This window comes from Panthera pardus, unplaced genomic scaffold (assembly GCF_024362965.1).
Source record: "Panthera pardus isolate Hobbes unplaced genomic scaffold, ASM2436296v1 HiC_scaffold_1, whole genome shotgun sequence".
Classification (NCBI taxonomy): domain Eukaryota; kingdom Metazoa; phylum Chordata; class Mammalia; order Carnivora; family Felidae; genus Panthera; species Panthera pardus.
Window position 1 is genome coordinate 69498560 of NW_026526654.1, and position 138949 is coordinate 69637508.

At 38.4% G+C, this 138949-nt stretch overlaps 1 protein-coding gene and 1 long non-coding RNA gene across 2 annotated transcripts; both read right to left on the reverse strand.

Moving 5' to 3' along the window:
• Positions 1 to 362: 362 nt before the first annotated feature.
• On the reverse strand, positions 363 to 106162 carry KPNA3 (karyopherin subunit alpha 3). The gene is made up of 17 exons (XM_019447617.2): positions 105782 to 106162; positions 51265 to 51309; positions 34513 to 34602; positions 34293 to 34322; positions 34154 to 34206; positions 33926 to 34021; positions 30926 to 31011; positions 27568 to 27654; positions 27035 to 27204; positions 25659 to 25703; positions 11419 to 11550; positions 10343 to 10471; positions 7907 to 8011; positions 7739 to 7810; positions 7425 to 7587; positions 5475 to 5569; positions 363 to 3747 (listed from the first exon to the last, which is right to left on the reverse strand). The coding sequence occupies exons 1-17, from the start codon at positions 105848 to 105850 to the stop codon at positions 3649 to 3651; spliced, it is 1566 nt and encodes a 521-aa protein (XP_019303162.1). The 5' UTR covers positions 105851 to 106162; the 3' UTR covers positions 363 to 3648.
• Positions 106163 to 121618: 15456 nt separating this feature from the next.
• LOC109265838 (uncharacterized) lies at positions 121619 to 126063 on the reverse strand. The gene is made up of 3 exons (XR_002079366.2): positions 124214 to 126063; positions 122621 to 122699; positions 121619 to 121928 (listed from the first exon to the last, which is right to left on the reverse strand). It is a non-coding gene; the product is annotated as an uncharacterized LOC109265838 (long non-coding RNA).
• Between the last annotated feature and the right edge of the window lie 12886 nt (positions 126064 to 138949).

Consider the following 138949-nt stretch of genomic DNA (forward strand, 5'->3'; position numbering starts at 1 on the left):
TACATCTAGGTAGATAAACACATACACCCCTATTGCGATATAGACGTTTTTGAGAATCATTCTACCACTGATTTTTAGCTATGTAACGAAGTACAAAATTTATACAAAGAGTTCCTCTAGACATACGAGTGGTGGGTTACACAGAGCACTCGCTGGGTTATAGACCTTAAGACTTACAGCCTAATGTACAGAAATTATATTTCCTTTCTCCGAATAGATTAAGATCCCCCAGTACAACTAGCGTCAACAAAAATTCATAACAATCACTGTAAGACAACTGACATTCATGAATTTTCACTTGCAATAATTAAATGATGAATCCCCGAAAAAGGACAACTGTTCTGAAGGAAATCTTGGCACGGTTACATAGAAGTACTATCACATTTATTTACTTGTACACTGACTTCTTTCAAAAATAATTTGAAGTGGCATTATACTAAAGTAAAAATATTTGTATACTCAAAAGTTCGGTTGCTCTTTTTTTGTTCTTTTAATTAATCCAAGATTTCACTTAGAGCCACCACCTTGATCTCACAGGTTAAATTTTTCCAGTTTACTTCAATTACTATCTTCCACAGTTACTTGTTTTCAAGGATTAGACAGGCCATAAAGTGTGATTTTGTCGTTGTGGTTTCACGAGAGTCACAAGCACACCATTTCCTCACCAGGCCTTTCTAAGTCATGGTATTTGAACCTGAGGTATGCGCAGAGAACGCCACAGGACGATGATGAAAGCAGAGGCTCGAGGGACGCCAAGCACTGCCGGGGACACCAGAAGCCAGGCAGAGACAAAGAGGGGCCTCCCGAGAGCCCACAGACACAGCGCGTCGCGTCGCACCCGGCAGCTTGATTTCCGACTTCCGGCCTCCGAAACCGTGCAACCATAGGTTTCTGTTGTTTTAAGCCACCTGTTCTGCTGTACCGTGTGGAAGCTCTGGAAATTAATAAAGATTTAGGTATTTCTTATTTGTCATAAAATACTCTTAAATCGAGCACTGCTATTGTCCTAGTTTGTTAGAGTGGAAGAGAGATATTAAAATACAACGAAAGAGTAATTCATGATTTGCCTCCACTGTGGTTGATGTTTGAAAAATAGTTCCAAATTTAAATTTAACCACGCAGAAAACAAAACTAGGAAATTAAGAAACTTTTAGAAATAAGTTCTTCAATGTTTTATCGGATTTGATAGCAGCTTTTTTTTATTGGTTACAAAACCTAAGCCCATATACAAAATTAGGAACACATTTAGATGCCTCTTTTGAAAGAACGTTTTAGTCTTTTTTAACTGAGTTTAAAAAAAATAAAAACAATGCAATTTTCAACACTGTTCTGAAAACTTAAAAGTGCAGCAATATACTTAGTTTCCTTTGTCTAAGAAATGGTGCAATTCCAATTCCAAACTGATAAGGTCACAACAAATTGAATCAAGCAAATGCATACATATGTCTGCACTACTTGATGCTAATGTTCACTTATGTTAGTTTGCACTTAAAACACAAGAGGAAATCGGAACCGGCACAGTAGAGGCCTGATTTAATCTCAATGTGTGCAAAATTTAAAAGGTAACTGTCAGTAAGTAGGATGGAGAGTCCAGAAGAAACTAAACCAGGAGGGGTACAATTCACAATATCAAGAAGATTTGGACTTTAAGGGTTTCACCGAAGTTTGTGACCTTAATTGGCTTTGACTTTGTTATTCCTACTTTTAGTGAACACCACACAGTTTCAAAAATTTAGACTACAGTGTCTGAACAGGATGCAGTTACCATATGAAGCTTTAACTCAAAATTTGGATAAAGAAAAAAAGGCACAATGAACTTCAACTCAATTTTATGTGCACAAGAGTTGAAAAATCTGAGCCACCTTAAAGAGAAATTGATTCTAAAATTTATAAAACCTATAAATAATCAGAGGCCAAACCACTATATTAAAACAGATTCTCTAGCAAGTAAAAATCTTGCAGTTTAAACATACGCTTGTATCCATTTTGGATACAAGACAAAACTCACTCTTTAAAGTGGCTCCACCTTGGCAGATACATGTATTTGTAATGAATGCACACCTGCTATGTGTTGTTTATCAGTGAAAACACCCCAGCTGATTCACAAAGCTCTGATGGCATCGGTCTCATCTTCATCACAGTAAATACACCCCCATCGGATAACTACGTTAGTTTAGATTTTCTATCCCTTCACATCAACGCATTGGGAAATTATACCCAGTAAACAATAGCAACAAAACCATTTCTGTGACAGCACAAATCATTCAGTTTAAACATTTTCAAATCCATATTCTTTCATTAATAACTGGGTCAGATGACAATTTACCAAAAGCAATGACTTTACATAGTAATACCAGATTTTGCTTCAAGATCACTGCAAATCAGGTTTATGTCAAATAACTGCAGATTATTCCTCTACACAGATCCTTGACTGAATCTTTTAATATGTGAATATGCTTTTAGAGTAGGATCTGAATTAACTTTCCCAATACTCAAAGAATGAAGTTGTATAACACTTCTAAATAGTTGCTGGTTTGTTGCCAACCACATTATCAAAAGCACTGGTTACTAAGTAAAAAATATTTTAAGACTAAATTACAGTAAACATGAAGGCTCCACAGTTTAAACCCAATATAAATCAACCATATCCAATTATCAATTTAAAACAAAAAATATTAACTCCTGAAAGCTGAAAGCAAGATTTTTTTTTTTTTTTTTTTTTTTAAACATCACCAATTGGTACGTTAGACCTTTGCTTTTTGTTGTTGTTTTTTATTTGTTTTTTCTTTGTAGTCAGGGACTCTTGCTTTCAACTTAAACAGAAGTTCAAGTCCGTAACAGGTTGCAGCTCAGGTAAAATACCATGCACAGCATTTGATTACTTCAAAACAGCAGGAACACACAGGCTGAAGTGAGTGGTCAAATAGGGCTTGCTGTTCTCAAAAATTAGGTATAATGGCGAAAGCATTACCATCCATAGCGAAAGTTCTTCCTCCAACCCTGGCTTCTGAGGCAGATAATAAACACATCAATTACTGGTAGATGAAGCACAGTTTTTTAAAACTTAACTGTTTAATCGATAACCAAGTTTCTTTTTTTAAGTTCCTTTTTTTGTGTGTCAGTTCCACCAATGAAAATCATTTGGCTTGTACTTTAAAATCTATTCTTCCACATAAAGAATATGAAAATATGTTTGTGGAGGACAATGATGGAGGCTCAGATCAGACTGCACCTCTTTAAAGTCTTCCAACGTGTATACGCATCATACCGAAGTGTCTTGATCCACAGCGCACCATTTTCCAAAGGAGTATCAAGTGGGCAGCTGACATGCCACCACTATGGAATATTCTAAACTGGAACTGCAGTTGTCAGCGTGTGGCACCAGGGAACAGGGAAAAATAGGGTAGTCGAGATTGTTAAGGAGAATTCTAAAACAGTTTAGGAAATCATGCATATGCATTTACAGTCCATGTGATAGTAACTTTTGGCAACTGCAAAGTGACTGAGACATGGCTTGCTTTTAGAAGCATCAAAACGAAGAGGCATGTGTGTTTTGGAGCCTTTTGTTGTTGTTCTTCTTCTTGTCATTTGGTAGCCATCTGGTGGTGCTTCGTATTGAATTGGGGAAGATGCTGCACTCAACTGAACTTAAAAATTAAATTCTTTTGTTTGAAGGTTGGCTGTTGGGTCAAAATTGTAAGTACCTCCTTGTGTTGCTTCAGGAATCAGGCTAGGATCTTCATCAATCTATAAAAAGCAAAACAAAAAAAAGGCCTTTGTTAAGATACTACTTGTTATGATATAAGCAGAACTTACTTCTTACGAGAGAATTCTGTACGGATGTTGTAATCGTTCTATATGATGTTTTAATCGATAAATTAAAATATTTAAGTAAATCAGTAACATTAAAAAACTTAACAATTTAATTAAACTGAACACACATTTCAAAATTGTTTTAAGTTCTTTTCTTTTTTTTTTTTTTAACCCCCTCCCCTGTCCCTGCCCCATTCTTAAGTTTCTGTATCTGTAGATTTATTCTACCTATTTGAATACACGTACTTTCTTTCGTTTTGTGATGTTTATTTTGAGAGAGAGATCACGTGTGTGGATGAGCTGGGGAGGGGCAGAGAGGGAAGAGAAAGAATCCCAAGCAGGCTCCGCACTGTCAGCACAGAGCTTGATGCAGGGCTTGAACTCACGAATCATGAGATCATGACCTGAGCCAAAATCAAGAGTTGGCTGCCCAACTGACTGAGCTACCCAGGTGCCCCTGAACACACATCATTTCTGTAACTGCAGTTGACCCTTGAACAACACGAGCTAGGGGCACCAACCCCCCACCCCCTGCAGAGTCAAAAATCTGAGTACAACTTCTGACTCCCAAAAACTTTACTAATAACTTACCATTGACTGGAAGCCTTACCAATTACATAAACAGTTGATTAGCACATATTTTGTATGCCATACGTATTATATACTGTATTATTACAATGAAGTAAGCTAGAAAAATGAAAATGTTACTAAGAAAATCATAAGGAAGAGAAAATACATTTATAGTACTATACCGTATTGAAAAAAATCTGCATATAAGTGGACCCATGTGGTTCAAACCCTTGTTCAAGAGTCAACTGTACTATTTTTTCCCATTTAACAGATTACAAATATAACAAAAAGTGGGTTTTTGTTTGTTTGTTTGTTTGTTTATTTATTTATTGTTAAGTAATCTCTATACCCAATGTGGGGCTCAAACTCCTAAGCCCAAGATCAAGAGTCACATGCTTTACACCGACTAAGCCAGCCAGGTACCCCTCAAAGAACTGTTTTTACATTTTTTACCTTATAATGAAGTTTCAAACATAGTATTTAAAAACACTGATTGAGGGGTGCTTGGGTGGCTCAGTAGGTTAAGCATCCAACTCTCAATTTTGGTTCAGGTCATGGTCTCACAAATTTGCGAGACTAAGATCCGTTGGGATTCTCTCTCTCTCCCCCTCCCCTGCTCTCTCAAAATAAAAAAACTTAAAAAAAAAATAAAAGAAAAAAATAAAAGAAACTGATTGATGGAAAACAATCATTAATTTTTTAAAATTTAGATTATTAAAAATAAGTGGAAAATGCCACCTCAAAAGTATCTGATAGAAATAGAGGAGTGTCTGGGTGGCTCGGTTGGTTGAGCAACCAACTCTTGATTTCAGCTCAGGTCATGATCTCACGGTTCATCAGTTCAAGCCCTGCACTGGGCTCTGCGCATCGGATGGTGCAGAGCCTGCTTGGGATTCTCTGTGTCCCACTCTCTCTCTGCCCCTCCTCAGTTTGCGCATGTGCTCACATTCTCTCTCTCTCAAAAATAAACAAAAAAAACAACCAAATACAGTATATACTTGTCATATTAATGATAAAATTCTTAGTGAACTTAACAGTATATGTAGGTTTTAACGTACATGTAGGCATACCATACTTTAATGGATACTTACATCATCACCAGAGAAATATTGATCTATGATTTCAAATGCTAATTTATATATGTCTTCATTTTCATGTTGCTGTAAAACTTCAATTTTCTCCAAACCTGATAAAAACAAAAAATCAAATAATCAAGTGGACATGAATAAAAACTGTGTTCATTCTAGTCATGGAAAATCCTAAAGAACTCACAACACCCTCCCACCACACCCCGAAAATGACAGTTTGTCTAAAATACAGATAAAACTCTGAGCTGCTCTGATTGGAGGACCAGCATCCCACTAATTTCTTCCTCTAGAAACCCCTGACCCCAAGGATTATCTGGTATCTGAGGCAGACAGTTTAAAAAACACCTAAATACTCCATCTGACAGATGAGGAAGCTATCATATAGAGATGTAAAGGGGTTTATTTTAGGTTGAGTGACAAGTTAGTGACAGAACTTGAACTGAGATCTCCCCAGGCTGCTTTAGTGGAATCATACTATCTCATACAGTAATTTTTATCTTTCCTTTTGTTTTCAAAATGCTATTACTTTTATATAACAACAAAAACATGTTTTCAGAAACTTCATGATTAACTGATATAAATAGAAGACAAAGCTTTAAATTTTGAAATAATTTCTTTGAAGAAAAAAACAAAGAGGGTGCTTATATCGTATAGCCACAATGAAATTGAAAAATAAGTTTTCAGAACTGTAGAATGTCTTCATTTACATTCCCAATATATTTACTCCATGCATCAGATGCACAAGTCTATAAATTTAAATCCTTAACAATATTCTTCCTTGAAATATCTTTTTAGCTAGGTTATTTTGAAATAGTTGCATTTTTTTTCTTTTTAACAGCAATATAAAAAACCAGAAAAATGGGAATATAAGTGTCACAGATAATGGATGTAAAGTTCTTTACAAAATTATAAAATACTAAGTAAACGTGTATCCTAATTGTGAGTATACTTCCCAGAGACCGAAGCAACTATATTGATTAAAGCTGAAGAATAACAATTCTGCAGCTCAAACTTTCTGGGGTAAGTTCTGAATTAGACTACAATGCTAATTTCAAATTATCTCAAAATATCTTAAAACCAGAATGAGCAGTGAATTAAGAGTATGAAGATCTACTTCCATGGCCATAGACAAAACTTAACATCTCTAGGATAATTTCTTCTTGTTATTAAGAAGATACTTCCAGTCTGAATATTTTATGATGTGACTACATTTACTTTCTCTTAAAAAAAAAAAAAAAAAAAAAATGAAAGGGGTAATATAACTATACATAATAGTCAATAAAATATACAAAATAAAACATGACAATAGAATAAATTAAGGTTTGGGCAACTTAGTACATATTGAACAGGTATCCTTAAAATATGCCTCATATATCATTATCAGAGAAATATTTAATATTTCAAATAAGTTTTTTCATTAAAATTTCAAAGTAACTTCTGTGGTAATAACTTCAGCAGACAGCTCTAGCAATCACAAGACTGAAATACCTAGATGACTCCAAAATCATTAACCTTTCCAACAACATGGAATAGTATTTCACAAAGTAAGGTCTATAGAATCACGTATCAGGTATAATGTGAAGAAAGTGTTTCACTGTCAAGGATTCTAAGAAATTCTGGATTAAATAAAGCTTATAACTTTCTCTATCATAGCAGTTCCCAAGCTTTTGCTCTCGCGCACTGTGACTTCAAGAGGAGTGTTCATGTTACCTAAAAAGCAATGTGACCCTCTGGGAAGGTCACAGAATGACCTTCACAACCAGTTTTCCCCAAGTATGGACTGCTGCCTGCTGGAAAACCCTCATGTAATGCTAACTGGTGAATACAGGACAGCAGCATACTTTGATGATGGAGCAGTGTTTCCTGACAGTTTTCTTTCTACTTAGTTGCCTTGAAAGGAACTGATCTTTCAGCATTCCACTGCTCAACTATTTTTCTTCAATGCACTCTTACCTCCACATTCTTCTATTATTTCAGCTATTGTGCTTGCTTCATCACCAGCCATGATCAGAATGTTTTTCAGACCATCTAGAACCACCTGAACAACTTGAGAATCTTTTACAGACAGTAAATTACAGAATGGTGGTATTACATTCTGCTGTACAAGGTACTCAACCTAGGCAACAAGAGAAAAATGTTTATTTATATAATTATCTTTTACCCAAAAAGAACACACTACAGGGCTTATGAACAACCAGCAGCTCCTAAACATAAAAGAGTAGTGTACTTTCCAACATTAACAATCCTAACAGTTTTTCCAAACTTACTTGATCTTTTCTGCCACTTATCGTTAAGTTGCTAATTGCCCAGGCAGCTTCTTTTTGTGTTCCAAAGTCTCCCTTAAGGTTAAAAAAGAAATGATTGTATGAATTCTTTATTAAAAAATCTTGGTTATAATATGTTAATGTACACGATAAACTCACAATATGACTGACCTTAGCAAGCTGATGAATAATCATAGGAATTAACCCGGCGTCTATTACAGCTTGAACTTGTTGCTGGTTGCCTGCTGTTATGTTGGAAAGGAACCATACTGCTTCCTATAATTGAACAAAATACAGCGTACCTTTGTTTGAAAGATTAGTTTTAATGCATTTATATTTTTATTTTTATGTAGTTTACATAAACTATAACAAAATCACTTGAGTTGCATTAGGGAAATGCATCTAAAAAGCAATGAGATGGCACAGAATGTCTCATTTTAAACACGTTATAAGGAAACTTCCATCCATAACATGTGGGCCCACTAACCTTGCATTGATCCACCCAATAAAATATATGCCTACATCACCCAGGAACTACTTTATTTTATTTATTTTTTAATGTTTATTTATTTATTTTGAGAGAGAGTGAGAATCCCAAGCAGGCTCTGTGCTGTCAGCACACAGCCCAACACGGGGCTTGGTCATACAAACTGTGAGATCATAACTTGAGCCAAAATCAAGAGTCAGATCCTTAATCAAGCCACCCAGATGTCCCCAGGCACTACTGTAGACAATGGTAATATAGCAGTGAACAAAACAGACAAAAAAATCTTTACTCGTGCAGCTTACATTTTTTGGTGCTTAAGCTCCCTCTAAAAGATAATGATATAAATAAATAAGAGACTCAATTTCCTAAAAGTTTGTTAAAACTACTTCTAAGAAAGGAGAATTGCTTTCCTGTAAAAATATTTACTTGCAAGATATATTTAGAAATTAAGTGTCCAATTAGTCTGGGATGGGTCTATATAAAAAATTTTACTGTAACCTTTAAGGATTTACAAGTCACAAACACGCAGGTCTACTGGAGTTTTAGGGTCAAGTGCGGTCTCTTCTTCCTCTTCTACAGTGAAAAGAGTTAACTGTGAATTTATTTTGCCCAATTGCGGGAAGAGGTTAACAGCTGGTAAGTCAGTGTTCACTCTACCATTCTTACAAATTTCTTGTAGGTTTGAAGCATTTTAAACTAATATGCTGAGGGAATAAACCCAGCAGTTTGATAGTAGTTTGATTCTACCTTGAGGGTCCCATGATGATCCCAAGTCCAAATAACACAAATGCTCAAGGTGAAAAACTTCTAAGGAGACTAAATGGCTGCTGAGGCTGAGTAAACATCTATGTGAACCCTTTGTCCCCCATGATACCTTCACTCAGAGCATATTGATCACATGCCAGAACTTGTCTACACCCACTTCTGTCCGGCTTCCTCACTTCTCAGCTCTGTTTCCAATTATGGAATACATTTAGCTATAAAAATCCCAAATTATTGAAATTTCTACAGTAAAAATAACTGGCCCAGAGGCTAAAAGACTCTGGCTTCTTTCCCTTCATTGGAGCAAATGCATTCATAAAATGCACTTTTTCGACAACATACTTTTCTGTAACAATCCAACTGTCAAATTATAGTTGAGCAACTATATAAATACAGCTATGACAGAGAAGAAATGATCAGTTCTGCTGGTTTGGGGGATGGTGGCATTTCAGGCAGATAAAACTACATTAAACTAAATGTGAATCAAATCCATGAGACATCATTTCACACCTACTAGAGTGGCTATAATAATTTAAAAAAAGGAACTGGAACCCTCATACAGTGCTTGTGGGAACGTAAAGTGGTACAGCCACTATGGAAAACAATTTGGCAGCTCCTCAAACAGCTAAACACAGAATTACCATATGACTGGGCAGTTCTACTCCTAGATATATGCCCAAAGCAACTGAAAGCAGGGACTCAAATAGACATCTGCATGCCGATGTTCACTGCAACATTATTCACAACAGCCAACCAGTAGAAAAACTCCAAGTGTCCACCAACAAATGACTGGATAAACAAAATGTGGTATATATGTACTATGGAATATTTATTCAGCTATAAGAAGAAATGAAGTTCTGACACATGCTCCAACATGGATGAACCTTAAATATTGTATGCAACGTGAAATAAGGCAGATACAAAGAGACCGAAGTACTTAAGTATATTTAACAATTAATAATAAGTTTGTATCTAAAGTTGAAACTTTAAAAAAGACTTTTTTGATCCTTCAATTTAGGCACTGCATCTTTTGGTCCAATCTAATTTCATAGGGAGATTAAATTATGATCTGTTTATAAAAGATACCAGCCATCCAGCGAGAGATTTTGTATGGATGCTCACTTCATGGCTACTAATTTACCGATCCTTGCTACTGCCCAATTTATTTAAATAAAAAACACTGGTTATAACAAAATAACACTTGTAACAAAGTAACTGCAGAGGTGATCTGAAATAATTCTCATCATAACTACAGTGCTTGTGAAGAAAATTATGATCAAACAAACAGCAGCAGAAAACAAGGGGACAGTTTATACAGACAGAAAGAAATGCACCAATGAGGCTATTATGTGCCTTACCTTATTTATCTTCTCTTTGGGGTGTGATAAGAGATTGGGGAAGTGTGACAGGACATCACAGTTGAGAACAACCTGGGTCTGCTCATCGGTGCCAGTCACTATGTTGCCAACTGCTCTGAGTGCTGCTGTCTGGGGTGGGGATAAAATACTTTCTATACATTTATTTGTTTATGAGGAAACTGACTCTATATTTTTCATAATCCTGAGAAAACGTAAAAATCCAAGGGGTGAATGATTAGCACTTACTGTATTCTTAGGCAAAGTACTATGTAGAACTGAGAGGCAATTTTGAATTTTAAACAATAGTCATAAAAAATGGAGCTACACAGAAAAATGTGTGAAAAACTATCGAAAAAATTTTTCAAAAAATTAAAAAAAAAGAAAAATTAACAGGTAAAGGTTCATTTTAACAGCAGCTATTTCTAATCTATTACTAAATGAATAGCACAGAAATATTTTAATAAAGGCCTGAAATGGGCACACATTTCCATCTAGAAAGTCACTTTGGTAGAAGTGGAATAAACATCTATCAGCCACCCACACCTAACTAAAGTGAGGAGAAATGAGAGAGGAAAAAAATGCAGTTAGGATGCTGTTCTAATTATCTGGACAGAAAAAAAAGAGTCTTGAACTAAATCAGTGGCTCTAGATACTTAAGGAGTAGACAGATTCATAAGCTATATAATAAGAGTTAACACAACTTTGTAATGGAGGGGAAAAGAAAGGAGGAATCAAGGTTTGAAGCTTGGACCATGTGGTCTACTGAAAGGAGAGGAGCAGGTTTGTGGAAGAACACGATACACTTTTTGTCTGGTTAAAATGGCAATAGAATGCTTTAAAGGAGTTCTCAGAGGAGGCGTCTAAGGGCTCAAGGACAACTGGGTAGTAGGAGTCTGAAACTGTGAAGAATCTGGGTGAGATAAAGATTTGGAGACCAACAAAATCAGGTTCAGTAAAACAGAGGAGAAATATGGAAGATATGTACATATTGACCGAACTGAACCCTGGTTGTTCAAGTTAACAGGTTATAGCAAACACAATTTTAAACAGGTTAGAAAAAATGTTTAAATACTTACTTGGACTTTCACTTCCTGGTGGCTCAAAAGGGGCACAAGAAATGGCACAACCCCTGAATCAATAACCATCTGTATCTGCTCATTACCTCCATCTGTCAGGTATGACAGAGCCCAAACAGTATCTACGAGAATCTACAGGAAGTAAAAAAGAATTACAATTTTTTTGAATGCTTAAAATACATAACTCAGAGGTGGTAACATAAAAAGTAATTAAACTATGTTTTAGCTTGGTGGCAAAAGTATCTGCTTACTTGATAAATCTACTAAGCAGCAGAGTACTCTCTCAATGCCTACCTCAGATCAATCACTCTTTACAAAAATGAGACATGGAAGTGTGAGACAACTTCTACCCCAACTTATGCATTTATATATCAGATAGATGAATTTAAAAACAGGCAGAAAAGTTGTTCTCTCTGCCCCGCAAACTGAATACCTAATAATCACAAGGAAACACTTTATATACAGAACAAGACCATATACCAAGCTGCTTCAAGTCTAGAAGAGCCCAAAAAGATCACCTGTCTATACCAGTGGTTTTCATACATGTTTAGCAATATAATTACTTGTTTAGGCTATTAAAATAAACAGATAAAAGAATTAAGTTGGCATTTTAACCTTAGGAAATTATTTGCAAAGCCCTTGAAAAAGGTCCCCAAATGAAGAGCACAGAACATAAACCATGACCCATAGCCATCTGATTTTGCAAATAACAAAAAACAAAAGAAAGACTCAGGTTTACTGACTCTCTCAAAGTCAAAGAGGTTATATGTAAGCATAGATCTTATCTCATGTGAAATCCAGAGATGTTTCTTACTAAGGTATGCAAATTAAAGACATTCTGTTGCTTTTAAAATAATGCCACCAGGGGCACCTGGATGGCTCAGGTGGTTAAGCATCCAGCTCGATTTCTGATCCCCAGGGTCGTGAGATCAAGCCCTGAGTAGGGCTCTGCACTGAGCATGGAGCCTGCTTAAGATTCTCTCTCTCCCCTCCCCTGTCCTCCCCCACCCCACACCCTCCACCACTCACACTCATACTCTAAAATAAAAACTAAAAATAAAATAATGCCATCTGAATTAAGTCCATCTACATATCTTTCAAGAAGTATAGAGATCAATAAAAAGAGCAAATAAAACCACATTTAACCCACACCTTCAGCATTACTAGAAGTCAGGGACTACAAATTTCAAATTACCTGTAAGAAGAGAAAAAATTAAAGTCTAGCTTTTGTCTGGACCTCCTGCCCCAGGCCTGTGTAAGATTTCAAAGAAGAGGAGTGGTAAGGAGAGTTAAGTGTTTAAAACTACCCCATATTAGTGGGACAGAGACCATGTAGCCCCAAAAGCCTACAATATATACTATCTGTCCTTTTCAGAAAAAGCTGCTGACACCTTCTTCATTAGATGATGAGCTTCATTCAACTAAGAGATGCTTGAGGAAATAGATCATTACAGATCACAAACAAAAGTGGAAGAGTAGAACAAAAATTTATAAATGGTATTTATCCTGAAAAAACAGAAATACTGCAACTTCAAGAATGGGACAGAAGGAAGCTGTGCATGAGAGCTGAGCCCACCTACCATTCCACCCCAGCACTAAGGCCTCCCTACTAAAGGGTATCTGCAGATGTGGTGTGTGTGAACAAAGCCTGTCTACTACCCAGTGTGGCAGTAGCAGGTAACAAGACTTAAATAGAAATTGTAGTCACATAACAGAACACCCAAAATGTGCAGGCTTACAAATGAAAACAACTTGTCATACCAGGAACATCTCAAACTCAAAAGGGAAAAGACAGTCAACAGATGTCAATGCTGAGATGACAGAGATATTGAAATTCTCTGACAAAGATTTTAAAGTAACTATCATAAAAATACTTCAGCAAACAATTGTGAACATATTTAAACCAACTAAATATAGGAAATCTCAGCAAAGAAACACGACATAAAGAAGAACCAAACAAATTTTTAAAAAAAGTTTCTGTTTATTTTGAGAGGAAAGAGAGAAAGTACGAGCAGGGGAGGACAGAAAAAGAGGAGAGAGTGAGAATCCCAAGCAGGCTCTGCCTCTCTAGTGCAGAGCCCAACATGAGGTTCAAACTCCCGAGATCATGACTTGAGCCACAGTCAGACTTAACCAACTGATCCACCCTCATGTGCCCCAAACAGAACATTTTAAACTAAAAAATTCAGTAATCCAAATTTAAAACTCACTGGAAATACTCCCTAGTAAAATGGAGAAAGAAAAAAACAATCAACAAACTCAAAGATCAATACAAATCATCCAATCTCGATAACAGGAAAACAAACATCAAACAAGATTGCAAAGAGGGGGCTCCTGGGTGGCTCAGTCAGCTAAGGCTAAGTGTCTGAGTCTTTGTTTCAGCTCAGGTCATGATCTCAGGGGTGGTCGGGTGGTCACTGTGGAATCGAGTCCAGCGTCAGCCTCTCTGTCTCTGCCCTTCCCCCACTAGTGCTCTGTCTTTCTCAAAATAAATAAATATTTAAAAAAAGATTGCACAAAACCAATTGAGATACCACCTCACAGCAGTCACAGTGGCTAAAATTTACAACTCAGGAAACAAAAGACGTTGGCGAGGATGTGGAGAAAGGGGAACCCCCTTGCACTGTTGGTGGGAATGCAAACTGGTGCAGCCGCTCTGGAAAACAGTATAGAGGTTCCTCAAAAAATTAAAAATAGAACTACCCTACGACCCAGCAATAGTACTACTAGGAATTTATCCAAAGGATACAGGAGTGTTGATTCACAGGGGCCCACGTACCCCAATGTTTATAGCAGTACTTTCAACAACAAATCATGGAAAGAGCCCATATGTCCATCAACTGATGAATGGATAAAGAAGATGCGGTTTATATAGACAATGGAATACTACTTGGCAATGAGAAAGAATGAAATCTTGCCATTTGCAACAGTGTGAATGGAAATGGAGGGTATTATGCTAAGTGAAATATGTCAGTCAAAGAAAGACAAGTATCATATGTTTTCACTCATATGTGGAACTTGAGAAACTTAACAGAAGACCATGGGGGAAGGGAGGGAGAAAAAACAGTTTCAAACAGAGAGGGAGGCAAACCATAAGAGACTCTTTAATACAGAAAACAAACCATAAACGTCGATGGTGGGGGAGAGGGGAAAACGGGTGATGGGCATTGAGGAGGGCACCTGTTGGGATGAGCACTAGGTGTTGTATGTAATCAGTGAATCACGGGAATTGATTCCTGAAACCAAGAGCATAATGTATACACTCTATGTTAGTTCACTCGACGATAATGTAAATAAAAAAAAAAAAAAAAAAAATCACAGGGGCGCCTGGGTGGCTCAGTTGGTTAAGAATCCGACTTCAGCTCAGGTCATGATCTCGCAGTCTGTGAGTTTGAGCCCCGCGTTGGGCTCTGTGCTGACAGCTCAGAGCCTGGAGCCTGTTTCAGATTCTGTGTCTCCCTCTCTCTGTCCCTCCCCCATTCATGCTCTGTCTCAAAAATAAATGTTAAAAAAAATTTTTAAAAATCACAAAGAAATACAGAGAGTTTCAGAGATCTGTAGAACAATAACAGAAGATCTAACATTTCTGTCATCAGAGTCGCAGAAGGAGAGTGAAGCTGAAAAAATATTTTAAGAAATAATGGCAGAAAATATCCTAAATTTGGCAAAAGACATGAGCCTAAAGATTCAAAAATGGGAGGATGAGGCAAGACAAAAGAGAAAACAGAATAAGCTCATCAATTATTGTATAGGTATTAGATACTAGTCAAAAAATACTATCTGCCAAACCAGATAGTAAAAGAAAAGGGCATTATAAAAGGTATAAATAAAAAGGTAATATTAGAACAAAATGAACCTTCTTAAATAACAAAATAAATGAAAAAAAAGCACACCAAATAAAAAATAAAACACACACAAAATATCATACAAAATGTGACTGAGCTAAAACCAAACATATCAAACAATGTGAACAAGCTTAACTCACCTATAAACCAGAAAAATGTTCTTAAATTGGCTCCCAAAACAGAACCCAACTCTCTGCTGAATACAAGAGACACATCTAAAATTAAGTAATTCAAAAAGGCTAAAAATTAAAAGAATGAACTAAGGTACACCAAGTAAACATTCAGAAAACAGAGGCTATAATCCTGTTAGTAGACCAGAACTTAGGCTAAAAAGCATTACAAAGAACAAATAATGCTGCTTTATAAAGCTAAATCCTACAATTTACAGTAAAGACTGTTATAAAATCTACCCACCAAATAACGCTGCAAACACAATTACAAAGCAGAAACTAAAAGGATGCGAGACAAAAATATAAAAATAAACGAGTAATGTATTTTCACACACGACAGATTTTCAGTATGAGAGAAGTAGATAAAAAATGAGGACACAGATCTTATGAATATATATTGAAATTTATACCTTGCTAATAGATAATATAACTTGCATATGGAGCATAAAAATCATGTTAGGTCCAAAGAAAACATCAATAAATTACATAAAGCAGAAATACTATAAAACTATTCCAATACAAAAAGTTAGATAGACATTAATAAAATAAAAACCAAAAAGACTTCTGTTATGGAAATTTAAGAGCCATATAACAAACAACTCTTGGATGAAAGAGAAAATACCAAAAAAATAAATTTTGAAAAAATTACAAGGAAAACACCACATACTAGAAAATAATGGATGTATGTAAAGCAGTGATCAAAGGAAACTTCATATTCCTACAAATTTACACAACACAACTAAAAGGATGCAAATAAATAAATCCCAAATCAAGAGCTAGAAAAAGAACAGTAAATAGTACATGGAAGTAGAGTTGAAATCTAGATGAAATGAGTAACTTCTTAGGGCAATAGTTAATAAAAACTGATCTCAGAAGACACAGAGAGCTGAAGCAAGTCAATTTCCATAGCAAAGATAGAGAAAATTATCAAGGAACTAACCCCACAAAGTACCAAGACCCAAAAATTTCAAGGGCAAAACTACCAAATCTTCAAAGATGGGAGAGCCCCAATGCTATATATATTGTTTCAGAGCATAAAAAATAAAGGAAGCACAATGTTAATACCTAAACTTTAAAAAAGCAATAAAAATATAATATTAATACCTAATAAAGATAGCATAAAGTAAAACCACAGACCCAGTATCACTTATGTGAATACTGGTACAAAAATTCTCAATAAAACATTAGCGAATACGATCCAATACTACACTAAGAAAACAATATATGATAATCAAGTGGAATTATTAAGAAATACAAAGAAGGTTCAATTTTAGAAATATCATTTAGATGTTAGATTAATAGATTTAAGAAAAATCCTGATTATCTCCACAGTCACTGAAAAATTAAACACCCATTCTTAAATTTTTTTTTAATGTTTATTTTTGAGAGAGAGAGAAGAGAGACTACGCATGTACATGTGAGTGGGGGAGGGGTAGAGAGAGAGCTGGAGACACAGAATCCGAAGCAGGCTCCAGGTTCTGAGCTCAAACTCACGAAGTGTGAGATCATGACCTGAGCCGAAGTCAGTCGCCCAACCGACTGAGCCACGCAGGTGCCCCTAAACACTCATTCTTGATGTCAACACTCAAAATAGGATTTTATGGATATTTCCTTAACATAATAAAAAATTTATTAACTCAGGAAAAGGATTTAGATTCAACGAAAGATTGATAAATCTGATTACATAAAAAATAAGTCTGCATGGCAAAATGTATCAAAGACAAAAGACAAATTAGGAGAATATCTGAAATAATGTATCACAAAGAGCTAATATCCTTAATATATACAGAACTTTTAAAACCTAAGGGAAAAAGACCAAAAATCTGATAGAAAAGCAGGCAATAAATACAAACAGGCTACTTACAAAGATATAAAAATGGCCCTTATATATACAACATAATGTCCAACTTCACTAATTAAAAAAAAGAAAGAAAGAAACAAGTGCAAATTAGGGGCACCTGGGTGGCTCAGCTGGTTAAGCATCCAACTTCAGCTCAGGTCACGATCTCACATTTTGTGAGTTTGGGCCCCACATTAAGCTCTGTGCTGATAGCTCAAAACCTGGAGCCTGCTCAAAACCTGGAGTCTGCTTCAGATTCCCTGTCTCCCTCTCTCTCTGCACCTCCCCTGCACCCATTCTGTCTGTCTGTCTCTCAAAAATAAGCATTAAAAATTTTTTTTAAAAAAAGAAATGCAAATTAAAACTGACATACATGGGAATGCAAGCTGGTGCAGCCACTCTGGAAAACAGTATGGAGGTTCCTCAAAAAACTAAAAATAGAACTACCCTACGACCCAGCAATTGCTCTACTAGGCATTTATCCAAGGGATACAGGTGTGATGTTTCGAAGGGACACATGCACCCCCATGTTTATAGCAGCACTGTCAACAATAGCCAAAGTATGGAAAGAGCCTAAATGTCCATCAACTGATGAATGGATAAAGAAATTGTGGTTTATATACACAATGGAGTACTACATGGCAATGAGAAAGAATGAAATATGGCCCTTTGTAGCAACGTGGATGGAACTGGAGAGTGTGATGCTAAGTGAAATAAGCCATACAGAGAAAGACAGATACCATATGGTTTCACTCTTATGTGGATCCTGAGAAACGTAACAGAAACCCATGGGGGAGGGGAAGGGAAAAAAAAAAAGGGTTAGAGCAGGAGACAGCCAAAGCATAAGAGACTCTTAAAAACTGAGAACAAACTGAGGGTTGATGGGGGTGGGAGGGAGATGAGGGTGAGTGACGGGTATTGAAGAGGGCATCTTTTGGGATGAGCACTGGGTGTTGTATGGAAACCAATTCGACAATAAATTTCATCTATTAAAAAAAAAAAATAGCCAAAGTATGGAAAGAGCCCAAATGTCCATCGAGGGATGAATGGATAAAGAAGATGTGGTGTGTATACACACACACACACACACACACACACACACACACACACACACACACACACAAAATGGAGTATTACTCGGCAATCAAAAAGAATGAAATCTTGCCACCTGCAACTACGTGGATGGAACTGGAGGGTATTACGCTAAGTGAAATTAGAGAAAGACAAAAATCATATGACTTCACTCATGAGGACTTTAAGAGACAAAACAGATGAATGTAAGGGAAGGGAAACAAAAATAATATAAAAACAGAGAGGGGGACAAAACATATTTTTCTTAAATATGGAGAACAAACTGAAGGTTACTGGAGGGGTTGTGGGAGGGGGGATGGGCTAAATGGGTAAGGGGCACTAAGATATCTACTCCTGAAATCATTGTTGCACTATATGCTAACTAATTTGGATGTAAATTTTAAAAAATAAAAAATAATTTAAAAAAAACCTGACATACAGTTTTTTTACCCATCAGATAGGCAAAATTTTTAAATGTGATAACATATGCTATTGGCAAGGCTATGGAGAAAGTCACTTTCATATGGGTGCTGCTGGAAATATAAAATGGCACAGTCTCTAAGACAAGGAGTTTGGGCAGTATATAAGAAAATTACAATGCATTCATTCTTTGGCCTAGCAATCCCGTTTCTAGGGATTTACTCAAGGGTATTCCAATAATATGAAAATACACAAGAATATTTACTGCTACATTATTTATATTTGAAAATTCAGGAAACAGCCTAAATACCTATCCATAATAGTGTGTCTGAATAAACCATGTTCACAAAATAGTACTAGTTGAGTTGGCCTGTGTTTTAGGAGGCTGCTAAATAAAATGTAACCTTCCCCCCCCCCACCTCATGTGGCACCCACTACTAGCAGAAAACCACCTTTTTCTACTATACAGAGGTTTAGAAAAATGAAATATTTAAGGCTTCGAAGCTGAGGTCAGTGAATAATTTTCAGTGGATCTCCATGACAGTATCTTAAAAACTAGTGGGTTCAGCTAAGTCTTAGGCCTCCTGAAACTGCAGGCTCTAGTCTCTCTTTAATTTTGTTTAGTAATATACTGGGTCTTCACTGAAAATTTCATTTGAAAAAAGCTCTAAAAACTTTTAAACTCATAGCACACGATTATCAGGCCACTCTAGCTTCTTCTGTTTTCATCAAAATTTGCAATAAATGTTAAAAAAAAAATTTGCTTTTCTCATCTCCATTATCAGGCTAACAGCTGCTCTATGTCTCTGATGTTTATAATTTTACCTTTTGTTAACTCTTCCCATTTGAACTGCTTCTGCTCTTTTATACCTTCTCCTTCTGCTATTCTTTTATTCTTTTTTTCTTGGGTTTCCCCTTTTCTTGATTTCTATGCCAGGCTACCTGGATCTTACAGCTATTAATAGTCAATGAGTGTACTCTTTTCCTTCTAGCTAATAATCTGATTAATGATGCTCCAACAAAGTCTTCAGCAACCCTGGTCTACTTTAATTATTTTCCACTATTCATTTCTGTTTTTCTCTGCTACAAAGCTTTAAAAGTTTTTTACTTCAGCCAATATTTCAGGTACTTAAAGACTTCCAGGAAAGCTCATCTCTAGACACACAACAGAAAGCACAAATGCACCCATGCAAAAGACTGACAACTCTACATGGTTAATGTTTTGAAGAAACAATCTTCTTGAAAACTAGTATATGAGTCAAAGGGCAATCTCTTGCAACACAAAGTCTTCCAACAAGACTATGTTCAGCTCAAAGACCTTCAATGGTCTCCACTCCAATAAATGTGCTAACAAATCATGTCCTGCTAGGTACTGTTACTAAAAATGCTATTAACATGTATAGCATTTCCTAGAAGATTAGACGTCTGTGGAATATCTATGAAATGTCAACTTGACACATGCTTCAGACACAACTAGAGCTGAGTCGAGTTACAAGAATATACTTACATTTAATCCTTATATGCAATAAAGGGTAACTTAGGAGGCCTGAGGTACTCATATTCTATACATTCCAAAGAAAGGACTGGCCCTTGATCAGCAACTTTCAGATAACCTCTGAGTTCTTGGATTATACTGCCTAATGATGTTGTGTACCTCAGATCTTGGGCAAATAAATAGCTATGTAACAATGTGATTTTATGTGAGTACCTCTTTTAGTTTGCTTGAGGTTGTGGGACACACTTGTATCAGTTTGACCTCCGGAAGAGGGTGAAGCCTGAGGTAAGGGCCATCATGCGGGATGTCCATGCCTTTGGGACTGACTCCCAATAAATACCTGCACACCAAAGTTCAGGAGGTTCCTGGTTAGCAGTATTTCATGTGTTCATATGTGTCACACATGACTGCTGGGAAAATAAAGCACTGTCCTTATAACTCTACTGGGAGAGAATAACTGGAAGCTTGCATCTGGTTTCTCCTAAACTCTGCCCTCTGTGCCTTTTGCCTTTGTTGATTTTAATCTAGTGAAATAATAGGAAATATATATTTATATACACATATATATGTGTATATATATACATATACATATACACACACACACGCATATATATATGATATGAACACACACACACACACACACATATATATGATATGAGTAGCGTATTTATATATAGGTGTCTGTCTGTGATTCCTGGCACAGAAGTCCTAAAACCCGGTAGTTTTTAAAGGGGTAAGAGTACTAGGAGCTTCTCTTGTTCTTTTTTTTTTTTTTTCAACGTTTTTTTATTTATTTGTGGGACAGAGAGAGACAGAGCATGAACGGGGGAGGGACAGAGAGAGAGGGAGACACAGAATCGTAAACAGGCTCCAGGCTCTGAGCCATCAGCCCAGAGCCTGACGCGGGGCTCGAACTCACGGACCGTGAGATCGTGACCTGGCTGAAGTCGGACGCTTAACCGACTGCGCCACCCAGGCGCCCCGAGCTTCTCTTGTTCTAGTATTTGCCTTTGACCCTGTCCCTAACATAGAGCTCCTAAACTCTTATAAGCTCCTAAGTGGTAAGAGCACTAGAAACATCTTTTGTTCTACTGAGGCGACTCTGGGTGGGTGCTGGTTGCCAGAAAGACCAAGCCCTAATCAGAAGTTTTGGAGTTTTCAACTCCATGCCTCATCCTCCGGAGAGGGGAGAAGGGCTGGAAATAGAGTTAATAATTGATCATGCCTACATGAGGAAACCTCCATAAAAATTCCAATAGGACAGAGTTCAGTGAGCTTCCAGGTAGGTAAAAATGTCCCCACCAGAAGGGTGGTGGACCCTACCTCCACGAGGACAGAGCTCCTACCCTCAGGGCCCTCCTAGACCTTGCCCTATGTATCTCTTTATCTGGCTGTTCATCTGTATCCTTTATCATCTCCTTTAATAAACTGGCAATTAAAGTGTTACCCTGGCTTCTGTGAGCCACTTTGACAAATTTATCTAATTGAACCCAAGGAAGGGGACTTGTCGGAACTTCCAATCTATAGCCAGCCGTCATAGCACAGGAGATAACCTGAGTTTGCAACTGGCATCTGAAGGGTGCGTGTGTTGGGGTCATCTGGAAGAACTGAGCACTTAACCTGGGACCTGACACTCTCTCCAGATAGACCATGTCACAATCAAATTAAATTGCAGGAAACCCATTTGGTGTCAGAGACTTGCCTGTTGTTGTGGGGAAAACTCCCACACATCTGCTGACCAGAAGTGTCAAGAAGTAAAGTGTTCTGTGTGAGTAATAAAGGAGACACACAGAAGATAAACACACAGCCAGGAAGAACTAGGTCGTTCCCTATGTAGGAAGGAAAAAACTGAGTTTTTCCTAAATGGATCTGTATCCTTTTGTGGTAATAAACTATAAGCATAACAGCTTTTCAGTGATTCTTTCCGGAGATTCACTGAGCCTGAGGGTGGTCTCCGGGATCCCTGACACACTTATCATCAAGTGTCACTAACAATCAAGTCTCTACACATAACCCATCTGCTACAACTGATTAATTTTATTTGTACTAGCAGTAAAATAAGCTAGATTTATATCAAATGTTAGGTAACACTAAAAACTGTCTAGGCATGTCAAGCCATGGACAACTTCAAAAAGGGCAGGAAAACCAAATGCTACAGAATCACTGCAACTGCAAATTAACTTTAAGAAGCATAATAGCCAGAAAGCAATAAACACAGACTAACCTGAATCAGTCCAGATTTCTTCTGTAGTCCTAAGGGTCAATATTTAGCTTTTCTTCTAATGTCCACACCCCAACCCAGCTTCTCCAGCATTCTCACTAATAAATTAGGTCATTCTGGCTGTTTCATTCCTCTGCCTGCTACTATTCTTGTTTTCTGTTGTGCCCTATACCCTAAAACCCAAATTAGAAAGCTGGATATTATCCCTGACTTCCTCTTTTCTTACCACCCACATCAAACCCAGCAAGTTATCATCGAAAAAATTTTCAAGTCTTCTCTTGTCTTCCTAATGTCTGAGCTCTAACACTGGTGCTAATTTTCTGTCATCCATACTACAAAATCACCATTGATTTGTCTTTCCAACCTTACTTTCCCCTTAACTCTACACTCCACTTAATGGTATGAATCATCAATCCAGAACACAAATTAGACCATTATTCTTTGGTCTGCCATCAGCTACATAAAAAGGATATATGGCTCTTAAGGTGGTATACAAGATGCTGTGTGATCCAGAAACTGCTAGATTTCTGCCACATTTCCCCCCAATCTTTGCTTTATAGCTTATTCTTCGATCTCTCTAGTTTTAACAACTCCTTTCCTGGCTCTTTTTCTCTTGCTGCCATTGCTTAAATGTAGAGAGTTTCTTAGAATTCAATTTTTAGCCCCTTTTCCATATTTTCATGAATCCCTTAAATACAGACAGATCTCAAATCTGTATTGCGTTTTCCTACTTGGACTACTGCTATGGATGAACAACATGGTTCAAGTAAACCAGAATCAATGTGTCTGCCCTACAATAAACTCATTGCCTTCCTCTACCAGTCTCATCCTTTTGCTTTTTACTCCTTCTGATGGTTATGGCATTATTATCCATGAGGATTGCTAAATTAGAAAACAAAGTAATTTTTACTTTTCCTTCACTTTGATCCTTTCCTCTCAAAGTCCTACTTATTTTATCTCTTAACGTTCAAATTTCCCCTCTCTTAGCCATTACTGTCTCTAGTTCAGGCCTTCATCAACTTCTTTAGACTTACTATGATAGCAAAATAGGCCTACTTAACATTCATACCTTCCCCAGTCCAAACCCTGCATAACTTTTCTAAGTTATTTGACCATAACAGATATAAGCACATCATTTCTGTTTAAAAATCTTCAAGGACTCAAAAAAAAAAAAAAAAAAAAAATTTAAGGCACGCCTGGGTGGTTCAGTCGGGTGGGCGTCCAACTTTGGCTCAGGTCATGTTCTCATGGTTTGTGGTACAAGCCTCACATTGGGCTCTGTGCTGACAGCTCAGAGCCTGGAGCCTGCTTCTGATTCTGTGTCTCCCTCTCTCTGGCCCTCCCCTGCTCACACTCTGTCTCACTCTCTCTCAAAAAAACCAAAACATTAAAAAAAAAATCTTCAAGGACTCTGCACTGATTACAAGATAAAGTCAAAAGTCCTTAACACAGGATTCAAAACCCTGCAACTTAACTCCCCAGCAAATGTGCTGGGTTATTAATTACCTGTGTTCTCCAAACGTCCTAAGTATTCTCTTGAGTCTTTAATATTTTTCTCCTCATATACCTGAAATGACTTTTCAACTTGACAAAATACTACTCATTTTCCATCTGTATATCATTAGACAGATTACTTAGATATCTGCCTCTTACCACATTTGTAAGAGAGAGAAGTTTCACTTAATTTTTATGATATTTTGGACTATGTCACAAATGGACAGTTACTTTAGTTGCAAAAGTATTCCATCCTAAGAGCTTAAAGTTCTAAAATGAACTAGAGAAATGTGGTGCAACATTAGCATAGATGTATCTTCTTCACCCCAATGACAAATTACACACATAATTCTGGCATACACACATTCATATTATGTATGTATGTAAACAAACACAGAATTATAAAAACACAAACATGTAACAAATCAGAAAGAGATCTTAGCTGAAACAAGAGATGTCAAATCGATGCTAGATGAACACTAGAATCAATACCAGATTCATTGAAATTTATTCATTATATTACCCCATGGAAGAGTAACATTTTGCATTACTACATTAAGGAGAGTTTTCAGATTATCTAATAAAAAAACCTGCCAGAATATATACAGGAAATTCTTAAGTAAATCTCAGTAATGACCAAATCATCTAAAAATACCTTTGCATTTAAAATTATACTTGATATTCTTCAATACTATACCTCCAAAGGTTTGGGTCTTCAACACTGTACCTCCAACTGTCTCCTGGGAGACAGTGTGGTTTCACAGAAACCACACAAGATCTGCCATCAGAAGATCTCAGTTGTGTATATCAACTTTGATCCTTATTAGCCCTGCAACTTTGGATAAGTCACTTAATCTTTCCCTGAGGCCCAGTTTTTTACTCAGTAAAATGGTGACAATATCTATTCTATCATAAGATTAAATAAAGGGCGCCTGGGTAGCTCAGTGGGTTAAAGGTTTGACTCTTGATTTCAGCTCAGGGCATAATCTCATGGTCTGTGGGATCGAGCCCCATGTCAAGCTCTGTGCTAACAGTGAGGAGCCTGCTTGGGATTCTCTCTCTTCCTCTCTCTGCCCCTCCCTGGCTCACGCTCTCTAAATAAATAAATAGACAAACAAACATTAACAAAAACAAAACAAAAAGAACCAAATGAGATTTAAAGAAATATGGAGGTGCTTTCTAAATTTGTTTAAATGTTTATTTATTTTTGAGAGAGAGCACAAGTGGGGGAGGGGCAGAGAGAGAGGGACACACAGAATTTGAAGCAGGCTCCAGGCTCTGAGCTGTCAGCACAGAGCCTGCTGCAGGGTTCAAACTCACAAACTGCAAGACCATGACCTGAGCCGAAGTCAGACGCTCAACTGACTAAGCCACCTAGGCACCCCATGAAGGTGCTTTCTAAAGATTTTACCTCTTTATAAATACTGATACTTTAAAATACACTGATAATACAGATACATTACACATGCGAATCTTCTCCAAAGTTAGCATTATTGCTGTCTGGATGATTTAAGATATAAATTTAATATAACCTTAACCCTGTTTCTGAAAAATAGTTATACATTGTGGAAGCTTCACAAGTTAATAAAATATATGCTGACACTTACAAAAGTCTAAAAAAATAAATAACCTTTCCAGTTCCATCAAGAACAAAATCCCAAATCTAAGCTTCTGCTTTACTTACATTTATATCCGTATGGTATATGAGGACACATAATGCTGGCAAAATCTGAGGAAAGAAGATAAACAATAAACAACACAGAGTTGATGAATATGTCTTTGTAAAAATGAATAACTGATACAAAAAACAGTAAATACTATTTGCAGAACAAGAAAAGACAACGTTAAATTTGCTTGAATCTCTATTAGGAAAATGAAAATCTGATAAATTCAATCTGAAAAACCTAAAACATACTTCAGATATCCGATTAAAACTTCCAAATAAACCTGGCAGAGATTAATGTACCTTAAAAGAAAAAACAGTTGTTTTCAGTAACTTTCTTTATGACATATAATGTCAAGTGGAAAGAATGGAGATGAAACTATGCAGTATAGCTCTCTAAAAAAAAAAATCTACTTTTTAAGGATTTTATTTTTAAGTAATCTCTATACCCAATGTGGGGCTCAAACTTACAACCCCAAGATGAAGAGTTGCATGCTCCACCAACTCAGCCAGCCAGGCACGCCTAAAGAAAGCTATTCTGAAAACTGTCGTCTCACTTACCTGCCTATGTTTAATAAGCTACTTGAGTCAAATTAAAGTTTCTGGCTCCAGATTTAGTCAAGAAAATAACAACCAGTACAAAGTATACAGTTTGTTGAATTCGGGCCTTACAGATCCTTTTTTTTTTTTTTTTTTTTTTTTTTTAAATCTGGGAGGGAAGAGGTAGAATCACACTAAGTACCCTTTCCATAACAGCAAAACGCAGTAGAAGCTGGTGAAAGATATCAATTATAAAGATTCAGAGTTAACATTTTTTGACACAGTTAAGTGATTAAAGGCTGCATAGAATTTTTAAAAACTTAAAATATTCAGATTTATAGATTAAATGTAAATTAAAAATTTTCTACTTTGTTTTAATTAATAAATTTAATACAAAGCATGTCACACATTTAAGAACACTAATTTTACCAGAAATCTAGGGAAATTTCAATTGGATTTAATGTAAATTCATTCAAGAACATATGAATTTAAGTACACCAGGTTTTATCTGCAGCGATCCTTTAATTTTTTTAGCAGTAAACCGACAATGCAATGTAGTAACAAAATTTCTGAGATTTGATTTTCTCCTTTTGTATTTTTCTTTTTGAAAGTTTGTTTCCTTTTCGTGAAAACGGTCATTAAAAAATAAGAATTAGGGTGGACTAATATTCTTTCAGGTGCCATAAGATACTCAACTTCCATTTCACAGGAGTCAAAAATTAAATATGATATGTTACTTAAAAAATCTCATACCTGCAATGAAATCAGTATATGCATTATTTCATTCCCTGAGCATGAAACTCTAAAGCATAACATAGGGAAAATATACCATCTGGGCTTTGCAATTCTTCATTTACCTCCTGAACTGTCTCCATAGGCGGTGGGGGATCCTTATTCCTGCAGAGATTGACAATGACCCATGTGACGTTCCGAAGGAAGGTGATGGGAATGGAGGGATTGATGAAGGACAGAAGAGGTTTGACAACTCCCAGTGATATGACATAATCTCTACATTGAGGACCATCACCTACAGAAATGAAAATTGTATTTAAAAAAAAATTACATTCAGGATGAGAAAGTCTGAAATGTATGCAATGGCTCATGTTGGGACATTGATGTTCTATGTTTCCTCACCATTAGTCAAGGGCATCAAGTGTTGCTGTTTCTCCAGATTTTGATTTGGAGAACACAAATTTAACCTAAAAATCCTGACAGCAAATTGCATATCTGTTTCAAGAGGTACCATCTTAAGTTTGTACTTATAAGGCAAGAAGATAGTCAACCCACGTTAAAATTAGAGGAAACATAGGATGTAATGGCTATGCCAATGTAGGAAAAAAGTTAATTAAGATTCTTAATTGGAGTCTTTTTAAACCTAAATCCAACTTACCTATAATGTTTCCCAAAGCCCATACTGCTTGTTCACAAACATTCTGATGTGGTGAATGGAGAAGTCTCAAAAAAAGAGGTACGGCATCTACAATAAAGAAAAATAAATACTGGTATTATAAAATGTCAAAGAGTTTATAGATTTCAGACTAAATACATTGACAAAATATACAGAGCTTGGGGGTGCCGGTGTGACTCTGCTCATTAGGCAACCAACTCGATTTTGGCTCAGGTCATGATCTCATGGTTTGCTGAGTTCAATCCTCGCATTGGGCTCTGCACTGGCACAGCAGAGCCTGCTTGGGATTCTCTCTGTCTCTATTTGCCTCTGTCCCGCGCTCTCTTTCTCTCTCTCAAAATAAATAAATAAATAAACATATATATATATATATATATATATAGAGAGAGAGAGAGAGAGAGAGAGAGAGAGAGAGAGGGAGAGAGAGGGAGAGAGAGGGAGAGAGGGAGGGAGGGAGAGGGAGAGAGGGAGGGAGGGAGGGAGAGGGAGAGAGGGAGGGAGGGAGAGGGAGAGAGGGAGGGAGGGAGAGGGAGAGAGGGAGGGAGGGAGAGGGAGAGAGGGAGAGGGAGAGGGAGAGGGAGAGGGAGAGGGAGAGGGAGAGGGAGAGGGAGAGGGAGAGAGAGCCTGGCACACTATAGTTACCCAATTATAGTTTAATGAATGAATAAATGTGGCATATACCCTTACCCTAAAAAAATTTATTATTTTCCCTTAATAATATTCAATAACACACCTATTGACAATATTTAAAAGTTGTTACATCATTAACTAAAAAAAAAAACATGAAACTTTTCCTGTAATGCATTAAAAAAAAAAACCCTAAACACATAAACTTAGAATATAATACTTTAGTCAATATGATCCCAATTGCTGATATGGGATTAATTAAAGAACTGATTATTCCCGTATCTGGCTTACCTTGAATAATAAAAGAGATTTATCATTATAATCCTTATGCTTACATAATTTACATGTTAACTTAAGTTCTGAAACAATGGTATCATACCCATTCCAGGTGGGAAGCTAAAATAAGCTGGATCATTTTTTCTTAAATTTCAGACAATTGTGTACTACTTACAGTATTTTTTGCTGTATCTCTCTGCACTACCAACACTTAAATTAAAACCAACTCACACTTTTAACAGCTTTATTAAGATATAACTTACCTGCTTAAGTACACAATTCAACGTTTTTTAGCATTTACACAGAGTTGTATAGTTACCATCACAATTTAATTTTACATTTCCCATTACCCCCTAAAGAATGCCACACCCACATAGCAGTCCTACTGCCCATTCAGCTTTAGGCAGCCATTTGCTTTCTATCTCTATAGATTTTCATACCCTGGGTATTTTATACAAATGAAATTGTATAATAAGTGGGTTTTTTTTGTGTTTGGCTTTTTTCAATTAGCATAATGTTTTTGAGGTTCATCCTTATATAGCACATACCAGTAGTTCATCCTTTTTAAAAAAAATTATTTATTTAAATCCAAGTTAGTTAACACATAGTGTAATAATCTTTTCAAGAATAGAATTTAGTGATTCACCACTTACATATAACACCCAGCGCTCATTCCAACAAGTGCCCTCCTTATTAATGTCCATCATTCATTTAGCCCATCCCCCTCACCCCCTCTTCTCTCCCCCAACCCTCAGTTTGTTCTCTGTATTTAAGAGTCTCTTATCGTTTGTCTCCCTCTCTGTTTTTATCTTACTTTTCCTTCCCTTCCCCTATGTTCACCTGTTTTATTTCTTAAATTCCACATGAGTGAAATCATATGGTATTTGTCTTTCTCTGACTTATTTAGCTTAGCAATTATGCTAGCTTCATTCTAGTTCCATCCACGTTGTTGCAAATGGTAAAATTTCATTCTTTTTCATCGATGAATAATCCATTACATACACACACACACACACACACACACACCACATCTTCTTTATCCATTCGTCAGTCGATGGACATTTGGGCTCTTTCCATAATCTGGCGATTGTTGATAGTGAGTAGTTCATTCTTTTTTTATTGCTGAATAGTATTCTATTATATAACACATTTTGTTTATCTACTTATATCAGTTAATGGATATTGAGATTATTTCCACGTTTGGGCCATTGTGAGTAAATGTACAACATCTGTGTACAAGTCTTTGTGTGGACATGTTTTCATATCTCTTGGTTCCACCTAGTAGTAGAACTGCTAGGTCATATGATAACTCTATGATTAACCTTTTGATAAACTATTTTCCAAAGAGGCTACACCATTCTACATTCCCACCAGCAGTGTGTGAGGGTTTCAACTGACTCACATTTGTAATTTAACTGATTTTATTTATCACTTCTGCAAACAGAAGACCAGTATCACCAGTATCACAAATAGAAAGTAACCAAAAGATTTAAAACGCAAACAAAATACTGTTACTAAATTGTAGGTACCAATTAATAGGTAGATTGGTAACTAGTAGGTACCTACTAGTCTCTACCGAAAGCCCTAGTCTAAAATCTGCTACCTTTTTGGTACAACTAACATCTAACTGGGAACTTTCTCCTTTGGTATTACCAAAATACCTGAAAGAGAGTAGTATTCTCACTAATTGACACAATGTAACTTATTGCTATATCGTATACTACTTAAAATCATTTTCAGTGCCACCTAAAGCCAGTTAAGTGTTACACGTATTGAGTACTTGGTGACATCTAGTTTTTTTCAAAGTGCTGTTTTGTCTGTTTGGGTCAACACACTAATAATAGCCCATCCTGAGGTGGGCAAAATTTAAAAAATATAGATGTTCCAAGTTAAAAGGCACAAGCTACTCAATACACTGGAGGTACTAGAAATAGAAATTTTAAAACCTGTCGTTAGCAGATAGTCTCTACCCAAAAAGATAAAACTATTCACTTTTTAGTAAACACAATTAAAATTATTTAATGATAGATTAATGATAGCTATGGGAAAGATATCAACCATCAAAATTAACTCCTAAAATTCACTAGTTTAAACATACTGGAAGGTAAAATTCAGTCTTTACAATAAACTCCACATCTTTGCCTTTAAAATTTTTTTTTAAAAGTTTATTTTTGGAGAGAGAGAGAGAGAGAGAGAGAGAGACAGAGAGAAATAGAGCGTGAACAGGGGAGGGGCAGAGAGGGAGACACAGAATCCGAAGCAGGCTCCAGGCTCTGAGCTGTCAGCACAGAGCCCAACATGGGGCTCGAACTCACGAACCGTGAGATCATGGCCTGAGTAGAAGTCTGACACTTAACCAACTGAACCACCCAGGTGCCCCACCTTGCCTTTATTTTTTTTTTTAAATCCCAGCAAGTAAGGGTGTTAATTTACTTACTAGACTGTACAACAGCTTGAGTCTGTGCAGAAGTTCCTGATGCTATATTAGTTAATGCCCAAGCAGCTTCAAACTGTAATGAAGGACTGTAAAACACAATAAAAAAATCTTTAGACATATAGCTATCACTTAAATTTATGACCCGCAGATCTATACAGTTATCCTTTACCCTGTCCCTTAATTTCACCTTGTTATATCCACCTTGGATATCTCCACCTGACTATCACTGGCTCCCAAAGTCAGTCAATATAAACCTACTTCTTTTTTTTTTTTTTTTTTTCCCAATATATGAAGTTTATTGTCAAATTGTAAACTTACTTCTTTAAGTCCAGTGACTGACAGCTGCAACATTTGGCCAGTCATTATTGTCCTTGACTCCTTCCTCTCCCATAAACATCTAATATAAAAGTCATGTCAATTTTACCCTCTAAGTATTTCTTATATTTATAGTACCTCTCTTAAGACCACTGTACTAGTTGAGGCCCTCACCCACTTCACTTGAATCACTGCCACAGCTTCTGTCTTAAAGCTGGGTCCCCATCTGACTCTACTACATGATCTGCTTTACACACTGGAGATATTATTACAAGGCTGCATAATTTTACTGAAAAGATGAGATCATTACAATTTAGAATTGTGACAGAACACCTCACAAAGAAAGTAAAAACTAACCTAGCTTTCCAAAGACAGATAAAGAAAGAAAGGCACTGTCAGCTGGAAATACAAATAAAAGTATCATGGGTGGAATGACCACAACGTGTATGGAGGACAAGGAGCAGATCCAGAGAGTGGAAGCTAAGAAAATATGTAAAAACATGTAACAGGGGATGAAACTGAAAGGGTAGGTTATCCAAGTGTGTGTCAGTGGACAGAGAGGAGTAGAACTCAAATCCCAAGCTTCAACACTTGGAATTTATTCTATAGACATACTAAGTATAGAGGGCTCCTACAGAGTATAGAAAATAATGTGGTACGTGCATGGTATATAGAATTAGGATAAAAAAGTTAAAGGCTGGTGGACAGACCTGTTGAAAGTAAATTATGTACATCAAGTTAGGATAGATGGCTGTAAGAATATAAATTCCTTTAAATAGAATACCAAGGTGGGAGGAGGTGAGCAAAAACTGAGGAGAGCCAAAGGTCAGGGACTTAGAAGAAAGCTCTATAAGTATCGAAGAAAGAGAGTAAGGTTGTAGTACCAAAGGTTAGAAAAATCCAAGAAGGAAAAAGGTTTTAAGGAGAATAAATGTCAGAGATAGACAAGCAGTGAGGTCACAAAGACAGATAAGAAAATGGAGGAGCAGATAAGAACTATGATGAATTTTGGCAAAAGGCAGGGGATAAAGAGGATATTGGAGGCAGAGAAGAAGCAAATGGACAATAAGATCAAAGATGATGAATTTATGTCATTCTAGGCCAGAAGAAGAAGGGGTTATTATATTAAGCCAGCCCTGGTAGCTTGACAAAATACTAGAAATGAGGGCCTTAAATGAGAAAACAGTGAGATATAAAAAAATAAAATTACAAAGCAGGGAATGTTCTAAGATCTCATTTAAAAAAAAGGAAGAGAAGACAGAAAAAGAATGAGTCCAATAAGTAAACAATAAATGAACATTTATTGTAAGTTTGATATTGTGTAGTGTTTTGTGTATATCATTTCCATTCCTCACAATCACCTGATTTTTGTAGATGAGGTATCTGAGGCTCAAAAAGCCACTTGAGTTTGGGTCAGTAGCAAGCCCCGGATTTAAATCAACGCCTATTTGGCTCCAAGTCTATGGGCTTTTATATGATAACACTATTTCCTATGACAAATCCATAAAATCAGATCCAAACTACTGACAATTTTCTGCTTTTGCTTCAGGTAGTAGTTACAGAGGTCTGTATATATTTTAGCATAATTTTTTGTATATATGCTATTCACAGACACATCCACACAATGAGGCTATGCCAAAGGCTGGAATATAAAGTTAAAAAAAAAAAAAAGATGAAGAAAGAGAAGATCAAAGGGAAAAAAGGGTGTCCCTAAAAGTAGAGGTAGAACAGATTGTTTTTTAAATAGCTGATATAAAACTTACTTTTACTTAAATAAATCTTGTTACAGAAAATATGTATGTATGTATAAAGTGAGTGTTAAGCATTTTTGGAGGAACGGTTGCAGCATATAATGAAAGGACAAAGAAGTATTTTTAAATAAAAATCCTTAGTGGCTACATTTATCTAGTCAACTGAAAATTCCTTAAGACAACATTTAGCAAAATACACCAAATTTTAGTCTAAATACTCTCAAATGCAAAACTAGCATTTGTTTTAAAATACTTTGTGAAGTTAAAACTCACATTCTTCGCACTTAATTCAAACTGAAGAGGTGTAAGATACAACACACCAAGATATCTCTGAACACTAACAGAAATGGGGCTGTACCTTAAAAGGTACAAAGTAGTGTTTTTTCCTTTCTATTCTGGAAAAGTATAACCTGATTTTTAATCTACTGCAAATAAAAAGCATGACATTAGACAATTAATCATGGTTGGAGTTCTGTTAAAGACTTCACAGAAGATCAGTGGATTAGCTGGAATATTCCCAGGGTAAGAGCCACTCGGTTCTGGAAACCATTCATGTTGACTCAGTCATGAGGTTAATCTATATATAGACTCATAAGCAAAGAGTGACTCAAACACTATTTGGGTTGTTTTAAAATATTACTAAAAACAAAAACAAAATAAATAAAGACTATAAATAAAATATTTGAGGTAAGTTAGAAGAGGCAATAAACAGAAGCTAATATTTTCCTAGAAAATATACACACACTTCAAATAGTAAAAAAAGAAGCACTCTAGGTCTAGTGAATATGATCACAGAATTAGAAAATTACATAAAAATATATAACAAATGAAAAATGTAATAAATGCAAAACCTAAATGAAGCCATTTGTTAAATAATAATCCTAAATTTTCTGGTAAGTGAAAAAAGTGAACAGGGACTCAAATCCATACTTACTTATCATCCCTTTCTAGACATTTGACTAGAATTGGTAAAATCCCAGATTTTATTAGGTCATCAATTGGTGGGTTTCTGTCACTGGATAATAGCTTTCTAGAAAAAGAAATATAAGAAATTAATTGCTATAATTTTCAAACTATGAACAGACACAGCAATGTATTACTTCTAGCAATGTATTACTAAGACACCTATAATAATACTTCCTCTAGACAAATTAGTATTTACCTTGCAGCCTGGACAGCACTTAACTGGACCACTGGGTTATCACTTGTGGCATTCTGTAACATCAAATGTAAATTTTAGAAATTTAAAAAATATCAATTTCCAAATACTTCAAAATGCAAATATTAAATTAATAACATACCTGCAATATAGCTTCTAGTGTTACATTTTGCTTAAAAGAAAAAAAAAGACAGTTCAGGGAAGAGTTTATTAGCAAAATCACATTTATTAAATAATCTATTTACTAAAGTTATGAGTTAATATACATTAATTATCATCATAAAATTGATCTTAGATTCAAAATGAAGTTCTCTGATTATAAAATTATTGTAAAAACACTTTAGAACACCAAAGTAACTTACTGCTTTAAAATCAGCATCAACATCTGAATCTTCTAAGCTTTCTTCTTGAGGAACATTTCTTTTTTTCAGTAAGTGTTCATCTCTTTTGTTCTGGATAAGGATAACATGAATTAAATGTGTATACTACAAACCACTGACGGGCCACATTCTGGACTTGGTAACGAAATTAACTGGTAACAGTACAGCTTTCACACACACACACACACACACACACACACACACTTATTAAACATGATAGTTTTGACCAATATCATGCCTCCCCATCTTTAGTAAAGATTCACATTTGGGAATGCAGTATTACTGTAACAGTCTAGCAAATACATTTCAACTAGCATGCTAGCTTTCATCTACTTACTAAAGCAAGAAGTTGCCTAGATGGGAAAGAGTTTAATGCTCAAATGTTAAGGTCTGTATGCTTGTTGGGAATGTGGGGAAAGGGAATTCATTAGCATAAATGCCGCCTACTTGCCAACATCTCATATTTAAATTCTTGCTATCTGGCTTTTACAAACAAAAATTCTCCTCTAGCAAATATATTTCTACATTTTATGGGATTTCAATTGTTTGTAATGGCAGCAACATACGCCATTTCACATATCACTCTGGATAAATCAATCTTCTTTTAAGTTTTTAGTTTGTTTATACAATTAAGTCTAAATAAATTAAAGTCTGAATGACTTCTAAAATCCTTTTCAATTTCTAATTTCAAAGGCTGTACCACCTAGTCTTCAATACAATATTTACAGAAGTGTTTGATTATAACAGAAAGTTACTAAAGAGGTATTAATATTGATGTTAAAATTCAGATCAAATAGAAAGGTAAAACTGGAAATATATGTATATCTGAAGTTTTCTGGATTATCTGTACATCTACTTTTGTCCAATGTAAAAGCAAGCATCTTAAACAAACTGAGGCTTATACATATGCTAATATTAGATTACCTACCAACTTCTATTTATATCACAGCATACTTCTTTAGCAACTACTCAATCAATTCTACATCATTTTTAAATTAATGTATTTCACAAATATTAAAATCCATGCACTGATATTTTATAGTCTCAAGTGGCTCTCTACAAAATACTTATTAATTTATAGTGGAAAAACTTGGCAGACAGCATCTTAACCAAGTGGCAAGGGTTAGCATGAGTAAAGAACAAATCCACATCGTGTGCCTTCTGGTCTGATGCACTGAGAAAACACCACTTGTATGGTATTCCTGACCAAAATCCCCACCACAACCACCACCACCACTGGAGGAAAATGAGACAAACCTAAACCTGCCATTCTACAAAAACTAGTCTGTACTCTTAAAAAACGTGTCATGAAAGATAAAAACTGAAGAACTACCAGATTGGATGAGATTGAGGAAACGTGACAACTGCAACGTCTAATCCTGGACTGGATCTTAGATTCATAAGCACATTATTAGGAATTAGCAAAATATGAATTAGATCTATGAATCAGTAAATATTTATCTGTGTTCATTTGACAAATGCAATGTGGTTACATAGGAAAGTATATGTTTTTATGAAATATGAACTGACATATTAAGGGTAATGGGGCATTATGCCTGCAACTTAACTGGTTTAAGAAAAAGTGTGTGTATGTGTGTGTAAATGAGAGAGAGAGAGAGAGAGAGAGAATAAGGCAAATATAGAAAAAAGCTAACAAACAAGGAAGCTGGGTGCTGAGTGAAGAGTGCACAGTGTTTTTTGTACTACTGCAAATTTGAATTTCACAATTTAAGTTTGACATTGTTTCAAAACTTAAAAGCATCTATGCATTGTACTTCGTGATTTGTAACATGGTTAATTTTAAAATCTTTTATATGGCAATTTTAACATCTCTTGGAATTTATTTAAAAGTTTCCCTAAGTTCATCCCATTCTATTTTTATTGTTTTCTTCTAATTATTTTCCAGTCTGAATAATGAAGCCTCCAAAGGCCTTTCAGGAATCGTACTCTCTCCATTTCTCCAACTCCAACAGGTATTTCAGGCATAAAAGCAATACAAAGCATAAATATAGCTAAAGCCTCTTATAAACAACAATGCCTAAAGCAGGAATAGCATTTTATCATGACATATGATGTTTGCAGTCTTTTTTTGGGGGGAGGGGTAAGGAAGCTCATTTCTATACCTAATTTGCTAAGATTTTTTTTCTTTTACCTTTTCAGCCACAAATAGGTGCTTCATTTTATTAAACTGTGCTTCTTTTGCATCTATTGATATTGACATACAATTTTCCCCTTTCATCTGTAATGGGGTAAATTAATTGACTTTCTCATGTTAAACTTAGAACCTTGCAATGTAAAATTTACAAGTTTGCAAGACCTGGGATAAACTATTCTTGAAATTTTTTTTAATTAAAAAAATGTTTTTAATGTTTATTTTTGAGAGAGGAGAGAGACAGAGTGCAGGCAGAGGAGGGGCAGAGAGAGACACACACACACAGAATCTGAAGCAGGTTCCAGGTTTTGAGCTGTCAGCACAGAGCTAGGCGTGGGGCTCGAACTCATGGATGGTGAGATCAAGACCTGAGCTGAAGTCAGATACTTAGCGACTGAGCCACTCAGGAGCCCCTCTTGAAAGTTTAAAGAGTTATTCTTTACTGGATTTAATTTACTAATATTTTATTTCGGATTTTTAAACCTATGTTCATAAGTGAAACTGGCTTATAAGCACCTTTTCTTATGCTGTCTTGGTCACATTCTCAATGTCATGGGTTTGCTAGCTTCACAGAACAAGTTGGGCAGTGTTCCCTCATTACCCTCTCTAAAATCATTTAATAAGAAATTACCTGTTCTTTGAATGTTTGCTGGAGTTCTGTCTGCAAGATTACCTTTTCTTTTTCAGGAGGTTAGAAGAGGTTAAACATTTTTAGCTACTGAAATAATTTCTTTATTTTTAGAACTATTCAGGTTTTCATTTCTTCTTGAGTTAGCTGGGTAATTTTTTTTTCTAGTAGGAAGTTGGTCATTTCAGCTAAGTTTTCAAATCTATTGGCAAAAAATTACTCATTACCAAATTGTGGCACACTGTCGGCAAAATGGCTGTAATTCCCCCTTCCAGTGCCTCTGGATAGTCTGATCCTGCCCCCGCACTGATTCCAGGTATGGCTGTGTGACTTGCTTTGGCAATGAGACATTACTCAAATGTACTTGAAAACTGCTTACACATCTGAGGATGTCCTCTCTTGCTGCCCTTACAGCTCTAAAACCACCATGTGAACACTGTGCTAGCCTGCTACAGGATGAGGCTATGTAGAAGGCGACCAAGGTCTCAGCCAATAGCCAGAAAGTTGTGTGAGACCATCTTTAGATCATCTAATCACCAGCTAACCCATCACCAATGAATGAGGGAACACAGCAAATATCCGCTGAACTGGCACAGACTAGAAGAACCACTCTGCCAACCCACAAAATTATTAGTTGAATAAGATGGCTATTGTTTTAAGCTACTTGGTTTTGGATTGGTTTATTACACAGCAAAAACTAAGTGATGTACTAATATTTTAAAACCTATGCCACATATACATTAACATGCCTTTTAAATTCCTATTATTATTTGTTCTATATCTCCACTTACTATAAATTTCTCTTGAGAAGTATCTTTTTAACTGTATTCAACAGGTTCTGATATAATTATTTTTCCTATCTCTCATTTCTAGGTAATCATAATAGCCACTAGGATTTCTGTGATGGTCAAGGTTAGAAGTCCTTCCTTCCTTCCTTTCTTCCTTCCTCCCTCCCTCCCACCCTTCCTTCATTTCTTTCTTTTCACACTGTGAGGTTTTTGTAACTATCTTATTCCCAGATTTCTAATTTAACTGTATGGTGATCAGAGAATGTAGTCTGCACAACACTCTGAAATTAACTGATATTTGCCTTATACCAGATGTTCTTGAAGTTTCTCAGTCCACAGGGTAGGCCAAAGGAAATACCTAAATTTTTTTTTAATGTTTATTTATTATTTTTGAGATAGAGAGACAGCAGGGGAGGGGATGAGAGAAAGGGAGACAGAGAATCCCAAGCAGGCTCTGTAGCTGTCTGTGCAGAGCCCAACATAGGGCTTAAACTCACAACCTTGAGATCATGACCTGAGCTGAAACTAAGAGTTCAGCACGTAACACGTAACGGACTGTGCCACCCGGGTGCACTTAAATGTCCTTTTCAAATAGTTAGGTGCAAACAACTTAATAGTTATTGGCAGGGGATTGAGGGGTTGTGGGGTTGGAGATTGTGTGTGTGGGGGGGGGGGGGGATAGGGAGGCATATAAATTGAAAGGAAAAAATTTTATTTCACTCTTAAACAAAATATGTGATTAAACAAATGCAGTGAGATCTAATGTTTAAATCATAATCTACCTCAATCAATCCCTAATAGTTCTGTGATATCTAAAAGATGTTAAATGTTGCGATGTTTCCCTTAAAATCTCACAATTTCCCAAATGTCCCTCTGGAGCCCCATGTTGCCTCAGTGCACTTTGGAAATTATAGCTTTATACTATCACAGAGCCATTTTTCAAGGGGTTTTATACATGTTTTTTAGAAAACACTTGCAAATTAAGTTATTTAACTTTTCTTTCCCCTATTAATTGGTGTGTTTATTACTGACAAGAAAATCTACCACAATGATTATGTCTTTAAGAAATTCTGCCTTGTAATTTTGTCAATTTTTGCTTTATATGTATTTGGACATACAGCACAACATTGAGTTGTGACTAACTTGTTCTGCGAGTGTTCCACAAGATAAGCAAACATTTCTAATACATTTTAATTTGGTAAATGAGTAGGGCGTGATGCCAAATGTCATGTGGTCACAACTGAGCCAATGGCTCTTCTCACTCTCTCAGTGTGGGATTGTGGGGAGATCATCTCCCATGCTCGGATGCTTGGTCTCAGGCCACGCTGCTTGGCAGAAATCAGTGATTTTTCAGAACATTGCAAGGTGCCCACAACTGGCACTAGTATATTTTTTGTCACTTCCAAGTACCAATGGACAGTCCTTTGCTTTTCCACCCAAGAGTAAGCTAAGGAATTCTTTGCTTCATTCTAGGTCAGACTGCCTGCAGATATAGACCCTTCTCTCTGCTGCTTATTGCCAGTTACATTAAGTACAGTATATGACAAGAGTTTATTAATACTGTACTGTAGTCAACATCCGTGAGAACATATATAATAGCCCCCATGCAGAAAAAGGTTGAAAAGAAAGGCAGTAAGAAGGAGATGATTACAGTGGAAGTTAAGAATGAAATGATTGAGAAGTACGAACGAAGTATGCGAATGGCCGAAACTACAAGATTTTATAAGAAGTCTGCATCTGCACCTCGTCTGCAGGGGAGGAGGAGAAAAAGGCGGAGGAAACTCTCACTTCAAATGAGAGTAGAGATGTGTAAAATGTGGGAAACAGTGCAAAATTTTGTAGAAAACCACCACCTGAATAAGGCTATATAAAGCAGTGTGAGCAAAAAACCTGTCTAATAACCATGCGATGTCACATTTCTACAAAATCCTGAAAAGGAGGCAAAAGCAAGTGTCATTGGATAGGTTTCTTGTTATAGTTGCATGAAAAGAAAAATATTCCATTGAGCCAATAGATAGTAGTGATTCTGTTACTTGATAGTGAAAGTCATCTACACAAACCCTCCTGTCTCCCTCACACCAGCCACGAAGGTTTTCAAAGGCAAGTGCAAGTTAATTTGTTTTTAAAGTTATTGTAGTTACTTAGTAAATTGTTTCTTTTATCAAAAATAAAGTAATGAATCCCACATTTGAACTGAAAGCATCCTAAGTAAGCCAAAATATCCTAGGGCATGAAAATCATACATTACTCTTAATAAAAACTATGTATAAGCCAAGAAAACATAATCCCTGGGCAGGTTTCTGGTGATTTAATTAAGCATTAAAGGGAGCTTCATCAAACCAGTAACTTAAACTGTCCCTTTACTTGACAATCTAGAGATTTTTACCCTCTTAAGACATTGTACTACAATAAATTCAGCATCCATAAAAGGCATCTCTTTCATCAAGTGGAGGGGAGCTCAAAAGATATGGGAACGACCCTAGTTTCAACACCTACTTTATGTTCAATCTCTCTCTCTCTCACACACACACAAACACATGATCCATTTTTAAAGTTCCTTTAAAAACCTATTATTAATCTATTACCCAACTATATATTTAACCTATTTAGACTTTCTGTTTTCTGACTATTAGGGTTGAACTACAGAGAATGGCCACTTTGTATGTTAAAAAGGTTATTTATGGGCAATTTCTTAAGACTCACCTAGTATTTTCTGAGTTAACAAGTTCTATACATTGATGTCTATATAAAGTTCTTTTTCATTCCCAAATTTCTCTCTTCATCTTGAAAAAGTACATTCTATATCTAAATTCTATACCTAAATCTGTGGAATAAGCAATCACTTTTTTTTAAGTTTATTTTCAGAGAGAGAGAGAGAGAGAGAGAGAGAGAGAGAGAGAATCCCAAGCAAGCTCCACACTGTCAGTACAGAGCCCAATGCAGGATTCAAACTCAAACTGCTGGATCATGACCTGAAGCGAAGTCAGACACTTAACTGACTGAGACATCCCCAGCAATCACTTCTTAAACACGTTATGAAAAAAATATCTATCAGCCCCACTTTGAATGCAACAGAATTAAATGTTTTTATCCAGCAATACATTCATTGTGTTAAATTCTTATCTAGCTTTAGTTCCTGTAAAATTAAAAATAAAATTACTTTTATTTCACAGAGCAGTAAATGAAGATACAGAGAACCTGGATAAATTAAATTATATACCTAGGAAATATCAGATAAGATTTGAACCCAGGTTGTGGCTGGTTACAGAGCTGTTTCTTAGATATATTTTACTACTTGCTTTTATTTATTTATTTATTTTTTATCTAAAGGCTTCTAAAGAATAGGAAAAAATGCTCACAAGATAAGACCTTCTCTTCAATATTAGCATTTATGAAATGATACTACTGCTGTGCAGACATAAGGATAGTCACCCACAAGTTTTATATGTTATATTTACTTTTGGCCACTCTGCTCAGTGTATTATACTCTGATTAATTTCTTTTAAACCAAAACACTACTGGTTCATCAATCAGGTAAAAATCTGACAACATACCAGAAATTATTTTTCCTGAAGGATCACTTAGCTAATCTTATCAAACAACTGCTGCTTTCTTTTGGATTCTCATTTATTAATTCAAAGTTTTACATATGATCATTTCAAGAGACATTGGAAAAGCATTTGACGAAAGTACAACATCCATTCATGACAAAAAAACCTCAACAAAGTAGGTTTAGAGGAAACATAATAAAGTCCATTTATGAAAAACCTACAGCTAACATTATCCTTAATAGGAAAAAACTGAGAGCTTTTCCTCAGGAACAAGACAGGGATGTGTCCACTCTACCCACTTTCATTCAACATAGTGCTGCAAGTCCTAGGCACAGCAATCAGACAACAAAAAGAAATACAAGGCATCCAAACTGGTGAGGAAGAAGTAAAACTCTCACTCTTTGCAGATGAATGATACTCTGTATGGAAAATCTGAAAGATTCTACCAAAAAACTGTGAAAACTGGCAAATGACTCAGTAAAGTGGCAGGATACATAATCAACATACAGAAATCTGTTGCATTTCTATATACGAACAATGAAGCAGCAGAAAGAGAAATTAAGAAAAAACTCTCAGTTACAGCTGCACCCAAAATAACAAGATACCGAGGAATACACCTAACGAAAGAGGTGAAACACTGGTACTCTGAAAACTGTAAAAACACTGAAGAAAGAAACTGAAGGCGGGGCACCTGGGTGGCTCAGTCGGTTGAGTGTCCGACTTCGGCTCAGGTCACGATCTCAGAGTTTGTGAGTTCGAGCCCCGCGTCAGGCTCCGTGCTGACAGTTCAGAGCCTGGAGCCTGCTTTGGATTCTTTTTCTTTCTCTCTCTCTCCCTCTCTCTCTCTCTCTCTCTCTCCCCCCTCACCTGCTAGTGCTCTGTTTCTCTCAAAAATAAACATAAAAAAAAAAAACAACAAAATGCCAATAGCATCTTTCACACAACTAGAACAAACAATTCTAAAATTTGTATGGAACCACAAAAGACCCCAAATAGTCAAAGTAATCTTGAAAAAGAAAGGCAAAGCTGGAGGCATCACAATTCCAGACTTCAAGTTGTATTATAATGCTGTAGTCATCAAGACATTATGGTACTGGCACAAAAATAGACATATAGGTCAACAGAAGAGAATAGAAAACCCAGTAATAAACCCACAACTATATGGTCAATTAATCTTTGACAAGGCAGGAAAGAATATCCAATGGGAAAAGGACAGTCTCTTCAACAAATGGTGCTGGGAAACTTGGACAGTAACATGCAAAAGAAACTGGATCACTTTCTTCACCAAACACAAAAATAAATTCAAAATGGGTTAAAGACCTAAATATGAGAACTGAAACCATAAGAATCCTAGAAGAGAACACAGGCAATAACCTCTTTGACATCAGCTATAAAAGCTTTTTTCTAATATGTCTCCTGAGGCAAGGGAAACAAAAGCAAAAATAAACCTATTGGGCCTACATCAAAATAAAAACTTCCACATAGTGAAGAAAACAATCAAGACTAAAAGGCAACCTACATACAGAATGGGAGAAGATATTTGTAAATGACATATTCAAAATATACAAAGAATTTACAAAACTCAATACCCCCAAGATAAATAATCCAATTAAAAAATGGGCAGGGGCGCCTGGGTGGCTCAGTAGGTTGAGCGTCCAACTTCGACTCAGGTCATGATCTCGCACTCTGTGAGTTCAGGCCCCGTGTCAGGCTCTGTGCTGACAGCTCAGAGCCTGGAGCCTACTTCGAATTCTGGGTCTCCTTCTCTCTGCCCCTTCCCCACTCATGCTCTGTCTCTGTCTCTCTCTCTCTCTCTCTCTCTCTCTCACTCTCTCTCTCTCTCTCCTCTCTGCCAAAAATAAATAAACATTAAAAAAAATTTTTTTTTAAAAATGGGCAGAAGACATAAACAGACATTTCTCCAAAGACAAAAGTATGGTCAACAGACACACGAAAAGGTGCTCGTCATCATTTATCATCAGGGAAATGCAAATCAAAACTTCAATGAGATATCACCTCACCCTGTTGGAATGGCTAAAATAAAAAACACAAAAAGAACAAGTGTTAGTAAGGAGGTGGAGAAAAAGGAACCCTTGTGCACTGTCAATGGGAATGAGAACTGGTATAGCCACTCTGGAAAACAGTATGGAGTTTCCTCAAGAAACTAAAAATAGATCTACCCTATAATCCAGCAATCACGCTAGAGGGTATTTACCTAAAGAATACAAAAACACTAATTCAAAGGGATATGTGGAACTCACCGTTTATCACAGAGTTATTTACAATAGCCAAGATATGGAAACAGCCCAAATGTCCATTGATTGATGAATGGATAAAGAAGATACAGTATATGTATATATTATTCAGGCCTAAAAAGAATGAAGTCTTCCCATTTACAATGACATGGATGGAGCCAGAGAGTATTATGCTAAGCGAAATAATTCAGAGAAAGACAAATACCATATGATTTCCCTCATATGGTTTCATTTATAAAACAAATGAGCAAGAAGAAAAAAAGGAGACAGACAAACCAAGAAACAGACTCTTAAATATAGAGAACAAACTGATGGGTACCAGAGGGGAGGTGGAGAGGTAGAGGGGTTAAATAGGTGATGGGGATTAGGGACTGCGCTTGTGATGACCATTCAGTTGTATGGAAGTGCTGAACCACTATACTGTACACCTGAAAGTTGTACAGTTTTACAACAGAAAGGTGTACATACACCTGAAAGTTAACTATATGTTAACTAACTGGAATTAAAAGAAAAAAGAAAAAAACTAATTCAGCATTAAAACCAATAACAGCATTTCATTAAGTTTTGATTGAGATAATTGTAAATTTGAATGCAGTTGTAAGAAATAATGCAGAAATCTCTAGCTCAGGTTCTCTTAATTAACATTTTGCAGAACTACAGTATAATATCACAACCAAGACATTGACACTGATATAATCCCTTGATCTTATTCAGATTTCCTGTCTTACTTGTATTCACTGTATGAATGTTTTAAGTGTATTAAATCTATACAGTTTTATCACCTACATGATTTTATCACCTATCCATGATTTTAGTCAAAATACTGAACAGTTCCAAAAACAGAAGATGCCCTCCTGTTGCCTTTTTTTTTTTTTAATTTTTTTTTTTTAACGTTTATTTTATTTTTGAGACAGGGAGAGACAGCATGAACGGGGGAGGGTCAGAGAGAGAGGGAGACACAGAATCGGAAGCAGGCTCCAGGCTCTGAGTTGTCAGCACAGAGCCTGACGGGGGGTCGAACTCACAGATCTTGAAATCATGACCTGAGCCGAAGTCGGATGCTTAACCGACTGAGCCACCCAGGCACCCCTCCTGTTGCCTTTTTATAAGCAAACAACCTCCCTCTCCCTGTAACCCTTGGCAACCACTAATCTGTCCTTCATTCCTAAAATTCTGTCACTTCAAAAATGTTATATAAACGGAATCACACAGTATATAACCTTTTTGTGATGGGCTTTCTTTTGCCCAGCATAATTCCCTAAATATTTGTATAAGTTGTTGCATCTATTAACAGCTTGTTCCTTTTAATTGCGGAATGGCATTTCATGGCAAAGACATGCTAAAGTTTAACGAATTACCCTTTAAAGACATCTGGGTTGGTCCCAGGTTATGGCTATTCCAAAATAAAGCTGTTACAAACATTCATGTACAGGTTTTGTATGAATACCAGTTTTCATATCTCTGGAATAAATGAGTAGGAGTATAACTGGTGGTTATATAGTAGCTACATGTTTTCCAGAGTGATTATACCATTCCACATTCTCATCAGCAACATAGGATTTAACCAATTTATCTGCATCTTCACTAGCTTTTCATGTTGTCATTATTGTTTACTTTAGTCATTCTGATAGATGCTTGCTTAGTTGGTTTTAATCCATAGTTCTCTGATGGCTAATCATGTATTAATAATCATCATCATAGTAAGTACCATCTGTATATATCCTTCACTGAAATATCTCTTCCATCTTTGCCCATTTTCTAATTAGATTCTTTTTTGTTTTGTTTTTTGATTTTTTTAATATTAACCTTTAAGAGTTCATTATATATGCTAGATACTAGTCCTGTATTGGATGTGTGGTTGTCTTCTTGCCTCTAGTTTTGATTTTCATCTTCTTCACATGGGTTTTCACAGAATAGAATTTTTTAATTTGTTAAGCTCCAACTTTCTTTTTATGGATTATGCCTTGTGGTCAACTATAAAAACTCTTCGCCTGGCTCTGGATCCTGAAATTTTCCCTCCATTTATAGTTTCATGTTTTACATTTAAATCTAGGATCCATTTTGTGTTTTTGTATAGGTGTGACGACAATTAGGTTGAGGTTATTTATTTATTTATTTATTTTTGCTCATGAATTTCCAACTGTTCTAGTACCATTTGCTAAAAACGATATTCTTCCTCCATTGAATTGGTTTCGCACCTGCCAAAAGTAACTTGAGTGTATTTGTGTGGATTTGTTTCTGGGTTTTACCTTCTGTTCCATTGATAAATGTGTCCAAGAGCCTTAATATTGGGTAGAGCAATTGCTCCTATGTTATTCTTTGTCAGGATTATTTTAGGTTTCTAGAGTCTGTGCCTTTCCATATACATTTCCGAATAAGCCGGTCTGTGTCTACAAAAAGACTGGTGGGATTTTGATAAAAACTCTATTAAACCAACAGATCAGAGAATAGGCATCTTTACTATGATGAATTTTCCAGTTCGTGACCACAGTATACATCTCTCCATTTACTTAAGTCTTACTTGATTTCTTCCATCAGCATTTTATAATATTCAGCGTACATATCCTGTACATGTTTTGTTAATGTATAACAAAGTATTTTATTTTCTTCAGAGTGGCAATAAATGGTATTGTGCTTTTAATTTTGGTTTCTGCATGTTCATTGTTAGCATACATAAGTGATAGACTTTTATGTGTTAATCTTGTTTCTGTGACTTTGCTGAACTCAATTATTAATTCTAGGAGCTTTTTTGCAGATTCTGTATTAAATAAGAGCAGTAAGAATAGGCATCCTGCCTTGTTCTCAGATCTGAGGGGGAAACCATTCAGTCTTTTCACCATTAAGTATGATGTTAGCTGTAGGTTTTTTTGCAGATGTTCTTTATCAAGTTGATCAAGTTCTAGGGGCACCTGGGTGGCTCAGTCGGTTAAGCATCCAACTTTGGCTCAGGTCATGATCTCATGGTTCACGAGTTCGAACTCTACGTTGGGCTCTTTGCCGACAGCCTGAAGGCTGGAGCCTGCTTCAGATTCTGTGTCTCCCTCTCTCTCTGCCCTTCCCCAGCTTGTGCTCTCTTTTAAAAATAAAAAATAAAATTAAAAAAATAGTTAAGCAAGTTCTATCTGCAATGTGTCAAAAGTTTTATCAAGAATGAGTGTTGGATTTTGTCAAATGCTTTTTCTGTATCAACTGATATGATAATATAAATTTTCTTTATTATCTTGTTAATATAAGGAACTTAGGGTATTTTTTAAAAAGATATTTTACTACAAGGTCAAACAAAACAATTGCACTGTATCTGATTAGTCAAAGTATGGCATTTTGGTGGTGGTTTTCATTATGTTAAGAACTTAACGTGCCCACCCCCAGATCTAATCACAATAAAATCCTATGGGATATCTAACTGACAAATCACCAAGAGAAGATTATATAAAGTTTAATATAATTTGCCAAAGTTAAAAATGCCACTGATAGGCTTTGGATGGATTTTCAACTCATGAGGCATTATTCACTGAACAAACATTTATATTGAGAGGCATTACAGCATAATGGTTAAGAGCTTTCCCATTTATCAGTTGTGTGATTTTAGGCAAGTTATTTAATTCCTATGTGACTCTGTTTACAACATGATCTAAAACAGAAGTACAGACCTCTGTGTAAGTGTTGATGCATAAATACCTAATTAAATAGGAAAGTAAAATATCAAGGAGGTAAAGGCAAAAAAGTTCAGACAAAAAAAATTTGAGGCCAGTAGAACAGTACATATTAATAACTAGAATTCATCTTTAAGCTGACAGAGCAGTATCAGTGTTATTCAAAGTACAGTCCTTAGGGGCGCCTGGGTGGCTCAGTCGGTTAAGCATCCGACTTCAGCCCAGGTCATGATCTCACAGTTTGTGGGTTCGAGCCCTGCGTCGGGCTCTGTGCTGATAGCTCAGAGCCTGGAGCCTGTTTCAGATTCTGTGTCTCCCTCTCTCTCTGCCCCTCCCCTGTTCACACTCTGTCTCTGTCTCAAGAATAAATAAACATAAAAAAACAAAGTACAGTCCTTGGACTGGCTAAGATTTTCTCAAACTCTATGTTACAGGTCTGCCCCAAAATACAGAGATTTTGTCAGAAATCGATTGTCAAACTATACACATTGTTTATTTACATTATTTATTTATTTATTTAGGCAGAAAGATTTTTTTGGAAAAGGAAGCAGTCAGTCCCTTGTTTAGTATTTTGACATAAGCTCCCTAACTTGTCACAGATTAGGACTTTTGAGTAGCACTGCTCTGTAGCTATCGTATTTTTTCTTGAAAATTCAATAAATTATTTAAATACACAGAAAATTTTAAGATATCATAATCAATTTCATTCTTGAAAATTAGCATTTAATGAGTACAAACTATTGGTCCAGAATTTGACTAGGCATTTAGGGATGGGCTGGGAGAGAGATTTGGGAGTACTAGCAGTGGGGGACTGTGGTTACTACCTTCACTTAAGATGATTACAATCTAATAAAAATAGAGCTCATCTATGAAACTCTGGAAACTAGCTTTCTTGTATTAACAAGAATCTCAATGTCATTAACGACAATGCTGTGATCTTCTCCTTAATGGAGGTATAGAGATAGCAAGGCTAGAAGTAGACAGACACTCTGACCATAAAGAATAAAGGAATCTTCTCTTGAAAGGCTCTCCATACCTCTACAGAATGGTATCAAAATCAATTAAGCTTTGTTTGAAGTTTAGGCTTTGTTTCAGGAACTGTTCATATTCTGGGGCTGACTCAGGGAATTCTGAAATGTGAAGTAAGGAAATTTCTTGAGATTTCCTTAGTTAATTTCATTTTTGGTCCTTCTATAAGAATTTCTAGGAACTAATTCTAGTAACTGGAAAGGAATAATGTTATTTAGGAATAAAAAGAATAACAGGACTCTAAGGCAAACAAAGTGGATATTAAAAGATGTACTGTGACAAGCAAGAAATTTTAATTCTATAAATTAAATACAGAAGACAGTACAACTACAGAAGAAGGAACAAACAACCAAATATTAAGAAAAGTGAATAGCTTAAATTAATAAGCATATTTGAAGGGCTAAAAAGCTTAAAACGAGAGGATTCTGAATAATACCAGGACAAATATAAAAGTTTTGAGTTGTATTCCAAGCATGAAAATTGAAGGGAAAGTAAAGGCCCACATCTGGGGATAGCTGGTATAATGTTAACAGATGTTTTATTCCTACCATTCCTACTGTCTCTATTAAGAAGAATGATCTTCACATGATGAATGAAAAACCAGACACAAAAGGACACTTACTGTTCTATTTACATAAAGTTCAAACTATGCAAAATAATCTATAATATTAAATATCAGGATAATGGTTACCTTTGGGGGAAAGGAGTAACTGGGAAGGAGCCCTGGAATACAAGTAATGTTCTTTCTTGATCTAGAAGCTTATTATACAGATAACTGTATAACAGTTCACTTTGTGAAAACTCATCAAGCTTAAGATGTGTTGACTTTTTTTTTATTAAAAAAAAATTTTTTTTTAATGTTTTATTTATTTTTAAGACAGAGAGAGACAGAGTATGAGTGGGGATGGGGCAGAGAGAGAGGGAGACACAGAATCTGAAGCAGTCTCCAGGCCGTGAGCTGTCAGCACAGAGCCCGATGCGGGGCTCAAACTCACGAACTGTGAGATCATGACCTGAGCCGAAGTCGGACGCTCAACCAACTGAGCCACCCGGGTGCCCCTGACTTTTTTCTATGTATGTTATATGCTAATAAAAAGTTTAAAAGAAAAAAAAAAGAAGCTAGGTACAAAGTGTTAAGACTGGCAAGGAGCCTACCTCACTCTTTATTTAGCTAGTTGACTTCTCTGGTCCAAATGAACCAAGGATGTGAAAAAACTTGAAAATATGATTGCCAAATCACTGTTGTTAATTGGTAAGTATCTTTGAAGAGGTTAAGGAGTTGAAAGAACACTGGATTTAGCAAGCATTTTTCAATTGTAATAAAGATTGGGGGGGAGGGGTTGCAGGAGAATGAATTTCAGTAACTATATACTATTTATGAGCATAAAACATTGATGGTGGGTAAAAATTCATGACCCAAAATGGGTATTAAATAAATACATATTAAGTACATAAATGCACAGGTCTATTTAGTTTTTTTTTTTTTAATTTTTTTTTTAACGTTTTATTTATTTTTGAGACAGAGAGAGACAGAGCATGAACGGGGGAGGGGCAGAGAGAGAGAGGGAGACCCAGAATCAGAAGCAAGCTCCAGGCTCTGAGCCATCAGCCCAGAGCCCAACGCGGGGCTCGAACTCGCAGACCGCGAGATCGTGACCTGAGCCGAAGTCGGAGGCTTAACCGACTGAGCCACCCAGGCGCCCCGGGGTCTATTTAGTTTTAGTGACTGGGAGAGTGTTACTCTCAGAATCAAGACCTTCCTTATCTTTAAAACTGAAAAATTTTAAGATGATAATTTTAATTTAGGAATTTCAGGAGTGAAGAAAAGGATCTAACCTAAAACAAACACAAAGATTTGAATATAAGTTCCAAAATATATTTTTTTAAATGTACACATAATATAGAGAACTAGTTATGTATATATTTTTTTACGTTTTTATTTTATTTATTTATTTCGAGACAGAGATGGCACAAGTGGGGGAGGGGCAGAGCGAGAGAGAGAGAGAGAGAGAGAGAGAGAGAGAGAGAATATCCCAAGCAGGCTCCTCATTGTCAGCACAGTATCCAATGCGGGGCTCATACTCATGATCCTGAGCCAAAACCAAGAGTTAGATGCTTAACCAACTAACCTACCTAGGCGCCCAATTATGTGTATTTTCTTGATTGGCAACTGAAATATTTGCTTCAAATAAAATGTGCTTGCATGAAAACACAGTATCATAAAGGTAACTCTAAAGTCCTCCAAAAAAAATAGATGAAAATACAATATAGTTTAACAGCAGTTGCATTTAATTGGTAAGATATAAGGTTATTCTACTTTTATTTTTCTAAAGAATCTTGAGCAAGTATGTTTAACTTTTATACAAAGAAGGTGGAGGAATCCTGTCTGGCACATAGCCTAAAAAAAAGAGGGTATTAAGGAAAAACCCACAAGAGTGTCTAATTTCATCAGATGTGACAATTTCAATGTTGGTATTAAAGTACTTCACACAGTACATAGCACCTCAATAAATGAAAGCTTTCAATATATACCATTATAAACTATTTAATGATGTATATGCTGTGTGGTTTAGGGTTGATCACTAATTTGCACAGTATTTTCATTATTCAAGTCATACAGAATTTGAAAAATCAGAAAAATCTATTTACTTTCTGTTTCTGTTACTTTACTTTCTTACCTTTCGCAGTTCAACCGTCACTTCATTTCGGTGTCTTCGCATTGTCTAAAAAGAAAAATAAAGAATATGTAAGTACCTAAATATTGACACTGCTAGTAGATACGTTAAGGTCTTAGGCATTTAATATTTAAAAAATTTTTAGAAGTAATTGCTCTTTAAGGGTTAAGGATTGGTCAGTTTTAGACTCTGAATGAACTATAGGAGGTTAAAAAGCCAAAACTCCTGTCTATTTTACTGGATATCTGTTGGTTAATTTGGGGGGGAACATGAGGTGGGGCTTGGCTGCCTAGAATCCATTCCCCTTTCCTAACTGCACCCAGGTTTCTCTGTGGAATTATATATCCTCTGCTGTAGACTGCCCTGATGGAACTGCCTATTAAAGTATCTCACTCTGTCCTCGTTTTGAATAGGGCATGAGACCAAAACCATGCCAGCAGAACTCTCTCCCTCATAACTCTGAACCCTGAGCAAAGTGGAAAGGAAAAAAAAAAGAGTAGGTTCTATTCCCAGTTCTCAGGTGTTGCTACTCATTCTATGAACTACCCATATGTTTCCAAAAAATTGTTTTTCCTTAAATCAGCCAGAGTTGGTTTTTGTTGTTTACAACCAATGAAATCTATCTCAAATGATTCATGTTTTAAAAAAGTAAAGAACTCATTGTCATGGCCTTAAAACCACATGAAAAGGAAAATAAATTTGGGATAGATATTTTGTATCAAAAGGCAAACAAGTATCCTTTTTTTTTTTAATGTTTATTTGTTTTGAGAGAGAGAGCACACAGACAGGAGAAGGGCAGAGAAAAAGGGAGAGAAAATCCCAAGCAGGCTCCATGCTGACATGGGGCTCAATCTCAGAACCATGAGGTCATGACCTGAGACGAAATCAAGAATCGGAACGGATTGAGCCACCCAGGTGCCCCCAAAGAAGTATCCTTCGAAGTTTACTGAGAGGCTCCATCAGCCATGTCTTATCAGGAATGACTGAAATGATTAGATATCCCCTCTCTCCCTTGATACGCTGATACAATGAATTATTTTATTACATATGTAAGTATGTAAAATCCTTACAGTTTTGGAATAAAGGCTACATAAAGGTTACATGGTCATGGTATATTATTATTTTAATATATTGCCAGACTCAGTATACTACTATTTTATTTGATAATTCTTTTGTATGGTATCGCTGTCAAGTTTTCTTAAATTGCAGTGATAAATTCTCCTTTGGGGAGAAACCCCATGAAAATCAAATTATAAAGTTTGCTAAATATACCGAAATATTAATCTAAACTTATGCTTAAATATAGATATATATTAAATGTAAACAAAACTGCCAAACAAAATTCAAATTAGTAGCATTCATTTAATGTAATGAAATGATGCGCTGATAAAATTATTATCACTATTAGGGTTCAACAGTAGAAAGACAGCCTTGAATCTAATTCTATACTATGTTTCTGTGTTTTGACTTTAATACTATTAATACAGAGACTGCTTAATACACAGACTGCTTCATATATTCATCATAAAGAATGGTAATAAATGTTGAGCAATCTTCAAATACTAATATTAATTTGATAACTCTAAATTGTCTTGATTCACTGAAGATTAGAACTATACTGCTGTTAAAATTTATTTGCCCACATGAATATCTAATTCAACTGTTACTGGAACTGAGAAGAAAAAAATATCTTTTTTTTTTTTTTTAATTGGTTTCAGGAGTAGAATTTAGTGCTTATCACAAGTGCCCGCCTTAATGCCCATCACCCAATTAGCCTACTTCCCCCTACCTACCTCCTCTCCAGCAACCCTTGGTTTGTTGTCTATAATTAAGAATGTCTATGGTTTGCCTCCCTGTTTTTATCTTATTTTATTAGAAAAAATATTTTAATTGCAATAACAACTACACTTGTTTATGAACTGTTATGATAGGAATACAACAAAAAAGATCCAGGCAACATATCCCTTAAAAAATATGATCAAGTTAATGCTATATTGTAATTCACATCAAAATACTTCAGGATCCATAGGAGTAGTGAGTCAACTTCTGAAGTTCCCTAAATTAAGAATCCACACTTCACAGTGGGTTAGCTAGCATTTAAAGCACCCATATCAGAAGTTAGCTCCCAGTTAATAAGTGCTTCGAATACCAACATCTGAATTTAGGGAGTGGTTTGTTAATTAGTATAAAAGAGATATTGGAAATAGCATTTTATTGCCAAAATGGAATTGTTCAAGATATACAGACTGGTTAGGAATGTTGTGTAGGTGCCTTGATTCTTACTTGTTTGCAGTTTAAGAATCTGGAAAGCCCTGCAGTCTGTCTTCAGAGAGGTTTTTGAATCCCTTTGATCCTATATCCCACACCTTCTAGGAGGATTTTGTCACCTAACCCTAATCAGTTCTTTATGGTGTATGCTTAAAGATGGAAGTTTTACTGCAAGGTGGTAACTGCTTGCTAATACGTGTTTGTGTAAGTGGCAGAATTCTAAAGCTTGTTTTATTATAATGTAACACACTGGTAGTAAAATTTCTAAGGAAAATACATATATTATCTCACCTATCTCTAATAGTTAAACGCCTCCTACTCATCCAAAAGAACCATATGTATGTAAAATAGCCAAATGGCTTAGGTCAGTTAGCCACAGGTACTGACTACTATGTACACGATGAAAGTACCATTGAGTTAGTCATGACTTGTTCCGTTCTCTGAATTACAGAAGAGGCTCCACTTTGGGCCTCTTTCTTTCATTCTTCTGAAGCTGATGGCATCTACTCTCATGTCTTCAATTTCTGTTTTATGACCACTCTCAAAATATCTATCTTTAGCTCAACCCTCTTGCCTGAGCTCCAATCTGTAAGAGTAATATTCACTCACTCAACAAAAATTTACTGAATTCATCTAAAATGCACCAGGCAATATGCCTGCAACCAGGACAAGTACAGAATGTACAGTCTAGTACAGTGGTCAGCAAACTAGAGCCTATGGCCCAAATCTGATTGCTGTCTGTTTTTTTGTAGGGCCCAACAGGAATGGTTTTATACTTTTAAGTGGTTATATCATAAATGATACTAAGTATCCACATAATATCCTTATTTTTTTATTTTTAAATTTTTTGTAATGTTTATTTACTTTTGAGAGAAAACGAGAGACAGAGTATGAGCAGGGGCAGAGAGAGGGAGACACAGAATCCAAAGCAGATTCCAGGCTCTGAGCTGTCAGCACAGACCCCAACACGGGGCTCGAGCCCACGGATCCTGAGATCATGACCTGAGCCAAAGTCAGATGTTTGACCAACTGAGCCACCCAGGTGCCCCGTAATATCCTTTTTTTTTTTTTGTCTCTTGGCTCCCAAAACCTTCAATATTTACCATCTGTCTGTCCTTTTAAGAAAAAGTTTGTGAACAGTTGGTCTAGTAAAAAACATAGGATTAATAAGCAGTAATACAAATGTGTTAAATGTTAAGATAGGAAAGTAAATAAAGTTCTATATCAGAAGGAGACATATCAGAGAATCAGGAAAAAGCTCCCTGAAGAAATTAAATATGTCTGTATGTGTGTTTGGGGGTGGAGGATGGATTGTTGCAAGACCTCACATCCAGGATGCTTACAAATATCATAATAGCTGGTCCCTCTTGTCCCTTTACTCCTCACCTCTCAAAAAAATACCTTCCCCCTAAAAAATTACTCTTCCATGAATATTCCCAATATTAGGAAAAAGTACCATCATCCAAACAGTTGTAAGAACCCCTATCTTGGGAGATCATCCATGTCTTCGCAGTCCCTCACTCTTTGTTATCCAACAAGTCACCAAAATAGGATTCAAACCTTCTAGCTCCACTGCCATTATCCTAGACTAAGCCACTATCATCTCACCTGGTTCACCACAATAGCTAGTGTACTTGTGTTGTCCTTCTCTTGAATAAAACTTCTCAGTGAAGTTTTTAATCACCTGCCATCTCCCACCTCACACAAAAAAGGGAAAAAATGTTACCAGGACAGCCAAACCAAAATCCCAAGGACAAAATCTACAAAATTGGGTGACAGGGTATCCCCTTGAATTCTCAAATACAAGCAGGATCTGGTTAAATCGCCAACTATAGGACTCACATGGTATCAGCATATATATAGGAGGAAACAGAAGGATAGAAGTAATATAATAGGGTAAATGAAGGACTTGAAGCCAGAAAAACCCCAAATCACAAATCACTAGAGTCTAGAAAGGCAATTTGAGAACAGCTACAAGTGGAAAAGATCTTTTGTATATACCAATACTATAAAGTAGGAAAAGTAAGGCTCTAGATTCAAAAACTAAGGACTGAAATCCCCCTTCTTGGGCGAAGCCCTAAACTGAAAAGAATTTCTGGGAGCAGAATACCAAGTGAGCAGCACAGGCACAATGAAGCAAAGAAAAGGAGGGTCCAGATATAAGTGGGTTAATGAAACAGTCAGATCTCAGAACACAGGAAGCCAAATACTTCTTATCATTTCATAAAAATCAACAGAGGAAGGGGTATAGATAGGGCGGTAAAGGAGACAAACTATCCTGACCAACCTCTTGCTCCAAAAAGTTCAGGAAAGCCTATTATAAAATGAACAACAGAAAAGGATTGGGGTCAAATCCCATGTTGTAAGAAATGGGAAAATAAGGAGCAGAATGTTGACACTAGAAGCTTGCTACCAAAAAGCCATACCTATAAAACATAAAAATTATATCCAAGATAATGTGAAATAACATTTTATATCAGAATTAGAAAAACTCAAAATTAGAAAAACTTAGAAATCAGGAAACAATTTGAAATAAAAGAAATAAATTATTTCAGAAAGGAAACCTAACCAAGAATAATCATGAGATTCAATAAATAATAGATAATGCTTAAGAGATAAAGAATGTGCAAATAAAATTTTAAATCAAAAAGAAATGAAGGTGAGGGGTGTGTGGCTGGCTCAGTTGGTAGAGCATATGACGCTTGATCTTGAGGTTGAAATTTCGATCCCCACATCGGGTGTAGAGATTGCTTAAAAATAAAATCTTAAAAAAAAAAAACACCAGAAATGAAGGTGAAAATTATTAGAATGAAAGTGACAATAAAGTTAAGCAAAGATCCTAAATACACATAAGGAGTCTTCAAAGAAGAAGACCAAAGCAATGAAATACAGCAAATATTAAAAACTATAATTAAAGGGACGCCTGGATGGCTCAGTCAGTTAAGCATCCGACTTCAGCTCAGGTCATAATCTCAGGGTCCGTGGATTCGAGCCCCGTGTCGGGCTCTGTGCTGACAGCTCAGAGCTTACTTCGAATTCTGTGTCTCCCTCTCTCTCTGCCTGTCTCCTGCTCATGCTCTCTCTGTCTCAAAAACAAACATTTAAAAAAAAAAAAAAACTATAAAGAGAAAAAAGTCCTGCAACTAGAAGTCTTGAAATTAAATATTGAAAGAGTACACCAATGCCTGGGAAATCAACTGAGAAAAACCAATACTAAGATATATTACAAAAACAAATGGATTTCCAAAAAGGAAAAAGAAAGAAAGAAAGAAAGAAAGGAAGGAAGGAAGGAAGGAAGGAAGGAAGGAAGGAAGGAAGGAAAAATGCCTCTGGGCATTAGACCAAAAAAATCTAGCGATTTATAAGGTAGGTCTAATAAATCAGTTCAATAAGGTCACAGAATACAACATAAAAACACAAAAATCAATTGTATGTCTATATACTAGGAATGAACACATGAGCACCAAAATTAAAAATACACCCAGTATCCTTTATAATCTCTCAAAAAATACTTAAGTATAAACCTAACGATACATGTATAGGACATACATGTGGAAAGCTACACAACACTGATGAAGGAATTCAAAGATCTAAAACAATAGAGAGACATATTGTATTCATGGATTAGTAGACTCAACTTGGTAAACACGTCAATTCTCCCCACAATAACATACAGATTTAACCCAATTCCGCTCAAAATCTCAGCAACATTCTTTGTAGATACAGAAAACAGTGTTCTAAAATTTATATAGAAAGGCAAAGTAATATGAAGAGCTAAAACAATTTTTAAATTTTTCTTAGTGTTTATTTTATTTTTGAGACCAAGAGAGACAGAGCATGAGTGGGGGAGGGGCAGGGGGAGAGAGAGAGAGAGAGAGATACAGAATCCAAAGCAGGCTCCAGGCTCTAAGCTGTCAGCACACAGCCTGACACGGGGCTCGAACTTGTCAACCATGAGACCATAACGTGAGCTGAAGTCGGATGCTCATCCAACTGAACCACCCAGGCACTCCAAACAATTTTTAAAAAGAAGAAAGTGGAAGGGACCAGTCTATCCAATTTCAAGATTACACAGCTATAGTAAACACTGTGTGATACTGGTGGATCAATGGAACAGGATTAAAAACAAAAACAAAATAGACCTATACAAATATGCTCAAACTGATTTTTGACAAAGGGTAAAAGTAATTCAGTAAAGGAAAGATAGACTTTTCAACAAATGGTGCTGGAACAGGTAGACACTGCTAGACAAAATGTATTAATCTCAACTTAAGTCACATATACTACACAAAAATTAATATAAAATGAGATCACATTTAAGTGCAAAACTATAAAGCTGTTAGAAAAAAATCTCTGGGATCTAGAGCAAGGCAAAGAGTTCTTAAACTTGACCTTAAAAGCATGATGCATAAAGAAATAACTGGTAAACTGGACCTCATCAAAATTAAAAAATGTTGCTCTGAGAAAGCCCCCCATGTGAAGGGGATAAAAAGCTACAGACTGGGAAAAAAAATTTGCAAACAACATATCTAATAAAGAGCTAATATCTAGAATATATAGAGAATTCTCAAAGCTAATTAGACAATCAATTAAATTAGAAAATGGGCAAAAGAAATGAAGAGACATTTTATCAAAGAGGATATACAGATGGCCAAGAAGCACAAGAAAAGATGTTCAATGTCATTTGCCATTAGGGGAATGCAAATTAAAACCACAATGAGATATTACTATACATCTATCAGAACAGCTAAAATAAACAACTGTGACAACACCAAATGTTAGTGAGTATGTGGAAAAACTCATACATTGCTAGTGGAATCGTAAAATGGTACAGCTATTAGGAAAACAGTTTCTTAAAAAACTAAACATGAAAATACCACAGTACACAGCAACTGCACTTCTAGATATTTCTCCCAGAGAAATGAAAACTTATGTTTACAAAAATATCTGTAAATAAATATTTACAACAGTCTTATTCATAAAAAACCCAAACCTGGAAACACCCCAGGTATCCTTCATATAGTTTATATGGAGTTTTGGTTATATAGTTTAACCACACTACATATCATGTAGTATTACCAAACAGTAAAAAGAAATGAACTATTGAGACAAACAACTTGAACGAATCTCCAGGGAATTATGCTAAGAGAAAAAAAAAAGCTAATCCCAAAAGGTTACATACCATATGATTCCATTTATATAACATTCTTGAAGTAACAAAATTACAGAAAAGGAGATTAGTGGTTGCCAGGGATTAAGGGTGGGGGGCAGGGATGGGAAGGAGGGAGAATGGCTACTAATTGGCAACAAGAGAGAGCCTTGTGATAGAAATGTTTTATATTTTCACTGTATAAATATCAACATTTTACTATAATGTTACAAGATGTTATCACTGGGGGAAACTGGGTACAGGGTACATAGGTATTTCTCTGTATTATGTTCTACAATTGCATGTGAAGCTACAACTATCTCAAAATAATGGCCAATTTTTAAAAACTTTTTTAAAAAGGACACACTTGACATCAGATGCTGAGGAAAAGGGAAAGAGGTCACAACCAATGTCAAAAATGCACATAATAGGGAATCAACAGATAACTGTAACTTAAAAGGGGGGGAGCTAAATGATGCTAACCACTGTAACAAATATACAAACTTTCCAAAATTCCAAAAAGTAAACTAAAAAATTGTAAATAAAACAGATCACATATAAGTATTTTACACAAAAACAAATGGGAATAGGGAGGAAATAGGGTAAAGAGCTCAAGGAAACGAGGCTCCCCTTTGTCTTCACAAGCATATGAAAATGAATCACACACATGTATGAGAAAATTAAACTTCAAAAGAAAAGCAATTCCTAAAAATAAAAGATTAAAAAAATTAATGAACCTAAATATGTATCCACACGGCGACACAGTTACACTATCCCACATAACTTTTCAAGACAGTAATTTGTATATGCGCAGTCAACCCTAAAGACGAGGTAAGCACAAAGAAAACTCTACACTTTTTTCAGCAATTCTACTACTGGTTATCATCTTGAGATTATTCTTACCCTGTTGTGTATGTATCTGGAATAAAGGAAATGAGTAATAATGTGATATTCTAATTCTACCATCCCAGGTATCAAAGGAATTTCAACCTGGGACAAAGGAGTCAAAGTTACATGATAGATGAGGCTTAGTAAAACCCTACCTACTTGAGTTGGAAATACCAATATATGCAGAAAAATCTTTTTAAAAACATTCCTCGGTGTGTCCACTTAAAATTCCTAAATCTGTCAAAAACACTCAGGAGTCACCTTGAAGGGGCTCCAATGGGTCAAAGATGGCCAATGAAAATACTAATAAAAATAATAATTATAATGAACAGAAACATACACATGATTCAATTCATGAATTCAGAATATGAAAGAAAAACTAATTGGTCATCACTGGAAGGTGCTAATGAACCACCTCATTGTTCTGAAAACTGATAAATGGAAAGAATCAAGCACTCGTTTTGCCTTTACCTAAACAAATTTTATCATGGGGGGTAACCTAAGTGAGGGGAAGCTTCTGTTGAAAATATTATTCCAACTAATGAAGAAGAAAGGACAGAATTAGAGTATCACCACTTACAACTCCTAGTAAATAATAAATTTAGGCAATGTTCCTCAGTGGCTGTCAGCATTACAGAGAGAGACATCACACACTAAGCGCAGTCCTGATGGAAGAGAAAACCATCACATAGGATGTACTCTTGTCCCCTCTGCCTAAAATAACCTGACCCTGATAAAGCCTTCAGATTCAACTATTAATTTATAGGAAATACAGAGGACAGATAAACATGTTAAATGACACCGTAAGAGGCAAAAAAAAAAAAAAAAAAAAAAAGATAGTGAAATTAAAAAAAGACTTCAAACTTAATCACAGTAAGGTTACAGACTTTTATCTGGATGCTAATCCAAACTGTTCAAAAATATGTAACATTTGAGATAATTGGAAATTTAAACACTGACTGGATACTCTGATACTTTTAAAGGAGTTACTGTTAGGGTCAGGTGTGTGTGAGACAGAGTGAGAGACAGAGAAAGAGAGAGAGGGAAAGAGGGCGAAATGAGAGAAATGTGGTAACTGTATTTTAAATAGCATACATCTTCCTTAGTTAACAAAATACGTCAGGGTGCCTGGGTGGCTCAGTTGGTTAAGCGTCCAACTCTTGGTTTCGGCTCAGGTCATGATCTCACCGTTGTGTGAGTTTGAGCCCCAGGTTGGGCTCCACAGGGACACTGTGGAGCCAGCTTGGAATTGTGTGCCTCCCCCTCTCCCTGCCCCTCCCCCACTCGCACTGTTTTTCTCACAATAAAACTTAAAAAAAATATACGTCACTTCTGGAACACCCCGTGCTTTTGAGAGGTCATCTGTTTCATTAAACCGGACCCCAGCTATAGCAGAAAAAAATACTTTTTTAATGCATTGTTAGACTCATGTAAGTAATAAGGGGATAGAGGAGCCAGTGAAATTAAACCTATGGGGGAAGTCAAGTCATCAAAGGTAAATGTGTGAAAGGCAAAGTACGAGGCTAATAATCTATTTCACACTAGGAACTGAAACTAAGTGCAGACTCTGATGCAGGGTTAGAAAACTAAACTTATTTAGCCAGAACGCTCAAGATGGCCAAAATGAACTGTTTATCAACAGATGCAAACCTTCTCTGTCGAAAAGCAGTTCCATCAGGTTCTCAGGATTAAGTAAACGCCATCAAATATATAAGGAAATAAATCACTTTAAAGAGAGTCAGAACTAGAGTCAATGATAACAGTTAAAAACAAAGGCCCACCTTCCTTGGAATTAGAATACTAGAATTAATGTATGAAATATAAAATAACTTCAACAAATATTCAAGGAAAGGAAAAATGCAATGAAAATTATCAGCAAGCAAGAAGAAATGATCAGAAACGAGCAGATTTGAAAAAAAAATACAGAAGTTTGAGATATGAATAATAATTGTTGAAATACAGTATGATAACCAAAATTAAGGTATCAACAAATGGGTTTTAGAGTAGATTTGATACAGTTTAACACAGATACAGTGAGCTGTAAGGCAAGCCAAAAAAAATGATCAATTATGAAATGTAAGAAGCACAAATTTTATAATTACAGAAGAAAAGGGTAAGCAACATAGAGAATATAGTAAGAAGTTACAAAACAATGTTTATTTGGGTTCCACAAAGATAAGAGGCATTGTGCAGAAGCAGTATCTGAAGCGATACTGGTTGAGAACCTTCCAGAATTGATGAAAAACATCGAACCACGCATTTAAGAAGCCAAACAAACTGTAAGCAGAAAAATAAAAAGAAATCACAGTAGAACTGCAGGACACAAAAGGAAAAAACAGAAAGTAAAGAAATCCTCAAAACAGAAAAAAAAAAAAAAAGAAAAACAAAAACAAAAACAAAAACAAAGAAATCCTGAAAACAGCCAGAGAAAAACAGACTATCTTTAAAACACAACAGACTGAAAACTGACTTAAAAAAAAAAAATTCTCTATTGATTTTATTTGCTACAGGTGAGTCCTTATAGAAATGGTTACATTTTACAGGTCTGTAATTTTATAATGAAATTATAAAGTACACAGTTTTTAATTTTTAAACAGCATATCCCATATTTTTCCTTCATAAAGCTTCTCAGTCATAGGTACAATTTCAGAATCACTTTAATAAAAAACACTCAATGGTTTTGGTTTTGACTGTATTTGCATAATTGTCACTTTACTAAAAAATTCTGCTTTGTCAAAACACAGGCCCTGTGTTGTACTGTTGACATGCAATTTCAAGTGGTTCTAGGGCCATGAAAAGTCTATGTTGGGGTGCCTGGCTACCTCATTCAGTGAGTTCGAGTCCCATATTGAGTTGTGGAGATTACTTAAAAATAAAATCTTAAATAAAAAAAAAAAAAAAAAAAAAAAAAAGAACCTAAGTCAACCCCAGGTTAAGAATCTATAATAATAAATAAATAATTGATGTGAGAAACAAAAGCAAAAGAAAAAAATCAAATTTCCTTGCGACTTACAGCCCAATGACAAGTCTTTGAAATAGGCAAAGTGACATTCCTCTAGGAACTCAACTGCCTCAGTGTTAATACTTTACTAAGGGGCAAAAGGCAATCTTAGCTTAACATTATCCCCAGCTCCAGGATCCTGCAAGTCTACTTTAACATGTAAAAATTCCTTTGGAAACTTCCTCTACCTCCCGAATATGTATTAGCAATCATCCTCCAAGTACATGGCCCACTAATACATATCTGAAGGGTCTCATTCCTGAGTTTTTACTAAACAGTAATAAATGACCTTTTTCTAACAATAGCTAGCCCCTTCAAGGTCCTGGAAACCTTGCTTCCAAATTCCTTAGAAACTTAACGCTATGTCAACCCCCTTCCCAACTTGAAAGTATGTAATCAGTCACCCCTCACAACCCCAGTGCAGCTCTTTCTGCCCATGGGTCTTGTCTCTATGCTTTAATAAAACCACCTTTTTGCACTGAAGATGTCTCAAGAATTCTTCCTTGACCATTTGCTTTGAACCCAAGCATTTCCACATCAATGATTTCAGAAAAGGGCAGGATTTGCAGTGATGGAAGTGTTTTACAACTGGATTGAGGAGATGGTTGCACAACTGTAAAAATTTTTTATCAAACTTTACACTAACAGGTGAATTGATGATATATAAACAATGCCTCAATAAACCTGTTTTTTTTTTTAATCCTCTATAATATGGATATTTATATATTGTTCCCTGGGCTACAAACTGTTTTTCTATACATACCAACTGAAACAAATGTATATTTTACTTGAGGAAAAGGAGGTAGGAGACTGTATAAGGATACAAAATTGCCTTCTCAAGAGGTGATAGAGCTAGAAAACTAGAAAACTATAGCTCTGGAACAAAAACAAGCAAACAAAAAGCCCAAAAAGCAAAACAAAGCCTAAAGGTTATTGTGCTGATACTCCTTTAGACTGCCACCAACTGGGTATCCATGTTTCAAGGAATATAAGACAAAACTGGCTTCTGAAAAGCAATGGAAACCACAGGCAGTAAAATGATATCTCCAGGTGCCGAAAGAACATTAACCTCAAACCCAAATTCTAATAAAGAAGGAATAATAGAATTCAAATACTACCACTTTACAAGAGTTAATACATTAATGGATCCAGGCAATGATTATCAAGCTTGCTAATATCATAACAAGAGGTAACATGACATTATGTATTATCTAATAGAAATATGTAATACCCAAGAAACCAAAGAGCCATCTCCTGGGAGAAAGGATTTGTAAAAATCATATTATCTGATAAGGGATTTTTAATGACCCTTTCAATTCAATAAGACAATAAAATTTTAAAAATGGGCAAAGCATCTGAATACAGTTCTCCAAAAATGATAAACAAATGGTTAATAATAAGCACATGAAAAGATGCTCAACATAATTATCCATCAAGGAAATGCAAATCAAAACTACAATGAAGGGGTGCTTGGGTAGCTCAGTTGGTTGAGCATCCCACTCTTGATTTTGGCTCAGGTCCTAATTCCAGGGTCGTAAGATCGAGCCCTGCTTCGGGCTCTGCACTGAGCATGGAGCCTGCTTAAGATTCTCTCTCTCTCCCGCTTCCCTCACTCCCTTGCTCACATGCTCGCTTGCTCTCTAAAAATGAAAAACTACAATGAAACACTCACTAGGTTGGATAAAATTTTAAAAGGACAAATAAGTACTGGTGAGGATGTGCAGAAATTGGAACCCTCACACACTGCTGGAGAGACTGTAAAACGTCATAGCCACTCTGGAAAACAGTTTGGCAGCTCCTCAAAAGGTTAAACATCATACTACCATTTGATCCAGCAATTCTACTCCTCGGTGAATACCCAAGAGATATGAAAACATATGTCTGCACAAAAACTTGGACACGGATGTCCGATGCAACCTATCCACAATGCCCAAAAAGTGTGAACAACCTAAACCTTCAACCAATGAATGGATAAATACAATGTGATATATCCATACAATGGAATACCATTCAGCAATAAAAAGGAAGGAAATACTGACATGTACTAATAACATTTCAACATAACTTGAAAACATCATGCTAAGTGAAAGAAGCCAGTCGCAAAAGACCACGGACATGTATTATATGGTTCGACTTACATGAATGTCTTTAATAGGCACATCTGTGGAGACAGAAAGCAGATTCATCGTTGCTTACATCTGGGGAAGGGGGTTGTTTGGGGAGGATACAGAAATGGGAAGTGACTACTAAAGGGGCTAACATTTATTTTTGTGGTGATGAAAATATTCTTTTTTCTACAATGTTTATTTTTGAGAGAAAGAGAGTGGGGGCGGGGCAGACAGAAAAAGAGAAAAGGAGACAGAGGATCCAAAGTGGGCTCTGTAACAGACACATGAAAAGATGTTCAACGTCGCTCCTTATCAGGGAAATACAAATCAAAACCACACTCAGATATCACCTCACGCCAGTCAGAGTGGCCAAAATGAACAAATCAGGAGACCATAGATGCTGGAGAGGATGTGGAGAAACGGGAACCCTCTTGCACTGTTGGTGGGAATGCAAACTGGTGCAGCCGCTCCGGAAAGCAGTGTGGAGGTTCCTCAGAAAATTAAAAATAGACCTACCCTATGACCCAGCAGTAGCACTGCTAGGAATTTACCCAAGGAATACAGGAGTACTGATGCATAGGGGCACTTGTACCCCAATGTTTATAGCAGCACTCTCAACAATAGCCAAATTATGGGAAAAGCCTAAATGTCCATCAACTGATGAATGGATAAAGAAATTGTGGTTTATATACACAATGGAATACTACGTGGCAATGAGAAAGAATGAAATATGGCCTTTTGTAGCAACGTGGATGGAACTGGAGAGTGTGATGCTAAGTGAAATAAGCCATACAGAGAAAGACAGATACCATATGGTTTCACTCTCATGTGGATCCTGAGAAACTTAACAGAAACCCATGGGGGAGGGGAAGGAAAAAAAAAAAAAAAAAAAAAAGAGGTTAGAGTGGGAGAGAGCCAAAGCATAAGAGACTCTTAAAAACTGAGAACAAACTGAGGGTTGATGGGGGGTGGGAGGGAGGGGAGGGTGGGTGATGGGTATTGAGGAGGGCACCTTTTGGGATGAGCACTGGGTGTTGTATGGAAACCAATTCGACAATAAATTTCATATATTAAAAAAAAAAAAAAAAAAAAGTGGGCTCTGTGCTGACAACAGAGAGCCTGATGTAGGGCTCTAACTCCCACAGTACGAGATCATGACCTGAGGGGAAGTCAGTCAGATGCATAACCGACTAAGCCACCCGGGGTGTCCGAAAATATTCTAAAATTAAGTGTGGATGGTGTGCCTGGCTGGTTCAGTCAGTGGAGGGTGTGACTCTAGATCTCTGGGTTGTGAGTTCAAGCCCCATGCTGGGTGTAGAGATTACTTAAAAATTAAAAAAAAAAACACTTTATAAATAAATAGATAAAATTGACTGTGGTTATAGTTGTGCGACTATGAATATGCTAAAAACCATTGAGTACACTTTAAATGAGTGAACTGTACAGCACATGAAAATGCATGTGAATTATATCTCAATAAAATGTTTTTTTTAAGTATATGATACTATCTATAAATCAGTCTTAGCAAATGAACAAACCAAAAGCCATATTAAATCTCTGTATCTAACAACCAATTTACAGGAAACACAGAGAACAGAAAGACACTACACACTATTGGGATGCAACCAGCCAAATACAGAATAACCCCATTTCTCTAGCAACAGCTAACAAGTCAAAAAAGAGGGAGGAGTGGTTTGGGAAATACAGTAGGAGCCTACAGATTAAAAGATTTAAGAGTCATACCAACCAATCACAATAAATGGACCTTATCTGGATACTAATCCAAAAAAACCTCTAATGTGTTTTATACACACATGCACATGCATATGTTACACATAAAAGTTAACTGGGGAAATTTTAACATTGACTGGATCTTTAATGGTAAATTACTAGTATTAATCATGTTTAGTTGTAATTTCAAAAACAGCAGGGCTCCTGGGTGGCTCATGTCAGTTAAGCATCTGACCCTTGGTTTTGGCTCAGGTCGTAATCTCACGGATCATGGGTTCAAGCCCCACATTGGGCTCTGCCCTCTCTCCCTCTCTCTCTCTGTCCCCCACACCCCGTGCTCTCTCCCTAAATAAATAAACTTAAAAAAAGAAAGAGCCCCCAGTAAACCCAAATATATACAGGAATTTGATATGATGGAGATGGCACTGCAGGCCACTGGGAAAAACATACTATCCAGTAAATGGTTCTGAGCCAAATAATTATCCCTTTGGGGGGAAAGTGACACTGGATACCAACTGTATCAAAATCAATTCCAGATTGTTTAAATTCTTATAAAAGCAACACTTCAAATTTTTAAAGAAATCTGAGTGGAGAAAAATTTCTTAAGGAGAACACAAGAAATACTAAAACCAAAAGAACAACTCTGTTAAAAATTGAATTTGTTTTTTTTTGAAAGAAGCCACATAGAACGTAAAAAGACAAGCCAAACTAGAAGGATACCTGAAGCATGAACAGTGAAAAATAATTACCCAGATTATATAAAGTATTCATATTCTGGGTGGCTCATTCAGTCGAGTGTGCAACTCTTGATTTCAACTCAGGTCATGATCTCAGGTTGAGTCTCCATCAGTCTCTGTGCTAACGGCATGGACCCTACTTGAGATTCTCTGTCTCCTTCTGTATCTGCCCCTCCTCTGCTCATGTGCTCTGTTTTTCTCAAAAATAAATAAATGTTAAAAAAAAAAAAGAATTATATTAAAAAAAAAGGATAGTCAAACTTATTAGTCAAAATGCAAACTTAGATCACAATGAGATACCATCCTACCCTTAAGATTGCCAAACATTAGGGGCGCCTGGGTGGCTCAGTCAGTTAAGCGACCAACTTCGGCTCAGGTCATGATCTCACAGTCCGTGAGTTCGAGCCCCGCGTTGGGCTCTGTGCTGACAGCTCAGAGCCTGGAGTCTGCTTCAGATTCGGTCTCTCTCTCTCTCTCTGACCCTCCCCTGTTCATGCTCTGTCTTTGTCTCAAAAATAAATAAATGTTAAAAAAAATTTTTTTTAAATATCTATTTATTTTGAGAGAAAGAGAGACAGAGACAGAGACGGCATGAGCAGAGGAAGGGCAGAGAGAGAGGGAGACACAGAATCCAAAGCTGTCAGCACAGAGCCTGACGGGCTCAAACTCATGAACCATGAGATCATGACCTGAGCCAAAGTCAGTCACTCAACTGACTGAACCATCCAGGAGCCCCTATTGCTTCAAAATTTGTATGTACATTACCTATTTTTGTATATCGAATATCACATAATTTTTAAATGTTTAAAGGAAAGAAAATAATGCTGCTGATGTGTACCATTTTGAGTGGTCAATAGTAGTGATCCACTGACATTTTGCCTCCCATCTCACTTGCATCTAGTAGCATCGATATACCAAACTGCAGCCACGCAAAGTATAAACTAATGCTAAATATTCCCCATCAGATTCCAATTCAAAGAACATGATCCGAAAGACACGGACAATCTCAATACCACTCCAGTGTCTACTTCAAACTCTCATTTATCTAAAATATCTAAATATCTAAAGTATTTACTTTACTCTGGGTTAGGTTAGTAGTTCTCAAACTTTAGCCGGTGTCAGAATTAACCTCGCTTGTTAAAACAGACTGTTGGACTCCATTCCCAGAATTTGAGCAGCAGGTCTGGAGTAAGGGCCAAGAATTTGTTTGAAGCAAGATCCCAGGTTGATGCTACTGGTTCAAGAACCACAATATTAGGAGCCACAATTTTAGGGTACAACTCTAGGGTAATAAATAAAACATATAGCAAGCAACTCAATTGTCACCAATGAGAAAGCATCAAAGAATTCTACTGAACGATTTTCCTCTAAGCTACTTATAAATAATGTGAATTCATCAATGTACACTGGATACATACATATCAGGCAAATTACATTCGTGCACTGCTGATGGCACAACGTGGTGGTTAGAAACCTCTGCTCAGGAGTCAGCGATCTACATTTAAATCCTGGCTTCCCCACATGCAAACTTTATGATATTTTAGGAATGTTACTGGCCTATCTCAGCTTCTTTACCCATAAAATGAAGATAACAATGCCTTAAAGGGTTACTGAGACAAATAAGTCCAATTCATGCTGACTGTGACAGGGTCAGTGCCTGGCATAGAAAGCCCTTAGTACATGTTAGGTATCTTCACCATCATTATTAATAATGCTTTCATATTCCACATGTGTCACGGCCAATGTCTCATCTATCTCTATATTACTTCAAGAATGCTTCCACACAGTTGTAGAAAAGGCTTATACCATCTAATCACATATCCCCCATGTCCATTCTCATTTCTGTCACCATCTCCTTTATATTCACTTAAGACTCTGGCAGCTGGCTCAATTTTCTTCCCCCAACCGAGTCTTGACAGCATCCCTGGTGCCTTCAACAACCCTTCAAACAACCCAGTTCAAGAGGCTGGTCAGGGCAGACTGAGGCTCTTCCTTTTTCCTAAATTTTAATTTCACCATGACTCAAGACTCTGCAGCAATCCTTTCATCAAGAGCCAGCACAGATCTGCCAGTCCAATTAGGATAAATTTTGGATGTTTTACATTTCATTCAAAACCCTGAAATGCTCAACATTTTAATATGAAATGAAAATATGAAATTTTAAACAGTATGTACAGTGTTCTCTAATTTGAGGAATCTCTGATTCTAGCAGCAACACTCTCCCTAGATCCAATTAAGACATTAAACAATTTCCCATTAATTAGCCATTGAACAGATTGACCTAGATCCACAAAGATTACCTTAATCCCTTAACTCCTTGAATTTCTCCCAATTTATCAACCCTCTCTGGTTTTTGCTTCCTTCTTACATACTTTATACTTTATTGCCCTGGCAAAAAGCTAACCCTGGGTCACTTCAATTTTCACTCTAAAAGCTGGGCTGCTAAGTGCTGTAAGAGAAAAAAACAAAACAAAAAACAAAAAACAAACTCAACCTCCCTGCATTATGGGTATTACCAATTCTAGGTCTAAGATCTCTATGCTTGCTGTCTGGAAATCTTTCCAGGGTGCTCTAGCTAGATTTTGCACCAAAGGTTACTGCTTTCAAACCCCCTTGTCTATATCCTTTCTTTTAACAGAAGACCAGACCTCCTATTTTAAAAAGGCAGTAATCAACAGATAGTAGCAATTCTCTCAAATCTCCTCTCCAATGCCATCCCCAATAACCTGCATCCTCCAACATTCTCTTCTTTCATCCTAACACAAATGACACAGCAAGAGGTGTCTGTCTTTGCTCTCATCTTAGGGGTCTTACTTCATCAATTATCTCCTCTCTCCCATGGTGCAACCTCTATTTCCTATCATCATGAGTAACCTCACGTCTCTTTCATCTTTTTTTAAGCCTTTCCTCACCCTACATCTTCTTCTACTCCTTAGAGCCAAATTCTTGAAAGAGTGGTCTATACTGTCTTCACTTCCATTCACTTAGCCTGCTCCCAACCAAAGTTCCATTGGCACTGCTATTGCCAAGATGATTCATGGAACACAATCCTTATGTGGCATCTCTGCAGGAAAACACTGTTAGCCATTCATTGTCACCCCCTTAACTTGCATACCATCCTCTACGGTCTTCTTCCTCCATTTATCCATGTTGTTCTTCCCTATGTTCTGTCTACAGCCCTATAGGCCTATTCATGTACTCACTCTACCTAGGATAGCACATATATTTCCGTGGCTTCAATTACCAACTACCTATTAATAACTGGACCATTTGGATTTGTTTCCTGATGAATTCTGAAACATGCGATAATGTATAACTTTTCAGTAAGGTTATCAGGTTACATTTAGTTAATCTTTAAATACAGCTAAATATTTATGCCTAGTATTTAAAATAATACTGTATACTGTTTTGTCTACCTGTATATAGTCTACATTGCAATTAGTCAATATAATATATCACAGTGGAACAACTACTCTTTTTTTTTTTGGTATCATAACAGCTTTGAGATATAATTCACACACCATACATTTCACCCATTTGAAGTATACAATAGTTTTTAGGACATTCAGGGTTGTGTAAACATTTCCAAAATCAATTGGAGTTATTTTCATTACTACAAAAAGAAACCCTGTATCCTTTAGTAGTCATCCCCCATCCCCGCCCCAGCTTCTGCCCACCCTCCCATCCCAATGCTACACAACGATTAATATGCGCTGACTCCATAGATTTGCATCTTCTGAACAGTCATATAAATGGAATCCTACAGTATGTGTCTTCTGTGACTAATTTCTCCTATTTATCCATGTTGTTAGCTTTTAACAGTATTGCATTCCTTTTTATTGTTGAATAATATTCCATTATAAAGATATGCCACATATTATTTATTTATTCATCAGCTGACAGACATTTGGATCACTTCCATTTTTTGACTACTATGAATAATGCTGCTATGAATAAGTTTTTATGGGGACATACGCTTTTATTTCTTTTGGATACATAACTTGGAATGGAATTAATGGATCATATGGTAACTAAATGTTTAACTTTCTGAGAATGCCAAACTATTTTCCCAAGTGGCTATACCTTTTTATAATCCTACCAACAATGATGAGGTTTCAATTCCACTATATCCTTACTGACACTTCTTATTATCTGCTTTTATTATTTAGCCATCCTAGCAGGTTTTGTGAAATGGCAACTCCTTGTGGTTTTTATTTGTATCTCCCTATGACCAATGACAGTTGGCATTTTCCCACATGCTTATCAGTCAACTGTATATCTTCTTTGGAGAAATGTCTATTCAAGTCCATTGTCCACTTTTGAATTGGGTTGTCTTTTTATTATTGAGTTTTAAGAGTCCTTCAAATATTCTATCCCTATCTGATGTGATTTGCAAATACTTTGCTCCATCCTGTGGGTTTCTTTTTACTGTCTTGATAGTGTCTTCTGAAACACAAAGATTTTTAACTTTAATGAAGTGCAATTTATCCATTTTTATGTGATCGTTTGTGCTTTTTTGATGTTGTTGCTAAGAAACTACTAATTAATCCAAAATCACAAAGACTTGCACCTAGTTTTTTTTTTCCTCCATTTTTTTTAAGAATTAACTCTTACATGTAGGTCTTATATACATTTTGAGTTAATCTTATAGTGTAAGGTAGAGGTCCAACTTCATTCCTTTGCATGAGGATATCCAGTTCAGTTGTCCCAATACCATTTGTTGAAAAGACTTTTTTTTTCTTGTTGAATTCCTGTTTTGTTATTTCCTGTTTGGGCACCCTTGAAAATCAATTTACTATATATGTAAAAGTTTATTTCTGGACTCTCGGTTCTATTCCATTGATCTACATGCCTATCCTTATGCCAGTATTATACACTCTTGATTTATGAACCATTGCTTTTGATTGGTAAACTGTTAAAACAGTACTACTAACATCTGAAGACTTCATTCAAGAATAAGCCAAGAAAATAGAAAATTAGTTAAAAATAAAATTCAAGAGATTATCCACACCAGATGATTAAAAAAAAAAAAAAATCTGTGCACAACTAAAAAAAATTTTAAGATGCTACTGTGCACAACTAAAAAAAAAAAAATGTTTATGGGGCTACTCATAAAAAAACAAAATATGTAATGGGGGCAGGAAGACGGTGTGTAAGGAAGTTTAGTTTCTGAGAAGAAAAGGTAGCCACACAAATTTCATATGCCAGACTTGAATCATCCCCTCAACTGCAGCTCCCTTTAGCCAGCATACTTCAAATAAACTGCTGGATTTGCAAATAAGCAGGTTTGGGCATATTCTGCAAGACCAACACCTTGGGAATGTAAGCAGCTTAAAACTCTCCTGAGCTGAGTGTCTCTGGATCACTCTCAAGAAAACCCCACAAGTCCCTTAACATATTCAAAACTGAGCTCATCATGTCTCTCACTGATCTTGCTTCACCTATTGTTTTTACCCTATCTGTAGATAATAGCACTTTTCAAAAGTAGGATATTAAATTACCTCAAAAAGTGGTTCTGAGAATTAAATGAGATAAACATTAACAAAAGCACAGTTTGAATCAGAGTAGGTAGTCATCAATGTGTATTTCCCTTTTCTACAGGTTGTGGTCTGTATTTTCAATTTTAAATCCTATTATTTCTGAACACTGAACTTTTATGGTAGAATACCATTAACAGCCCCTTGCCTGTATATTGAGAACACCTTCCAGGAGGACTGAAGACTGAAAAGGGCTACTTAGCTTTGAACAGGAACCATGAATTCTAGATACACATTTTATCTCACTATAAGATACTCTACTTTAAAGCAATGATGGCTGCAATTTGTTTTTTAATCTTTTCTTAGCCTTTAAGTATGGGTTACATTGTGTGTGATCATTAGAAGCACCAACTAGTTCTGCCTCAGGGTATTAGAGGAATTTCCCAGAAAAAGATGACATTTCCTAAGTGATTTTTTTTCTCAAAGATTCATAGTATATGAACCAACATTGCCCTTTCAAACAAAACAAAACAAAACAAAACAAAACCCAGCCCGATGACTTAAAATCTAAATACCAGAATTCCACGTTACCCTTATTACATATAATTTTCCATCCTGAAAATGTTTTCATTATATAATTTGTGCTAATATTAGGTGTACTTTACCTTTTTTCTTTTAATAACAGTTTTATTCAGATACAATTCACATACCATAAAATTCACTCCTTTAAAGTATAAATTTAGTGGGTTTTAGTACAGAGTTGTGCTACCATCACCATTACCTAATTTTAGAACAATTTCATCACCAAAAAAAGAAACCACATACCCTTTATCATTCATTCTCTATACTTCTCCACAACCCCTGGCAATCACTAATCTATTTTCTGTATCTATAGACTTGACTATCTTGATATTTCATATAAATGGAATCATGTATGTGGCTGGCCTTTTTTTGTCTGGATTCCTAGCACAATGTTTTTAGATTCACCTAGGTTGTAGCATGTATTAGTACTTCACTTCTCTTTACTGCTGAATAGTACTCCATTGTATGAATATTACACATTTTATTTATTCATTCATCAATTGATGGGGACACTGGGTTGTTTCTACATTTGCCTATCACAAATAATGCTACCAAGAACATCTGTGTACATGTTTTCATATCTCCTGAGTATGTACCTTACAATCCTACCAGACGAGTATGAGTTTTCCAATTGCTACATACCCTCCTCAACACCTGCTATTATCTGTTTGTTTTAGCCATTCTAATGGGTATGAAGTAATATCTCATTTTCTTTTGATCTGTATTTCTCAGATGACTAATAATGTTGAGAATCTTTTCATGGGCTTATTGGCCATTTGTATAATTTCTTTAGAGACTTTTCTATTCAAGGCCTTTGCCCATTTAAAACTTGGATTGTCTTTTTACTACTGAGTTCTTTATAATTCTAGGTAAAAACTCCTTATCAGATATATGATTTTCCCCCATCTGTGGGCTGCCTTTTTACTTTCTTGGTATATTTTGAAGCACAAAAGATTTTAATTTTGATGAAGTCCTATTAGATATTTTCTTTCGTCACTGTGTTTTTAGTGTCATACTAAGAAAACATTGCTTAATCTGAGGTTATGAATATCTACACCTGTGTTTTCTCCTGAGACTTTCACAGTTTTATTTCTTACATTTAGATCTTTGGTCAACCTTGAATTAATTTTGTATATGCTGTGAGGCAGAGGTCCAATTCTTATACCAGCACTGCAGTCTTGGCTACTGCAGGTATACAGTAAGTTTTGATATTGCTAAGTTTGAGTCCTCCAACTCTGTTCTTTTTCAAGATTGTTTTGACTACTTTGGAGTCACTTGTATCCACATAAATTCTAGAATCAACTTGTCAAAATCTGTTAAAAAAGACAAAAAAAAGCAAGCCAGCTTAAACTTTGATAGGAATTGCAGTGAATCTGGAAATCATGTAAGGAATATTTCAGTTTACCGTTATTAACTCTTCTAATCCATGCACATACAGTGTCTTTCCATTTATTCAGGTCTTTTTTGATTTCTTTCAATAAAGTAAATAGTTTTCAGGGTAGAAGTCTTTTGTTTTTTATTTTTTTAATGTTTGTTTATTTTTGAGAGAGAGAGAGAGAGAGAGAGAGAGAGAGAGAGAGAGCGAGTGAGTTGGGGAGGAGCAGAGAGACAGGGAGACACAGAATCCAAAGCAGACTCCAGCCTCTGAGCTGTCAGCACAGAGCCAGACACAGGGCTCCAACTCAGGACGGGTGAGATCACGACTTGCGCTGAAGTCAGATACTCAACCAACTGAGCCACCCAGGTGCCCCCAGGCACTTTAACAAGACTTTAACAAAGTCTTAAACTTTTGTTAAATTTATTTCCCAGTATTTATTCTTTGTAATGGAACTGTTTTCTTAATTTCATTTTCAGATTGTTCATTGACAGTGTGCTGAAATAAAACTGCTATGTATGTAGTGACCTTATATCCTGAACCTAGCTGAACTCACATATTAGAGTTGCAATAGTTTTTTTAGTGGATTCCTTAGGATTGTCCATATACAAGATTAGGTCATTTTCAAATAGAGGATAGTTTTACTTACTTCCAATCTGAATGTCTTTCCTTCCTTCCTTCCTTCTTCCCTCCCTCCCTTCCTCCTTTTCTTTCTCTTTCTGTTCTTTCTTCCTTCCTTCCTGTCTGTCTTCCTTCCCTTCCAATCTGAACATCTTTCCTTCCTTCCTTCCTTCCTTCCTTCCTTCCTTCCTTCCTTCCTTCCTTCCCGCCCTTCCTCCTTTTTCTTTCTTTCTTTCTTTCTTTTTCTTTCTTTCTTTCTTTCTTTCTCTTTCTTTCTTTCTTCCTCCCTCCCTCCCTCCTTCCTTTTTCCTTTCCTTCCTTCCTTCCTTTCCTTCTTTCTTTCTTTCCCGTCTGTCTTCCTTCCCTTCCAATCTGAACGTCTTTCCTTCCTTCCTTCTTCCCTCCCTCCCTTCCTCCTTCCTTCCCACCCTTCCTCCTTTTCTTTCTCTTTCTTTCTTTCTTTCTTTCTTTCTTTCTTTCTTTCTTTCTTTCTTTCTTTCTTTCTTTCTTTCTTTCTTTCTTTCTTTCTTCTCTCTCTTCTCATCTGTCTTCCTTCCCTTCCCTTTTTTATCCCTAATCATCCTGGTTAGAACCTCTAGTACAATGTTGAATAGGAAGAACAAGAATACATATCTTTGTCTTATTCCTCATTTCAGGGGTAAAGCTTTCTTTCCATCTTTTACCATTAATATGAAGCCAATTGTAGATATTTTGTAGATGCTCTTTATCAGCTTGAGGAGGCTCCCTTCAATTCCTAGTTTGAATATTTTTATCATGAGAGGGTATTACACCTTATCAAATGTTATAACTGCATCTATTATGATGATCATGTGGTTTTGTCCTAATATATACTATGTTGACTGATTTTCATATGTTGAACCAGCTTTGCATTCCAGGAATAAATCTACTAGGTCATGATGTATAGTCATTTTTTTTTTTTTAATATTGCTGAATTCAATTTGCTCCCAGTTTGTTGAGGATACGTGTGTCTATAAGAGACTCTGGTTTGTGTTATTCTTTTCTTGTGATACATATGAGCTGGAAAATGTTCCCTCCTCCCTCTAGCCTAGGGCTTTTCTTTGTGGGAAGTTTCGGGATTATGGATTTAATCTTTTTACCTGTTACAAATCTATTCAAGATTTTCTATCTCCTCTTGAGTCAGTTTTGGTAGTTTGTGTCTTTTTAGGGATTTTTCCATTTCATCTAGGTTATGTAATTTGTTGGCATATAATTGTTCAAGTATTCCCTTACTATCTATTTCATTTCTGTAAGATAATTTGAGTCTTTTCTTTTTTCCATCAGTCTAACTAAAGGTTTGTCAATTTTGTTGACATTTTCAAAGAACCAAATTTTGATTTCACCGATTTTCTCTATTGTTTTTCTATTCTCGATTTCACTTTTGTCTTCTCTAATCTTTATTATCTTTTACCTTCTGTTTGCCATAAGTTTAGTTTACGCTTTGTTTCTGATGTAGGGATTTACAGCTATACATTTTCCTAGGCATGGCTGAAGCTTTATCCAGTAAGTTTTGACATACTGTGTTTTCATTTTTTTTTTTTTTTTTTTTTTTTTTTTGAGACAGAGAGAGACAGAGCATGAGCAGGGGAGGGGCAGAGAGAGAGGGAGACACAGAATCTGAAACAGGCTCCAGGCTCTGAGCTGTAAGCACAGAGCCCAACGCAGGGCTTGAACTCATGGACTGTGAGATCATGACCTGAGCTGAAGTCAGACGCTTAACCAACTGAGCCACCCAGGCACTCCTTGTGTTTTCATTTTTATTCATCTTCAATTTCTTCCAATCTTCTTCTCCAACTTCTTCATCTTTGACCCAATGGTTATTTAGAAGTATGCTATTTAATTTCCACATAATTTGTGAATTTCCCAATTTCTTTCTGTTACTGATTTCTAATTTTATTCCAGTGTGGTCAAGGAACATATTTAGTGTAATTTTAATATCTTCTAATTTATTGAGACTTCTTTTATGGCCTAACATATTATCTACTCTATAGAATGTCCCATGTAAATCTGAAAAGAATGTATATGTATATTCTAACATTGTTGGGTAAAGTGTTCTACAGATGTTTGTTATGCAGCCAAAACAATCCCAAAAAGTAGGAACAAATTTGGAAGATTACATAAGCTAACTTCAAGACTTAATTATACCTGTATTTTCTGTAAAAAATGTTTTCTTACAACAATGCGCTTATACCAAACATACTGCCTCTTTAAAAAAGGCTTACTATAAAGCTAGAGCAATAGACAGTGAGGTAATGGCATAAAGATAGATACACAAATCAACAAAACTGAACAGAGTTCAGAAAGAGACCCATACATATATGATCAACTGATTTTCAACAAAATGCTACAGTAATTGGAAGTGCTGGAAGAGTATCAACCTTTACCTCACAGTACACACAAATATTAATTCAAAATAAACATAAACCTAAATGTAAAAATGAAACTAACAAATTCCAGAAGGAAACAGGGGAAAAAAAAATCTTTGCTTATGAAACTTTGAGGTAGATAACTGTTTCACAAAGCATGAACCAACCATAAAAGACAATCGATAAATTGGGCTTCAAGACTTTAAAACTTTTGCTCTTCATAAGACACTGTTAAGAAAATAAAAAGGCAAACAAAAGACTGAGAGAAAAATATTCACAACACACATATCTGACAAAAAACTTGTATCTAGATTAAAAAACTCAATTTAGTAATTAAAAATAAACCAACCCAACTTTTAAAATGAGCAAAAGAGTCAGACACCACACAAAGAGGATATATGATTAGCCTGTAAGTGTGTAAACAAAACAAACAAAAAAAGCTAGACATCATTAGTCATCAGAAAAATGCATTTTAAAGCCATAATGAGATACTCCCATATACTCACTAAAATGCTAAAAATTAAAAAGACTGCCAATACAAAATATTGGTTAAGATGTGGAATAACTGGAACTCATACTTATGGTAGGAATATAAAATACTACAACCGTTTTGGAAAAGACTTTCAAAGTTTTTTATAAAGCTAAATACACTTATTATAATCCAGCCATTTTACTCCTAGGTATTCATCCAAGAGAAAAAAACACACACACAGACTTGTAACAAATATCATAGCAGTTTTACTCATAACTGCCAAAAACTGAAAAGAACCCAAATGTCCAATAACAGATGAATGGATAAGCAAATTGTGATATATTCATACAATGGAATACGCATCAGCAATTAAAAATACTGAACTCCTACGTAAACAAAAAAATATTAATATTGTATTACAAAAACAGACACAAAAGAGTATGTATTATGATTACCTTTATATGAAATTGTGGAAAAAGCACACTCATCTATAATGACAAAAAGCAGATGAGTATTTGCCTGGGGCTGGAGGAAAAGACTATAAAGGGCAAATATTCTATATCCTGAATGTGATGGTGCTTACAAGGAGGTAACCATTTGTTAAAACTCAAGCTAAATACTTAAAATGGATAAATATATCCCAATAAAGTTTATTAAAAGCAGCTGCTTGGGGCGCCTGGGTGGCTTGTCGGTTAAGCATCCGACTTCAGCTCAGGTCACGATCTCATGGTCCGTGAGTTCGAGCCCCGGGTCGGGCTCTGTGCCGACAGCTCAGAGCCTGGAGCCTGTTTCAGATTCTGTGTCTCCCTCTCTCTCTGACCCTCCCCTGTTCATGCTCTGTCTCTCTGTCTCAAAAATAAATAAACGTTAAAAAAATATTTAAAAAAAAATAAAAAAAATAAAAAAAATAAAAATAAAAGCAGCTGCTACTTGCATAGAGGTGACAAGTGAGGGTGACATGTTTCATTTTCTCCTTCGAATTTATATTACCAATTATGTGTATTACCTCTGTAATTTAAAACAAGCTCATTATCCTACTGAGTAATGCTCAAATTATTTAAAACCCTTCCTAAATTAATTTGCTTCAAAGATTAATTTTTCTATAATATACAATTACCAATAACATTCTATTTTTTTTTCCTATTAAAACTGTATTATGCACTGGATCTGTGTTGCTTATCACCACTTTGGCAGTTGATAAATATTCCCTATAATTTAAAAAATTTGTAGGCAGTCAGTAACTAACCCTTAACAGTGTTATAATAAAACTACAATGATATTTACATGACAGTTATTTAATGTTATACTTATTCATTTGATGCAAAAGTTATTTTATTTACAGTTCTGTTAAGTAGCCAAACTAACATTATTAAAGTCTATTAGGCAGAAGTGAACAAAAAAGGCAAGAGGATGCCCTATCTTTTCTGATGACCCCTAAAACACACCCAGACACCAGGTATCTTTTACCTCACATCTCTCACACACACACACACACACACACACACACACTAACCATATTCTGAAAATTTGCAACACCAAAACTGTCTCTTTCTTAGAGTCATCTTAGTGCCCCCTTCAGTGATCGAAGGAAGGTGGAACTCCAATCTTTCCAACACAACTGGGGGTGTAATACACTAGCCCCAGAATCTATAGCTATAGCCTGAATTCAACACTTGGCAACAGTCACAACTAGGGTGCTCCTATAACACCTAGGCCTGCGTGTCCGGCTCCCTGATTTCTTCAGGGTTGTACATTCAGAACTTTAAAGCTAAGTTTTTTTTTCTGCTTCCTTCTTCCTTTTCTATTCCTAAGAGGGTGTGAGCTCTAGATTTCCTTTCAAAGCTGTCCCTACCCTGCACAGATTTGCTCAACCTCCCTTCCTCCCCAGTACCTGTTCTGCTGTGAAGAGTATACATATTTCTCTCAGAAATGGGTCGAGTACTTACTATGTTTACCAAGAGAAAAAACATAAGGAGGGATATTTTGGTCACATTAATTTTATAGTTATGACTCTAAAAGTATCACATCCTCACTTATACAAATAAAATCATGTTCACAAATACAAAATCTTAGAATGAAAGTGAAAAACCTGGCTGGGACCCCTATGAACGGCATGGAGCTAATGTCCAGTTCAGAACTGGAAGACTGAACTGGTAACTAATACAACTTACTCAGATTGTGCTGTTATTACGAAAATTATCTAGATATCTTTGACAAAAGCTAAACAATATATTATATTTAAGAACTTATTACCAGAAGAGAAGTAGTAAGTAATCTAAAATTGTGTTTCCCAGGGCAGCTGGGTGGCTCAGTTGGTTAAGCACCAACTTCGGCTCAGGTCATGATCTCACCACGGTTGGCGAGTTCGAGCCCCACATTGGACTCTGTGCTGACAGCTAGGAGCCTGGAGCCCGCTTCAGATTCTGGGTCTCCCCGCGCCCCCTGCCCCTCCCTGCTTGCACTCTGTCTCTCTCTCAAAATAACATTTAAAAAAAAATTTTAATAAAACAATAAATAAAATTGTGTTTCTCAATCTCCTTCACAACATGGCACACAAAGAAAATGTTTATACAGCACACTGAGCTTAAGGAACAACGCTGCAAGGGCTCCACTACCCAGGTCTTTGGTTGGCTGAGCCTAGGACACCACAGCAAATGGGCAACACAGACTCTCACGCTAATGCCGAGACATTTGCATGCACTGCAACAAACCAAAGGGAAATTCATTATACACAGTCATAATAAATTAGCTTAAGAAAAAAAAATTTGGTTTTTCCTGCTATTATAATTCACATATCTTGTTCAAACCATGAAATGTTCAAGGCCCAGTTCATGTCATCTCTGCTTTAAAGCTCTCCCAAACCTACAAGGCTGGAATTCACCTGCCCTTCTGTATGTTCCCAAACTATGTTTACTTCCTAAAAAAAAAAAAAAAAATATATATATATATATATATATATATATATATATATATACATATACATATATGTGTTTATTTATTTTGAGAGAGAGAGAGAGACAGAGAGAGAGAGACAGAGCAAGCTGGGGAGGGGCAGAGAGACAGGGAGAGAGAAATCTCAAGCAGGCTCCATGATGTCAGCCCAGAGCCCAAAGCAGGGCTCAAACTCACCAACTGTGAGATCATGACCTGAGCCAAAATCAAGAGTCAGACACTTAACCGACAGAGCCACCCAGGTGCCCCTATCTTTACTTTCTTTAAATTTTTTTTTAAATTTACATTTATTTCTTTTTGAGAGACAGAATGAGACAGAGCATGAGCGGAGAAGGGGCAGAGAGAGGGAGACACAGAGTCCGAAGCAGGCTCCAGGCTCCAAGCTGTCAGCACAGAGCCCAATGTGGAGCTTGAACTCATGAACTGTGAGATCATGACCTGAGTCGAAGTCAGACACAACCAACCGAGCCACCCAGGCGCCCCATTTTCATTAAACAACTGCATTCTGCTTTATAGTCACCTTTAGCTACCTTTACCTTTTGTCTACTAGATTAAATGCCCCTTGAAGGCAGGGATCTTGTTTCATTCATTTTTATTTCCCTCTGATCCACAATATCAAAAAAGGGTCGTTTGCACAACCAATGTTAGATCTGAACTTGGGGTGAGTCATATCCAATGACAATGCTGTTTGCACTTTACTGTAATCACAGTATATAGTCTATGTATTTTCTCCCTCTATCTTCCAAATCTAGATTAACTTAGCTCCAATGCTCTCAAATATCCCACTTTCTCAGTTTCAAACACTCAAAATAGAGAAAAGTATGTTTGCATTAGTCCTACATTCACAAAATTTAGAAAACAAAACCAAACACCCAGCCCTTACAGAACTTTAACATCAAGTATGAATTCCTTTATTTCTAGCAAAAACAATGTTTCCAAAACTCAATGCATAACTGAAAACCACGCTGCTGCCACCAGCCACAGTCCAAACTGTTAACTGTAACTGTAAACTGTCCAAAGGGAGTAAGGAAGCATTTCATTTATTTTTTTAAATATAATTTATTGTCAAATTGGCTAACATACATGAGGAAACATTTTAAACTATTGTCACTCTTACTGAATTTCAGCCAATGAGAATATATTTTCATATGGGAGTAAATTTGCATCTTATCACTAAAGAGTGTGATAACACTAATTGGGAATTACTAATTTATAAACTTTTGCCCTAAAATTTGTGAATATATCTAAATGCTAAAATTTTCTCATTAGAACCATGATTTATATTTTCATCTTCTCTTGCTCTTTAAAATATATTTAATTTTTAAATAAAGGCAGAATAGAAGTATAATAAGTGAATAATTAACTACTAATATGAATTAGTATACAAATTAATGTTATACAGCACTAATCCCAAAATATTCTATCCACTGCCTATGTTTTTGTTTAAAACACCAAATGCTCCCTTCATAAGTTTACAAGAATTGAAATCATACCATGCATACTTTCAGACCACAATGCTATGAAGCTTTAAATCAACCACAGGAAAAAGTCTGGAAAACCTCCAAAAGCGTGGAGGTTAAAGAACACCCTACTAACGAATGAGTGGGTCAACCAGGCAATTAGAGAAGAAATTAAAAAATACATGGAAACAAACGAAAATGAAAATACAACAATCCAAACGCTTTGGGACGCAGCGAAGGCAGTCCTGAGAGGAAAATACATTGCAATCCAGGCCTATCTCAAGCAACAAGAAAAATCCCAAATACAAAATCTAACAGCACACCTAAAGGAAATAGAAGCAGAACAGCAAAGGCAGCCTAAACCCAGCAGAAGAAGAGAAATAATAAAGATCAGAGCAGAAACAAACAGGGGCGCCTGGGTGGCGCAGTCGGTTAAGCATCCGACTTCAGCCAGGTCACGATCTCGCGGTCCGTGAGTTCGAGCCCCGCGTCAGGCTCTGGGCTGATGGCTTGGAGCCTGTTTCCGATTCTGTGTCTCCCTCTCTCTCTGCCCCTCCCCCGTTCATGCTCTGTCTCTCTGTCCCAAAAATAAAAATTAAAAAAAAAAAAAAAAAAAAGAAATAAACAATATGGAATCTAAAAAAACTGTAGAGCAGATCAACAAAACCAAGAGTTGGTTTTTTGAAAAAATAAACAAAATTGACAAACCTCTAGCCAGGCTTCTCAAAAAGAAAAGGGAGATGACCCAAATAGATAAAATCATGAATGAAAATGGAATTATTACAACCAATCCCTCAGAGATACAAACAATTATCAGGGAATACTATGAAAAATTATATGCCAACAGATTGGACAACCTGGAAGAAATGGACAAATTCCTAAACACCCACACTCTTCCAAAACTCAATCAGGAGGAAATAGAAAGCTTGAACAGACCCATAACCAGCGAAGAAATTGAATCGGTTATCAAAAATCTCCCAACAAATAAGAGTCCAGGACCAGATGGCTTCCCAGGGGAGTTCTACCAGACGTTTAAAGCAGAGATAATACCTATCCTTCTCAAGCTATTCCAAGAAATAGAAAGGGAAGGAAAACTTCCAGACTCATTCTATGAAGCCAGTATTACTTCAGTTCCTAAACCAGACAGAGACCCAGTAAAAAAAAGAGAACTACAGGCCAATATCCCTGATGAATATGGATGCAAAAATTCTCAATAAGATACTAGCAAATCGAATTCAACAGCATATAAAAAGAATCATTCACCATGATCAAGTGGGATTCATTCCTGAGATGCAGGGCTGGTTCAACATTCGCAAATCAATCAACATGATACATCACATTAACAAAAAAAAAGAGAAGAACCAGATGATTCTGTCAATCGATGCAGAAAGGACTTTGACAAAATCCAGCACCCTTTCTTAATAAAAACCCTTGAGAAAGTCGGGATAGAAGGAACATACTTAAAGATCATAAAAGCCATTTATGAAAAGCCCACAGCTAACATCATCCTCAATGGGGAAAAACTGAGAGCTTTTTCCCTGAGATCAGGAACACGACAGGGATGCCCACTTTCACCGCTGTTGTTTAATATAGTGTTGGAAGTTCTAGCATCAGCAATCAGACAAGAAAAGGAAATCAAAGGCATCAAAATTGGCAAAGATGAAGTCAAGCTTTTGCTTTTTGCAGATGACATGATATTATACATGGAAAATCCGATAGACTCCACCAAAAGTCTGCTAGAACTGATACATGAATTCAGCAAAGTTGCAGGATACAAAATCAATGTACAGAAATCAGTTGCATTCTTATACACTAACAATGAAGCAACAGAAAGACAAATAAAGAAACTGATACCATTCACAACTGCACCAAGAAGCATAAAATACCTAGGAATAAATCTAACCAAAGATGTAAAAGATCTGTATGCTGAAAACTATAGAAAGCTTATGAAGGTAATTGAAGAAGATATAAAGAAATGGAAAGACATTCCCTGCTCATGGATTGGAAGAATAAATATTGTCAAAATGTCAATACTACCCAAAGCTATCTACACGTTCAATGCAATCCCAATCAAAATTGCACCAGCATTCTTCTCGAAACTAGAACAAGCCATCCTAAAATTCATATGGAACCACAAAAGGCCCCGAATAGCCAAAGTAATTTTGAAGAAGAAGACCAAAGCAGGAGGCATCACAATCCCAGACTTTAGCCTCTACTACAAAGCTGTAATCATCAAGACAGCATGGTATTGGCACAAAAACAGACACATAGACCAATGGAATAGAATAGAAACCCCAGAACTAGACCCACAAACGTATGGCCAACTCATCTTTGACAAAGCAGGAAAGAACATCCAATGGAAAAAAGACAGTCTCTTTAACAAATGGTGCTGGGACAACTGGACAGCAACATGCAGAAGGATGAACCTAGACCACTTTCTTACACCATTCACAAAAGCAAACTCAAAATGGATAAAGGACCTGAATGTGAGACAGGAAACCATCAAAACCCTAGAGGAGAAAGCAGGAAAAGACCTCTCTGACCTCAGTCGTAGCAATCTCTTACTCGACATATCCCCAAAGGCAAGGGAATTAAAAGCAAAAATGAATTACTGGGACCTTATGAAGATAAAAAGCTTCTGCACAGCAAAGGAAACAACCAACAAAACGAAAAGGCAACCAACGGAATGGGAAAAGATATTTGCAAAGGACATATCGGACAAAGGGCTAGTATCCAAAATCTATAAAGAGCTCACCAAACTCCACACCTGAAAAACAAATAACCCAGTGAAGAAATGGGCAGAAAACATGAATAGACACTTCTCTAAAGAAGACATCCGGATGGCCAACAGGCACATGAAAAGATGTTCAACGTCGCTCCTTATCAGGGAAATACAAATCAAAACCACACTCAGATATCACCTCACGCCAGTCAGAGTGGCCAAAATGAACAAATCAGGAGACTATAGATGCTGGAGAGGATGTGGAGAAACGGGAACCCTCTTGCACTGTTGGTGGGAATGCAAACTGGTGCAGCCGCTCTGGAAAGCAGTGTGGAGGTTCCTCAGAAAATTAAAAATAGACCTACCCTATGACCCAGCAATAGCACTGCTAGGAATTTACCCAAGGGATACAGGAGTACTGAGGCATAGGGGCACTTGTACCCCAATGTTTATAGCAGCACTCTCAACAATAGCCAAAGTATGGAAAGAACCTAAATGTCCATCAACTGATGAATGGATAAAGAAATTGTGGTTTATGTACACAATGGAGTACTACATGGCAATGAGAAAGAATAAAATATGGCCCTTTGTAGCAACGTGGATGGAACTGGAGAGTGTGATGCTAAGTGAAATAAGCCATACAGAGAAAGACAGATACCATATGGTTTCACTCTTATGTGGATCCTGAGAAACTTAACAGAAACCCATAGGGGAGGGGAAGAAAGAAAAAAAAAAAGAGGTTAGAGTGGGAGAGAACCAAAGCATAAGAGACTGTTAAAAACTGAGAACAAACTGAGGGTTGATGGGGGGTGGGAGGGAGGGGAGGGTGGGTGATGGGTATTGAGGAGGGCACCTTTTGGGATGAGCACTGGGTGTTGTATGGAAACCAATTTGACAATAAAATTCATATATTAAAAATAAATAAATAAATAAATAAATAAATAAATAAATAAATAAATAAATAAATAAAAACTGAGAACAAACAGGGTTGATGGGGGGTGGGGGGGGTGGCAGGGAGGGGAGGGTGGGTGATGGGTATTGAGGAGGGCACCTTTTGGGATGAGCACTGGGTGTTGTATGGAAACCAATTTGACAATAAATTTCATATATTGGAAAAAAAAATAGAAAATAAAAAAATAAAACACCAAATGCTAAAGTCATTAAAATTTTGTTTTTACGAAGTATTTTTTTGTTTTTTGTTTTGTTTTTACAAAGTATTTTTTAAAAAACCTCAATAAATGTTCCTAATTATACCTTATTCTAAAATCAAGATACATAGGGCACCTGGGTGGCTCAGTTGGTTAAGTGTCCAATTTTGGCTCAGGTCATGATCTCATGGCTCATGAGTTCAAGCCCCGCATAGGGCTCTGTGCTGACCGGTCAGTGCCTGGAGCCTGCTACGGATTCTGTGTCCTCCTCTCTCTCTGCCCCTCCCCTGCTCATGCTGTCTCTCTCTCAAAAACAAATGAATATTAAAAAAAGGTTTTTTTAAACCAAGATACATTTGTATGACAGTGATGGGACTAAATTCAAGTTAGCAAAATTAGGTTCAAATTTACAAAAAAGGTACTAACTGTGTAGTCTGTGGCTCTCTGCTGAGATTAACACTGTATAACACTTAGTTTGTAGGTTGTTTCTCTATCACGTGTTTGCATCTCTACCGTCTATAACCCAATACCTAGCTAACGTGATCATCCTTCTCAGGCTACCTAACTCCTTTTCACTTGCACATTTGAATTCTGAGAGGAAGATGCAGATACTATCCAACCTCTAATTATTTAAATGCCTGTCCAGCTACCTTCCTCCATACTCTGTTCAGCTTTCTACTGGTCTCTCTACTGTTACCTTAAATACAGAAAAATGACAACAGTGTCTACCTTAACACCTTCTGTATACATTATAAAGACATTCAGATCAGCTGGATCTTTACCGGCTTTGCTATTCTGAGATAGGGAATGCAAAGAAAGAATATAGTGTTTCAACATAGGAAGGTCCATCGCACAAATTCATTGCTGTCCCATTTGATCCCTCTATAATTCTAATGCTTCTACATTTGATAATAAAATTTTCTGTTGTGTAAGTTTTCTTAACAGTCAAGGTATAAAAAACTGGAATACATAAAACTGTTTCAAAGACACATACAGTGTTTTAATACCTTTCTAATAATGTATAGCATTCATTAGTGATTTTCATTTTAAAAAGTAAAAGAGGGGCGCCTGGGTGGCTCAGTAGGTTGGGATCTGACTTTGGCTCTGGTCATGATCTCACGGCTCATGAGCTGGAGCCCCACACTGGGCTCTGTGCTGACAGCTAGGAGCCTGGAGCCTGCTTCAGATTCTGTGTCGCCCTTTCTCTCTGCCCCACACCAGCTCATGCTCTGTCTCTCTCTCTCTCTCTCTCTTTCAAAAATAAACATTAGAAATAATAATAATAATAAAATAAAAAGTGAAAAGAAAAATTACTATCAAAATATTGCAAATATGGAGTCACCTTTATTTCCATAAAGTGTAACAATTTCTACACTATTTTTATAAAACTTAACTACACATTATCACCAACCTATTCTGAGTAAGGTAAGATTATTCTCTTATTTCTTTTTAGCTGGAGAGTAGAGAAGGCAAAATTATTTAAAATATTATTTATTAATTTACTATGTCATACCCAACTCCAAACAACTGCTCAAGAAGGTTCTTTTGGGTCTGTAAATGTGTGGAATAGCAGGTATTTTTACTTTGAAATTTCATATCAAAAGTACATTTTTATCCTCAGCAATCAGACAACACAAAGGAATAAAAGGCATCCAAATCGGCAAGGAAGAAGTCAAATTTTCACTCTTCACAGATGACATGATACTCTTTACGGAAAACCCAAAAGATGCGACCAAAAAACCTCTAGAGCTGATCTATGAATTCAGCAAAGTCGCAGGATATAAAATCAATGCACAGAAATCGGTTGCATTTCAATACACCAACAATGAGGCAACAGAAAGAGAAATCAAGGAATTGATCCCATTTATAATTGCACCAAAAACCATAAAATACCTAGGAATAAACCTAACTAAAGAGGTGAAAAATCTATACACTGAAAACTATAGAAAGCTTGTAGAAGAAATTGAAGACACACAAAAAATGGAAAAATATTCCATGCTCATGGACTGGAAGAACAAATATTGTTAAAATTTCAATACTACCCAAAGCAATCTACATATTCAATGCAATCTCTATCAAAATAACACCAGCATCCTTCACAGAGCTAGAACAAACAGTCTTAAAATTTGTATGGAACCAGAAAAGACCCTGAATAGCCAAAGTAATCCTGAAAAAGAAAACCAAAGCTGGAGCCATCACAATGCCTGATTTCAAGATATATTACAAAGCTATAATCATCAAGACAATACGGTACTGGCACAAAAACAGACATTTAGATCAATGGAATGGAATAGAGAACCCAGAAATGGACCCACAAAACATATGGCCAACTAATCTTTGACAAAGCAGGAAAGAATATCCAATGGAATAAAGCCAGTCTCTTCAGTAAGTGGTGCTGGGAAAACTGGACAGCAACATGCAGAAAAATGAACCTGGACCACTTTCTTACACCATACCCCAAAATAAACTCAAAATGGATGAAAGACCTAAATGTAAGACAGGAAGCCATCAAAATCCTCGAGGAGAAAGCAGGCAAAACCAACTTTGACCTCAACCACAGCAACTTCTTACTCAACACATCTCCAGAGGCAAGAAAAACAAAAGCAAAAGTGAACTACTGGGACCACATCAAGATAAAAAGATTCTGCACAGTGAAGGAAACAATTAGCAAAACTAAAAGGCAACCAATGGAATGGGAGAAGATATATGCAAATGACATACCAGATAAAGGGTTAGTATTCAAAATCTATAAAGAACTTAACAAACTCAACACCCAAAAAACAAATTATCCAGTGATGAAATAGGCAAAAGACATGAATAGGCACTTTTCCAAAGAAGACATCCAGATGGCTAACAGACACATGAAAAAATGTTGAACATCACTCATCATCACGGAAATGCAAATCAAAACCACAATGAGATATCACCTCACACCTGTCAGAATGGCTAAAATTAACAACTCAGGCAACAAAAGATGTTGGCGAGAATGCCGAGAAAGGGTATCTCTTTTGCACTTCTGATGGGAATGCAAACTGGTGCAGCTACTCTGGAAAACAGTAATGAGGTTCCTCAAGAAATTAAAAATAGAGCTACCCTATAACACAGCAATTGCACTACTAGGTATTTATCCAAGGGATCAGGTGTGCTGCTTCGAAAGGGCACATGCACCCCAATATTTACAGCAGCACTATCGACAATAGCCAAAATATGGAAAGAGTCCAAATGTCCAATGACAGACGAATGAAGAAAGAAGATATGGTATATATATGTGTGTGTGTGTGTGTATACACATACATACAATGGAGTATATTACTCCGCAATCAAAAAGAATGAAATGTTGCCATTCGCAACTACATGGATGGAACTAGAGGGTATTATGCTAAGCAAAATTTGTCAGAGAAAGACAAATATCACATGCCTTCACTCATGTAGAATTTAAAAGACAAACGATGAATATAAGGGAAGGGAAACAAAAATAATATAAAAACAGGGAGGAGGACAAAACATAAGAGACTCAAATACAGAGAAGAAACTAAGGGTTGCTGGAAGGGTTATGGATGGGGGGATGGGCTAAATGAGTAAGGGACATTAAGGAAGGCACCTGCTGGGATGAGCACTGGGTGTTATACATAGGGGATGAATCATTGGAATCTACTCCTGAAATCATTATTGCACTATATATGCTAACTTAGACGTAAATTAAAAACAAAAACAAAAACAAATTGAGATGTGTGATAAGTATAATCATGGATTTAGAAGACTTAGTATAAAAAAGAGAATGTGGGGGCGCCTGGGTGGCTCAGTCGGTTGAGCGTCCGACTTCGGCTCAGGTCACGATCTCACGGTCCGTGAGTTCGAGCCCCGCGTCGGGCTCTGGGCTGATGGCTCAGAGCCTGGAGCCCGCTTCCGATTCTGTGTGTCTCTCTCTCTCTGACCCTCCCCCGTTCATGCTCTGTCTCTGTCTCAAAAATAAATAAACGTTAAAAAAATTAAAAAAAAAAAAAAAGAATGTGAAATATTTCATTAATAATCATTTTATATGTATTAGATGTTGAATTGATAAAAGTCTGGATACACTGAATTAAATTAAAACAGGCTAATAAAGATTTTAAAAAGTATATTTTTAATGGGTAATGATGCAAGTATCATTTGGGGGGTTTTAAGTAGTATAATACTACATGTTTTACTATGATATTGTGACTTATAATAAATATATAATTACTCTTCATCTAGGTGTTCCTGGCACACAGCTCCAAAAACCCTTAGACTTTACTAAGGGTTGACAAATATAAAGGTGTCTTTTATTATATTACTGAAGTGACTTTTGTAAAGCCCCCCTAGGTCATCTAAGGACGGGAATTGGTTGCCAGGTGAAACAACTATGTGATTAAAGGGCTAAAACTTTTGGTACCATCCCCACCCCAACCTTCAGAGAGGGGAGAAGGGCTGGAGATTGACATCAGTAACCAATGACCAATGCTTTAATCAAGCATGCCTCATAAAAACCCAAAAAGACCAGTGCAGAGAACGTCCTGGCTGGTGAAAACATGGAGGTAACAGGTAGAGTGGTACTCTCCAAGAGAGAGCATCTCTTCCATCTGGCTGATCCTGAAATATCCTTTTATAATAAACTGGTAATCTAGTAAGTAAAACATTTCTCTGGGTCTTGTGAGTCACTCCAGCAAATTAAACAGGAGGAAGAGGTTGTAGGAACCACCAATCTATAGCTGGGAGATCAGAAGCAGGGTGGGAGGCAAGAGGTCTTGTAGAAGTAAGCCCTTAACCTATGGAATCTGATGCTACCTCCAGGTATATGACATCAGAATTGAATTGAAATGTAGGACACCCAGCTCGTGTGGGAGAACTGCTTGGTGTGGGGGAAACAAACACTCACAAGTTAGAATAGGTATCAGAATCGACTTAACTTTTAGCACATATGTTAAAACACTCACATATAAAAGATGATGTCTGGAATTTGCTTCAAAAAAATCCAGGGAAAGATGGGAATGGGTAGAGATATAAATGAACAAGACTAGCCATAAATTATAACTGGTTTTTTTTTTTAATTTTTTTAACGTTTATTTATTTTTGAGACAGAGAGAGACAGAGCATGAACGGGGGAGGGTCAGAGAGAGAGGGAGACACAGAATCTGAAACAGGCTCCAGGCTCTGAGCTGTCAGCACAGAGCCCGACACGGGGCTCGACCGCGAGATCATGACCTGAGCCGAAGTCGGACGCTTAACCGACTGAGCCACCCAGGCGCCCCTATAACTGGTTTTAAATGGTACATGGTAGTTCAATATATCATTCTCTGTGCTTTTGTGTATGTTTGTAAGTTTTCTAAAATATAGGGTTTGGCATCTTAAATGTGTTGTGTTAAATAACACAAGTACTGGAATAAAAAAAAAACAAAACAAAAACTGGTTACCAACTGGTAAGTGGTGAGTGGCCAACATTCATTATTTTTCTATGTCCTCAGTTTCCACATCTGTGGAAAAAAGAGTCTGAACTCATTAAATCCTGACATTCCTGCTAGTTCAATTTTTTTTTTATGATTCAATTGAGTATGACCTCTACACTCTGAATTTTGTTTACCAATTCTAACTATAATCTAAAATGCATTTACAGCTAAATTTGATATATATAATCAACTGAAAATTGTCTACAACTGTGACCAAAATAACATTATAGTCTTACCTCAGCTGGGCCAGTGTTCCTAGGCATTATGTTCCCCAAATATTCTGCATTTCCAGAAACACCTTTTCTTCATGTACTCTCTTAGACCCCTTTATTCTCTACAACTAATGACGCCAAATAAAATAGGGCCCATTAACCATAATGTGTTCCAGTTTCCCTACACTACTTCAGCCCATCCTCACTCCCGTCGCTTCTCCAAAGTCCTTTCCACCCGATGCCCTTCAAAATCTAACCACAACTTCTATCTCTTACTTCACCTCCCTAACAGCTCTCCACTTAGTCTTGGCACAATCATTTATTCCTTTTCTAGCCAGCTCCTTAACTCTTTTGCTCTGGCTCCTTCCATTTAGCCTACAAACAACAGCCAATTCCATTCTTCTAAACAAATAAAAAACAACAAAATGCCTTCTTTTAACCCTACTTCCTCCTCCTGCTAACCTGTGGCCCCTCCTTCCCATGGGTGTCAAATTTTTAAATTGAGTTTCTACTGACCAGTTCTACTACCTGAACTGCAATTCACTTCTCACTCCATCATAATCTAGCTGCCAGCCTCCTCCACTCTGGGTTTTCCACTTCTGCCTGGCCCCCAATTGCCAAATATAATGAAAGGCTTACTTCAGGTCTTTATACATCTCTTCTCTGCAGCACTGATATTGCAACTACTGCTTCTCCTTCAGGAAACTTTCCCCCCTCCCCTAAGTTTTAATACGCTACTTTGTTGTAAGCTTCTTACAGACTCATTCTTCAGTGGCATTTTTACTAGTGCCCTAAAATGATGTACTTCCTTGGGTTCTTCCTTCCCCTAGTCCTTTTTTCTTCTTTTTTAATTTTAGAAAGAGAGAGAGAGAGAAAGATACAGCAAGGGAGATGGGGGGAGGGAGGGAGGGAGAGAGAGAAATCCAAGCAGGCACCACCCCTGAGCATGGAGGGGCTTCATCCTATGACTCTGAGCCAAAATCAAGAATCAGAAGCTCCACCGACTGAGTCACCTAGGTGACCCCCTTTTTTGTTCTTATACCTAGGAACTCTCATCTATATTATCATCTTAATCACTCTAATCATTGCTTGAACTATTTTCCAAATCTTCACTACTGGCCATATCATCCTAGGATAAGGTTAGGCAAACTACACCCTGTGAGCCAAATCCAGCCTGCCACCTGATTTTATAAATAAAGCTTCATTGGAACAGTGGCACCCATCTGTTTGCCTAGTGTCTATGGCTGCTTTCATGCTCACAGCAGAGATGAACAGTTGTGACATAAATAGTATGGGCCTCAAAGCGTGAAATATTTAACCTTTTGAGAATATTATGACCCTTTACAAAAAAGAAAAAAGTTTGCTAACCTCTGTTCTAGAAGGTAACATATGCCAAATAAGCAGTCCTGGTAACTTTTCCTGCCGTTGGACCCCAATGCTGTTAGACCATCCATCTCTGAGTCGCCTGAGTTTTCTAACTGTTCCTTTGAAGCTCCCTTCTCACCTTCATCAATCTCCTATGGTGCAACCAAAGCAACAGTTTTAAATGCACAAAACCCACCTTCCTACTTAAAACTTTCCCCATAGGAGAGGTCTTTCACAATCTGGCCCCTGCCTATCCTATCCAACTTTCCAATCACTCCGCCTATAAGAAATACTGATTTACATTATTTCCCAGAACAAGTCATGCTGTCTCTTACCCCTAAGTCCACCTAAGATATACTACCAAAGAAATATCTATACATTTTTCTAGTTTCAGCCTAAGCACAATCTCCATGAAGCCTTCTGATGCTCACCCATGCGGATTCTTTCCCTATGTGTCCACTGTTCTCTCAACGTATTTCCACTGTAGTATTTATTTGCTTTAAATCACATCCCTAGTAATCTACACACTCCCTGAGCAGGGACCCTGAGGCAGAGTAGAAAATGGTTATTAAGGGAAGAGAGTTTTAAAGTAGGAAATCTAGGACTGAATTCCAGTTCTGCCTCCTCCTCGTTGCATGTTCTTAAGCAAATTACTTAACTCATTTTCTTCACCTGAATAACAGCAATTGTGAGAATTACTTAATATTATTCTTAGCAGCACAGTGCCTTGCTCATAGTAAGTGCTCAACAATTATTGGTTATTATTACTTTCATTGTCTTATCTCTCATACTTAGTTCAGAACTCAGATAACTGTTGAGAGAAATAACTGAAGCAAGCTAGTTCTGCACACATTATTTTCAGCTGCATACTGGATATTTCCATCTGAACAACATTTGGTTCCCCAAACTCATTATCTTTAGTCCCAACTGTTTCAATTAGAGTAAAGCGGCCAACTTATGAAGGTCTGCCTAGGATTTTACTGGTTTGAATACTCAAAGTCCTGTGTCCTGAGAACTCCCTCAGTTCTGGGCAAACCAGGATAGTTGATCATCTTAAATTAGTTATGTTGCAAACCATAAAAACAGACTTGAGTTTAGTCTGAGAAACAAAGGGAGGGGAGGGGTGCAGGTGAATTTACTGGAAGAATAAAGAACAATTCACAGAACCAAAGGAAAAGCTGTGGAATCTGATGAAAAACTCAGGATGAAAGCAACGCCACAGATCTAGGTGGCAGGAATTAAAGAAAGATTTCTTTACAGTACTTCTGCCAAAATGAATCACTTAGGTCCCAGTGTCAGCTCATTTAAGATTTAAATGCCAGGGACAGCATTTGAATGGCCTTCTTTTTATTAACCAGAAAGATTAAGGCACTTTAATTAACCAAAGGAGGCAGAAGCACTTAGATCAAAAATCTCACCAAAAGATATCCAATGGCAGAAGAGTAGCTTCCAAAGAAAGGTCAATCAGAATGAGGTTTCCAAAAGAAGGGAATGTATGTAAGGTCACCACATCAACTGCTGCTTGAACACACCACACCTTTAATACTCTATGACACAGTCACTGTTATTCATGTTATTTTTCTTTTTGTCTTGGCAAACTCCTATTCATTCTTCAAGACCCAGCTCAAGTATGATCTTCCGTGTAACTTAATTCAATTTTCCCAGGTATAGTCACTCGCTTTCTTCATGCTTTCATAGTACTTTGCAAATTATGTACCTATTTCATAGAATGAGCTCTGTACTAAGTACAGCTGACCCTTGAATAACATGGGTTTGAACTATGCAGATCTACTTATACACAAATTTTTTACAGTACAGTACTGTAAATGTATTTTCTATTTTTTGTGATTTTATCAATAACATTATCTTTTCTGTAGCTTACTTTATCGTAAGAATACACTATATAATACATATACAAAATGCATGTTAGTTGACTGTTTATGTTATTGGTCAGGCTTCCAGTTAACAGTACAGTATCTGTAGTTAAGTGTTTGGGGAATCAAAAGTTATATGTGGGCACCCCCTAACCCCCATGTTGCTTAAGAGTCCACTGTATATACTTAGGTATCAGTCTCTCACACTAAACTAGCAAGGACAAAGTTATTTATATTTACTATTTGGGGTATTAACACTGCCTGTCTGGCCCATGGCAAATGCTTCATAAGTGTTTAATACATCTATTATCCAAGTCACTGGGATATATGAAACATTAAATTAAAAAGGAAGAGTGGAGCTACTACAGGTAAACAAGCTGACAATATCAAAGAGAAAGCCGACAAATTCTGCAAGGGTAGGACAGGCAAAAGAATTATGAAGAGCAAAAATCCCATAAGCACAAAAATTAAGGATAAAATTCTGACAAATCTAAGAACCTGAAGGCATTACTTATGTAACAGCAAAAACGGATATCCATATGCATAAATGTGATTCTCAAGAAACAAGAAAATAACTAAATTATATTCTATTTAAGAAGGCAGAAAAATGTATAGGCATTTTCAGAAACAGTGACTTTTTTGGGGGCTCCATGCCCAAAGTGGCACTCGAACTCACAACCCTGAGATCAAGAGTCACGTGCTCCACCCACTGAGTCAGACAAGCACCCCAAACACTGACATTTCAAATAAAAGAAAATTTGGTATGTAAACAAATAAACTTAAAGCCCAGAAAACCCAACCATTTAGAAAGATTAATTCCAAGTAAATATAGTCATGATTTATTTTACCATACTTTAACTTTTTTTTTTTTTTTAAGGTTTATTCATTTTTCAGAGACAGAGCATAAGGTGGGGGAGAGGGGCAGAGAGACAGAGGGAGGCACAGAATCTGAAGCAGGCTCCAGGATCCCAGCTGTCAGCACAGAGTCCGACGCGGGGCTCGAACTCACAGACCATGAGATCATAACCTGAGCTGAAGTCGGACGCTCAAACGACTGAGCCACCCAGGTGCCCCAACCATACTTTAACTCTTAGTGGTGATATCCCAGGCTGTGACAAATTTTTCTTAATAGCAAAACTGCCACAAAGTACAGCTATATCTTCCCTACATTTTTACTATTGCTTTATCTTCAAAGTAAAGGAACAGAGGCTTGGAAATGAGAACACAGCAAAACCTTACGCTGAGATATCAAAGTCAAGTTAGGAACAGTGTCAGTCATGGAAAGAGAAAATGCCACTGACTTTGAAGTTAGATTTTCCAAATACATCTTCTAACTCCTTGCTGGATACCAAGAAGTCAGTTTATTCTTTTTCACTTCAAATATTACCCAGTCTATATCACACTTCACCCAAATAACTAAAATTCATTTCACCAAATGCAGTGACTTTGACATTGTAACATTAAACTATTTTTTATCTGAACTATCTTTATCTATTCTTTATCATCTGAACCTTCTGATCAATCTTACCATCACTACTGGGATATATTCTGAAGTACACAGCATCACCAATGGAAGTATTTTTTTTTTTAATCAAAAATGCTTAAACTGAAGATAATCATGCTTCTAAAACTAACCTCCAGTTTACAGAAAATCCAGACGGTGGCAAGAAATAGGAGGAACAAGTTAAGCAACACCACAAAGAAACAGACAAATCCAGTAATTAGGACATTTTATTAGGCTGAACCATATGTAATTGCTGATACTTGGCTCATACTTTGAACCTCCCAAATGAAAATTTCATGTGGTTCAACTTAATACAAGAAAACTGACCTGATTTCTTCAACAAATTAACAGCATTTATAAAATGGTGGGGGACAACAGCCTAAAGGTAGAAGCTACCATTCATCAATGGGTGAATGGACAAAATATGGTACCTGCATACAACGGAATATTATTCAGCCATAAAAAGAAACAAAATTCTGACACATGCTACAACACAGATGCGCTTCGAAGACATTATGCTGAGAGAAATAAGCCAGTCAAATAAGCCAGACAAATATTGTATGATTCTACTTATAAGAGCTTCCTAGAGTAGTCAAATTCATAAAGAAAGACAATAGAAGGAAGGTTGCCAAGGGCTGGAGAAAGAGGGAATGCAAAATTATTATTTAATAGGTACAGAGTTTCAGTTACAAAAGATGAAAAGTTCTGGATATAGGACAGTGATGATTATTACACAACAATGTGAATGTACTTAATGTCACAGAACTATACACTTAAAGTAGTTAAAATAATAAATTTTATGTTATGTTTATTTACTATAAAAAAATGGTGGGAGAAGCCTATTGTGTAGATTGAAGGAGATTTAAGAAACATAACCAAGTATGATCTGATCTTGTTTAATCCTGACCAAATGACCAAATGTTTAAAAAAAAAAAAAAAATCAGGGACAACTAGGGAAATTTAAATGTGGACTAGATTAGATGTTATTACGTCAGGGTGATACAGTGTTTATGTAAGAATATATTATTTTTAGAGAAGTAGCCTTAAGTCTTTAGGAGTAAAATGTCATGGTGTCTATTATACATATAGAGGAAAAAGATGAAACAAAGACAGCAAACTGTGACTTATTAAATCTAACTAATGTGCATATGGGATTAATTATACTATTCTCTCCACTTTCCTAATTATTAGAACATTTCTGGGGCACCTGGGTGGCTCAGTTGGTTAAGCGTCCAACTTTGGCTCAGGTCATGATCTCAAGGTTTGTGGGTTCAAGCCCCGCATCAGGCTCTGTGCTGACAGCTCAGAGCCTGGAGCGAGCTTCGGATTGTGTCTCCCTCTCTCTCTTCCCCTCCCCACTCACGCTCTGTCTCTCAAAAATGAACAAACGTTAAAAAAAATTTTTTTTTTAATTATTAAAAAAAGAACATTTCTATAATTAAAGTAAGAAAAATTTAAAAATTATTTAACTATGCAGGTCTCTCAATCTCCCAACACTTTACCTATCATAATAAAAAGTTTGAACTTGATTTAGAAAGCAACAGGAAAAGGCACAAAAGATTAAAAGTTTCAGTTCAGGGGCGCCTGGGTGGCTCAGTCGGTTGAGCATCTGACTTCGACTCAGGTCATGATCCCGTGGTTCATGAGTTCAAGCCTCACGTAGGGCTCTGTGCCGACAGCTCAGAGCCTGGAGCCTGTTTCGGATTCTGTGTCTCTCTCTCTCTCTGCCCCTTGCCTGCTCACGCTTTGTCTCTCTCAAAAATAAACATTAAAAAAATAAAAAATAAATAAAAAATAAAAGTTTCAGTTCAAAAATGTATTTTAAGAAAATTATTGTGTTCATAGTACCTAGTATGGATACATTCATTCAAGAAGTGTTTTAGTGCTTACTTTGTTCCAGCCACTGCACTAAGATGTAGGCAAAGGAGATACACAGTCTATGTGCTCAGAAAGCTCACGATCTAGTTGGAGAAAGAGATAAAACATAATTGAAATATATTAACCATAACTGCATATGAGAAAGATTTATTCAGGAGTGAAGAATGGTACCTAACTCAACCTGGGAAGATGGGGGAGATTCAGAAGATTTCTGATTAAGAGCTAAACCCAGAGTTGAGCATTTAAAGAGGGGTAGGAATTAGTCAGGCAACAGGAGGCAGGGAAGGATATTCCAGTCAGCAGGATAGCCCTGAGAATAGAAATAGCATTGGCAAGCAGGGGAGGGCGGGATTCCAGATTATGTATAAGCATATAAGACGTTCAGTGTTGCTAGAGCTTGAAGGGGCAGGGAAGGAGAGAGGAAGGAAAAGCTGAACCTGGAAAAAATAATCAGGTATGAGACTCACTGAAAGATCTCATGAACTGGAGAAAGAACATCAATCACTTTGGGGGCAATTCTTAAATTGCCAGATGATAAGTATTAAGGCTTAAAGTCGGCTGGAGGCAGTGAATACAGAGGCAGGGCCAAAATCCAGAAACAGCACAGAGATTCAAGCTACATGACTGGCATCTGACTGAATGTGGAAGATGAGGAAGGAGTCCAAGAAGCCTCTCAAGTTTCAAGTTCAGGTCACAGTGAGGGTGATGATGCCATAAACAGAGAAAAAAAAAAAAAAGGCAGAACATAGCTTTAAACACTCTGAGCTTAAGAAGCTGATGTGATGCTCATGTGATTAATTTCCAGCAGATGCGTAAAACAGATTTAAGTCCCCCACACTGAAGTGATAGTTAAAACTAAGGGAGATGCTTGATGTGGGCAAGAAAAGCAGTCAATAGAGAAGAGAGTCACAGACAAAATCCCAAGACGTGCCTACAGTCAATAGGTAGGAAGAAGAGTTGGCAAAATCAACCAAAAAGGAGTAATCATTGAGGCAGAAGGACAAGGAGAGACTGTATACCCCGTTAGTGAATTCAAGAGAAGAGAAGTATAACCTATCTGCTCTATGATAGGTAGATTCCTGAAAAACTTCATGTTCTGTAAAATTAAGAAAAAAGAGGGAACTACATCAAGAAGGGTAGGGCAATAAGCACCTTAAGACAGAACATAGTCAACCTATGGAGTCTAGAGGCAGAATATGGGGGAAGGGGCAATGTGCATACTCTCCGACTTGCTGTGTTCAACTGTGTCTGTACTTCATGTGTTTATGTTCGATTGCTGTTACTTGGGAGCGTGAAACAGTTAACATGCTGGTGAAAAATCAACTCCGAAATCAAATATGAACCAACATGAATTCTGCATTAACTAACATCATTCTTCTTTACAATTCAAGTATGAATTAGTTCATGTTGCAGAAATACATTATAACAGAAGAGGCTGGCAAAGGAGGGCTGGGCAACAGTATCAATGCCATGGTGTCAACACCAGAAGGAATATCGGCATCTTAGGATAATATTGTTAGTTTCACTCCCAAATATAGAGGTTTTTCAGATATGCTATCTAGTCTCTCTTCTCAGAATATTCCTTAAATTTTATATACTGGTCACTACGTGACAACTCACAGCCCAAGGTCTTTACCTTCAGTGGGCTTACAGAGCCCACATACAGAGAACTTGTTGTAGCCACAGCAATTTAACCCAAAGAGGTAAAGGAAAATTCACGTAGGAAAGCATTAGAGAGAAGAAAAACCCTAGGGACTGATAGTACTTACCATGTTATTGGTGAGTCAGGAAAGGCCCTATGGAGAACTTCTGAAAGGTTTTTTTTGAAGTAGGATGACATGTGCGGCAGAATTACAATCTTGGTGTTCCAGAGATATATAGAAAGGAGTCTGAGTGAGGAAAGAGTTTGCCAGAGTGAGCCCCAGTAAACAGCAAAAGAAGGTATGTTCAGAAGGCATGGAGGTATGTGCAAAGGCCTGGAGAAGAAATCACACTGGTCACTCCACCATCTCAAACGTGTGATCACAGCTGGCACAAAAGAGACCTAAGGAACTATGTGTGGCATCTTAAGGACTTTTAATTTTATCCTGAAGGCAATGGCAATGATCTTACCAAGAAAGTAACACAAAAGGATTTCAGAAAGACCAACTCACAAGATACAATGGGAAGGGAAGATACTGGTGACAGGGAAACCAGGTGCACGAGCATACTTACACAGGTGAGAATAACAGCGGCCCAAACTGGGGCAGCTGTAGAAAGGTCGGCATCAAAGGCAAAAGTAGGAGGGCTCTTCAGATAACTGACTAATAGGAAAAGGGAAGAGAAGGGAGTCCGGGAGATTTTAAGCTTGAGCAATTCGGCAGTAGCACTTACCAACAGAGGCTCCAGAGAGACAGAAGTGAGTTTGGTAATGCTGGTCAAATTTGCGGATGAGAAAATTTATATTATCCTCAGTATTAGAAACTTAAACATAAGTTTTAAGTGTTAAGTCCAAGGATATGGGTTATTTTTTGGTGAAACCGACTAACTCGTTCCTCACTAATAAGGAAACTTTGCAAGAGTACAAAGAAAAAAAAGCAAATAAATTAAATGATAGATAAGATATCAAAAATTTTTATTAGCAAGGTTTTAAAATACCAAATCAGGAATTTCTAGGATATAGCCAAGATTTCTTAAATACTTTCCTCATTAATTAACTTTCAGAGGTTTTTTCCTACAATTCAGGTCTGAGGCTCCTTGCAGTGGGAAGACAGTACAGTGAGCAAGAGTTCTGGCTTTCATGTCATCTGCTTCACTGTAAGTCCAGGTCCTGCCACCCCTGATGACTTAGGGCTACTTACGAATCGTACGTCTCAAGTTTCCTCAGCGGTAAATATGGATAATAATAGTATATACTTCACTGGATCGTTGTGAAAACTAATCCATACAAAATACTTGGTACAGGTAAACTGCAAACAGTAAGTGTTAAGATTTTAAAAATAATTGTTATTAGTTATTGTTACTGATAAAAATATTACATTCTTGAGGTATACAGGAGCAAGAAAAAGCAAAGTTGACTTGAGTGGCATTTACCAGAGTGTTTGATTTATAAGTACTCATTAAATGGAACGTTTCCATTTCATGCACTTTTCTGTAAGTATATTTGAAAAGTTTTAAATACTTTTTTAAAAGGGAAAAAAAGCCTAAGAACAATGTCTTCTATAAAAAGGTCTGGTATTAAAATACCCATTCCAGGGGCGCCTGGATGGCTCAGTCGGTTGGGCATCTGATTTTGGCTCAGGTCATAATCTCACCGTTGGTGAGTCCCAGCCCCGCATCAGGCTCTGTGCTGACAGCTCAGAGCCTGGAGCCTGCTTCAGATTCTGTGTCTCCCTCACTCTCTGCCCCTTCCCTGCTCGTGCTCTGTCTCTCTCTCTCTCAAAAGTAAACATTAACAATTAAAAAACAACAACAACAACACCCATTCCAGACCAAATGAGGATAAATTAAGTTTCCTTTTCACAATGTACTCCCTAGTTTTAGCTACAAAATCCATTCCCCCCACCCAAGCTCCAAACTGCTATCTGGAATAATTACTCTTCCCCTATCTGTATCTGTAGACCTCAAGATAACTTTCATCCCCTTTCTCCACTATGAGCTTTCCACAGAAGAGGAAGAGAAAGGAACAGGAGGAGGAAGTTCAAATCCTCATTCCATCCCCAATCTTGATTTTTTTTTAATTTATTTTTTTTTAATTTTTTTAACCTTTATTTATTTTTGAGGCAGAGAGAGACAGAGCATGAACAGGGGAGGGTCAAACAGAGAGGGAGACACAGAATCTGAAACAGGCTCCAGACTCTGAGCTGTCAGCACAGAGCCGGATGAGGGGCTTGAACTCATGGACCGTGAGATCATAACCTGAGCCGAAGTCGGACGCCTAACCGACTGAGCCACCCAGGCACCCCTGCCAATCTTGATTTTTTTTTTGAAAATTCCTCTTGACATACAGGATAAGAGCATTATTCCTCCAGAACTAATTCTAAATATTACTGCCAGTCATCTTATTCCACTGCTCTAATCATGTTGTACCTTCTCACTTTATTCTGGAATAAACTCCTTCAGATCTCTCTATCAGGAACTGTCCAAGTAACTCTTTGCCGCAAATACAGTCTCAGACCACCATGGGCCATCTGGAAGTCTCATCTCTTCACTCCCTAATCTAATTGCTCTTCTTTCTCACCTGGGTCTTTATTCACTAATTTCTTTCGCTCCCTGTTCAAGTTCAGCACATACTTCCTATAAAATCCACCAACCTCTTTTCTGTAAAGCCACTCCCGACTGAATGACTATGAAATTGCTCTCCTCCTCAGCCCTCTCCCCACTCACAACTTCCTGTTAGTGGAACAGGTATAACTTACTCCCTTAGAAAATGTGTATTTTATACTTGTACCTAGCATCTTATGTGTGTATCAGCTGGTTGTACACTTTACAAAGTTTTATCTTTCATCTATCCTATATGTGAAAAGGTAGGAGTATCACATCAGAGCGCATCTCACTGTTTTGAAACAGCCTGATAATCACAACTACTTAGTCACAAAGCTCAGTTGTAGTGTAAGTTTCTGATTTAACACAGTTTCTAATGGATAAAACTAAATTAGAACCAGCGTCTAGTCTTGGTTGTACCTAAGTCCACAACAAAGGCACTTACCAGGTTTGATCCCTGATCAGTTTACCCTTCAGTCACATCCCCAGCAATTCTACTGCACTCTGTCAGGACTGTTCAACTACTGTCCAACTATTCCTCCCACAGGCCTACAAAGCCCCTTCGTTTTGCCCTCCCTTTTCCTGCATTTTGCCAGGCCAACTTTCCTTCATCTTTCAGGATTAGTTTACTCCAATTCATCCACTATGAATCAACCATAACATCTCCCTTGACTGCTCAGCCTCAAGTTAGAATTTTCTCAAAATATACTTATTGATGTACTGCATTGTAATCATCAGTTTACTTTACCATTATTCCCACCGAACTGTAAACTCCTTGAGGTACAGACTGAATTTTACTCTCTTTTGTATACCCAAGACCTAACATTGTCAGACATCCAACAATTAGTGAAGGAATGCTCATACCCACTTTGTGACCTTGTACGCGCTACGTAAGCACTCTCACATTTCCTCATCTAAAGTACTTTCCTCCTGAAAGTGGGGATAATGCTATAACTAGTTCATATGTCGTTGTAAGGTATTAAGTGTCATGAAGCTCCCAGTATAGTGTCTGCCGCATAGACCTATCATTTGAATGTCTGCTATGTCATGCCTTAGTTACTCTAACGTATCCTGGGAAATGTAATATTGTGACCAATATTTTCAGGCTGAAGGCTGAGAAACCATGCCTCTTTTTCATGCATCTGGAAGTCATTAATCACATTCTGATGATCAGCAAATATTTACTGTGCACCTATTATGTGCAGGAGTCCTTACTAGGTAGCACTGAGTTCCCAGATAATAATATAGGCAAAAAAGAAAACAAAAACCTGCACCAATATCCAAGAAAGGAAACAATGTTGTTAGTTCTTCTGTACAAACAACATGGTCATTTTTAAAACTAGTAAGTTTTGCTTTATAATAGTGGTAAGCTTCAAGAAAGATGGGAAAAGTTCAAAATTAACTCCTATCATCAAGTGAACCAATTAAGGAGGCAGTTCCAAAATTTCTTGTTGCTATTCCTAAGTTTCACTTTTGCTTACAAGTATTTCCCACAGAAGAAATTTAACCATGACAAGGATAGAGATAGATGACCTTTATTTGTCTTATTCAAACGGGAACTCCACAGAATTTCCTTAGGTTTGCTCCAATTAGTTTTAATTTTGTAGCTCTGAAAAATGGCCTGAGTTTTGTGTTTCTCTACAAAACAGAACGCTGAATGTTTCCCCACCACGTTCTCTAAGACAGGATAAAATGCGCACATCTTCGTCACCTTGGCCCTTTATCAAGAATTACAAAACTGCGAATCATGTCACCTAGTATTAGAAAAGGAGGCTGTGGACTTAAAACCACGTTCTCCCTAACAAATCCAGAGGTCAGAGTTCCAGGGAAGTTTGTGCAGTATACTACAATGCTTTCAGTAGCTGCAGAGAGACCTCTAGCGCTGCCTCAGTAAGCCGAGTTTGCAAATAGTACCTGCTAATGTCACCTTAATGAGACAATGGCAACATGCTGTGTAGCAACGAACTAAGTGACCACGATGTTTACAGTTTTGCAACCACTTGGAAATTCTACCAGCTTGAAGCAAGAGAGATATACAAGGCCGTATGAACCTATGTATCCGATTTATTTCGGTAAAGCATGTCAAAGAAATGATTATCCTATGCACAATCCCACTACAAGAAAGGCTAAGAAAACAGGTCCTGTGAGCGGAGGTCGGAACAACGTCTCTTCCAAAGCCTCAACACAATAGATGGTAAACTATTGTCCACCTCCAGCTTGCTCCAAATGCCAGCAGTAAGAGGAGTATGAGCTAGAACAGCTCAGCACGACCGGTCCAAAGGACAGCACTGGAATATGAGAAAATGGTCCTGGCGCATCCTACCCTCCCCCATCCACCACCCTCAAACAAGTCAGTTACCCGGCTGGTCCCCACCCCCCTCTGCGGGCCGCCACCGCCCGCCTGGGCCCCGATCGCACAAGCTATGCGCGGGGACCGGCACGGCGCCGGCTCCATGTGCGGCAGCGCGGGAGGCACCGAGGGGGCCGTGCCGGGAGGGAGGCTGCACGGGCAGCCGGCGCGAGTCGCGGCCGCCCCCTCCGCGGTGCGGTCGACGGACCAGGGTGGCAGCATCCCCGGCCCGCGAGGCGCCGGCCCGCGGACCCCGCCTCAGCTCCACATCCCTTCCTCGCCGACAGCAGGCCGCGCCCGCGTGACGGGGCCGAAAACCCCGGCATTTCCCGGTCCCCGCGCCGGCAGCTCCAGAGGGCGGGTGCAGCCCGGCCCGCGGTCCCGTCGCCCGCTCCGCCCAGCCGGGGCCGCGGTGACTAGAGGCGGCGGCCAACTCCGACCCACCGCGAGCCGGCGAGAACCAGCCCGGCGCCGGCCCCCCGCCCCTCCCCGCCGCCGAGGGGCCGGCGCGGCCAGCCGGGTGAGCCGGGAGGGCCCAGACCGCGGAAGCACACTCACTTCCACATCGCGGCCCTTGTTCTTAAAGCTCTTGATGCGGTGGTTCTCCAAGCCCGGGTTCTCGGCCATGGCTGCGCGCGGCTCCGGCGGCGGCTACTCCTGCGGCTGCGGCGGCGGCGGCGAGTCTCGGCGCGGGAGGGGGAGGTGGGGGAGGGCGGGAGGGGATGGGAGGGGGAGGGGGAGAGGAGAGCACGTTCCGTGACGCCTCCGAGCGCGAGGTGGCAGCAGCGCCGGGGGAGGCGCAGGCCGACTGCCGGGCGGGGCGGGGAGGGAATGGCGCTGAGGAGTCGCGCGCGCCCGGCAAGCTGGGGTCACGTGACCGGGGCGGCCACCAGCCTGGACGCTTGCCGGACCGTTCTGGGGATGATCCCCGCCCCTACCCCCAGCAAGGCCTCCCCACAACCCCTCGAGGATGCAAGTCATGTGCCAGCAATGGAGCCGATTGAACGGCTTTCACTTCCTCCGACACGCCGGGCTGCGGGCGGAAACTACAGTTCCCAGCATGCCAGGTACAGCGGGGGTAATTCTTCTGGCCTTGACAGAACGGGAAGAATGCCGGGAACCCTATCCGCGCGGCTTTGGGTGCAGCGCGCTCCTTGCGCCTGGGCGTGATGCCCCGCCCCCAAGGCCGCCTCTGGGCGGGCAAGTGGGAGGAGCTCGCCAGGAGATGGCACCTTGCACCCTATGGGAGGGAGGGGGCGGGGTTTCCTGGGAGGTGCACCTCGCACTCAGCAGCCTAGGAAATTAGAAACCGATCGATGGTTTGTGCTTCGCTTCCTTGATTCTTCGGGGTCTCCTGGAATAGCAGCCACTCTCATTTGCTGCCCCTTTGCTCTGCTTTGGTTTTATAAATAGCAGTTATTTCCATCCGAAACATACATATGGGATGTATGTGTTTACGTGTGTGCTACCTGGCTTACCGCACTGGAATTAAGCTCAATGAGAGCAGGGACTTTTGTTGGTTTACTGCTGAATTCCTCGCTTCAAAACAGGGCTTGACACGTCGTGAATACTCAATAAATACTTGAACAAATTAGCACTTTAGCGTCGTCTTTCGGTTTCTTTATCATCCTCCTTCCCAAGCCCAGTTCTGCAACCTTCACTCTGGCACTTGTGCATTTCCGTGTCCCCAGCACCTCTTGTTCCACCGCCACACACAATCTTCTCAGCTCTCAGGGAGCCGTCAAATTCTGATCTGCAGACTCTCCTTCAAGCTAGCATCTCCCCTTAGCGTCATTGGAGGAATGATTAAAGGAAATTTGGACAATAACTCTAACAGAAAGTTGCTTTCTGGAGCAGTTGGGTTTCTCTGATTGTATGTGAATTAATCCGTTTCAGAATCAATGGCAGATATAAGCAGATATACGATATTATAGTACAAGTCAAATGACACTAAGGTCATTCAAAGGTTGGTAGATATATAACCCTAAAGAAATTAAAAGACTTTTTTGAAAGTATAAAGGCCTTAAAGATCCCATGGTCCAGAGGTCATGAATTCAGAAGCATTACAATGTCCGTGGCATCTGAGCTTTGAGTGGTGGGATGTGGCCTGTTGATAAGCACAGGCCTATTTAAAGGCTTCAGACCACTGTGGACCAATGTTGCCAAAGCTTCAGTTTTTCAAGGAAAACTAAAAGGCTGTGTTTTTTCCTTCGTTTTAAAATGTCAAATTGTATTTTTTTTTTTTTTATGTTTATTTTTGAGAGAGAGACAGAGTGTGAAGGGGGGAGGGGCAGAGAAGGAGGGAGACACAGAATCTGAAGCGGGCTCCGGGCTCTGAGCTGTCAGCACAGAGCCCGATGCCGGGCTGGAACTCATGAACTGAGAGACCATGACCTGAGTTGTAGTCTGACACTTAATGGACTGAGCCACCCAGGCACCCCTTAATTTGTGTTTTTTTTAATGTTTATTTATTTTTGAGACAGAGAGAGACAGAGCATGAACAGGGGAGGGGCAGAGAGAGAGGGAGACACAGAATCTGAAGCGGGCTCCAGACTCTGAGCTGTCAGCACAGAGCCCGACGCGGGGCTGGAACTCATGGACCCTGAGATCATGACCTGAGCCGAAGTCGGACGCTTAACCAACTGAGCCACCCAGGTGTCCCTTTAATTTGTATTTTTAAATGCACTTCAGTGAATCAATCACTTGAGAATTCCAGGCCCTCACTTTATAGTATCTGATCCTAATGCAACTACTCATCGAAGGGAAACAACAACAAACACCTAAAATTTAGAATGAAAAAACTACTTCAACTCTAGTTCTTAAGGCAATAGATGTGTGTGCTTGCCAGACTCCCTGACTGGAAGAGAAACATCTAGACTGCCATTCTATTTCTATTATGATTTATCAAGACATTTTCTTTAAAGGTAACTTTACCCCCTTCCATCATTTCTCTTCACCCTACTTGCTGTCATTAAGTGTGTAAGTCTTTCATCATTTTATTTTTCCTAAATGTTTACTTATTTTTGAGAGAGAGAGAAGCAGAGTGTGAGCAGGGGAGGGGCAGAGAGAGAGGGAGATACAGAATCTGAAGCAGGCTTCAGGCTCTGAGGTGTCAGCACAGAGCCCGACACGGGGCTCGAACTCACAAACTCTAAGATCGTGACCTGAGCCGAAGTCAGATGCTTAACCAACTAAGCCACCCAGGTGCCCTGATCTTTCATCATTTTAGAATTTTAAACATACATCATGAGCACATACTATGTGTCAGTCATTCCACTAACACTAGGATATATTTGTAAAAAGACAGCCTGGTTCCTGCCTCTACACAGCTTCATGTCTATCAGAGGAGACGGACAATAAAACAAGTTTTCACCCAATAAGTGTGGTGGTTGTCAAGAAAGGGGAAGGAAGCTCAAGGCTCACAGCAGAGAGATCTTTATAACCTGCTGATTCTGAAGATTCCTAACATATGAGGGTAGGATCACAAATGGGGGTCTGTATATCACATATCTAAATATTTACAAGTTATAAGTCAAGCTTACAAACTTATATAAAATAAAATATATTCTAACACTTGATATTGACATGTGCACTTTCTTTACAACCTAGAAGCCTGAATTTAAAGTTTAAACTTAAATTTCTCGACTTCTTGGACTTCTGCTTCAGAATGTGGTGGTGCAAGGCTGGCTGGAAGCCACCCCCCACCCAATTTTTGTTTCCCTTCTTTTCCATGTCCTGGCTCCATCCTACACTGGAGTAGACCCTAAGAACATTTGTGCATACCCCTACCCACGAAGTTCAAGTTCTGCCACTCACCCCCAAAGCTTTATTTACATCCCCCTACCTACCTAGAGAGATGGCCCTTGGCTATTGCTCAGGCCTGGAGTGTGCAAAGTAGTGGCATTGTGTACCCACATGAAGGCAGACCCAGGATAGAGGCCTGGGGAGGCCCTGGAAGCAGGTTTGGCCATTTGAGCAGGGAATCCCAGGGACCTGTTACCCAGGGCTGGATCTAGAAGCACAGGTTCCAGTGAGCATGATCCCTTGGCCCCATGGACGAGGTAGTGCAGGGAGGGGTGCAGAAGAGAGCCAGAGTGAGGTCCTCTAAAAGAGTCCAGAGCAGGGGCCTCTCTTGCCTGGGTCTAACTCAGTCATTTCCACTCTTTGCCATTATCCGTAGCAACTTAAACATCAATACTCTGGCCCCAGAATCTCTCCATATTCTTAATTCCACCAGGTGTCTACCACTTACAGCTCCCACCAGGCCTTGGAGCACTTAATCTCTGGGAAATTACTAGAGCCAGTGACTCAAATTTGGTGCTTCCCCTCGCTAGCACTGTCTCCTCTTTTCCCTCACTCTAGTTTTCTCCGTTGCCCTAAAACTTTTCCTGACAAGTCTTCTTTTAAATGATTTTATTTTCCAAAGGCATTTTGAGTGTTTACCACATAGCAGGCATTGTTGTCATCAGACACAATAAGGGGGGGGGGGGGGGAGGGCGGAGCAGAGCAGACTCAGGAAGGAAGAGCCCTCTGCCTGGGTGGTCACTCACACTCTCCTTCTTCCTCTGACTCACCACCCACCTTCTCAGTGGACAGTCAGGTGGCGATACACAGACTGCAACACAAGCACAGCTAATCCGGAAGGGAGCTCATGGTTTTCCCTTCTAAGTCAGCTCCTTCTGCAAATACGCCACCACTGATAAAGGCATCACCTTCTTCCAGGGACTCCATTCAAAGCTAAGAGGCATCTTTCCTCCCTGCGTCTCTCTCAACTCCCACACCTAGTCATCATGTTAATACACTAGTCAATGCTTCTTGGATCTGGCTCTTCTTGCCTTGCCTCCCATAAGCCTACCTTAACGCCTCCTAATTGGCCCCCTGCCCCCTCCATCCTCTCCACAATAATCTGACTCACCTCTCCAGATCTTCTTAATTCTTTCTGTATTCAGCACACTCCTTCCCCTCCATCACTTCTGTCAAATCATTTCTAAACTCCTCAGTCTGCTGATTCAGATTGTGTCATCCAGCCACAGTGCAGTGCACTTTTTGTTTTTTAAATCTCTGACTCCCCTACAAATAGCTAATGGTTCAGCTAACATATTCTACTCACACTTTCCAAAGTATGTCTCAACCTTTCCCACCTTCATATCTGTGCTGGTTGATTTAACCTAGAAAGCCCTCGCCTTGTCTCCACCTGTCAAAATTGGTCCGCCTTTAAATACTCAGTCCACAAAGTCACCTTCTCTGTGAAGCTTTCCTAGGATGATACAGTGGAGGGATCTTCAGAATCTGAACAGTCAGGCCCTAGGGCTGACTTCGTACCAGAGCAAGCATAGGTAAGTCACTCTATTTTCCCTGAACTGTCTTCTCATCTGCAAATGAGGGTTCTGAATCACAGGGTTTTTGTGAGAATCAAGTTCTAAAATGCATGTGGAAGTGCTTTAAAATTGTTACATTAATGTTAGTTGTTACTATCTTTCCAGCCAGGAGTGATCTCTTCCTCTCTGAAAGAAGAATTTACCGGCCGTTTTGCATTGCTGTGATTTGTGTAGAGTCTTATCTCTCTCAATCACCTGTAAACCCTTGAAATAGCTTGTACATATCTGTGTCCCCCAGCCTAGAATAATTGAATTTCATGCATGTTTTTAAACGAGTAAATGAATGAGTGAATGATCTCCTGCCTTCCCTCATAATCACGTGACTATTTCACTACTCTCTAAGAGCACCTAAAGCAAAGAGCAAATACAGAAAATTGAAGAAAATGACATTGAAATTCATCAACCCAACCATCTAGCAGTGGTCTTGAAAACTCTGGTGGTAGCGAAATCTAAAATAATAACAAGAGTTTACATTTACTGAACACCCACTACATGCTAGGCATGTTCATAAATCATCTCTAATCCCCCTGAGAACGCTGCATGGTTGAAATGATCATCTCCGTCTCTTTCTGGGGCAGGTGGAGCCTGAGGCTCTGGTTCAAAAGTCAGTAGCAGCAGACACAGCACTGTGGCAGTACATTGAGAAGTCAGAGAGGAAGAACTTGAGAAACTCTCAGAAACAACCGGGACAACTAGAGGGGGGCTAGTGTCTGGCCAGTGAGCACTCATACATGAAAATGTAGTGACTTCATTTTATAGTAATGGGCCCATAGGCCTAAGACAGACACACTATACTTCCAATATCATTCTCAAATCATCAGAATATAATAAAATAAACTTAATGTTAACATTGTAGTGAGCATATGGTAATTATAAAAAGCGTAACTCAACGATTCAGAATATACGTAAGTACCTCATCATGTCTCAAGGTCATGATCCTGGCCCTTAGTTATAAGTTTACAGTATCCTACCTATAGAACCAAATGATACCCTACAGATGAGCACTGTCTCGGAAGTTTAATGACTTGCTGATTCTCTAAATAACAAGCTGTGTGTCCTTGAGCAAGTTATTTGACGTCTCTTAAGTCACAAGTTCTTTACCTGTAAGAGAAGCAGATTGGGGGCACCTGGATGGCTCAATCAGTTAAGCATCCTACTCTTGATTTCGGCTCAGGTGATGACCTCAAGGTTCCTGAGTTTGAGCCCTATGTCTGGCTCTGCACTGATGGTGGGAGGGGATTCTCTCTTCCCCTGCTCACACATGCATGCTCTCTCTCTCTCTCTCTCTCTCTCTCTCTCTCTCTCTCTCTCTTTCTCTTTCTCTCCTCCTTCCCCACTTGGGCACTCTCTCAAAATAAATAAATAAACTTTTAAAAAATTAAAAAACAGGTTGGACTGGATGATCCCTAGGGCCCTCGTACAGGCATAGTTCTGAGTCTGTGAGATCATCTATCCAGCCTAGCAGCATCATTTCTATTTCTCATTATTTCACAAATGAGAAATCCAGAGATGGTAAATAACCATAATTGGCAGAGGGACTAGGAGCTGAGTGTTCTGACTTTTTCCATGGGTAGCCAGTTCTTCATAGGCTTTCTGATTTTCTGGAGGCTCCCACTCTGCTCAGGACACCAGCTCTGCTCTCTCTCAAATGCTTTAGGCCACCAAATCACCCCCGAGCCACAATTTTCACTTTCTCAGTTATCATCTCAGATAAGAAATAGTTCATTCACGTCAGGGTATGAGTGACTTTATTAAACCACTGGAACTCCAGTGGATGGAATGTCTGGTATATCTGGCCTATTATTAACATCCATCAGCCCCTCCCTCCACCAGAAAACAAAGAACAATTGCGCCAATCCCGGCTGGAAGTTGTTTTGATAAAACAATACTTACTGGAAAGTGACTTCTTTGAATGAATACCACATTTGGGATCTGCTTCTGTGTTATCTTCTCCAGTAAACATGAGCACCTGGAGGAAATGTGTCTCCCTCAACATTCTGTCCCCATCTCTAAGATGGTACCTGGCACATCATGGGGCTTCAATGAAGGTTGGATGGATGAAAAAATACATAAACTTGAGTAGAGAAAAAACATGAAACTGACCAACTAGAGGGGAATCCAAAAAACCTTTGGTGTAATAAAAATGAAGAGTTTATTTCTTCATGTTATAAAAAAGTCACATTACCTTAAGGAAGGGGATTATGGTCATTAAAGAATAATGATAACCAATAATTATAATAATCAATAATCATTGAGTGGACACATGTTCCAGGAACCATGCTAAGCCCTTACTCAGATTATTTTCATTTAATTCTCACAACACTATTGTCAGATAGAAACTATTTTTATCCTGTTTTATAGATGAAGAGTGTGAGGCCAAAAAATGTTAAGTAACTCTTGCTTGGCCAGGAGGAGATCGGGTCCAGGCAATCTGATTCTGGTGCCCACATTTGTAATCTGTTTTTCTGAGGGTAAGCACACAGAGAGATGGGGGCAGGAGTAGTTCCAACCTCAGGTTAGGGCATCTGCAAGGTCTGGTCAGTTTACCCGTCTGCTGCAGGACCCAGCATTGCTGAGAGCCATGTTCCCGGTTCTGGCCCCCCTGGATTTCCACAGCAGTAAACAAAGAGATTTCCACAGGACAGTGAAGTTGTAATCAATTGAAAGAGAAAGGAGAAAAGTTTAGGTAGACTGGTGACTAAGAAAGAAAGAATTAAACTAGTGCAAGAAAACTGGTCTCTACTGAAAAGAGACTTTACAGTCAAATTAGCCGGTCTGGGAGACAGCCTAGCCTGACGAACCATAAATCCAGAGGTCAGACAAGGAAGGGCTATCATCTAGAGTTCTATTAAGTAGGCATTTATGTTTTGTTTTCATATCACTGTTTGTTGGAGGCATAGTCTGTTTATGAATATTGAACATTAAAGACTCCAGTTTGTAAATATTCAGCTCTAAAGCCATTTATGAAAAACCAGATGACTGGAGGCAGGAGACACCTGAAAGTAGAAATCAAAACAGTTTTGTTAATTAGTTTGATTATAAACATATTCCTGTGTCCCTGCTACTCGGGGAATTTGTGATTCCCTAGATTGGAAAATGCCTAGACAACTGAATCTTGCAGTAAGAGTACAGTTCCAGGAACAAATTTTTCCTTTTTTCAAATTGCTCTGCCCCTTATAATCAACATTGCCAATATATTAATAATCACCAACTAAGACGTACAATAGAAATTTTCCAATTTTGGTATATGCGCTGCTGAAGTGAGCACAATAGAAATTTTCCAAAAGAAGTTTTTCCTACCTAAATTGTATGAGTCATTTAACTTTGAGGTCCACATCCCTTTGAATTCTGCAATTTAAGTGACTTTGCTTTGGTCAACTCTACCCAAATAAAAAATTTTTAAATAATAATAATAAATGACTTTGATTTTCATGACATTTTTTTTTCTCCAACTACATCTTTACATTTGATGTCTTTGATATCTAAATGGACCACACATGAGATCAGAGTAGTTCAAGTATTTATAGACCAATGTGATGTCTGGTGCAGCCACTACATGTGGCTACTAAAGTTTAATTTTAGGCATCCCTGGGTAGCTCAGTAGATTAAGCGGTCGGCTCTTGATATCAGCTCAGGTGGTGATCTTGCGGTCATGGGAATGAGCCCTGCATCAGGCTCCGTGCTGAGGAGAGCCTGCTTGGGATTCTCTGTCTCCCTCACTCTCTCTGCCCTTCCTCCGCTTGCACACACACTCGCTCAAAACAAATAAATAAACCTTTAAAATAAATAAATAAAGTTTAGTTTTAATTAAAATTGAATAAAATAAAAAATTGATTTCCTCAGTTACACTAGTCTCACTTCAAACGCTCAATAGCCACAATGTGGCTGTCACATTGGACCACAGAGATATAGAACATCATCACAGAAAGTTCTATGGGACAGCACTGCCTTAGAAAGAACACGGATTTAGGGGCAGATTTAGGTGGCTCAGTTGGTTGAGCATCTGACTCTTAATTTGGCTCAAGTCTTGATCCCAGGGTTGTGGCTCTGTGCTGAGCATGGAGCCTGCTAGGGATTCTCTCTGTTTCTTTCTCTCCATCTCTCTCTCTGCCCTGCTCCACTGCTTACTCTCTCCCCCCCTCTCCCCCCCCCCAAAAAAGAACATAGATTAACAACAGACAGATTCCCATATTTCACTAGACTTGTAACCACAGGAGAGTTTCTTAAACTTTCAAAGTTTCAGTTAGTTAAATTATAAAGCAGAGATACAAATACCTACACCATTAAAGTAAGCAATACAATGCCCAGCACATTTTAATTGCTTAATAAAACCATTATAATTAATGAACTATTATAATTATTATAATTAAGTATTACAATTAATTTAGGGATCCAAAATACAAGCTTTTGAGACTCAAATTAGACATCAATATTTTCTTCATACTCTGAGTACTCAATAAATCTTGCTGGCTACCCAAAAATATTAAATTGAATTAAATTCAGAGCATCATAGGACACTTAACATTATTTTATTTCTTCATCTAGGACATCAAACTTCTGTAGGCAAAAAACAACTTGAATTTCCCTGGAGAAACCTTAGACTCAGGTAGCTATTTAGATCTATAAAGTATGACCCAGGAGGTTTCTGATTCCCAAGCCATCCCTGAAATTTGATTCAAGAAAATGTCCAGCAAATGTTTGTATTTGTACAAGAAATCTATTGGCTAACTAAAGCTGACTTGGAGAACAATCAGGTGAAATTCACATACCCCTCCCCACCACTCTTTAGCCTAGAGATAAAACCCATGGAAGTTACATGTCCCAACACTTTTGAGAGTATTCCAAGTTATTGGGGGTGCCTGGGTGGCTCAGTCCGTTAAGTGTCTGACTCTTGATCTCAGCTCAGGTCATGATCTCGTGGTTCATGGGTTAGAGCTCTGCATCGGGTTCTGCACTGATGGTGCAGAGTGTGCTTGGAATTCTCTCTCCCTCTCTCTCTGCCCATACCCCACTTGTGCTCTCTCTCTCTCTCTGTCTGTCTGTCTGTCTCAAAATAAATAAACTTGAATATATATTTAAAGAAGTAGTTCAAGTCATCTAAGTGTCTCCCCAGCCCTATCTACTCTCCCCTCCCCCTTTCAGGTCAATATGAAGCCTTATGTAACAACATCCAAAACAGAGAGAGAAAGCTGTGGATAATGTGCCCACAGAGCTTAATCCCTGCTACTCTCACAGAGGGACACATTGCAGTTAGGAATGCAGGCAGCCAGAGCCAAGATAATTCCAGACTCAAGAACAATTGTTCTATCAACGGCAACTACACAAAACAACCCAAACAAAAATAGCCAGGAGAAGCTGAGTAACCTATGAATTGCTAATATCACACTTTGAAATGTCCATTTTCTAAGCTTCTCAAAAAAAAAATCAAGATGATGTAATAAGATGGTAAAAAGATAGAGGACACTATTCTGCCCTTACTATTCAGCGCTGGATTGCAAAATGTATAGTAGTTTTAAGAAACCTTTATTTTGTCCCCTTTTAGGCCTTTAATTGAACTTTACTTAGGTTTGAAAGGTTTCCTTTCATACCAAAGAGGTACAAATAAAGGGGAGGTATCTCTTTTGGAAGGTATCTACAGTCCAGTAATTGATGGGACGATGGCTGGGGCCAGTGTAAATACATAGCAAAATTCTGTCAGGATGTTTTCTGACGCATAATATGAGCAGGTACAGTTCCAGTCACTCACTGCCAAGAGATAAATCTAAACCAGGTCAACACCTGCCATCTAAAATGGTCATAATTCTAAAAAAAAGTCTACATTCGTGGTCATTTGTTTACAGTAGAAATGAGAATAATAATGAACATTTATCAAGCACTTCGCATGCTCTAAACACTCTTATAAGTGATTTGCGTGTGTTATTAATAACAACCTTTAAGGTATGTAGATAATGCCATTTCCCATTTCACAGATGAGTGAACTGAGACACTGAGTGGTTAAATGACTTGCCCAAGGTTACACAGCTAATCAGTGTGGGAGTCAGGATCCAAACTCAAGCAATCTGAATTCGTTTTACAATCTTGTCTCTGCAGACAGTTGGAACAATGATGAACTTAAACACCAACTCTTCACTACACGTTAACCTATGACCATACACCAAGACCAAGATCATAGCTGTGTTGGTTTGCAGAAAGTGATTAAAAGGAAGAACCCCATGTATTTGATTGGAACCTGTTATCCTCAAACCCATTGAAACCTGTGATCATCAAACCCACCTTTCCTTGGCTTTCAAAATCCCCAGTAACAAGTGTCTCGACTGGTGGTAATTTTGAAAAGTCAAGAGGTGAATTCTGGTGATGTTCTTTTAGCTCTAAATTAAACTGCACCTGAAGTTGAAACAGTCCATGAATTTTTCTATCTCTCTTTTTAGTTATATGAATGAATAAATTCCCCTCTTAAAAAACTGTTTGAAGGGTGCCTGGGTGACTCAGTCGGTTAAGCATCTGACTCTTTGATTTCAGCTCAGGTCATGATCCCAGGGTCATGGGATTGAGTCCCACATCTGGCTCTGTGCTGAGTGTGGAGTCTGCTTAAGATTCTCTCTCTCTCCCTTGGCCCCTCTCCCTCACTCATTCTCTGTCTCTAAAAAAAAAAAATTTTTTTTTAAATTAAAACCTGAGTTTTAACAGAAGGAGCCATAACCAATATACTCTCTTCTCTAGCCCCCACCATTTCCACTCATCCCAGGGGATTTTCTTGGGGGTGGACCTATGACCTAAGCCAGTCTATTCAAAGTGGATCTCAAAACTTTTGTAGCATGATCAGGAAAGAAGATTTTTCTACTGGACTTGAAATAGGGAAGACATAAACCGAGAGGTACTATACCCAAGGTCACTGGAATCCTCTGTGCAGAGTCCAGGGAATCACTCAACTAAGGGAAGGTAGAGCCAAGAGATACAGAGAAACTGAACCCTGTGACATCATTTTAGTTCTGAATCCTTTTCAGGACCTTAACCCAATAAATTCCACTTTTTGGTTAAGTTCTACCATTAGTGACTGAAAGAGTTCTAAACCACCTCTTTAATACTTCTCAGTTCATCTTCTCCTCTCATCTGACTTTGCCTTGGTTCAGGTTGACATTCTTTCCTTACAGGATGCCCCAGCTATCTATTATTATCTTACAAAGACCCTAAAATGTAGTAGCTTAAAACAACAACGACTTATGATTTCCCCTGTTTCTGTGCATTGGCAATGGGTGATTGCCCAGATTTATTAGTCAGTTTTACCACAGTGACACATGATCCTTGAGTGAGTTGGCTTGTAACAACCAATGTCCTTCACTCTGCTATTACACGTTCACCACCACATCAGTGAAGGCTCTGCTTCTGCTCCCCATGTGTTTTCACATTCTGGGACCAAGCCTGCAGGGGTAGCTCCTATTGGAAACACTCCATTCCTATGGCAGAATGGAAAAGAGCAAGGAAGCAGGTGGAAACATACACAATGGCCCATCCTGTGACACCTCACTGATCAAAGCAAGACCCTGGTTTTGAGGGCTCCCCATAGCTGTCAGGGTAAATTAGGTTGGCACTCAAGGCACTTCATGAGAGGGTAAGTAAGATAAGGAGATACACGTACACACATAAACAGAAAGAGGAGATTTTATGTGTAGATGTGTACACACACACACAGGATGTATACTACTCTCGAGACTCACACACACACACATATACACAGTATGTTTAAAACTCGACTTATACATGGAAGGTGGAGAACCAGTCTCAATCTGGATCTGGGACCTATCCTTTTCTAATCAGGGAAAATTCAGGAAGGCCCACCCAAACAAGTCAGGCTCCTGTTGAGCCTGTTATGATTGCAGGCCTTAGTCCTAGTAATTCGTAGTAAGAAACAAAAAACATAAAATTACCATCTTAGCCATTTTTAAGTCTATAGCACAGTAGTGTTATATGCACATTGCTGTACAACAGATCTCCTGAACGTCTTCATCTTGCATAACTGAAACTCTACGCCCATGGAACAAATTCTCATTTCCCTCTCCCTCCAGCCCCTGGTCCAGCCATTTGCTCCATCTGCAGGAGCATCATAGCTCTGCTAGATGCCCCTGGTGCCAACTGCCCACCTTCCAGGCCTGCAGCCAAGTGATGCTTGGCCCCATGCTGTCTTCCTACAGCCTTCATCACAGAACTTCTTCTCAAAGCCTACTGCTGGGTCTGCCCCCAAGTACAGGCTTACCCATAAGCATCTAATTTCTACCTCCTTGCTGGCTACCAATCAGGAGCTGAGATAATAATACTGGTGATGTGGGGCGCCTGGGTGGCTCAGTCGGTTAGGCGTCCGACTTCGGCTCAAGTCATGATCTCGCGTTCAGTGAGTTCGAGCCTCGCGTCGGGCTCTGTGCTGACGGCTTGGAGCCTGGAGCCTGTTTCGGATTCTGTGTCTCCCTCTCTCTCTGACCCTTCCCCGTTCATGCTCTGTCTCTCTCTGTCTCAAAAATAAATAAACATTAAAAAAAATAATAATACTGGTGATGTAAAATAATAATAGCATTTATCATTTATTGCATGTGTCCTACATTCTAAGCACCATTGTAGATGCCTGACAGATATGATCTCTAACCTTTACATAACGTAGAAGTACTGCTACTCCCAGGTCTGTCTCTGTTTTCATCAGGCATCATTCTCGATGTAGATCTCAACCTTTGTTCAAATCCCCTAGAACGATCCACTAGCCCCAAAAGTATTTGTAAGCACTGTGGAATTTACTGGAGCTTCCCAGAGTGGAGCAGAGGCTTACACTGCCCATCCAATAAAAGTTAAAATCCTCAACAGAAGTGGCTTTTGTCTAATGTCCTCTTTTGCTGTGCTATCATCAAGCCTCCTCCTCCTCCCACCTCCAAGGTTTAGCCTCCCTAATTTTATGCTGAATATACAATAAGGAAACAGGTAACAGAATATGTAACTAAATATGGCTTAAACGATAGTGTTTATTATCTCTGGAGGTATCATTTTCAGGCTTGGTTAATTCAGAGGCACAACAATGGCATCAAGCACCCAACTCAGGCACTTTCTTTCTGCCTTTCCTCTTTGCCATCCATAGCCTGTAGGTTTTTCATTGTCAGAGTTGTCCCTCATGGTCACATGATGGCTGCCATAGCTCCAGGAATATTATCTGCAGACAATTATAATTAAAGATAAAAAGAGGAGCATTTCTCCTCATTCTCTGCCCACCCAACTGCCTCCCCCGCAACATCAGAAATGAAAACGTTTCCCAGAAATATTTCAGACGATTTACCTTTAAATTCATCCACCAGGATTGAGTTACAAACTTGTACCTTAATAATGAAAGCTAATATTCTTTATTCTATAGATTTGGAAAGTGGGTTCTGGACACAAGGGTGAAGTATGGGGAGAGAATGGTTGTTGAGAAGTAACCACCAGTCTCAGTCATACAGAGCAGCTTGGTATCTGCTCACCTCTGTGCTCTGCAAAGAAAGCTGCCTGATTGTTAATAGGTCATGCTCCCTGCAAGTCAGGTTCACGGCCATCTAATACTGCTCAGAGAAGCTTCTTAGAGTCCCACCCCTGCCCCTAACCCCAGTGCAATTATCAAAGCACACGTTATCAAAACTCTTCCCTAAGAGGACATCTTGAAATACCTCTGCTGTCATTTCCATACACATAGCAAATCTGCATGCTGAGTGTTATTACCCCATTTTACAGATTTGGAAACTGAGCAGAGAATTGAAGTGCCTCAGCCAAATTAAAACAGCTATCAAATTGTAGATCAGAGTTTGAACTCAGGGCTGTCTGGCTCCCATGTACTTGCTGCCAATGAAAGCAGAACAGAGCACCAAAGAAGAAGGAATGGGCTACAATTGACCAGAAGGGTAAATAACCTCTTGCCCCAGTAGTAATTGAAAACCATTGCATGGTTCTAAGGAGGAACGCAATTTCTGTCCTTGGCTATCTCTAAGAGATAAAATAGAGCCGAGCTTTTAGCCCCTGGCTGAGGATACAGAGGCATTTTAAAGTGTCTGAATGAAGGAACACAAGCCTTGCTTCTGAGTTCCTGACACCCAACCCTTTAAGTGGGGCCTGGGGAGATCTTTATTCAACAGCAAACACTTACTCAGGACCTGGCCCCTGCCCTGGGAAAGGAGGTAAACAGATATTTTTGCCTCTGTGTGGTAAGTGCTATTATGGAAGTGTGCACAGAGGCTGTGGGAGTGCTGGGGGGGGGGAGGGGGTGGGGCGGGGGGATGGATATTAGAAACCCCAGAGATCATCATCCCCCTGACTGAGGTCATCTTGTGTTCCAGGACAGTGCAGTCACTCATGTTCAAAACAAGGACCCTGAGTCATGAGGAAAGACCTAAACTGGATTAGGTACACACCATTACACAAGGTGTGGGTGAGAAATGTTTTGGAAAGATTTCCTTTCAAAATGGTTTACTGGAAAACATTTTAGCAATTCTGAATGTAAATTTCAGGGTTTTGTTTGTTTTGAAGCTTGGTTTATGGAGCACTTCACATGGCTTATGTATGTTACTTTATGAGTGTAGTAAGTAATTTGCATACATTATCTTGTTTAAAGCTTACAATAATCCTGTAAGGTACATAGTCCTATTTTCCCACTTAAAAATTAAAAAAAATTGGGGGGGGGGCCTCCTCCACCCCACTCTTTTAGGTGCAGAAACTAAGGATGAGAGAGGTTAAGCAACTTGTCCAAGGTCTCTCAGTTCCTAATCGGCAGAGGCCAATTCAGACCCTCCCTGCCACAGGGCCAAGGTGCCTTCTAGAAACTTCACTCCCAGTTAACACATTTCATAGGAGAGGTAATTACAGGTTAGTACACTGGATCCAAATAGAGAGTAGGTGTCCTGTAGAAAATCAGCAAAAGTAGTGATCAAGGTTGGACCATATGTCAGTAGGAAGGAGAGGAGAATCATTTTTTTTAAACGGATACTGTACAATGCTCTATTTTCACATCTTTTCTGTAACAAAGTATTTATTAAGGAATGCAGTTTTAAGGAGAACAATTTGGCTACTTTGATCATCTGTTCAGACTGTATTTTCTATATAACTTGGGCAAATTTACAAATATGTTTTGAAATGGAAATGGTTGAACAACATTGAATCTAGACACTTGCTGCTCAGAGAGTGGCCCATCCCCTTATTGCTTTTCCAAAATGCAGATTCTTGGGCCCTTCCCCAAGATCCCCGCCTCCACCAGGGTCCCCAGTGGTTTGTATGCGCTTAAAACTTGAGGAGGGTGCTGCTCCCACCTTCGTGGACAATGTTCTATGAGCCTATGAAAATCAAACACATAAGTAGGTCATGCTACTCTACACGGCAAATTTTATATCAAGGCAACGTTTGCTATCTTTTAACTGGATTTGTTTTTACTTTATTTAATCTAACAGCTCCTTCTGAATAGGTTTTTAGAGAGATCTATGGTTGTACAAGAGGAGGGGGAAAATAATGAGGAAAAGGAAGTGATAGGGAAGGAAAACGAGGGTGTTGTGGTTTCCCAAATGGCACAGACTGACCATGCCAACCCCTTGATGTGTTATTGAATTTCTACCTGGGTCAGGTGCAAGCCCATTACCTGAGGTACCTGTTGGGTGGTCTGGACTGTGAGCCACGGCCCCTCCCATCCAGAAGCCTTTGCTATTTTGCAAATGTTTCAATGTGTCTGCTGAAAGCAATGAAACAACAGCTGGTGAGTCATCCCATTCTGTATTAATAGAGCAGTGTTGACCCATCGAGGCCCCTCAGGACTTTATAGAACAGAGCATCCTTTCTTTCTCAGGGCAAGGAAGGGAAGTCTTAGCCACTGTGCACTCTAGGACAAGTAGGCGCACCGGAGAATACACACCAATCCACCGGGCACTAAGCGCCCTTTCCTCACAGACAGAGCTCATTGCACTCTTTCAGATGAAAATGAAGTTAGGTTAAGGAGGATGGGAGAGAATACCTGCATTAAACCACCAGACTTTACCTATGCGAAGAAACAGCCACAAAGGAAGACGTTTCTTGCCCCAACCCTGCACCTCAGTTTTCTTTATGTGAAGCTCTGTCTGGAAAAGCAAGGTAGAGATGTCAAAGCTAGGTGACAACCTTGAAAGATAAATCTGGGCTATTTTTAATACGAGGGCTGGCTGGTGGCTTAATATTAGTGGAGTCAAACAAAACAGAATGTGACAACGCCACCAGTTAATCAGCGTTCCTGCCTGCACCAGCAGCGTTTTCAACACTGTAGAGAATGGCAAAGGGATAAAGTATAATCTGCGATTTCAAGGACTTCATTTGGCGGGAGGGTTTATTCAAGACAAACAACTAGAGGCAAGGATGGAAGATAGAAACATTAAAGAGACACACCTTAGGCAATCACATACTATCATTGGCATACCCAGGTGGGAAGGCCAAAATATTTTTGCATTAAGCAACATTTCCGGAGATTTTGTCAAAACTTCCTTTTTTCCAGGAGAAAACGAATGCTTTCTTTAACATTATTTAACATTTACTAAAACTGGACTGGGAATTCCTGCCCCAATTCTTTCAGTGTGGAATAGATGGAAGTTGCTGGAAGGGAGTTGTTAGGCAGATTTTCTACATGTCACCAAAATAAGTAAGCTATTCTAGGGCCAGGCACAGAAACTGGGTGATCATGGAAGCTTGACTATAGAGAAGGAAGGAGGATGGTGGAAATTTCTTAGAATATACTAGAATATAGTTACTAGTCTCTACCTCTTTTGGTGGGGGGGGGGGGGTCAAGACTCCTGTGATGGTTAATTTTATTCATCAAACTGGCTGGGTCATGGTGCCCAGATAGGTGCTCAAACGTTATTCTGGATGTTTCTGGGAGGGTGCTTTTGAATGAGATTAACATTTAAATAGGTGGACTTTGAGTAAAACAGATTGCCCTCCATAATGTGTGTGAGCCTCATCCAATCAGTTGAAGGCCTGAATAGAACAAAAGACTGACCTCCCCTAAGCAAGAGGGAATTGTCCAGCCAAACAACCTTTGGACTTGAATTTCAGCATTGGCTCTTCCTGGGTCTCCAGACAGCCAGATTCCGGGCCTATGTGAGCCAATTCTGTAATTGTGCTCTCTCTCTCCCCCTCTCTGTGTGTGTGCGTGTGTGTGTGTGTGTGTGTGTGTGTGCACAGATATACACATACATCCTATTGGTTCTGTTTCTCTGGAGAACACTAAGTAATGCAGACCTCTTTGTGTGTTTTAATTTTTGTATATATTTTTTAATTTTTTTCCTTTGTGAGTTTTTAGGAAGACTATTCATTAAATGTGCCAAACCATGGACACTTTTCTCAGAAAATCGTACATTGACACAAATTTTACATATGGTTTTCAGGGAATCACCAATCTGTTGAAGTGTATCATGGACCTCCCTCCTCAAATTAAAAACCTCTGAGCCTCTAGCTAGGGAAAGGAATAGAACCAAATACCTCCCTGTCCAAGTTTTCCTGTTCTGAAAGAGCAATTACCACTAGCAGGTGGAGTACGAAGCGTAGCCGCAGAGTTACAAAAGCACCAGAAGGGCGTCCCAGCAGAAATCTCCCTCTCCCTCACCTCTCTGGGGGGCCAGGAACTCCTCCTGTCAGTGTCAGCATCCTGCAGTGGAGGCTGGTTAATTTAACTGGAATAAGGCACGGCCACCTCCCATGGTATAGCTGAGACTAGCTGGTTATTCTGACACATGAGCACCGCCTTCCTTGGCACTCTGTTCCTCCACATGTTCTTGCTGATGGATTGTGAGTCAAAGGGATATGTGTCACCTCCGGTCAGAGGCCATTGGGATGGAGATGCCTTGTCACACTTTCTTCTCTTGCAGTATACTCAGGGAAGGAGGTGATGGCTGATGATGGAGCCTGAAAGAGGAAGAGGCAGATCCCTTTCTCCTCTACCCTCATACTGGACTATGATGGAAGCAAGAAACAAAACCCATTTTGTTCAACTACTAAGATCTGGGAGCTTTCAGCCTATCTTGACTAGTGCATATGGGAATTTTATAGGTGGGAGAAAGATATCGGTAGACATACTAGAAAAATACCAACTTAAAAAGCTCATATGGGGGTGTCTGGGTGGCTCAGTCAGTTAAGTGTCAGACTCAATCTCAGCTTAGGTCTTGGTCTCACGGTCGTGAGTTCAAGCCCTACCTTGGCCTCTGTGCTGGGCGTGAAGCCTACATTAAAAAAAAAAAAATCTAATATGATTTACACCATTATTACTCATTGACCTTAGCAGAGACTGAAAGTAGGGTCCTGAGGAAATAGCCCCGGTTAAGGCTAAGGAGTCCCAAACTCAGAGATGACATGAAGTGACTAGGCTGCTGCTAAGGGTTTCCATGCTGCCTAAGTCCAAGGGGTACCATTCACACAGGCTCTGTATTTCCCTAGAGTTGTGCAGTGTACAGCCTGCTCAACTGGACAAAGTAGCCCTGCTCCTTTGTGGCAAAGGAGTATGGAAGAGGCAGGAAGACCTGAGAGAGGCAGTAGGAAGGTGGTACAGAAGCATTCTATACCTCTCTCATGGTTTCATCGTCCAGCCAAGCACTGGCCCTGGCCATTGCTAAGGTAGCTGAAAAAAGCCTGCCTGCAGGACTAATCACATTGGAGCTAAGCCCTTTTGTTCATGAAGAGCAGCATATCTTCCCTGAAATAGTCCTTTAGGGTCTACAGTAAGTTACTGATTACAGTATTGGTTACTAAAGAAGAAACAGCAAAGAGTGACTTACCTGTTGGCCCTGTACTTAGAAAATAGTGATTACTATTCCCATTTATCATAGAAAATCTTTCTTAATGACTCCTATGTACGTGAGTATCCCTCCCTCCCCACACTCTGTTTTTAAGCTTTATATTATGGAACATTTCAAGCACACACAAAATGGAGAAAATAGTGCAATAGACCATCACCGAACTGCAACAGTCATGAATTAATATTGTCAAATATTCAATCAGTGTTCAACTTTCCTCAATTTTCTCAGTTTCTTTCTTTCTTTCTTTTCTTTTTTTAGTTAGTATTCCAACATGATCCACACCTTGCAGCTGGTTACTGTATCTTCTAGGTCTCTTTTAATTTAAGGGCTCCCCTGCCTTTTCTTTTCCCCTTATAATGTATTTGTTGGAGAAACTGGGTCATTTGCCCCATAGAGTTTCCCACATTCTGCGTTTTGCTATTGCATCTGTGTGTCATCATCCAGCATATTTCCCTAAGACCTGTATTTCCTAAAAAGTATCATTTAGATCTCGATTAATCCCGGTTGCATTGTTTGACAAGGATACTTCACAGATGGCCTGTGAACTTCCTCTCGCATCACATCATGAGCGCATGATGTCTAGTGGTCTCTTCTTTGGGGATGTTGAGATTTGATTAGTGGATTTAGACAGTGATGGCCTGATCCATTCATTTTAAAAGTTTCCCATAAGCTAAAATTAAAAAAAAAAAATTAAAATTAAAATGTAAAGAAATAAAAATAAAATTAAACAATAAAAATAATTTAAAGTAGTTTAAAAATTAAAAAAATAATAAGATTTTTTATAACATTTCCCCATGAGCTTTTCCCTTGATAATTTTTTTTAAATTTTTTTTTAACGTTTATTTATTTTTGAGACAGAGAGAGACAGAGCATGAACAGGGGAGGGGCAGAGAGAGAGGGAGACACAGAATCTGAAACAGGCTCCAGGCTCTGAGCTGTCAGCACAGAGCCCGACGCGGGGCTCGAACTCACGGACCGTGAGATCACTACCTGAGCCGAAGTCGGACGCTTAACCGACCAAGCCACCCAGGCGCCTCTCCCTTGATAATTTTTAATAGCCATTGACAACCATCACAGATCTATTATTTTATTAAGGATTATAAAATTATGGTACCCTAGTTCTCCCACTCCTCCTTCATCTGTTAGCTGGAATGTTTCTAAAAGAAGAACTTTTCCTCAACAACAATTTAGCTATCCTGAGATACAGTTCATATAGAAAAGACAAGACAAATGCTCGCTTCTTTCCCTTTTTAAATCCATTTTCAGAGTAAGGAGTTGGTTCCCTAGCAACCTGTAAAGGTGACCTATGAGAGTTTTTTTTTTCCCTTGGTATAATTATAAACTCAAGGATTTTAACATATTTGATGTATTTCAATCCACTGCAGAGACTCAAACTATTCCATCCTTGAACTTTGGAAGTCTCTTTACATTGGTTCCTAACCTAATCTTTTGGACATGACCCATAGTCTTTGAAAGCTTCTTTTGCTTTCTAGTATGATGAAATGTCCATTTCTTGCCCCAGCTCTGGAATCAGCGATTATGCAAAGAAGCCCTGCTTCCCTTTAGTGACAGATTGAATTTTCGAGACCAGAATCTGGGTGCTGGGAGTATGTATTGCTACAGTTTGTAAACCTTTTCGGTGACCAGAGTCAGACTGGCTCCCCTTCTGATCCCATTCCTCCTATTGCCGTCATCCAGGCACACCCTCCTCCTCTGCACCTCTATTAGGATCACAGCAGACAACTCTTGCAGGGCCCGAGGGAGTAGGGTACAACATTACCCCATGCCTGGCACACACTGGCACACAGTCTGGGCCCCAAACACTGCTGGCACACTCCTCATGTCATCTTCATTCAAATGTCACTTGCTCAATGACACAACCCCTGGACGTCCTATCCAACACTGAACACAGAACCCCCTTCCCTCCCAAATATTCTCCATCCTTCTCCCCTGCCTTAGTTTTCCCGGCAGAACCTTAAAACCTCAAATACTATGTAACTTACTGGATGATATTTTGTTTGCCATCTGGAATGTAAGTTCCAAGAGAGCAGAGGCTTTTGCCTATTTTGTTGCATCTGTGTCCCACACACCTAGAACAGGGTCTGGCACAGAGTAACTCCTCAGTAAACGCTGTTGAAACAATGAATTGCAAGGGAATAAAACTAATTGCGACTGACCTAAGCCCACAGTCCTTCCATTGTTAGACTCTAGCCGCAAATATTTGTAGCCTCCAAAGTGAGAAGTTTGTGGGGGGGACATAAGCCCCTAACTCCCCATTGCTTCAGCACCAAGTCTGGATCAGGACTAAATTCAGTCACATACCCAGCCGCTAGCCTCATAGGTCACTGTGATGAGTGTTTTTCAGGCTGAGAGAGAGATGGGAAGTGTGGCAGATGAGAGGGAAGGATGGCTCTCCAGGGTCGTGTTGTTTTGTTTTATCTTTTATTATTTTTTGTCAAAGCCACAACTTCTAGAAAGGAGTTGCCATTTAATGAAATGGAAAAGAAAGTGAGAGAAGCAGCTTTTGAGGGGCAAATGGTGTTGGTTTGGAGAGGCCAGTGACATACTGGAGCTGTTAGGTGGGCGAGTAGAAGGGTTTCAAGTTCAGAGAAGAGGTCCTGCCTGGACAGATAAATCTGGGAGTCATCAGTGTGGAGACGGGATTGAGAGCAGTGAAACAACCGAATGAGGAGACACAGAAAGCAGATGAGGTTCAAGGAGTGATCCTGGGTCCCTTAGATATCTAAAGGTCAGAGGGATGAACAGGAGCCAGCAAAGGAGGCTGAGAAACAGTAGCATGAAGGCAGCAGGAGCCCCTGGGGAGCCTGAGGTCCTGAAAGTGTTCCAAGGAGGAGGGGTGAGCAACTTCCTTAGATACTGCAGATGGGGCAAAGAAGACAGATGACCACTGGATCCAGGACAGTAGCTAAGCATCCCTAGGATACAGACCCAAACCAACAAGCATATACAGCTGACTCCCTAGGCTGCTTTATCTTAAAGTGATTCACAGAGAGTATGATAAGGTATTTCCTGTGGGCTTTACATGTAACAGCATGGTCCCCTCCAACTTGGCCCAGAGTGAGGAGCATCCAGCCTGGTCTCTCCATTCTTCAGGGTCACGGTCAGGCCATCCTAGGCATTAGAAAACCAGGGCGTTCCCTCAGGAGTCAGAGAGATGGCCTTCAGCCCCGGGAACTGGCAGTCCTGGGGGCAAAGGGGAGGTAGGGCAGCTTGGGGGCGGGAGGACAGGTGAGGCGGAACAGCTGCCTTAGGGTGGGGGTGTGGCCGTACCTGTCTGGGCCCCTTGCTACACCATCTGGAATCTGCCCGCACTTAGTATCTGCTCCACCCCCCCTTCCCATCCCCCTTCAGCTTAGCGCTGGCAGCCTTCCTACCTGGGAGTCTTCCTCCTCACATATTCATCTGATCCCATTTTCCCTAACCCTTGACTTCCTCTGCCTCTCCACAAGGGAACAAATGGACAACAGTTTAAAGGAAATTCATCATAAATAAAAACAATTAGTACCTTGACACAGGTAAAAATTGAGACAAATCTCTGCTTCAGTGGAACACATTTAATTCCCCACTTGGACAGCTTGCCCCATTTCCCTGGGCATAAATGCCTATAGGCTCCAAAACCAAGGAGGTGGGGGCCCTGCCCCTTAGCCTAATGAAGGTGCATATAAAATGCTAGAAGAGGGGCACCTGGGTGTCTCGGTTGAGCATCCCACTCTTGATTTCAGCTTAGGCCATGATCTCACGGTTGGTGGGACTGAGCCCTGAGTTGGGCTTCACGCCCATCATGGAGCCTGCTTAGGATTGTCTCTCGCCCTCTGCCCCTCCCCCGCTCGCACATGTGCATGTGTGCGTGCACGTGCTCTCTCTCTAAAATAATAAAATAAAATAAAATGCTAGGAGAGCATATTCTTTCACCAGAACTGTCTTCTTGAGCGTCTCATAATCAAACAATTGTTTGATTAGATGTCTTCAGTTAAGCATTTTTGTCCTAAGTTATTTTTAAAAAATTTTTTTCTTCAACATTTATTTATTATTGAGAGACAGGCACAGAACATGAGCAGGGGAGGGGTAGAGAGAGGGAGACACAGAATCCGAAGCAGGCTCCAGGCTCTGAGCTGTCAGCACAGAGACCGACGGGGGGCTCGAACTCACAAACTGCGAGATCACGACCTGAGCTGAAGTTGGTCGCTCAACCAACTGAGCCACCCAGGTGCCCCTGTCCTAAGCTCTCAGGCATAAATCTATCCTAAGACTATATAAGACAATGGGATATATTATCTGAAGTCATGGTTTGACACGAGGCCCAGAGCTCAACCCCAAATAGTCCATCCGCAAAATGCAACACTCTCCAGCCACAAAAACCTTTGGAAAGATCCACCTGAACATACATAGACTCATCTCCTAGATACTTAGATGAAAAACAGAGTATTTATTATGTTACCATATGCATAAAAGAAGAAAAAGAGAGCTTGAATATGCATAGGACATTTCTGAATCTGTAGCAGATTCATATCAAGATAAAAGGGAGACAGGGGCGCCTGGGTGGCTTGGTCGGTTAAGCGTCCGACTTCGGCTCAGGTCATGATCTCACGGTCCGCGTCGGGCTCTGTGCTGACAGCTCAGAGCCTGGAGCCTGTTTCAGATTCTGTGTCTCCCTCTCTCTCTGCCCCTCCCCTGTTCATGCTCTGTCTCTCTCTGTCTCAAAAATAAATAAATGTTAAAAAAAAAATTTAAAAAAAAAAGGGAGACATATTTCACTATATACCTTTTAGTTGGTTTGCGCTTTTCAGAATGTACCTAAATCATCTATTCAAAAAAATTAACTAAGAAAAACTAAAGAAAGTACCTAGAAAATCAATACTATCTAACTGCTTGATCTTGGCTTTCCAAAGAGGACGTGTAGTTGAGAATTGAAGAAGGGAGTGCTTTTAGAGGAATACATTTGTCTCCCAGGGAGGGCTTTGAAGCTGGAGGGGGCTGGGGAAGAGGGGAGTGGAAAAGGTGCCAACTGACGCCCAGAGACAATTGTACTTAAAAGAACTTCTGAAGTACTTACATTTCCTGACACTTAGAAGAGTCCACCCTAGCTGTGACACCATTACAAGATGTGAGGATGTGCTTGTTTAGAAAGCCCAGGGCAGTTTCCTTCTGGCTGTGGAGGCTGTCCCAGGAGTCCCCTCTGTGGTCTTGAACAGTTGTGTCCGCCCTGTGCACCTGTTCAACAGTGGCTGTAGGTCTTTTCCTGGTAGGGGTGGGGAGAAGACTCAAAAGTTCAGGGCCCAGGCACAAGTGAGGAGAGTTTGGGAGGCACTGGATCCTGGGATCCGTGACACCTCATCACCAGTATCTGCTATCTTGGTGGGGACTGGGACATAGAGACGCGTTTGCTGTATTCTCCAGGGAACATCCTAGCTGACCCACGGTATCAGGTCAGCCTGAATTTGGGATTTAGTTCTAATACAAATCTCATTTGGGAAGAAATCTCCCCTCTAGTTCTTTCTTTTCTGGTTGTTCATTCTAGAATTGCTTTAACCATGTAAAGACCAGGCTTGCCATTGGCTTCCAATGGAGAGATTTGAATGGAAAAAGAGGTCAAGTAAAAAGGAGGGAAAGGTATTCAATGGTTAAAGCCACTGATTGCTTATGACCTGCCTTTGACTTCGTCCCTCCTTAGATTTGCTTCCCCTATCAGCAGCATTTCTGGAGATGGCGTTTCAGTGTGGGAAAGACCCACGGTAGCACCCCAGCTCCCATATTAGTGGAACTGCCTTGGGAATTCATACACTCTGAAGCAGCGTCCTCCTTGGTAAAACAGGAGATGCTAATGGCCACTTCAGTGTTACCATTAGGATCAGATGAGAGCCTTTGTGCAATTCAGTAAGCATTTTTTGAACACCTATCCTGTGACAGGAAAAGGGATAATCCTGTCCTTGTGCCAAAGGACCTCAGTAACGAGATCTGAGAGGTCAGTGCTGAGCTGTGGGATAACAAGGGGATGAGAAGAGGGGGTAAATTTGCAGAGAATCACAAAAGCTTCTCTTGAGCAGTTAAAGCAGATCTTCTCCATTCCCGTACCTCTCCACCACGTGCCCTATTTTATCCCCTTCACAGAGCTTGCTAGTGCTTTCTTTTTACTCTTCTGGCAATCTCCTTCCACGAGAAGGGAATCTCCTAGAGTCAGGGCTCTATCTCCTTCTCTTCTAGATCTCCAGACTTGCAGTTTCTCTCTTCCTTTTCTCTGTTACCCTTTCTTTTGTTCTTTTTGCTTATTTGTTTTTGTGACACCCATGATTGGATTTTAAGCTTATGATAACCTCACAAAATGTTTAAAGGATTTTTAAGATTTTTTTTTTTTTGGTCTTAATGAGCTAAAATAGTCTACATAACATAGAGATTATCCACTTATCGAAGCAACGCTACTCAAAATGTGATCTGCAGGCATGACAATGTAAATCAACTTTGTCATTAAATATACATTTAGTTCAGCTGACTTTGTTTCTTTTTTTTTTTTTTTGCCAGACAAAATGACATTATTTATCAAGACATTGCGACAGTTTTAGAAGAGATCATGAGGGTGGTAGTACAAGGAATGGACATATGGTTGTTCTCTATTATGATATTTACAATATTTTAAAATCGAAAATATTCTGGGGTGCCTGGGTGGCTCAGTCAGTAAAATGTCGGACTCTCGGTTTCCACTCAGGTCATGATCTCCTGGTTCATGAATTCAAGCCCAGAGTCGGGCTCTGTGCTGACAGTGTGGAGCCTGCTTGAAATTCTCTCTCTCCCTCTCTCTCTGCCCCTCCCCGGCTCATGCTTGTTTTTTTTCCTCTCTCTCTCTCAAAATAATGAAATAAACTTACATTGAAGACAGTCAAATTATTCATTAACATGGAACTGATTAAAAAATTATAGTGCCTCCATCCAATGGAATATAATTCAGTTATTATACGTGATGTAGATCAATTTTGATATGGAAAATTATTCACAGTTTTTAAGTGAAAAAAAGCGGACTACAAAATAGCTTGTATAGTATTTAATTTGGGGGATCCTAACTCTGCCTCATATCCACATTTGTACATTTACACAAGAAAATTTTCTGGAAGTATATATCCTAGAGTGCTTGATTCTGGATGTCTAAATTCACAGTGTTAAAAAATATATATCCTTCCCACCAACCTATAACAGTAATACACAACCAACTGCTATATATATCTATCCCATCGGCTTAGGATAAAATAGGACCACAACATATTTAATACTCAAATATTCATTTGAAAATATGTATCCCAGTACATGAAAAGTTCATGTTCCTCCGAAGATTCTCTTCTCTGGTATTTCCTAGGACCCTCAGGTTGACTTACTAAATCCAAAGGGGTCAGTTCAGGACAGCAGTAATAAAATCAGCTGAGTTTTTTTTTCTTCTTTTTTTTAAGCAAGACTTTCTGAAGGAAGCAATATGTTGATTTATGTTCTAGGGTAAGCTCCTTATCTCTTGGCAGACTGGTAATCAACAGCCCCCTAACTGGCTACTGCAAGTAGCTTTAAAGGGGAGATAGAACATAGTCACAGAGCCACCTGAGCCTGCTGTTTTTTCAAAGGTTATATTTAAATTACTCTTCTAATCTCTTCTATGGGTATTGATCTGTTCAGATTTTCTTCCTTTTCTTGGATCAGTTTTGGTAAATTATAGTTTATTAGGAAGCCTTCAATTTCCTCTGTATTTTTAAATGTATTGCTAGAGTGCTGCATACATTTTCCTACAGTTCTCCAGACCTGTTCATATCCGTTTTCTTTTGAGTTTCTTTATTTACTTTGAGAGAGATGAGGGGAGGAGCAGAAAGAGACAGAATCCCAAGCAGGCTCCGCACCGTCAGCACCGAGCCCAAGGTAGGGCTTAAACTCATAAACCAAACCGTGAGATCATTACCTGAGCTGAAACAAAGAGTCCACCGCTGAACTGACTGAGCCATCCAGGCGCCTCCCTGTTCACATCTGTTTTGGTTCCTAACGAGCAGATGGAGGCAGAGGTGGTAAAAGCGATTGAGAAAAAGGGGTCATAAAGATTAGACTTGAACCAGGAGAGGTGAGTATGATGCCAGGTACCTCAGATGCAAAGATATGCAAGCTCTTGGGGCTTTCAGATTTTCTCTTGTAATTATTCTGAATTAATGTCATTACTTGTCACTATTTGAAGAAATAAATATTACTATTCTGCTTATGGAGTAGTCTAGGTAGAGGCTGATCAAAGGGTTTTTCACATGTTCTTATTTGTCTTGTTAAAAGAAAATTTTTTGATTCAAAAAAACGTTTAAGAAACGACACGAATAAGGAAATTCCTTTTGCATTCAGAGGCTGACCTTAAGATATATAGTGTACCACCAGCACTTATGTATTACCAACTAATATCCATAATTTTCAGTTTCATTTTGGACTTAGAGAACAATTCATCGATTACTTAATCAAGACATTACAATTATAGTTGACCCTTGAACAATGTGGGGGTTAGGGGCACTGACCCCCCAGCTCAGTCGAAAATCCGCATGTAAGTTTTGACTCCCCAAACACTTAACTACTAGTAGCCTACTGTTGACTTGAAGTCTTACCGATAACATAGTCAATTAACACATATTTTGTATGTTATACATATTATAGACTGTATTCTTACAATAAACTAAGCTAGAGAAAAGAATATGTTTTTAAGAAAATCATAAGGAAGGGGCACCTGGGTGGCTCAGTCGGTTAAGTGTCCGACTTCGGCTCAGGTCATGATCTCACTGTTTGTGAGTTCGAGCCCCATGTCGGGCTCTGTGCTGACAGCTCGGAGCCTGGAGCCTGCTTCGGATTCTGTGTCTCCCTCCCTTCTGCCCCTCCCCCACTTGTGGTCTGTCTCTCTCTGTCTCTCAAAAATGAATAAATGTAAAAAAAAAAAAAAAGAACGAAAATCATAAGGAAGAGAAGATACATTTCTAGTACTGTACAGTAATCCATATATAAAGGGACCTGCACAGTTGAAACCTCTGTTGTTCACGGGTCAACTCTACTCATTAGATAAAGTTGGTCTAATTTGTACTTGTAAACATCCTCTCAATCTTTAAGAGACATTTCACGTCCCACTGTTACCATAAAGCATTTGTTAGCAGCTATAGTCTGAAATCATTTCTCTCCCTCCACTGAACTTCCAGAACAAGTATCTTCTCTACACTTCGTCAATTAATTGTATACCGCACTGGGGTATCTCTTCTATTATTCTTGCTTGTTTTGTTTTTCTTCTCAATTAAGTTTTCTTTTTTCTTTTTCTTTTTTCAGAAAGAGAGAGAGAGAGAGAAAAAAAAAAAAAGAAACACGAGCAGGGCAGAGAGAGAGGATGAGAATCTCAAGCAGCCTCCATGCCCAGTGTGGAGCCCCATGCAGGGCTCGACCTCACAAACTGTGAGATCATGACCTGAGTTGCAATCAAGAGTCAGATGCTTAACTGACTAAGCCACCCAGGTGCCCCTCTTCTTAATAAACTTAAAAAAAATAAGCCTTTATTTTTAGGCAAATATATATTTAAAGAAAAATTGCAAAGATATTACAGGGTTTGCATATATTCCCCACCTACTTTGCCCTAGAGCTAACATCTTGCATTAGTATTGTACATTTGTTACATTTAATGAATCAAAATTGATACATTATTAACTAAAGTCTATACCTTATTCAAATTTCCTTAGTTTTTTTTACCTAATATCCTTTTTCTATTCCAGGATCCTGTCTAGAATACCACACTACACTTAGTAATCATGTCTTCTCAAGTTCTTCTTGGCTGTGACAGTTTCGTAGACTTTCCTTGATTTTGATGGCCTTGACAGTTTTGCTCATTAGTATTGGTCAGGTATTTTGTAGAATGGCCTTCTATTGGGATTGGGTATTTTTCTCATAATTAGAGTGGGGTAGTGGGTTTTGGGGAGTAAGATCACAGATACAAAATGTTATTTTCATCACATCATATCAAATGTACATACTGTCAACATCAGTTAAAAAATATTTTATTTTTAAGTAATTTCTATTTCCAACATGGGGCTTGAATCCCCAACCCCAAGATCAAGTGTTGTATGCTCTACTTACTGAGCCAGCCAGGCACCCCTACCAACATCATTTTTGACTACTGATGTTGACCTTGGTCATCTGGCTGAGGTGGTATTTGTCAGGTTTCTCCACAGTAAAGTTATTCCCTCCCACCCATACTTTCTCTATGTACTCTGGAAAAAAGTCACTAGGCACAGCCCACACTTAATTATGTTCCACATTCTTGAGTGGATACCTACATAAATCAGTTGGAATTCTACATAGGAGATTTGTCTATTCTCCCCCATTTATTTACTCAACCACACGTCCTTTTAGTCCTTACCAAATGACATGAAAATAATATCCAAATATTAGCCAAACACTTCTAGCTTTCTGTGGGAAAGTGGGTATCCTCAGTGGTGTCATGGTCCTAATCCCCCAGCATCAGTCCTGGGGTTGGGGACCAAGGACAAAAAGGCTTTACTTGCAGCAAGTTGACTCTAAGACACATTTCAGCAAAGGGTAGCCCTTGGAAAGGACACTTCAAAGAAAAGTGAGTTTCCGTACTGGAAATTGGAATTCTGAACTGGAAACTAATGATGAGAAAAATTAGGATGGGGATTTGAATCCACATAACCCAATAAGGTAAGCATCCTCCTCCTCCTCCTCCTCTTCATCATCACCCTTATTTTTAAGTTCATAATCAGGAAAATAAGTCCTTTACCCCAAATTCCCTGAAGCCTCTGCCTCCGAATCCTGTGTTTCTTTGCAATCTGTCCAGACTCAATCCACTACTCGTTGAAGATTTTTTTCTCCTTGGTAGTAGTCAGTAGGACTGAGATATTCACTGCTTCTGCTTTTGGTCTCTTACTGCCTCCTCACATCACTTCTTGCTCCCTTCTGTACTGGAGGGAGTTTCCTCATGCCTGGGAATTCTATCTATGAATTCCTTCTCCTTCTTCTTCCTGGGTGTCTGCAGCACCTAGAAAAGTTGTATTGCAATAGAAAATGTTGCTGTTATCACTAGGAAAAAAATCGAAGAGTAACATTAGATTTCAGACCCCCAGATTATCTTGTCTTCACCTTTTTACTAGGTGATGGTACCTCCTACTTCTTCCTCAAACTGTTCCTCACTATTCTGGAGCTCTCCATGTCTCATAAGACATCCTCCATGGGACCATTATTGTATGACCTCATCACCAAGATGTAAACTGGAACTCTTAACAATTTGTTCACTCACTAATTATTCCATAGGGCTTTCTATGTACAAACAGTTGTGTTGGATAACTTCTGGAAAATGTCAATGTATTATCCTTCCCTGTAGCATTTGCATAAATAGGAGTCAAAACATTTTAGAAAAAAAAATACTTTGAAGGTAGAATAGTAGGCAGCAAACAATAGATAACAAAAGACTCTAGAAGGTATTAACAACCTTCCCTGTTTCCCTGAAATTATACTGATTTCCTACCCTGAGCCACGAAGGAGGGCCCTACATACTGTAGCTTGAAGCATCCATTGTAACCTCCTGTGAGACTGTGCCCAAGGTCAAGAGTTTCTCATTAATATAAAATCAATTCTGTGTTTAGTTTATGAACATTAATATTCAGTATTATGTTCTTGAGTTCACTCAAGTGTAAGAAGTATACTTCTTAAGTGTAAAAAGTAAGAACTTTAGATTCTCATCCTATCTGCCACTGACTAAGTAATTCTGGGTCAGTTACTCAGGCTCTCTGATCCATTAGACTTCTCCGGCCATTCAGTCTCAGTCTCTTTCCTAATCTCCTGCCTGTTCCTTTGTGTCAGTCCAGACCAGTTTGTCCTGTATCCCTTCTTTGCCCTGTCCCTGCTCTCTGCCCTGCTGCAGTGAACTGATCCCTGCGGGCTGCATTTCCCAGGCTCCCATATCGGCTGGCTTTGGGCTGGGTTCCACCAACCAGAGAGTGGAGGTCAGCACCTCCAGCAGCAGAGGTGTCTCCTCTATGGTTACAGCTCTTGCTGGACAGGTCCACTGTGATTCTTCCATCCTCCAGGCCCTACTGGCATCACCTCTGTCCTTAGTCCCTCCTGCCTTGAGATCATGGCTTCTGACTGGTCTCTCTGCCCCCTGTCGGCTTCTCAGCTTCTTCTATCACACATGTAACCATTTCTCCGAATACATTCCCTCTGTTTAAAATACTAAGTGTTTTCAGGGCACCTGGGTGGCTCAGTTGGTTAAGGGTCCAACTTTGGCTCAGGTCATGATCTCACAGTTTGTGAGTTTGAGCCCTGCATCGGGCTCTGTGCTGATGGCTCAGAGCCTGGAGCCTGCTGCAGATTCTGTGTCTCCCTCTCTCTCTGTTCCTCCCTTCTCACATTCTGCCTCTTTCTCAAAAATAAATAAAGTTTAAAAAATTGTTTTTAATAAAATAAAGTAAAATAAAATAAAATAAAATACTCAGTACTTTCTGCTTCCCTGGTTGGACTTTGAAACAGAACTTACTGAGGGCGCCTGGGTGGCTCAGTCGGTTAAGCATCAGACTTCAGCTCAGGTCATGATCTTAATGGTTTGTGAGTTCCAGCCCTGCATCAGGCTCTGTGCTGACAACATAGAACCTGGAGCCTGCTTCAGATGCTGTGTCTCCCTCTCTCTCTGCCCCTCCCGCCTCATGCCCTCTTTCTCTCTGTGTTTTTCTCTCTCTCAAAAATAAATAAACATAAAAAAAAAAAAAGAAACAGAACTTATTGGTATTTATTTAGGAAATTACCCCAAGGAATGGGACTAGTGTCTGGGTAAAGGCAAGAAGGAAGGAGAACGAATCCAAGGCGGTACTATTAAGCCAGCTGCTGCTCTGGGCACTGGGGAATTAATCCTCTTGGGGATTTTGAGTTGCTTGGGAGAATGGACCATAGAATTGTCCAGCTGTCCCAATTCTTTAAAGGCTGCCCAAACATAGGCAACTCACGAGGACTTCCAGGTTTTCACACATGTCTGAATAGCTCAATGGGTTCCCCACAGCCATGCCATATTTTAGGCCACACATTAAATCTCAATAGATTGTAAAAGATAGATATCATACAAAGTATCTCCTCTGACTACAATGGGATGAAGTTAGAAGTCAATAACAGAAGGAAAATTGGAAAATTCACAAATTTACAGAAATTAAACAACACATTTTTAAATGACCAATAAATCAAAGAAGAGAGCACAAGAAGAATCAGGAAATACTTAGAAATGGATGAAAACTAAAACACAACATGCCAAAATGTATGGCATACAATGAAAGCTGTGATAAGAGGGAAATTTATAGCTATAAATGCTTACTTAGGAAACAAGAAGGATCTAAATCAACAACCTAATTTACAACTTAAGGAAATAGAAAAGCAACAAACTAAACCCAAAACCAGCAGAAAGGGAGAGATAATAAAGATCATAGCAGAGATAAATGAAATAGAAAAAAGAAAATCAATTAAACCAAAAGTTGGTTCTTTGCAAAGATCAACAAAGT

Coding starts and splice junctions, on each gene's coding strand:
- KPNA3 (XM_019447617.2), bottom strand. CDS start 105,850: ATGGCCGAGAACCCGGGCTTGGAGAACCACCGCATCAAGAGCTTTAAG. Junction 7,811..7,906: donor TTATTCATCAGCTTGCTAAG/GTCAGTCATATT, acceptor TTTAACCTTAAG/GGAGACTTTGGAACACAAAA. Junction 3,748..5,474: donor AATATTTCTCTGGTGATGAT/GTAAGTATCCAT, acceptor TGCTTTTTATAG/ATTGATGAAGATCCTAGCCT.